Source organism: Acipenser ruthenus, chromosome 3 (genome assembly GCF_902713425.1).
Source record: "Acipenser ruthenus chromosome 3, fAciRut3.2 maternal haplotype, whole genome shotgun sequence".
NCBI classification, from domain to species: Eukaryota; Metazoa; Chordata; class Actinopteri; order Acipenseriformes; family Acipenseridae; genus Acipenser; species Acipenser ruthenus.
The window spans coordinates 8,450,659-8,594,837 of record NC_081191.1 but is presented as its reverse complement, the minus strand read 5'-3'; the positions used below and the strand labels follow the sequence as shown (position 1 = coordinate 8,594,837).

Genomic DNA, 144,179 nt, shown 5'->3' with positions numbered 1-144,179 from the left:
AGCCATTTTTACAATATCTAAATGTTCTCTTCTAGGACATGTTTGTAATATATATATTGGATAACTTACCATATGTTTTATATATTTTAAAGTATTTTTTATTATGTATTCAATCATTCAAAATTCTAAAAGGTATTGACAATGTCGACCCAAGGACTTTTTCGACCTGAAAAAAGAAACTAGGACCAGGGGTCACAAATGGAGATTAGATAAAGGGGCATTCAGAACAGAAAATAGGAGGCTCTGTTTTACACAGGGAATTGTGGGAGTCTGGAACCAACTCCCCAGTAATGTTGTTGAAGCTGACACCCTGGAATCCTTCAAGAAGCTGCTTGATGAGATTCTGGGATCAATAAGCTACTAGCAAGATGTGCTGAATGGCCTACTCTCATTTGTAAACTTTCTTATGTTCTTACTGTGCTCTCAGTGGGGGGCCATCTCTCTGCCTGGACCACCAGAGGTATCCTTCCACAAGGGGTTTTTCCTCTTCACTGAGGAGATAAGTCAGAGTAATAATTATCTATTTCTTTTCCTTTGCATTGCTGGCACAGTCGCGGAGAGCCGGTGCCACTCTTTTGGAAGCTTCTCTGCAAGACAGAGGGGACCTCCTGCCAAAACTATCCTAACTCTCTTTCGTTTTCTTTTTCCCATGCTTACTCTTATTTATTTATTTTTTCACTTGTGCCAGTCTCCCCCTGGAGAGCAAAGCATCTTCCCAGCCTCGGAGCCCCTAGCCCCCTTTGCATGTTTATTTAAAAAAAATAATTAAAAAAATTAAAAAATCCAGCCTTCCAATCTCCCCCACGAGGGAAGTGAAGCTCCCTCAGCAAAGGCGATCTTTTTGCAAGGGTATTTAGGGGAAGTGGCCCAGCAATCTGTACCTTTGGTTGGTTACTGGAATAAGGAGTATTATCATGTTTTGTTTGTCAGTCTAACTGTTTGTTTGTTGTTGATAGACGGCTAACACAATCCGGGAGCTGTTGCTAATAAATTGTATTGCACTTCAGCACTCACTCTGGACTTGCGATCGTGTTTGTGTTCTGTGTATGTTTATACTGTGTTTATTATTTCGGGACTGAACCCCGTGGTTATTTCACTGAGCAATACACATCGTTGTGTATTGCCAGTCCTCCTTTATTATTGCTGTTGTCAAGTAACACTTGGATTATAAATAAACATCTTCATTTCATCAGTACTTTGTTGTTTGTCGTTGTATTGAGCACTGCATCACCTGTACACTACTTACCACTTTGCCACGAATACACACAGCTTTAAAAAATGTTCCAGTGTCAGTAAAAGCCACATAATGTAGTAGTAAGTAATTTCATTTAACACTAGAACCGCCAGGTTTATGCTACTACTTAGAACCGCTGGCGGTAGTCATTTTGACGGGAAGATGAAAGACAAACTTTCAGATACAACTCAAAAGATGAATTTATGAACATCATATCTAACATTTGCATAGCAGAAACACTATTTAAATGAAAGAAAATAAACATAAAAGGCTTTATTTTCAAAATTAGCACATATAAACGCATGACTTCAAAAAATAAAAAACTATAATAAAATAAACATTTGAAATGAAAATTGTGTAAACAAATGTAAAGTGCTATATGTACATCCAAAATTGTAAAAACAAAGTAATTATTTACAAAAATAACATAAGGCGTTTTATTCCACATTACTGCATAGCACAACTTCAAAAAATGAAAAACTATAACAAAATAAACATTTCAAAAAGAAAATATTGTGTAAACAGCTGTAAACTGGTATATGTACATACAAAATTGTAAACAAAGTAGTTTACAAAAATAACAAAAAAAGAAAATAACTCAATTTCCATTGTTTAAGACAAATGCGCATTCAGGGAAACATTTACCATATACTGCTCTTTCACACTGGGCACAGATATCAGAAGTTTATTTTTTATTGCATTTAGTTACCTGGCATTGTTTTCTGTTGCATGTGTCTCTTGATGTGCACTGAATCCAGGTTGAGCTGTGTTTCCCTGCCGCTTTTCAGTTTTCTGATCAAAATGTTTCTGCTAAAGCTCCGTGGCTAGCATCAAGATGATATCTCTCCTACTGAAATTTTCCCTGGTGCATTCCTTGTACAAAACGAAGGAATTGATGGCTGCCATGTCCAGTACATTGTAAAATACAGCAACTGGACACTGATGATTGCTTTCACGGAGTACTACATTTTGCACAGATGGTGGAAACTCTCTTCTCGCTTGGTTTACTTTTCCAACCAGGCTGTTTTTTTTTTTTTTCTTCAACTGTTTTGCTAATTACAGGGACATAAGTCATTGGTAACATTCATCCCTTTTCCTAAGTGTTTTCATCAGCCTAAGTACCACATTGTCACCCAGTCTCTGACCAGCTGGGCGAGTTTCATCTTTGCACAGGTAGGGGTAGGTTCCACTGCCAGCCAAAACTTGATCCCAAATTTGACAGGTTTATTTGACATGTATTGTATATTCTTGTCAGAAACAGCTGCTTGTCCATGTAATGTTTTATGTTTAGCTTGAAGCAGGCAATGCAGTTTTCAATGAATTTGTTCTAAATTTCTGATGTCAAGGTAAATGTATCTGTAGTTTCTATCAAATCAAAACACAAAAATCTCAATTATTTGAAAAATTATTAAATTTTTCAAATTATTAGTAATATTATAAGACAGCAGACTATATAGTATACAGTTTTCCCAAGGACTTGATAGGATTACAAAAGATATTTGGATAATACATATCTAGATTTCAAGAGCAATATTCTATTCAAATACATACTGCTGTAAACTCAGCAGAGGTAGAGATAACAAACTGGCTTGTATACATATAAAACATAGCGTATTGTAGGTTATATTAACAATAAAAGCATGTATTGTAATAAGCCGTCAAAATGATGGATTTTGGCAGTTCTAGGTGAAAGTACTTATAACTTTTATTTTTGCGATTCTGACTTTCAAATGCCGTCAGGGTATTTAATACATGTATTTAGGAAAAGTCAAGAACAGGCAACCGCATATCTTTCACCTACCCAGAGTAATTTAAATTTTAAAAGTGAAAACAATCAAAATGTCTGCGACGGCGGTTCTAGTGTTAATGTTTTCCATGTTACGTTTAATTTTCAGTACCTGGGCATTTTAATTATCACGGCAGAAGGAAGAAGAATTATCTATGAAATTTCTACAACATTAATCTCCCTTTTAAAAAACCCATTTCACATAATTTAAATTGTCACATTTTACCTGCGCATTGATTATATGCATGCACCAAATGATAGTTTAAGTGATATTCTGAAGGACCACATACATTCCTGTGAAATCAATCTAATTCTGCACTGCACAGCAGAATAGGAATTAAGTTTCTCTCCGTAACTTTTGATTCTACGAGCAGCAAAGCCACTAATGCACAGTAAATTTCATAATGAGTTCAAGAGACAACAACTACAAGGAAATGGAAAAGGAAATAACCCGATTTACAGCACTTTTTCACCCACGTGTTGAATAAAAAGGTGATATCCTTGAAAGGCTGACAGTCACTGGTGGTTTTGCTCTGAAGTGGGAAAACTGACTTTCAAATGCCACTCCACTTGCTGTGATAAGATTTCTCTCACACTGTGAAGTAAACCCTCCTACACAGCAACAGGCACACCTGAAACCAGAAAGAAGAAAGTCTTATTTATTTTAGCCTAAGCCAACCTTAGAAATCCAACACTCCCTGTGCTCTCATAGTCTTAGTGTTTACATTTAGCCCCCAGTTCTTTGGCAAGGCTCTGCCGCTGGGCCCAGATGAGGACTCCTGGCTTGCAAGGTCATGGTTGTTTTCTTTCCCTAGCATGCAAAGTTAGTGGCACTGATTGCTGGATTGGCTAAGTTGCAACAATGGCTCCTTTTTCCAAGTTAATTGGCAGCCAGATAGCCAGGTAGGTTTAAACAGTAAATTGGCAGAATAAACAATCTTGACATTTATAAGGCTTCTCTCTAACTGAAAATGCAAAGCACTGCAGTCTGCTTCTTGTTTTTTTACAGAAGTGTGGGAGAGCATGAGAGTCGAGGCACTGTTGTTTACAACATAAACAATATACAGGTAAGAGTTTATTACAAACTGGGGCTAAAAATACTTACAATTATATCCTGTACTGTTAAACCTATAATTAAACATAATAATTTGATACTTCAGCACTAGTACATCCATGCTTAAGAGCAACTTGGTATGGGTATCCATATGGCACAGTTATCTTAACTAAATAGCTTATTCTTGCTTAGATTTAATTTTTATATCATTCTCTGTTTGTCATAACACAAGAACTTTTTCAACATATAAAAAGTTTAAAGCACCTCTGTAGCCTCAAACAGGCCCTCACAAATGTCAGCTTTAAGCTGGTACACCAGTGTAAAACATAACCTGACCCCTACAACACTCTACCCCAGTGTAAAACATGACCTGACCCCTACAACTCTACCCCATTGTAAAACATAACCTGACCCCTACTCTACCCACAGTGTAAAACATAACCTGACCCCTACAACACTTTACCCACTGTGATAGTAATACAAAATAGTGATGATTATGTAACTGAAATTTGTAGACAATTAAATAATACAGAATTTTATAAGCCGCTAATGACTGATTCTTTACCTAATTTTAAACAGAAAAAAGATACTATACTGAATGAAACACTGGCAAGCAAATCAATCGCTCAGAGCCAATTTGAGTTCCTCAAAACTGATTTTCCTTTAACACCTATTTTAAAGCAAAGAGCTTCCAACAACTACTAAAAACACAAATGTAGGAACTTCTGACAGTTTCTTTTGTTACAGTGTTTAATCATATGTCTAATGATATTAAAAAGACAATATATAAACATTGGAAAATATTGTTGTGTGACCCTGAACTCCACCAAAAATCTGGTTTGGAAGAGGAAGAAATGTGAAAGACATCAGATACAGTTAATTGATTAAATAAATCTATTGATATCCATGGGAATAATCGATGTGGTAGATGTGTCCACTGTTCTAACACATATAACATCAAATACTTTATGCACCCACATTCTGGACATAGATTTCCCATTAAAAGTTTCATTAATTGTAATTCCACACATATTGTTTTTATGCTGAAATGCCATTATGGTCTCATTTGTATATAAATAAAGATTAATTTCAATGTGATACCGAGTATTTCACCTTTATTGAACTGTTCATAATTTAAAGGATCTACAGGAGTGTGCTGCCATACCGGTTTCTGTTATGAGAGTCAAGTGGATATACAACCAGCTGTATCGGAGACAACTGCTCTAATTGTTTATTCCTATGTGGTAAGTGCCTTGTCACGATACACTTTTGGTGCACAGATGACACTTTGATTTATATATATACACACACATAGATAAATATACTTACATACACACATCCATGCAGCAATATAAATGTTACATTAAAACCCCACTATGACAAGAAAGCCATTTTGTAAAAGTACTTTTTCAGTCTTGACTTAAACTGTAAACGTCTTGCCTTCCCTGACAGACGCAGGCACAGCATTCCACAATTTAGGCGCTTTACAAGAAAATTATTGCAGCAGGCTTGAAGGAATAATGGTGCTGAGGTTTGTCATTTTATCATTTTATGCCCTTGGGCCGGGCCATGACTGTGTCACAGGCTCGGCTGAGTAGCTTTGGTATAGAATATTCAGGTTTCAGGTCTTTAGGAGGTAAAAACCCATTAGGTAATATTTCTATTTCAGGGAACCAGTTACGATAATAGCCTAACATTTTTATTCCAACTGAGCACTCAATTACTTAACTAAACCCTTAATTGAATTAATAATTTCATTAATTACACCCTTTTACTTATTTTCAGCTCTTAAACAGTTGCAGATTTCAAGTTAGCTATAACATTTTATAAGTTACTTGAACTCTGCAAATTTTTAGGAGCTGAGAACAATTCAAAAGGTCTAAGTATGCAATATTAGTTCAATTAAGGGACTAGTTAAGTAATTGAGAGCTCAGTTGGTATGAAAACCAGAAGACACAGGGGGTCCCCAGGACCAGGGCTGGGAACAGCCCTGACTTAGAGAGAAGACATGGTGTTTGAGAAGCCTTTTGAAGTTAGAGGGGTGTTTCAAAACTTGGTTAATTTTTAATAACTTAAAAATAAGTTATATATAAATTGTATTTATGTATATAAATACCAAGTTAAAATCTATATATTTGTTTGTCACGTGGGGACTGATGACAATGGTAAGTAATATTTAATAAATAAGTAATCTATTTTCTTTCCCACCTTTATAGATTCTTTGGGTTTCGAGGTGACCCCCCAGACCACTGAACACTCTTAAATTGTGTGTGTGTATACACACACACACACACTATATATATATATATATATATATATATATATATATATTATATATATATATATATATACTGTGTGTGTGTATATATATATTATATATATATATATATATATACTGTATGTGTGTGTGTATATATATATATATATATATATATATATATATATATATATATATATATATATCACACACACACACACTTACATACAGTGCTTAATTTGTAAATAGAGGTGCCGGGGCGCAAGCAACGACAAGAATACCGTTCTTAAGAACCCTACATTCAAAATCATGCACGTTTATTTGAAAGAGTGTTGTATGTACTAGTATTACATGTTCACAACCACGTATTCTACATCATTCGTATATAAAGTAGTAGTACGTTCAGAAATTAATTCAAGGCAACCGCAGGACAAAAAATAAATACATAAAGAAAGAAAGCCTGCATACATACTAGGGTTGTTCTTTGCTGAAATTTAATGGTCAGCTTTCATATTTTGTTGTGTACTCATTTAATCAAACCAAGTAGTGTAAGAAGACGTTTTTCAAATCAAGTAAGCTTATTTGTGAATAAAAAATGACAACAGAGTCGCAGTCCTTGTTGTGTTGCCAGTGTCATTAAAGACACTCACTCAGCTAAAATCGTAAAGTACAAAAGTACGAACTTGGCAGCGGACTCTCTCTAGCGTGGATGCAAGAACTGTGTTGAGAATTAAGAAAACGTAAAATTTGGTATGAGATTTAACTTTCATAACTGAAGAGGTTCCGCAACGTTATTTTTTATTTTTATTTTTTTACATCGTCACAAAACTATATACAATCATCACTCCGGTTGCAAGCGGTTATAAATAACAATCGATACAGGATATGCAGGTTACTTCAAACGCATCGTATTTTCATTGTACCTTATTTGTAAAGCACCGTATTGCGTTCATTAACTACTATAAAACTAGTATCTAACATGTAGGTTATGATCATATATAATCGTGCACAGTAAATCCTTGACTTATGAATTAACTTTAAAATAATTAAAGAATCTTTACCGATGTGTTATGAAAATGCATGAATAGCACACAACCGCTCCAATTAAAGTGCCTGGGCATTGATGAAGCGATCTCTTTTCCTTGTTGTGTCAAGGCAATAATAAGCCGTGCGGAAATCTCTTTTTTTTCTGCACCTTCAAGCAGTGTTGCCGATTTAGCAAATTTCTTGCTAAATCTGGTGACTTTAAGGGTTGACTTGTCGAGATTTGGTGTCAAAAGCAACTAGCTACAAATCTAGCGATTTCCAGGACAGTCATCTGAGAATTTCAGAGACAAAATGTTTTGATTATCCTGTATTAGTAACGTCCTTTTATAAGAATCATTGTCAGGGTAATTAAATGAGATCCAATAATGCCACGCCCCATTTGAATACTCAAGGAACTTCAATCCGTCCTTTGCTTAGCAACGGGCTCAACAACCACGAGCCTGTTCCCAGGGGAGACCAGATTTTGTGCGACGTCATCACCCTGCCCCCCCAGCGTTCCCGTACTTCCAGATTTAGGACTACACCACTGCTCATGATATGGTTCTGTAACATCAGCAATAAGTTTTGCAAAACATCTTAGATCACTGTTTCTTGTTGAACATTTTACAACTATATAAATGTGAATTATAAAATGTAATTATGTACCGTTTTTGCCACCCCTTCAATCTGCCGCCCTAGGTGGATGCCTGTTCTGCCTATATGGTTATGGCAGCCCTGGATGAGGGACCACAACAGGTAAGAATCAAATGGTTTTATTTTCCAACTCTGAACACAGCAGAAATCAATTTCCACTAAAAGCCACAAGGGGGCAGGGCGCTAACTATTTAATAGAAAAGACAATATAAAACTAACTAATATGTAATACTTTAAAAAGCAACTATTATTACTAAAACTATAAATACAAATCTCAGTTTTACACTATTGATACCTAAAACCTTAAATTATAATTCTTTATTCTTACTACATTTGTCCTAGCATTTATTATTTAACATAAAAATTGATTTTACCTGCTAAATAAATACGTATCCCTGCTTAACTACATGCACCACAAATTATATATCTATATAATGTTAGACATAACATAATGCATCAGACCTGAACCTGAGCCTCTGTAGCATCAGTAGTCTTTGAAATGTCCACAACCAAGTCAGTTAATCTAGCCGAGTCAGGGAAATGACCACAGTCCGAGCCTTGCGTCCCATGCTGCATTTTACAATCCCATTTTATTTGTACACTGGCAGTCCAAGTGACCCTGGAAATAGAGCCACTAATCCTCTTCGGTCCTCCTCCACCCTTAAAAAGCAGGTATCAAAATTTCACACAAAACCGGTCTCCAACAATTGTAATCCTTCTTGTAATATCTTTGCTGTTTCCTCAGATATATTCTACTTTCTAAATACTTCTGCAGCACTCAAAATGTATTCACTAGATTTCATAAGCAATGTTTTAATTTACTGCAGCAGTGATACGTTTGATTCTGTGAAACAATAACAATCCTGTTCCTCCTTTTACTAAAGTTTAGTACTCATTGTCTAACAGTGACAAAAATGGTACTTGCCTGGTTTCTCAAGCGATCCATCATCCACTTCTGAACAGTTCCTGTGTTTCTTTTCTGTTCAGTGTCTGCGTTGTTCACTACTGCAATCCCCCTGCTGGAGTCCAAAAAGCATGGTCAACCTGCGTGTTCTCATTCTCGTCCAATTTGACTCTATAGTTTCAGTTCCGGTTTTATAGGAGTCTGTCAATTGATGCAGAATGGCACGCACCTGTGGCAATTAAAGCCTGGATTCTAGGAAACATACGCGACTGATTGTGCTCAATTGGTAATTGTGAAACAAACAATACACACACACCTATTCAAAACAGTACAGTTAACAAAACAAACCACACAGCAAAATTCAAACAATTTCTTAAATAATACCAATTTAAGCAAAGGAACACACACCTGCACACACTAATTATAAATGATAAGCCACTGTGGTAGTGTCCTGGTATACTTGCTTCAGGCGGCCGAGGAGAACACAGAAGAGACTGAGGTAGAGAGCTTGACGTTGATACGCCGACACAGGCGCACGGGATTTAATCAATAAACAAACAAAAAGTAAACAATAATATCATGTGACACTACCAGCAATGGTAGCGCACAGAGGACGAATACATGACTGTACAAACACTCAAAATAAAACACAATACAACAAACTATAAATCAAAGGTGCCGTGAAAACGGCAGGCCTTGCAGCAGCCCCGATCATAGTGATCTCTATGTTTTTTTATATTGACGCTCCGCTGAGACACGCCCACCTGCCTGCTGGAACAGCTCAGTGCTTTCAGCTGCTGCTCCACGCAGACAGGTAATCATCCCCGGTGGAGCGCCACAGCAGTTAAACAATTAATTAAATCAATTTACAACAAATAACGCAAAAATATACAATAAAACTACATATTTCCCCATGTGCAGGGCTTCTGCCCTGCCACAGCCACCCACACTCTAAATTAGTCACTTGTGACATTTACAAGATAAAACAACTCAGAACAGCGAAGCAGCATTTATTTTTAAATAGCAATATAATTACATACCCATTACGTACAATGAAATCTGTTTCTATTGTATTATATTGTAGTATCTTGTAATGTAGGAACCACACAAACCAGATGTAAACCCTGAACTTCAGTGAACATTGCAAACATTACCACTATGACTCCACTGGGACACATCTGTAGCCTGACATCATGGGATTGCCAAACTCCCCCCACTGCCATGAATTTTCAACAAATGAGTTCTAATGTAGGAGTTCATTCTTACATATTTTTTTCTTTCTTTTTTGTAATATCAGGACTAGTATAGTGATTCTAGCCCTACATTCTGTAACACTTAAAATTACAATGTACAAGTCTCCCCCCATATGTAGCTGGTGCTTATCCAGTCTCCCCACACTGACAGAGGATTGCAACACCAGATGACACTTGCAGCTGGGCTTCACTGCATCCTCCTTCTGCTAGAAAATGTCTATGAAAACAAATACCAATAGCAAGGTTCACATATGGAATACAATGAGGTGCCCTTTTGTAGGTCTACATTTTGGATAACCTCTCACTTTAGCCTGATAAATGGGGTTTAAAATCTGGAGGAAGTATTTACTGTAGACAGACATCAAATAAGCATTTTCAATTTAGAATGAGAAAGTTACATCTGCTACACTCTCCTTGTAGCTAACAAAACAAGTCAATAGATCTGACCTATTTTGAACTCTCTCATACAAGAATAACCACTACAATAAAAAGTTAATTACAATAGGACCTAATAGTGCAACTTGATAAATCCCACCTTTATACATGAGATTTTTTTGTTTTGTCTATACGTAAAAACCTGCCCGAATAAAACATTATTGATATATACAAATTAGGTAATATGTCAAAGTGAATACATTCTTGCATGATTACATCATTTGCAGCAAGTTGAGATATAAAGATAAAATTGTCTTTGAAATCTTTTGCCTTGCTGGTTTAGCAGCTTAATTCCTCCACATTTGAACTATTGTTAAAGCAAGTGCTGGAAAAAATGCATAACACTTTAGTTATAACATGACTTCAGCAAGGTGAACTGCCATTTATATTTATATGTACACTGTCTGACCTCTTTACTAGGATTTGTCAATCTGATTGGATTTGCCATCGCCCTGGTGTGGGCGTGTTGTCCTCGTATACCCTGGGCCCCTTAATTACTTTGGAATTACTATATACAGTGTGTGTGTTCTACTTTAGGGAACTAAGAAAAAAAATGAAAGTCATAAGTCAAGATCTTATTTATACTCCTCTGCCTAAATCTTGCTATTCTAGTAGAAGCAGTGGACCCTGCAAGATTTGTTTCTAGCATGTGCAGCTGTTGGCTGAAAACAAAGTAATTATAAAGAAAATGCTGTGACCCTGGGGGATAAGGTCTAGTTCCAGTGTAGCTGCCTAATCAGAGAAAGCTGCTAAAGTAGTCACAAGTCAAATTAGTTCTGGCAGCCTTGATTTGCCGAAGGATATACAGTGCTTGCATTAAGTAACTGAGTGGCTCAGAGCAAGATTGTTTCCGCTCAGAGCGCACATATGTTAAGTAACTATGCATCTCAAAGCAAGAATTCTTCCGCTCACTCTGAGCTGCTCAGGAGGAGTGGAGCCGAGCATGCTGTTAAATTCTTTCACTGAGCTGCTCTGAGTGGCTTAGTTAAGGCCGATGCATACCATGCAATTTTATAATGCGATTTTTCAATCGTGTGACAACTTTTGCAATGACATGACCATACACATCTGAAGTGACACAGATGCAATGCAACAGATCGGAAAACTGACAGATCTGTGTGCTCAATTTCAAATATAAAACTATAAAAAATTGCTATTGACAAGACTATGATACATATTCATCAACATGATGTGGAAATTAGTCTCTTCTCTGATGGTATTTCAACATGATTAAACAGAAAGATATGTGTTTTTGTCTGTGAGGAAACAATTACAAATGTTTTCTGCAATGAAAATATCTATACTTCTACAAGTTTGTATAACATCTCTGATGTAATGGTGTGTGGTCAAGGCTGGTCTGCGCCCTTGAATTAGTTAACCGAGACAAGGAAACTGCAGTTTAGCACACACTTTTCTTCTCAAACAAAGCAGTGGAACCAAACAAAAGGTTTAAACCAGGGGTGAAATTCTCAACAAAAACGTGTAGGTACTCCTATGCGCAGCCAGGTGTAAACATTAAAAAAATGGAGCCAATTTGAGTGTCAATGAATAAAAACTAACCTGAAATGATATGTATTAATAAACATTACACTATGCAGGAACTGCTGTAGACAGGGAGTTTTGTAAAATATCCTAATAGGTGATATTATTAAAAAAAAAAAAAAAAAACACAACTGTGTTAAATGTTATACATACTGTACACTTCAATTGATTTTTCATCATGGCGTGATCATCGTCGCCGCACACTTTCAGAAGAACTTTTTTAAAACAGATTTGCTAGCCAGCAGGGCAAATACTTAAATTAACACTACCACTCTACGTTATAAATCAGCATAACACTGTTTAAAAATACACGTTTTTTTATATTATATATCCATGCCAGGCATCATAGGCAATATCATATTATGCCAATTAAGATATTTTTTCTTAAATCAGGAGGCCACACTCCCTTGACTCATTGCACCACACATTAAAACAATCTGAAATTGTTCCTCAATAAAAATACATTTAAAATGAGCCTTGACATAAAAATTCTAATTTCCTTGAACATATCATACTGATACTGATGCCATTTCCTAAAATGGAAAGAAATTAAATGGAGGAAAACATTGTTCATCATAGTTATATTGAACGCTTATTTGGTGAGGAGGAAAAGGTTAAAGAAAAATGATATTTTCGCAGAGCCAGATGTTGTCAAGGTTGGGTCTGGTTTATAGTTGCCACTGCCAAAGAAAATGTTTATAAGGGTGCACTATTCCATTTTGAAGACTTCATTTTTTTAATATTCACAGTTTTTATGACCTATGATGGTATTTAGGCTTGGTACAGATACTAACACTACTGCTGTTTGTGTTGATGAGATTGATTACTGTATCTTATTTCAGGGTTGTTTTTATCTGTGTTTATTGGCAAAAAACCTTAAATCACATACTCTAATTATGATACTAAACATTGTATACTGTCCTGCCAATGCTTCAGAAAGAGCATAGCTTAATCCAAACATTTGTGTCCAACAGAAGAAACAAAAAAGGTCAGATCAAAACAAGCCTTTAATATACAACATACATATTGAATTACAGCAACTCCATTGCTAGACTGTTTGCACCCCAGAAGAAAAAAAACATTTGCTGGATCACAACAACAATGTACTGTATTGTAATTTACAAACCAGTAGATGTGGTCAAGTTTACTTAGAGGACACAACTACGACATGTATACCCAGATTGAGATATGAAAAGTACAAAAAGCTCAAATCCAGCTGTCAAACATATAAACAATTCTAACCAAAAGCTAAACAAATTTGTTTATCCTAGTCAGAGCCAAAAAATGGAAGAAAACAATAAACATTAATTCCAATTAAATGTATTAGAATAAATAATAAAATAAATGTTAAGTTACTTGTATATAACTAGTATAATATAGGTGGTTGCCTGCTTTTTTTGTAAGATTAATCCACCATATTTTATCAACTCTATCAAATGAAACACCTGACTTCCTTCTTTCTGGTACCTTTTCACTTCCTGTAGTTAAGTCCTCAGTCTGGTGGGACCTCCTACAGCCACCGCCTCCTTTAACCTAAGCTCACATCTGCCCTTTTTAAACTATACATTAATATCTAAAGCATTGCATAAATTAAATAATCAAGCAGTATCACCTGGTAACCTTGGAAACGATTAAACCCGGCCAGCCTTCAGCTTGTCATTACTGTTGCTGACCGTGTCACAGGTGACGAACCACGGTGTTTGTGTTTTTGTAATTTTAGTTTTTCACTGTGTGCACTGTTTTGTTGAATCTGTGTGGACTGTTTTGTTGAATCTGCTGCACTGAAATTCTTTTTTTTTTTCTGACCACACTATTTGTGTTACCCCACTGGACTTTCACTAGCACTGCTGAGTTCGTTCCGCCTTAAGCATTCTGCACGATTGGTGATTGGGTGAGCAAGGGGAAGGGGTTGTATAAAGGGGGTGGTTAGAGAATCAGGAAGGAGAAGCCTTGGAAGAAATGGAGGCATGGAAGGATGGTTCTTTGAGGAAATGGTATTTGGAAGAAGGAATTAAGAGTGGCGGTGTGGAATACGAATGGGAGCTTTTGTAAACTTTTGGATCATTTTGGATATTGGGACTCCATCGGAGTACAGGTAATACAGCCATTTGTTTCGGGACTGTTTTCTTTATGGTTGGATTGGGACTGTTTTGTTTATCTTTTTCACGATTGTTTCTTTTTATTTTTTTGTTTCTTTTTTTGGCTGTATTACCTTTCTCCCAGTTGATAATTTGCACCTTATTTGACTCTACCAGGTGCATAACTATTATTATATAAAGGAAGAGACGGACGGTTTTATGAAAAAGGGTTGTTTTTTTCAGAATTATTGACTGGATACAGGTGTGAGGGCTATTTGGAGGCCGCACCGCGGGTTATGTTGTGGTAGCCCCGGTATTTTCTTTTTGCGTGTGGCTCCTTGTTGTTTTGTGTGTTCCCTCTTCGTGCTGCTCTCTGAGATTGGCGGACTACTTACCGGGACGAATGCAACAGGTTCGGTTGGGGCGATATGGTAGTGGGGACCTGAAAAGACACAAGCAAGGGGGTAGTATTTTTTTTTCCAATTTCATTCATTGGGCGAATTCATATTTAACGTGTGCAACTGGGAGGAGGCCAGCAGCTACTTACCGTGTGCATTGTTCCGAGGCACCACTGGGGGCAGTTGACAACGGCGATACTTACCGGTTCCAGAGTCCAGGAGAGTAGTGGCGACACGGGTTTCATCCAGGCTGGGGAGACACGCAAGGGCACAATGTCAGCTAAAGGGAAGTAACCAGCTTTGCTGGATTTAGGAGGAATTGTGAACTTACATACCTGTATTTCCTCTTCCTGAGAGCTACTTATGACCTTTCCCAGGTTCCCCGGGATCTCCCCTCTCTAGAGTCGGCGGCGGATTGGAGGACAGTACCGGCGGGTGTGGCGCCTCCTGGAGGACGATGATTTGAGGCCGGGGTGGAATGTAACACTCTCCCTTTGGACTCTTCGAACTTTTCTATTCCTTTGCAGGATTCTGCACTACTAATTACGAACTGCATTAGTATTGCATCTTGTCTTCTTTGTTGGATTTGCCGTGATTAGTAATTGAGTGTTTTTACCCACGGGAGGGTACCTCCAAGTAGTATTTTTAGATACTATATTTTGTTTTGTGAGAGCTTACTTGTGTGTATTTTTTTAAAGTGAACCTAACCCTGTGGAGAATTAATAAAGTTTGTTTTATTAATTTTAAACTTGTTACCGTTGTGTGCGGAACCCCGGGGATCGAAAAGAACCTGTGCAGGGATAAATAAAAGATTTCTCGGCCACAAAGTTTCTTGCCCTTCTGAAACCCAATGTGGCGTAGTTGGCTACTTGTATTCAAGTTCTTTCAGTATACTGGTTATCGCTGTCACCCTACCCGTGACATCCGCATGTAAATATTCCCTCAGTAGCCATGCAATGAGACTTTATTATTCCATATATGTCTCTTTTTTTTAATTGAAATTCTATCTAAATGGCAGCAATTCATTATATATATATATATATATATATATATATATATATATATATATAATATATAATATATATGAGAAGACTATTGTTCACGACAGGGAGCTATAGTTCCCGAAGCCGCAGCTGGTGGTAACAGTAGTCTTCCTGAGAAGACTATTCCACTATGAGCTAAGTCTGCAGTACATATTTAATATATGAGTCAGTCAAAATAATAGAGGCAAGGTTGGATAGTAAATATGACTTGTGCATTTTTCGCGTATGAAAAAAAAAACTTTGGTACAAATATCTTAGTGCTGTACATATAATGAAATAATATACTTCTACCAGTTCAACAAGTCACCACCATTTCTGGAGAAAAATAGCATTTATGGGTGTGATTCGCCAAATATTTTGGTCGCAATTATTTATGGCTTTACAGTGTTTTGCTTAAATATAGCTGATGCAGCATAAGTAAATAACATAAATACATAAGAGAAATTTTCATACTGCAAATGTTCATACCGTTCACCAGTTTTATTCATTCAGCCATTTTATCTTGTTGTTTGGAGTGGAGGTGGAGGGCGGGACTGACAGTGATGTGAACCAATCGCATGACAGATGCCCGGTGGTGTAAGGATGTGAGGGTAATAGTTAAATCTGTTTTTGCTCCTATGATGAGGTTTTAACCAATCACAGACCAGAATTTCCAAGCAAATCTCAATCTGTCATGTGAGAAAATATGGGTAAAATCATTGGCACAAAACATTTATTAAAAAATAAATAATAATAAACAATGTCTTGATGAGAGTTGGCACACTGAACAGCTGACTTGAATACCTTCCAAATGCCTAAACAATATGATATTGCGTGATTGAACCCTTTACCACAGTGATTCCTGGGGTCGCCCATGGAAAGTTTTACTAAGCACGAGAAAGTTTTAACTGGACTGGGTACTGCTAACTTAAGTCCAAAGCATGTATGTTACACGAGTTAAATCCTGAGAGATTACAACTGAAATTGTATTCAACTTTAGAAGATTAATAATAAACTGCACTTACTGGCCCAATAATCCTTAAGATAAATTAATATAGAATATAAGCAGTTTTCACTGCAATAAAAAAAACTACAAAAGTAAATCCTCAATATTTCCTAGCTACATATGCACAATAACAAAACCCTTAATTGAAAACAGCAATCATCCATGCCTGGCACTGACAGAAGTTATTTTTTAGTATTTTTTTTTTTTCATAACTTAAACTAAACATTTCCAAACCTTTATGAATGAAAAATATTTTCCTTTCCCTGATGGGCAGAATGAGATCAGGCCCCTAGTGTAATGGAACACTTGATGTTTGCAGTAATTGTCCAGATTTCCTAATGCCAAACTTTTTAGTTTTTTACCATGTTGGTAATTGTTCTGTGGTGGAATAATTTGTAAAGTATCATGAAGGGATCATAACAGGATTCCAATTATATTTATTAGATATGCCATTCGTCTTTTGGGGCTTAATGTTCAAAAGCCATGTAATTGTACAATTAGTAACAATAATGTCTAAGGCAATACAGACAATATATCTCTGTAACCTGGCTCTTGTTTGTCTTAAATTGGGTTACACACACGGCAGCACGTGCATTCTGAAAAGCTATGAGAATTTTGCGACTTTCCAGTTTGTGTTCTCTTACGCAGCAACAAATCAAACAATTCCTGAAATTTAGAGAACTGTAAAATGGAAGGGGAGATGTTGTGTAATTCAAGAACAGTTTACTGTTTGGGAGGGACTAATGTGATGTTTTTTCTTTTTTTAAATAAAGAAAATAACCTACTAATAGAAATAGCCCTACACCTTTATTCTATTATATGGTACTGTAGGCTACATATTTGTGTAACAGGTCTTAAATGCAATTAGACGCAACCATTTTAATTCATAGCACTTAACTCAAACAATGGCTGCAGATAAGAAATATAACCTACAGTTGAAACATCCCGATATTGAAAAATAAATACATCTATAAACACTAACAATTAATATATCTCAGCTAAATATGTCATGTGGTAAAAAAGCATGGCTACAGACTGAAAAAGCTGTAAAAACTACAAAATTATTGTGAAGAGTCTCAATTCGATTATAAAAATTAAATGCATGCTGTGTCAAGTGCCCTCAGTCAAGGCAGCCATGTGTTTTCCATTTCCAAGAAGAAATACGGGTGGTAGGGAAGATTTCTGTGTGGTCATGCCACTACTGTGTTGGGAAATATAATCCTATTTACAAGAAATTAGCAACAACATCATACTTTTCTGTTCACACACATATTTGATCTACTAATTACAATAACACCAATACCTAATCCAGACTAAATAAATGATGCAAGGTCAACAGGCTTTATTTCAAAACCCTGTTTTTAAAAAGTGATGGTCATGCATGATATGGGTAGTGCAGATGGACTATGTTACAGTGAGGCAGATTAGAGTTAAATATAAACAACCTCAAATTGAGATATGACTGTAGCATCAAAATGCCCTCTAATCTGTTATGTGGGGGTGCAACGTTCTGAATTAATGATGACATGCAAGCACATAGGCCGCATATACAGGGCTTGAACTTTTCAGTGTTTATTTTTGAGGCCCAAAATACCATAATTAAAACATAATTATGAATAAAGCGAATGGAGATCATGTGTTTTGAACGCACACTATTGAGGTAGGGTATACAAGGCGAGTGATTTATTACAGATTTTTCACACACAACTTTGACACACAACTACCTGATAGAAATGAAGCACATTGAATAAGAATGCAACACACATATTTTTGACATACTAGACTATCATGTTAACAGGCCAAGAATATCATGTAATAATAATAATAATAATAATAATAATGAGTACTGTAAGACCTGACAGCATTAGTTCTGCATATGAGACCTACTACTTGTTCCCTTGATCCTATCCCGACCAAATTATTAAAAGATGTATTCTGTGTTATTATTGCACGCATTTTAACAATTATAAATGAATCACTTCCCTCTGGTCTAGTTCCCAGTGCATTTAAGGTTGCGGTAGTAAAGCCCTTTCTCAACAAAAAAAAAAAAAAAAAACCTGGACCCTAAAGCCTTTATTAACTAGAGGCCAATCTCCAAACTTCCATTTTTATCAAAAGTTCTAGAGAGTTGTTGCCAACCAATTACACCAATATCTAGCTTGTAATGTCGTATTTGAGACTGGATTTCGTGCTGCACATAGCACTGAGACGGCCCTTGTTAGGGTAGCACAGGTCACCTTAATAGTTACTTGTACAGTAACAGAATAACGAGACAAAGGTATAAATAAAATGAAATGAGAAATTTGGAGGTCATTTTTTATTCTGATCCGTCATTTTAGACTCATATTAGGAATATTATTAAGGTATCATTTCATCATTAGAGAAATAGCTAAACTTACACTTATTACTTCTATACCTAATGCTGAGACGTTAATGCATGCCTTTGTTTCACCAAGAATTGACAATTCTAATGTACTTTTTTTCTAGGATTCCAAAACATGTGGTATCTTGCTTACAGCTTGTCCAAAATGGTGCCGCAAGAATACTAACAAAAAAAAGTGAACATATTACCCCTATCTTGGCCTCTTTGCACTGGCTCCCTGTGCAGTTTAGAATACATTTTAAGACTTTCTTTTTAACGTATAAAGATCTCAATGTATTAGCACCCAGTTATTTACAGGAGTTGCTGACCCCATACACTTCTAGTCGCACTCTTAGATCACAGGATGCGGGGCTGCTGGTTATTCCAAGGGTTAATAGAAACAGTTTGGGAGGAAGATCCTTTTCTTGTAAGGATTCAACACTATGGAACGCTCTGCCGTATTTGGTCAGAGAAACTAGGACTTACTACCTTTAAATCAAGACTGAAAACAGATTTTTACAAACTATCATAGTTTTTATTATACAATATGACTGCTTTTTTGTCGTCCATTCTAATTTCAAATGGTATTAATGTTCCTACTATGTTGTTTTTATTGTTGTTTTTATATGAACTGGCTGTCTGTTACCAAATCTTGTATTTAACTATTTTATTACAATGGATTGATTTTTAACTTTGTGTAAGCACCTTGGGGTCCTTGTGATGTAAGGAGTTATATAAATGTGAATAAATAATAAATGTGTTCTACAAAGATAAACATTGTATACCTCAGTCACTTTTATTGCAAACAAGCAAGTCTAGTTTACTGATAAACTGAAATTGAAGGCAGAAACCCAGGTGAATGGATTATCTCTTTCCTTGTGGCATTTTGTTATGCATTTTTATGAAAAACTGTCTAAAGCAGCTCTGTCAAACGCTAAGGTGCAGTGTATAAACAACTCACTTCTATAGTCCCCTTATCAGACCCATATGTGTCAAGGAGCAGGGTTCCACACCACTAAGGAAAGGTTGAGGTAATAACTTCAAATGTCCTGGAAGAAATATTAAACACACTATGAAGATGGTAATATAAAATCATAGCACAGTCATACCCTCGTCATAGATAATTGTAAACCATGTTAACACGGTTTTGAATTATTCAAATTCAGACAAATTTTGTCTGCAGTCAATTAAACAATGTAAACATAAAATAAGCAGTTACAATATGCAGTCATCTTTGCACCTAACAAGAAAAGCTGCAGTGTCTCACAATCATGTGTAAAAATGAGGCGAACCATTTCAACCTTATGTGCACTTTCCTTTTGTCAGAAAACCGGCATAATAATGACTGGGGACAAAAACAACCGGAGAGTTTATGAGACCTTGAATGATATCTCGTAGTTGTTTGTTCTTTATATTTACAGTGTTACACAATCATTACTGGTTTACATATTAGGAACCAAGCAGAAATACCATTCTAATTTAACAAAATGAGAAGCCAGTCAAGTTATTTGTTAGTATTTAGCTGTTTCTGTGAAAAAATGCATAGGCAAAAGGAGAGCAATTAGAGCTTAAACTCAGGAAGCTCAAGAAACTCAACCACCTGACCCACTTCACATTGCAGTTTAATGTGCTGTGAAGCTAAATATTCTTGCATATTCAGATAGTTTTACCACACTAAAGGAAGTAATATTACTCCATACCACTGTTTTTTTTCACATTGCACTACTAAAGTCTTCTCTCGTTGATCAACCAATGAGCACTGACACAAAGCGAAATGGGTGGAGGTTTGGGACACATGACAAAATGCAATTATTATTATTTATTTCTTAGCAGACCTTTTGTCGTAAAAGTATATGTAATGTGTTTTTTTTATTATTTGTGTAACGCTAGAGCTTGTCTTTTTTTGGGGGAGGGGACCACATGCGACAGGTTGTGTTTTAAGACAACCTAAAAACTTCATGGAAACCCAGTTTAAGAAAGCTGTACGATATCAGTAAGTCACGCAAGGCCAAATTAGAACTCAGGCACAAACATTTAAATATAGCCTCCTATATTTTAATATGTGTTTATTTGCATTTGGAACCAGTATTTCTCAGTCTAAAAGAAAACTACAGGGAAACGCACACAACCCGAAACTACTACCAAAATAGTGACAAAAATTGACTTATTTTTATTTTTCCATGGAGATTGCCCCACTGCAATCCATATAAACCTAGGTCGTTTCCACCTGTTGATTTCTCTCCAATGTATTTTCTGAAGTACTGGTACCTTCACATACATTTGTTGGTATTGTATTAAAATAGTGTGCCAGCGTTGGTGTTTTGTTTAACAGCTTCCTCGCGATGACACTGCACTTGTTGTGTTTCTGCTTTTCAGCGTCGCTCTCATACTTCCTAGGTGTTGCTTTGTCAGAATATTTACAGGTTTTGATCTGCGTCACGTTTGCATCGCAACACACCTGATAACAGTGGCACGTGACTTGATCGCAGGTCAAGTCATATGATCAGGCAGTCCCTGCTCCTCCAACGTAATACGGCTTGGTAAAACAGACAGGTTGTTCCGATCCATACAGTCACATGCTACTTATTCATTTTTTAGATATTGTGTTATAAATGATATATACTGGGGGCCCCCTCAGAATGAGGCCCTGGGCTGCAGCCCTTAAAGCCCCTGCGTTAATCTGGCCCTGTGGCTAGGAACCTCACACTACACAGCTAATACCACAGAGCAAAACCCTGATTCTTCTATCTCATTGTTTACTTAGGAAGTACACAAAAAACAAAGAAACTTGTCTGGTTAAAATAAACATAAAATAAACATATAAATAGTTTAATTCTGTTCAGTAAACAGAAAATAGTTTTCAATTATGCAACAGAAAAAAAGTAAAAGCAAGCAGCAAGTCGAAACAGAAAACTATAACTACAATGCAATTTAACTGCAGAATATGGTGTACAATGATTTAGGAAAATCAGTACAATAGTTAATATTTTAAAATGGCTTCTTATGCACTTTTAACGTTCACTGTGTAATTCAGGAGATTTAAGCAGTTTGTATTTATGTTTATTACTTCTGTTATCATAATAGCAGTAGCAACAATTAACTTTTTTTTTTAAACCATATACTTAAATGTACCATATACTGAAGTATATTTGTGAGTAATTTTGTATACCAGATAGTATTTCTGGTTGAAAATAAGTAAGTAAAATCCAAAGTGGAACATACAGTGCTAGCTGAGGCAACAGTATTAATTCCAAGGTTCTGATGGAGTTTCCTGTTTTATTGCAGTCTATTTTAACTGATGCAGAGCTCCCTCGTGTGGTCTGTTGGAATACAACTCTTGCAACCTAAATCTTCGAAGAGACTGCATTTCTGAAAAAGAAACTGAAAAGGGATTTGATGCTGCACTGTGTCTTCGATTATGAGTTAATTCATGCAGACAAAATCCAGGTGTTCTGCAGTCAGATCAATAGGTACATATTGTGCATTTACATCACGATATACCAGATTCTGTTGAGTAAATCCCCCTGACGATTGCTCGTCCCATCCCAATTTTAAGCTAGAATTCATCATTTTTAATTATTGTTATTTTGTTTTTGAAAACTGAAAGCTAGCATTGCATACATTAAGGTATTTACTTAATTTCACACTCCATGTTCGATTTAACTTCTTGTGTGACTAATACAATATCTTCTTGAACTCCAACTGTAGCTGGATTTGTTTTGATTAAGCTGTTATTGTTGGAACGCATAACGTGGCATCCATAGACACAACAGCACATAATTAGAAAAGTATGGTGCTTTCATAACTAATGATTTGAATCAATCATTGTGAACTGCACTACATTCAAGGTATAATTTATAAAATTGATGTATAAGCTTGATGTCCATTAATGACTATATAACACAGCAAGACAGCATTTAGCAAGAGGGCAACACAAGATGATATTTTTTTTAACACAGATGCCAGATCTAATTTCACAATTAGATCTGGCACATCTATAAGGTTGTGGGTTTTTAATTTACACACTAGTGCTGCTTGAATTGTTGATTGCTGATCTTTGAGCCCACACAGGGTTACATTTAAATAAAAACTTGAAAACCTGTTGCTTGTGAGTGGCCTTAAGAAGGCTTACACTGTAGCACAGTAGAAGCAAGGGAGGCAGTGCCGCCTCAAAATTTAAAAGTAAAATAAAAAAAATATATTATATATATATATATCATTGCAAAAAAAATTCTTCCACTGCTTCATTTCTTCACTTTCTGTCTCTCCTTGTCGCCGTCAGTCAACTCAGTGGTCCCTTAATAGGCTAGTGTAGTTTCACTGTCAGTCATTTAATCCTGTTCTGACAGATCTCGTTGGCTGAGGTAGCGCTAGAATGCTCTCATTTGTTTAAATGACTGACAGTCATCAAGACCGACTGTTCACTTTCATTTGCCAGCTACAGCGCCTGCCATTCAAAATTGAAAGTGCCTACTTTGAAATTAGCAGGTTAAGGTGTGAGTAAGCTTTAGCTATTATAGGTATATACCGTGATGGTTACTAGTTTGATTTGAAAATTGGGCACAAGAGGAAAACACTTATGGCCTCATGCACTAAACAGTGGTAACCAGCGAAATGAATCGTGTGGGAGTCATTTACATACAATTAATGGTAATCCATGGAAATGTATTCAAATTATCTCCCCTAATACCGTGAGGGAGGGATTTGACATAAAAACCATATTTACTTAAATGTGCTAACTTTCCTAAGTGTCTCGGCGTGTGTTATGTTTACCGCTTATTGAAACCAGGCAGTGTCTGTCTAAAAGGGCTTGTAACCAGGAGGTCCCCGGTTCAAATCCCACTTCAGCCACTGACTCATTGTGTGACCCTGAGCAAGTCACTTAACCTCCTTGTGCTCCGTCTTTCGGGTGAGACGTAGTTGTGACTCTGCAGCTGATGCATAGTTCACACACCCTAGCCTCTGTAAGTCCTGTGCCCGAGTCCCGCTGTGTTCTCAAGCACTACCATTGACTTCTGCTGCAGCTTGCAACAAATACTGAAAACAAGACCAAACTAATTAGCAAAATAAACAGCACATTTAACACCACTGTTTTTCTACAGTATGCTCAATCTCCTGCGTTGCTCAATACACAAAACCTTTGATTAAAAGTAACATTATAAAGCTATATTTCTTTTAAAACACATTTTAATTATTACATGTAAATACTGTTCAGAAACATCAAGTGTTCACGTATAGTGATCTTGATCTACGCAGGCGTCAAATCTAAGGGGAAACAGAATTCTATGAGGATACAGAAATCTACGTAACACCGGGCCGCCTCCCCTCATCCCACTGAAGATTTAGCTGGTGCCGGCTGCTGCCTCCTTGGTCGCTGTCATTCTGACACAGTGAGAGCCGTACTACCTGTCCTTTGGAGTGCCCATATACTAAAATAAAGGGTGTGTAACGCGTGCAGCATTTCGCGTGCTATGATGACTGGCAAATGAATCATTTAGCTCGCCTTATTCGTACATATTCTTATATTAATGAATAGAGCGGTCACGCCTTCCTTTTTGCGCGCAGTATGGGTTTCTCTTGCCACGCAGTACTTCAGGTAATTTACCACCGTTTAGTGCACGAGGCCCTTAATATTGTGCACAATACCCTGATCGACGGCTGAAGTCTCCGCGGCAGGACGAAGCAGGCCGGTCTGCCTTGCCTCCAGTGACTCAGAGTCCAGTTGTGCTGAAGCAGGAGAGGGGCGGAGCTCAGAATAATGTGCAAGTTAGTTCTGTTCAACCATCTATTTTGTTCTGTGCATATTATTTTTACTTGTAAATGTATCCTATAAAGGTCTGTGTAATACACTTTATATGCTGTGTTGTCTATGGTTTATTTGAGACTTTTTAAATTTGAGTAGGAACTTTAGCTTTACAAGGTATAGCTTCGCTGTGACCAAACGTTATTTCAATTAGTATGTTGGTAACTATGGTTTTGTTGCATGTTGAATATGATAAAAGGGTTTTCTCTAAATGAGACGTTTCTCAATGACACCAAAAGTCTGGCGGGTTTTTTTTTTTTTAAGCATAAAGGTCAATTTCACCCATGCTCTGCTTGAATTGAAAAATAAAGATACAAAAAACAGTAAATTCTTTAAAAAAATAAATGTTGATGTTAATCGGCGATTTGGCAAAAAAATAAAAATCAAATAGTAGCAAGCCTACTTATACGATACCTTGTAATGCGATATTTTGTAACAATTAGAAGTCGCCCTGGATAAGGGCATCTGCTAAGAAATTAATAATAATAATAATAATAATAATAATAATAATAATGTATTTAAATAGTATTCTTGCATTGTAACCCTGTACTGCCCTGTAACACCTATAGGTCACCTTGAATAGTAGCTGCATAGACTTGAGTTACTGCAAGTGACTTCAACATCAGGACAGCGTGCAAGTTACTGTGTAGAGGTTGTTGATGTTTTTATCTTGTTTTTCTTAAACTTTATTTTGCTTTTGTACACCCTAAAATGAATACCCGTGTTTATCATAGGCTGTGTACTCCATTCATAATGTGTTTTATGGCACTCAAATCAAATGTGTTTTTCTTCTTAGATTACAGTACAAAATATTTCCATAATTTACTTTGACATTTTGTAAATTAACAAAGATGAGCACACTGCATGTTGTTTTGAAAACAGACTTTGTAGTTTTAGTAGAAAACAACGGTTTTCCAGTAAATGGTATTACTCATTTAGTCTTGTATATTTAGAAATGTCACAACTGACATATTCGCCAAATATTTGCAATATACCACAAAATGGTCTAACTAATGTTTGACATTTATTTTGTTTCAGTGTATTGGAATTAACTATTTGTTTGCTTGCAGGGGTGTAATTTGCTATAGGCCAGACCTTGGTCTGCCCCTCTCCAGACGATCTATATGACATTATTGTAGCAGGTGGGACATTACGACTCTGGGGAGGTGGCTTAGCCTTAACTAATTAGATTATTGATTAATTATCACCTGATTGCTTTCACCTATAAAGCACCAGAAAGGCTGCTTAGTTTCTTTAATCCTCTCCTCCTAGTCTGCTGTTTTCCGATCGGAGTTCCATCTGCGGCTTGGACGGGCGTGTCTGTTTGTTTGCACCGTCTGGAGAATTCTGGAGTGCCAGCCACTGTTTCTCTTACCGTTTTGTATTTTATTTTATTGTTGAACTGTATTTATTGTATACTGTTTCTTTTGACAGTTTGTTTATTTCTTTTGTTTCTTTGATTTTCTCTCTCTTACTAGTGTGCGCTCTTACAGTGCCTAGCTCACTGATTTAACATTAATACTAAATAATTCTCGTTGAGAATACCGTTACCAAAGCTACCGAAGATTGTTTTACTCTGGTTGTTGGAACTCTTTTCCTCCGACTGCACTATCAATCAGGATAAACTGTCACTTTAAACTGAGTTTGTGTGCACGTTATAATTTGATTATTATGGTTTAAAGAATTGTATTGTGGTTTGCGTTTGTTTTGGCTGTTTTCGAGTTTTGCTGTGTTTACTTTATACATTCACTTTGCTTTTGTTGTTTGTGTGTGTGTGTGTGTGTGCGCGCGCGTGTGTGTGTGTGTGTGTGCGCGCGTGTGTGTGGGTGTGGGTGTGTGTGCGTGTGCGTGCGCGTGTGTGTGTATTAATGTATTTTCTCTATTTTGAAGTTTACCTGATCGGCGTGTGTTCGGAAGGAGTTTCTAAATAGAGCTACAGTTTACATTCTCGGCAACATTTGATGAACATAATAAACACACCTTTGTTAGCTGGTAAAGACAATTCTGTCTGATACCTCATTCAATTCTTATTTAACTCGATAATAAAAACTCTGTTTTTAACTGCACTGCTGTCTCTGTTATCCTTCATTCATTTGAGGGGGATCTGAAGTTTTTATTATCTTTTCAACCTTTAGCCGAGGTTACATTACGTCTTCCATTTTTTGCCCCCCCCGACACATAATATAATCATACTGCATATGAGATGGTCAAAGTTTTCTTCACAAACGAATAAAATAAGTTTTTCAAACATCATTCTTTTCTAATCTAACCCAGATCCAGAATGAAGTCGGCAACAGTTGCTAAGTGATGTAATTGCTCAAACTCAGATACCCCTTCTCCACTGGTACATCTGACCCGTGAGGTGGTTCTCCACTGGCTATTGCATAAGGCAGTACACTCCATAAAAAAAAATAAAAAAAAATAAAAAAAAATATGGCATGCAGCAAGTGTGAATAGAAAAGTACAGCCTTGGGGACACTGAGGAAGTGCAGGCCCATCCTGCCCGCTCCTTCTCTCCTCACTCCATTGCTGATGTTTCCGGCTTACTGTTGAAATCAACTACTGCCACATGCTCCCTAACCTTGTCCGTTTCTCTGCTTCTGATCTTGCTCCTTCCATTATGCACACTCTCAACCTGTCCCTCGACTCTGGCTCGGTTCCTGCTGCCCTTAAGCTTGCCGAGTTATGCCGGTACTCAAAAAACCCTCCCTTGACCCGGCTGACTTATCTAATTTCCGTCCCATCTCCAATCCCCCTTTCCTCTCAAAAACTCTCGGATAACAATCTGCTTGAATCTCTACAGTCTGGATTCTGGCCGCATCACAGTACTGAAACTGCTCTGCTCCGGATTGTGAATGATCTCCTGCTCAATGCTGATGCTGGTGCTCCCTCTGTGCTTGTCCTCCTTGACTTAACAGCCGCTTTTGACACCATATATCTACTTTAAACTCGACCCTGGTCGCCCCTCTGCCATTGTCCGGCTTTCGGCTTGCATTCAAGACAGAGGACTGGATGTCTGCCAATTTTCTTCAGCTGAATACTAGCAAATATGAACTCCTTCTAGTAGGATCTAAAATGTAAGAATCTCAATATATAGCTGCCCTGAACCTCGGAAACTGTCTGCTGCTGCCTTCCCCCACAGTACGAAGCCTTGGTGTACTTGACAGCAACCTCTCCTTTGATGCCCACATCTCCTCCATGGTCAAATCTTCCTTCTACCATCTTCGAAACAAATCCAAAGATTAGTATGTTACTGGGTTAAGAATGCTGAGTAAAACATGCGAATTTGGAGAACTGACAGAATAAAGGATAGAATCATTTGTGTAATCCCAGGTAATGCACTGAGAGAAAGGCTGCTTCAAGAGCAAGACTTGGATTTGAAAAAGGCAATAAGAATATGTAGGGCAGCAGAAACTATCAAAACAGGAGAACATGCAGTAAGCAGACATGTAACAAAGAGGGAATTTAACCTGAATACAAAGGTGCTAAAAACAAATCCAAGTCAGAGAAGTTTAAAAAAACAATGTGTGGGCGTCATGGAATACAACATGGCCCCAGGAATTGCCCAGCATATGGAAAAGATTGCAAAAATGTGGAAAAAATAATCATTTTGCACGGTGCTGTTAGACACAACCAAAGCAAGGACAAGTATATGTTGTTGCTGAAAAGGCAATTGAAGGGTTCTATGTGGATGCTGTGATTGAAAATAAAGAAAATGTGAGAGACGCTATATTTGCATAGCAAGTGAATGACATTATCATTCCATAAAAATTAGACACTGGAGCACAAGTTAATGTCAAAAAGATTACAGAGGACTTCAGCCAAGACCAAAACAAGATGAGGCCAAGGTAAAAGTAACGGGATACTCTGACTCAGAGATACCGGTGAAAGGAAAGTGTATAGCTAATGTTACACACAAGAACACAGAGAACAGGTTGTCGTTCGTGGTGGTGCCAAAAGATGTACGGGCAATACTTGGTTTTTCTGCTTGTGAAAAACTGGACCTGGTAAAAAGAGTGCTCATGATTGAGAGTTAAAATGACACAAAGTATAAAGCATTGATGCAGGATTACAGTGATCTGTTTAAAGGACTTGGTTGTCTTCCAGGAGAACACAGGATCAGAATATTCAGACAAGAATCACCAGTAATTCATCCGAGCAGAAAAGTTCCATTAGCACTACAAAAGCAACTCAAATAGGAGCTTGACAGAATGGAAAGTATGAATGTGATAAAAAAAAAAAATTAACCAACAGAGTGGGTGAGCTCACTTGTAATTGTTGACAAGAAATATGGAAAACTGAGAATATGCTTGGACCCCAGGGATCTGAATTGTGCAACTAAAAAAGAACATTTTAAACTTCCATCACAAGAAGAAATTATGGCACAGTTTGCCAATGCTAAATACTTCAGCAAATTAGATGCTTCCTCAGGATTTTGGCAACTGAAACTGGGTGATGCCAGCTCCAAATTATGCACGCTCAATACTCTGTATGGGAGATACAGATTCCTAAAGCTACCATTTGGAATTGCTTCAGCACCCGAAGTATATCACAAAACCATTCATATGATATACAAGCTACTGAAGACGTTGACACATCAATGGATGACATAATTGTGTAGGGATAATCTAAAGAAGAACATGATTCTAGACTGAAGCAGGTGCTTGATGCTAATGAAACTAAGGAGACATTGTTAGCAGTAAAGGGATCCGGCCAAACAGTGTGAAAGTATCAGCTATCAAGAACATGCCACGTGCACAATTCAAAAAGGATGTCCAGAGATTCATGGGCATGGTAAACTACGTGGGACAGTCCATACCCAATCTGTCAGAAAAGACAGTCCCACTAAGAAAACTGACAGAGAAAAGCAATGAATAGAACTGGAACCATGTATTGAGGTTTTATGATCCAGCTAGACCAATCAAAATCCCAGCTGATGCATGTACACAGCAGATACATTGTCAAGACCTGTGGATCAAAAAACTCAAGCACAAAGGAAAACTGCAAGAGATATACAAGCATATGTGGGCATGATTACTACAACTTTGCCAGTAGTTGACCATAAGGTTATACTGGCAGAAACTGAGAAAGACGAGACATTCAGAAACCTTAAGACTTCAATACTGAACACAGGTCAAGCAAGATTGCATTTTGAACATACAAGAGTACTAGAATTACACGACAATCTGATTCAAGCATTCAAAATTCTAAAAGGTACTGACAGTGTCGACCAAAGGAACTTTTTCGACCTGAAAAAAGAAACTAGGACCAAGGGTTGCAAATGGAGATTAGATAAAGGGACAGTCAGAACAGAAAATATTAGGTACTTTTTTACACAGAGATTTGTGAGAGTCCGGAACCAACTCCCGAGTAATGTTGTTGAAGCTGACACCCTGGGATCCTTCAAGAAGCTGCTTGATGAGATTCTGGGATCAATACGGGCAGCAGTGTGGAGTAGTGGTTAGGGCTCTGGACTCTTGACCGGAGGGTCATGGGTTCAATCCCCAGTGGGGACACTGCTGCTGTACCCTTGAGCAAGGTACTTTACCAAGATTGCTCCAGTAAAAACCCAACTGTATAAATGGGTAATTGTATGTAACAATAATGTGATATCTTGTAAGTCGCCCTGGATAAGGGCGTCTGCTAAGAAATAAATTATATAATAAATTATAATAAGCTACTAACAACCAAATGAGCAAGATGGGCGGTTTGTAAACTTTCTTATGTTCTTAATTGTCGAGCAGAATTAACAGTGGTGGAAGGGGCTGTATATAAAGGCAACAAAATTGTAATTCCAAGACGCTTGAGAAATGAAATGCTAAAGAAGATCCATGAAGGACATCTAGGCATGGAAAAGTGCAAGAAAATAGCTCATGAAGTAATGTACTGGCCCAGAATAAATCAAGAAATAGCACAAGTTGTTGCTAATTGTGCATCATGCCTAAAATATAGAGCATGTAACCCAGCAGAAGCATTGAATCCTCACCCAGTACCACATTGACCGTACCAGACGGTAGGCACAGACCTATTCATGTGTCGAGGAAAATATTTTTTGATTGTGTCCGATTACTATTCACTCTACCCTGAGCTGTGCACTTTGGGCAACACAACCAGTGAAGCGGTGATAAACAGTTTTAAAGCCACCTTCTCTGGACATGGTTTATCAAACTAGGTATTCAGAGATAAGACCACAATTTGCAAGTGCTGAATTTAAGAAGTTTGCTACAGATTGGAACTTTGTCCATACCACTTCAAGTCCAAACTTTCCTCAGTCAAATGGACTGGTGGACAAGTCAGTGCAAACAATCAAAAGAATAATGCAAATGTCTAAAGACAGTGGGAGTGATTTGTACAGCGGTCTTCTTGTGTATAGCAGCGCACCACTAGAGGGCGGATTGCCACCAGCTCAGCTTCTCATGGGCAGGAGAATAAGAGCCAATCTTCCAATGAAAGAAGAACTTCCGAGAACTGAGAGGAGAGAGATGGTGAGAGAAAACAAAGAGCAACAGAAACTGTAACAAAAGTTATACTTCGACAGAGGAACTCGCAATCTACCAATGCTGGAAATAGGAGATCAAGTGCGACTGAATGCATTGAGCAATGCAAGAAAAACCTGGAGACAAAGAGGTACAGTCATCGAGTACGTACATCCAAGATCGTACATAGTTCAAACTGAACAAGGTGCAGTACTTCGTCAAAATCGCCGTGAAATCAAAGAAAACCAGCCAACATTGGAAATTCCTGCTGAACACTGTAATTACAGAAGAAGCAGATACATCAACAATGAAACCCATAGATTGTGAAGATGAGAATTGTGGACTGAGCACAGCAGTGAGAAGATCAGCTTGTGAAGTGAAACATCCAGAAAGACTGTCAGAGACATATTAATAGACTGGCAAATAGTAAGGGATGTGAGCGGTACAGGGTCACGATGAGAGTGACGTGCTAGTAACCTCGCCTCAAGCTAGTAAATGTAAATAAGTTAAAAGTACTTTATTGTTTTACGTTTAGGTACTGTCTAGTGAATTGGAAAACTTCTATAAAAAGTATACATTATAAAAGATAAGTTGCATTTGTTAGTCAAGGGTAATTTAGTTTAATTTTAAAGGAAGAATATTTATTGAACCCAATAACGAATAACAATGACTATGTTGATACAACTTTGCCCCCCCCCCGAATTTTTCTCAAATGAACCTCGGCAAACATATTGGAATTGTATTATAACTCTTTTGGTTTGCGCACATATGCATCAGTTTATTTACGCTGTTGGTTTGCTGGCCTATGTATTGATTAATGCACAACTATACTGGTTAGCTGGCGCATGTATTGGTATCAATTACAACTGTACTGATTTAGTCGTGTATGCTTTGGTTTGGAGGCGCATGTATTGGGCCGAGTGAAAATGTATTGGAGAAATTAAAAGCAGGCAGGATTTAGACAGACCCAGGTTCTTCAGTTATAAACACAATTATCGGGGAAAACATTACATATATACAGTACTGTGCAAAAGTTTTAGGCAGGTGTGAAAAAATGCTGTAAAGTAAGAATGCTTTCAAAAATAGACATGTTAATAGATTATATTTATCAATTAACAAAATGCAAAGTGAGTGAACAGAAGAAAAATCTACATCAAATCAATATTTGGTGTGACCACCCTTTGCCTTCAAAACAGCATCAATTCTTCTAGGTACACTTGCACACAGTTTTTGAAGGAACTCGGAAGGTAGGTTGGCCCAAACATCTTGGAGAACTAACCACAGTTCTTCTGTGGATTTAGGCAGCCACAGTTGCTTCTCTCTCTTCATGTAATCCCAGACAGACTCGATGATGTTGAGATCAGGGCTCTGTGGGGGCCATACCATCACTTCCAGGACTCCTTGTTCTTCTTTACGCTGAAGATAGTTCTTAATGACTTTCGCTGTATGTTTGGGGTCGTTGTCATGCTGCAGAATAAATTTGGGGCCAATCAGGTGCCTCCCTGATGGTATTGCATGATGGATAAGTATCTGCCTGTACTTCTCAGCATTGAGGAGACCATTAATTCTGACCAAATCCCCAACTCCATTTGCAGAAATGCAGCCCCAAACTTGCAAGGAACCTCCACCATGCTTCACTGTTGCCTGCAGACACTCATTCGTGTACCGCTCTCCAGCCCTTCGGCGAACAAACTGCCTTCTGCTACAGCCAAATATTTCAAATTTTGACTCATCAGTCCAGAGCACCTGCTGCCATTTTTCTGCACCCCAGTTCCTGTGTTTTCGTGCATAGTTGAGTCGCTTGGCCTTGTTTCCACGACGGAGGTATGACTTTTTGGCCGCAAGTCTTCCATGAAGGCCACTTCTGACCAGTCTTCTCCAGACAGTAGATGGGTGTACCAGGGTCCTACTGTTTTCTGCCAATTCTGAGCTGATGGCACTGCTGGACATCTTCCGATTGCGAAGGGAAGTAAGCATGATGTGTCTTTCATCTGCTGCAGTAAGTTTCCTTGGCCGACCACTGCGTCTATGGTCCTCAGCGTTGCCCGTTTCTTTGTGCTTCTTCAAAAGAGCTTGGACAGCACATCTGGAAACCTCTGTCTGCCTTGAAATTTCTGCCTGGGAGAGACCTTGCTGATGCAGTATAACTACCTTGTGTCTTGTTGCTGTGCTCAGTCTTGCCATGGTGTATGACTTTTGACAGTAAACGGTCTTCAGCAACCTCACCTTGTTAGCTGAGTTTGGCTGTTCCTCACCCAGTTTTATTCCTCCTACACAGCTGTTTCTGTTAATGATTGTGTTTCAACCTACATATTGAATTGATGATCATTAGCACCTGTTTGGTATAATTAATCATACACCTGACTATATTCCTACAAAATCCCTGACTTTGTGCAAGTGTACCTAGAAGAATTTATGCTGTTTTGAAGGCAAAGGGTGGTCACACCAAATATGGATTTGATTTAGATTTTTCTTCTGTTCACTCACTTTGCATTTAGTTAATTGATAAATATAATCTATTAACATGTCTATTTTTGAAAGCATTCTTACTTTACAGCATTTTTTCACACCTGCCTAAAACTTTTGCACAGTACTAATATATATTTTAGCTCAAAGAGCCAGCTGCCCAACGTTTCGATATGTTGTACATATCTTTCTCAAGGGAGCCTGTGTTTGAATCAAAACATTGGAGGTATTTATAGGTTTTTGACGGCATGACAACTACGTGTTATTGTTTACATTCAAATCCATGATTTATTCTTACATGATGTAATGGTGTTCTATATAATGTGACATCATTTTTACTTCTATCTTTGAATCTGTATTAATTCTAATTAACACTACTTTATATAAACTTATATTTTTATTATATCATGCAATGCTGGCTCTGAGGATCAGTCTAGATTTGGCCTCCTCAGCGCATCAGTATGCACAACTTTTGAATGAATTTTGTTTATTTATTTAAATGTTATATATTTATTGAAGTTAATTAGTTCATTATTTTCTGTTGAGTCCCGCTGGCATAATCGTGTTCAGTCTATTTATCCATTTACTTTCTTTTATTCTTCTATATGTCGCATTGTCTAATTTGAGCTGTTCTAATACTACAAACTTGACATCATTTATGTCATGTCCCTGACTGGTGAAGTGCTGTACTATTGGTTCATTCATTTTTTTATTTCTAATTAATGAAAGGTGGTTCTGAATTCTTTTATATAAAGTAGTTCCAGTCTCTCCAACATATTTGATTTCATCACATTTTTCACAGGCTATTCCATAAACAACATTGCTATGTTTACAGTAGGTATTAGTTTTTAGTGGATATGTGGTGTTCTTATGTTTAATTATATTTTTACTTTTGTCTATGTATTTACACACTTTACATCTACTAGTGCACATGTTCGTAGAACCTATTTTGTCAATTATTCTTTTATGTTTACTGTGAACTAAAATATCACCTAAATTAGCTTCTCTTTTGAATGCTACAACTGGGGCCTTAAGAAATACTTTTTTTTAATTTTTCTGAATTATGTAGAATCCGCAAGTGTTTCCAAACTATTTTAGAAATATTGGGCAAAAGTTTAGAGTGAGTCATTATTAATGGGACTCTTTTGACCTTTTTATCTCTATTTTTATAATCTAGTAGATCATCTCTTTTTAGTTTATCCACTTTTCTTAACTCCGTCTCTATAATTCTTTCTTTGTATCCTCTTTTTTTAAGATTTGTTTTTAATACATTTCTTTGTTTTACATAGTCACTTTCTTTTGAGCATATTCTTCGTATTCTTATTCCTAGACCCTTTGGGATTGCCCTTTTAGTGTGTATCGGATGTGCAGAGGACATGTGTAAATACTGGTGCATGTCAGTAGGTTTACAGAAGAGGTCAGTCTCAATTGAACCTTCTTCAAGTTTTACTATGGTATCTAAAAATTCTATTTCTTTCCTTGTCCATCAAAGGTCCACCTTAATATTACTGTGTATTTCATTTGCCATTTTATGAAACTGGAAAAGAGATTCTTCTCCATGTGTCCAAACCCCAAAAATATCATCTACAAACCGAATGTATTCTAAAGGTTCTCTTTCCGATTTTCTAAGTAATTGTTCTTCCCATTTCCCCATGTATGTACTGGCAAAATGCATTCCTAATTTAGATCCTATTGCGGTACCATCGTTTTGTTTGTAATTCTTATCAACAAATGTAAAATAACTGTTTTCTAAAACTATGTTGATCATGTTCAGTACCTCTGCTGTAGGTATTGATTTATCTAGTCTATTATCTAGTGCTTTTTGACAAGCTTCTAAAGTTTCTTTACGAGGGACACTTGGGTACAAGGATTTTACATCCATGCAAAATAAAATTGTATTCTCTGGAAGGTTGTGTTTTATTGATTCAAGTCTTTTTAAAAATTGTGTTGTATCCTTAACATAGCTTGGTAATTTCTCAACGTGCGACCTAAGTTGTTTTTCTGCTATTTCAGCTATTACGTGTGTTGGATTATCAATTGTACTGACTATCATTCGCATAGGGTGATTTTCTTTGTGCATTTTAGGATTTCCTCTTGCTAGGCTTGTTCTTGCATTATGTGGCTGCATGTATTTTTTTAATTCTTTTGATATAATGCCTTTATTGTTTTCCAGATAATTGTGTTTTTTAACTGAAGGACCAGGTGCTGTCTAACTCCTGGCTGCTTTGAATTTCTTTACAATACATTTTCACTCAGCCCAATAGTACATGTACCAGCAAACTGGTGCATGTGCAAGTAAATCAAAAGAGTTGATACCAATACACATGCCCACAAATCAATAGAGCTGTACATAAGGTGACACAATTACTATAGGCATGCCAGCATTCCAATGTATACACCTAAGGTTTCACAGTCCCTGATATAATGTAGTATACGTTTTAGTTGTCAGTGAAACCAGGCCATACACAGTATGAAGTGTTGCCTGTACAATGATTCTTATAACTCGTTACTATTAATGATGTTTCTGTAGAACCTGTCCTGAACTAGTTGAATCTGATTGACAGAAATGATCCATGAGGTATTGGAATGCACTGTAATATAACACTTCTTATTTGTGTTCAATTCTGATTTAGTTTGAGACACTGAAACTACAGAAATCATTGTCCAGTATTAGTAATGTTAGTGAACAACTGACAGCGGCATTAAGTAATTATTATTTTTGGAGTTATAAGTTCGGAAAAACTATCTGAATATACAAACGACCATTGCTGCACATGAATTTGAAGGCAGAAATTCATGTTAGTGTCCGCCATAAATTACACAGTTGATAAATATTAGAAATAATTATGACGACGTTATGTGTGGGACAGTAGGGATTAACATAATAAAACAGGATCAACACAGTAAAGTGCTGCTTCAGATTTGGCAAGTGAGTCAGAAACAGGATACAGATCCAGGTGTGCTTTTACACTTTCCAAACACTGGCCCAACTTGCAAGGTAAATGTTAAGTATAGTGATCAAAGTTTTTTTTTGTTGTGGTCCTAGTATTTTCTGTTATGAGGACTGTAAATGTACAATGCCCCCATTTTCTACAGTTTATGTAAATTAAATTTCAGTTTGCACTTGCGTGTAAAGGCATACATAAACCACAATAATGATATTACTTTATGAAAATGTGTCATTTGTCACTTTGTTATTGTGTAGGAACCACAATGCCAGGGATTTAAAAAAAAAGAAAAAAAAAAGAAAAAAAAACCCTGATGTCTACTTTTACACTGTTTCTGCCTGAAATATACTAATCTTTTTCTGGAGTAGATCATGGTAGAATTCATCTACACAAACACAACAGAGAAGCACACAGAATATATTGTAGGATAAGTAATCCGTAAAAAAAAATAAAAATAAAAATCCAAGGTTATCAATGTAGCATGGCCCGTTGCAGTGTGCACCCAGGGTCTGGAAAGTATGGGGAGGAGTTCAGAGAATACAATGGAGATTGAAATGGCCAAGTTATTTTTTTTAAGAGTAGTGCCTGGTGCATGAAAAAATGGAGAGGTATTTCAGCCTGTATTGCACATTGTTTGACTTAGACCTTTTTGTATCATTTGTTCACAGCACAGTTGTTTTCTTTATACACATTTTGTATAACACCCCCCCCCCCCTCTTTTTTTAGGATATCTTAAAACAAAACTCCCTCTCTACAGCAGTTACTGCACAGTGTAATATTTCTTAATACTTATCACATGCAGAAGGGTACAAATCTTTCAGTATTTTCAGCTTAGTTGTTTATGATGAATTGGTTATATTTTATCAGTTATTTATTAAGGCTTATTTTGTATTCATAAATGTATTGTGTACTGGCTGTGCATACAAGTACCTGCACTTTTTTTGTTGAGAATTTCACCCCTGATTATACTAGGTCTGAATGATAGGTGAAGCCACTACAGCATGCGTTCTTGGGAAAAATAAAAGTTACAGAGAATTAACAGTAGGTGTCAGTATTGGACTGTTTTACTGTAAATACTATTTTGTTACTGGTACTGTAAGTTTGTAGACTGTCCAAAGGCTGGTGTTCATATAGAGGTTATTTTATTTACTGGTATATTGAAGACTGTACTTACAGTTTTGTTATTAGAAAAAGCAAATTTAGTCAATTCTACTGTTGATATATTAATGACATAAAAATATTTTTGCTTTTTCATTAAAGGACATGGACAGATTCCTGAGCCAAAGCCAGAAACGTCATAGATGTTTACTGTTCAGTTTTTTGCACTTGCTGGCATATGATCTGTTATTCCCACAAATGAATTCCCTGTACATTTTAACACTTTCTCTAAAGTCTGCATAGATAAGGAACCTAGCTGTCCCAGAATACAAACAATCTGCCATTGGTTTAGTTTGTACATTACAAACAGTGTTTATTGTAAACTGAATAGTTTTCTTTACCCATATAGCACTGCTCTGCTTACAAAGATTATTTTTTCAGGTGGGGGGTAAAACACGGTAAAAAGGTATTGGGAATATGAAACAAATCAGAAAAGCTAGCTAGATGCCAACTATCAGTGAACTGATCATACTAGTCACTCGATATCTGACCAGTAGTACACTGTGTGGAGTTCTTTAATTACAGAAGTAAATTGAAGTGGCAGAGTGATAAAAAAACATGTAGATGCAATGCAAATAATAATAATAATAATAATAATAATAATAATAATAATAATAATAATCTGATAGGTTGCCTGAATCAGTCAAGTATGTCAAGACTATATATTTTATAAGATTGCTTCATAAGGCATTCAGCTTGTTAAGTAATAATGCAACAGTCTATGTATACAATATGAACAGTTGTAGCAGCTGCTAGCCCAGTACAACAGTTTTTACAGACAGAATGAACAACTCTGCTATTCACATACCACATGTGCCAGGATGGAAGAGTGCCAGGAGAAAGGTCTAAGGGGGCACAAAGGTCCCCCCTCTGCATTATAAAAGGCGTTAAATGCCATATTTAAATATCTGAAGTATTTGGGCAGATTACAAATATATTACATTGAATACATATTTTTTTTTAAATGAATTAACTGGCACATAATAGTCATGCATGGATACTGAATACTGTAGCATGCATTTGGCCTCCAGTAGCCTTTCCATACAATCATGAAATACTTGCAAACACCCATTTGGAGCCTTCAGTGCAGAGCAGGGCAAGAATAATTGCAGGCACAGGACACTCCAATCCTGTCTAGACTGTTTAAAGCAGACCGGAATGTTGCTAGCTGGAATGTTCTCTGCAGGTGCTGAACCTGAAATATCTTTGAGGTCAATCTGTTTTTAGCAATACAATAGTTATTACAGTAATTCAGTCTGCCCAAAACTGCTGCAATATCCAATTTGTTTGCATGACTATCAGAAGTCAAGTAGATTTTGGCTATTAGCCTTCTTCAGTATAGACTGAAGAAAGCATATCCTAAAACATGTCTCTCCTTATTTTGATTGAGTGTTTGGAAGAATGGATATTTACATGTTAATTAGAAGCTCAAGCCTTGTCATTCACAGGAAATGTGGGCAGTTAATTGTATTTGAATACTTTTTAACCACATTTTAAACCATTTTTTAAAATAAGGTTATTGATAACAAGTTTCTCTTGTTTTACAGTAATAACTGTAATATGGATTGTGTTATGGTTAGATTTGGGATAATATAATTAAATAATATGCAATTACTTGTTGATCATAGGAGGCTGTGTGGTCCAGTGGTTAAAGAAAAGGGCTTGTAACCAGCAGGTCCCCGGTTCAAATCCCACCTCAGCCACTGACTCATTATGTGACCCTGAGCAAGTCACTTAACCTCCTTGTGTTCTGTCTTTTGGGTGAGACATAATTGTAAGTTAACAATTATGTCTACCATGCATAGTTCACACACCCTAGTCTCTGTAAGTCACCTTGGATAAAGGTGTCTGCTAAATAAACAAATAATCATATAACAATGGCAATAGCTGGTAATTATTAGCCAGTTACCAGTTAAGCATGACCACTTATACAGTTATTTAGATCAAAACAACACATTGGGATATATATACATTATATATATATGGGGATATATATACATTATATATATCTCCAGTCATATATAAGACGGTTCTGTTGAAACATACCATACAGATCATAATTCTCAATCCCAGGTGAAATTTATTTTAAGAAAACAGCGATTGATGAATTACTTTTTCCATTCCTGGACTACTGGGAACAATAACCAGAAATGCTATACAAATGAGCTGGCATTGTTGTGGTTTTCTTTTGAATCCACATTCATATTTCAAAAGATCAAAAGCTTCTTGAATGATGGGTTTTGGAAGCAGAATACATATAGGCAGGTTCAGAGTGTGGATAGATTTGTGGAACGTTAAAAAAATAAAAAGGGCGGCAATTGGCTATGCTTTCTAAACTCCATGAAGTAAGAAGTATAAACCCAGCCAAAATGAGGACATTGGTGGGCTGAGATATAAACAACAGAGAGACAAGGAGAGACAGTCAGGGTGGGAGTCTAACAGTTCTTATTCTTGTCTGCATAGGAAAACATTAGTATTAAAAAAGGCATTCAAATGTTGGGTCTTGACCTTGAAAATATCTAAAGAGAACCATAGGGGGTGCTAAAGCACCACTATCCAATTTCTACTGTTTTGACTTGGACCTGCGTCAGAGAGGTGATGTAAAAAGAAGTTCCAGTAAAAGCCCTGAATTCCATCAACTGTGCATTCTTTTTAGTTTAGTGTAATACATTTCCTTGCTCAATGCATTACAGAATCCAAGTACAGCCAACAGATTAATGATGCATACGAGGGTTAAAGACTACCTTGGGCATTGTACGGGATGCTCAAAAACACAAATAACAAATAATTGATATATCCTGTATTGATCACCATGGTTTCAATTAAACATTCATTAATCGATTAAGCCCTATTTGAAGCCTCATCTAGTGAGATAATAAATCTAATTTAAAAAATGGTATGTCTTCTTGCTTTTGTCCTGCTGATTGTACTTCAGCAAGTATCATTATGTTATTTCCTCTGTAACTTGCTTTTGAGTATGTTCATAGCACACAATCCTCACTGGGATCAATTGGTTTCTTAGGTTTCACTGAACACATGTAAAGGCTTGGTAGCCAAGCCTTTGTTTTATGAACACATCAATTATTTTGCTTGACTGTTGTAAAATCAGCCTGTGAGGTGAACAGAAACTTCTAATTAATTCAAGCTGCATTTGGTGAGTAAATAACTTACAGAAACATAAGTACAATCTGGTACTAGTGTTTGAGAATTAGGTATCTACTATCTTCCTTGCCAAATCTCGAGTGAGTTTAGTGTGATATTATATTATCTATCAACAAACACCTCATATGGTTAAAGATGGGTCTGTCTTTTAAAAGTGAGCTAGAACTGAGGCAATTTCAACAGTTTTAAATAATAGTAATCATTTTTCAGTGACATCCTTAAAATAAGTAATATTACTAAATGGTTTCTAGGTTCTACCAACAACGTAAATAAATAAATAACATAAACAGAAAATGTTTTTGAAGTTCATACCGTATAGTTAGTTTTTTCTCCGTCTCTGTCTGATTTGCCCGACTGCTGCATAATCCAGTTTATATCCCGCCTGTCATATTTGTTTTCGTCGAGTTGAAGTCAGAAAACAGTGACAATGATGTTTAACCCCTATTTTAGTGTTTGGAGCATATTTATTTTGTAGTATGTTTTGTAATTCATTTTCTGTTAACTCACAGAATCAGCCATTTTCTCTTGTGAAGAGTGCAGGGGAGAAAGGCGTTCCTTTGAAAAGGGGTGTGACTGACAGTAATGTGAACCAATCACATGACAGTCCGAGACTATTGACTGGTGGTGTAAGGGGCAATAGTTAAATCTATTTTTCCTCCTATGATGAGGTTTTAATCAATCAATCAGGACTTGCAATCACTGATATATATATATATATATATATATATATATATATATATATATATATATATATAATAAAATGACATTATAATTAGAGTTTCTGATTTTTGCTGTTAAAACCCGATAAAACACGCCAATACAAAAAAATAATTAAATCGGTGGATAGCCAATAAACACTGGAAAACACCGTAAACACTGTGGAAATGGTTAATCAATTCACGCTGACTTTATTTTTTTCACATTAAAAAATAAAACCTACTACAAAAATAATAATAAATACATTTCCCTGTGCTGCTAGGCAATGTCCCGCCTTCCTAACTTGCATCTATCATTGATTTGTTCTGAATACTTTAAACCCGCCCCAACTACTGAGTGACAGCACATTCCTTCATTTCTATTGGAGACTCCGCTTGCCAGATTTAAAACGCGATTACAAATCAGGATGGAGACTTGTTAGCGGGATTTAAAGATGTATTACAGTTAAGATACGGAGGATTTGAAACAGACTTGTGGCGAAATGTATAAAAATGCCTACCCACAAAAACCTCAGACGAATGTACCCGTGACCATAGGGATTTCATTGTGGAAGACAGCAAAGGAAAGAAGGAACAACTTAAGTGTGCAAGTACTGTCGGTTACTACTATACATACTGTATTTTGAAAGAAAAAAATATGCTCAAGCATTTTAGAAAGTAACCGAAAACACTAATTTCATACAGTATATCAAAAACGAGCCCCGAAAAAAAAAAACACGCTCAAAAAAGCTCAAACTAAGCACCGAAAAATACAATTAATAATACCCGAAAAACAGAAGCCATAATTATAATCCAGTAAATCTTCAGTAATGTTATATTTAAATTGTAATATAATGATACCCAATCTTAGTCAACAGTGTTTAAAAGGCTGTTGTAAAGAATATTCTGAGGGGGCTGTGTAATGGAAAGAATGTTTTGAATTATTATTTTAAATGACTGATTTACTGATAGATATGGCAAGTATGTTTCCAAAGGAATGTGTCCGTTGCAAAACTTGAAATCTTACAACAAATCTTAAAAACGACCATAGCCAAGACATTCTGACGTTTTAGTCTGAATCGATGTAAATATTGTAATTTAAAGAAGACCCTATGAATGGTCCACTTCCTTTAAGCAGTTTAATACCAAGACAACATATCTGTGCTGCTAGCAGCACCCTGAGTAATTCACTTAGATCTGTCCCTAAGTCAGTCTAAGCCTCTGATAACACCGGCTGGCGCACTGTGGACAGCTGGGAAGGGTAAAGAGGTCTCATCACAAATTGAATAAGAGTTGTAAAATGCAGTGAGAAGAAAAACAAATTTAGATGGTGAAAACAGGTGTCATCCAACGCTTTCTCTCTTTATCCCCCTGATTAGCAACTATTCTGCATTAGGGTCTATTTCATGCCACCCTGACCCAAGTCATTTATTACACTTTACACAGAAACTAAGAAAACACCTGCATGACTTTTTTTTTCTCACTACGAGTTCTGTTGCCTCTTTAGTTTCAACCAAAGATACCTGGATTTGACTGGTGTTTAAGTAATTCTAAATCATATTCTTCAAAACTGTCCACTCAGTCCCACGGCTCTTACTTGGATGGAAACTGGGTCTACTCGTGGATGGTATGTGAAAGTGTACAGTACCCTCATAATGAAGTCCTAGAAAAAACATCTGAATTTAGCAAGCTATGGAATTAACAGCAATAACAACACATTGGATGACCAGTGTATGTTGGTTTTTACCATTAATACATCCAAACAGCCATTGCATTGCAACTAAAGAGAGTTTGTTAAGGGAACAGCCATTACTAAGAACACTGTAGGAGATTTACTGATGTCCTAAGGATTGATTCCACTAGATCACCCGCAACGTACTGTAGTTCCTTCTACAATGTTCTCATAGTAAAAGCATAGCAAAGACTGGTGGAAGCATGGCAAAGCATAGGTAAGTGTTGTAAAGCATATTAAACAAACATGGCAAACCAGGGTAAACTGTGATAAATGCATAGTACAACTGTGGGAAAAGCATGGTAAACTAGTAAACTTTTATAAGAGGTGTTCTTACTTGAAAACAAGAAGCGTGTTTGCATCTGTACAGGTTCTGCCTGAGTCAATTCTAATGTACTTCTCCATGGTGCATAAATGCTGCGATTTACACACAAACAGCTTTTTCTTCATTGCAATTTGAAAAATGTGGGTGTACAGTACACGTCTGGGAGTCTGGAAGTACTGTATGCAATGTACAGTTAAGAGATAAGTAGGTTATACATTTTTGCTCAGTCAGAGCTGTAGATTATACAGTATGTAATATTGTAAAGACTGATTAAGTGATATATGAAGCAACCGCTGTTGACTCTGGTCTACTTTATTTGACTTGCACTTAACAGGAGCACAGGGATGTGAATGTCAGATTGTACTGGGGTCATGCACGGGTGGTAATCAGAGGCCACTAACTCTCAGGCAGTCTGCATGATAAATGGCAAACAGCTGGATATTATACATCATGGGATAAAAGCTATGTCACCAAGCAGGCCCCAGCTGCTGTAAAAGTGCAGAGGAGGGCAAAACCCTGCAGAATAATGGTTTATCTTCTTGTTAATTGCAGGTGGTAGAATATTAAACCCTGCAGAATGACGGTTTATCTTGTTGTTAACTGCAGGTGGATAGTAGAATATTAAACCCTGCAGAATGACGGTTTATCTTGTTGTTAACTGCAGGTGGTTAGAAGAATATTAAACCCTGCAGAATGACGGTTTATCTTGTTGTTAACTGCAGGTGGTTAGTAGAATATTAAACCCTGCAGAATGACGGTTTATCTTGTTGTTAACTGCAGGTGGTTAGTAGAATATTAAACCCTGCAGAATGACGGTTTATCTTGTTAACTGCAGGTGGCTAGTAGAATATTAAACCCTGCAGAATGATGGTTTATCTTGTTGTCAACTGCAGGTGGTTAGTAGAATATTAAACCCTGCAGAATGACGGTTTATCTTGTTGTTAACTGCAGGTGGATAGTAGAATATTAAACCCTGCAGAATGACGGTTTATCTTCTTGTTAACTGCAGGTGGTTAGTAGACTATTAAACCCTGTAGAATGACGGTTTATCTTGTTAACTGCAGGTGGTTAGTAGACTATTAAACCCTGTAGAATGACGGTTTATCTTGTTAACTGCAGGTGGTTAGTAGAATATTAAACCCTGCAGAATGACGGTTTATCTTCTTGTTAACTGCAGGTGGTTAGTAGACTATTAAACCCTGCAGAATGACGGTTTATCTTGTTGTTAACTGCAGGTGGTTAGTAGAATATTAAAAGTCCTCAGTGTTTGTCTCATCGAACAGTTTACAATGTACATTTATCAGTAGCCAGGTGATATTTCTTAAAACATCTACAAATCATACAGACACAGCTTCCAAGACAGGTAATCAGTCACCAAGTAATAAGTTACTGTTCCCCAGCATAGAAACTTATTAAGAACTGCTTATGTTTTCTTTTTTATACATTCTGTACATTTTGCTGTTGTTTAGCAAGTCTGTACAATTTTCTTTCCTTTAGGCTTAAACAGTTGGTTCAAAAGAATAATCAGTTTGCTTGTCTGGCACTTGTTGGAACACTTGTTCTCATATATATATATATATATATATATATATATATATATATATATATATATATATATATATATAACACTGTCTTATTCATTAATACTGATGAAAGTATTATCTATACAGTGCCACTTTATCAACCATTTACTGCGTCATGTCTCAAACTATAGCAAATGCCCTACAGATTTCATGAAGCCTTCGCCAGAAGAAAATACTATAACACTGTATGTGCTGAACCTTTTTAGAATGCATAGGCATTACTGGAGAACAAAACTTTTATTGTACAAATTTAGAAATGACCAGATAACTTCTCAAAGGCATGCAGTGTATAAGAGTTATACCAGGTACACTTCCTCAAAAGTCATAGAACATAATCAGCTCTAAGATACGTACACATTTATTGTCAGTAGCTTATTTCAATCAGAATTTCATCTTTTTAAAAGCATGGATTTATATCCAGTCTTGCTTCTTTATACAGAGCTCTCAGTACAAATTGGTGAACAAGTACAATATAACAAACTACAGTAGGTGTGTACGTTCATTTTTTTTTTTTTTTCCACATTGCACTATTGACTGAACTTGGTTATTCCTGTCCATTTCCAAACCATCATTTGAAAAAATACTGCAATTTCCTGTGCTATACCAACAATCAAGCTTTACCTATAGAATCTAAGAATACTGTTGTGCATTGTTTAAGAAGCAAATATCTCAAAGGGTTGTGTCTTCATCATCCTGGATCCAAAAAGTCACAAGGCCAGATTAAAGACAAAGGAAAGGGTGCAGTTAGATTTTGCCAGAGGAGTTTCTATAACATTGAAAATATTAAGTTGGAATCTCAAATGGTTTATGGGGGTCTATTTTACAAAAAAACATATCAGTTCCCCTCTCTGGACATTTGTTATTTGTCATCAAGAAACAAAAAAGACTTCTTGTATGTATTATTTGTAATACAAGATATAAAACTATTTCACAACTGAAAAACTTGATAGGGTATTATTGGAAGTCATACGCATTTCACATCCTTCATAATGTAATTAAACTGGAAATTCATGCAAGCGATTGATTTCACACCAATGGAAATGTCCACTGTCATCAGATGTAATACAACAGAGCACTGTGTCTCAGTCAACAGGGTTTGTGTGGGAAGTCTGTCTGGGTCATCTTACAGTGAGGCCATCCAAATAATTTTTTTCCTCCTTAAGCTAAGCTGTTAAATTACTGTTCTATTAAATGCAAGAATACACTTGTCTACAATTAAGAGCTGAGCTTTTAACTTCCAAATCATTAACAGGACACCGACTCATTAGTCAATGAATATATGGTTTGTGTGAATGAATCCAGATCCAGTCGCTATGCTCAAAATTCCAGCCATTGGCCCTACAGTAGATCTTTTGGAAGTGCTGGACTAAATGCAGTTGGGGTCAGCAAATGTCCATATGTATAATCTTACCAATTACAGTATATCCCTCAGATCTTTTATCAACTTCCTTTAACCCAAGCTAGTTATTGAAGTATGTTGTAGATATCAACATGATCTTAAAAATAGGCTTTGTCATCCTGAAAAACACAGTATTATGACAAGGTGTAGGTCACCTAAAAATGGTCACTTTGGAGAATATTTACACAGGATCATTCTCAAGCATAATATGTGCCAAAAGTTTGCTGAATTATGTTGAACTGAAAATGTAAGATTAATAATGAACATATTTGCCTGCTACTGTACCACAGAAATTCTGAATCTTTGTAAAACTAATCAAACATCTTATTCAGTTGAAGACAATTCAATTGCAATAAAATGGTATGTGACTTCCAGATTCTGCTTTTGAAGCAATGGTTAGATATTTTAGATATTTATTCTAACTTGATTGTAAGTATTGTAAGTAAATATTTGACAGGTACAGTTGACACAACATTTGATGGCAGGTTCAGACTTACCTACCTGTACCAGGCTGCATTGCTTTATAGTCTAGTAGGCAAGTTATAATCATTTCATTTTTTTTTTTCAGCATCTAAATTAAACTTTTTATTTAAAAAAAAAAAAGTACCTCCTACCCAAAAATAGCCCACTTTTATTTGGTATAATCTTTGTATATATTTTTTATGTTGTATAAAAAAGAAAATAAACTATGCAATGATAACTTTTACCATACAAGTGAAATAAATACAGAGATCAAATAAATACACTTTCATCATTACCATTAGCCCTAGCAATATTGTCATAGCTTTCCACCTTTACTGTGCTGAAGATCCTGTTTTCAATATGTTGGATTTAAAATGTGAAGAGTTGCTGCTGCTTCCTGGTACCTAGTGGTCGAGTTGCATTTAGAAAACGTGACCTACAGCAAAGGCAATGGCACGCAGTAGTTTACCGTTGTTTAAAATATTTGCATATCCTAAGTAAACATTTAAAAAACAAGTGAAGAACCAATATATTTTTAAGTGGGTTGGCATTTATTTAAATGGATAATGGGGATAGAAAATCACAAAAAATCATGCTACTTTGGGTGAAAATAAAGTCTAGAAAACAAAGATCAGTTTCTGCTGCTTTAATACATTTAAACAAGCACAACAGGGGCTAATAATATGTAAAAAGTCAATATGAACATAGAAACTAACAACAAAGCAGGGGAGCTGTTTAACTTACTGTAACTAACAATTACAGCTTGATTCATGAAGTCCAACTTATCCAGAAGTTCCTGGTGTCAGCAGACACTCCTGAAGATCTAATTGAACATGGATTCTTTAAAAACGTAATGCTTCTCATGTTTTTTAGGAGACATACTTAAATGATTAGTCAGAAGTGGTTTCAATGTTTCTTCACAGAGGAAGGCACAGGTAGTGAGTGCTGCTATCAATGCCCAGCAGTTTAGTTATACTGATCACTGCCCTCTTGTAGCACATGTTGGCTACATTTTAAATGGCAACATTTAAAAACTTACCAGTTGCTCATCACATTTAATTAAGCATGGTATAAAATATTAAACCACACCAAAAACAAATGTTAAGATTACTTTGAGTTAACATTTTATTAGTGTAATATTGTTTCCAGCTGCTCTATTGAACATTTGAATAGCATAATGCACACACACTAACATTTGAGTCCTTTTCAGTCTGTTAAAAAAAAAAAAAAAAAAAGACATTCCGATTCACACTTTGTTCTTTAAAGCAAATAAGGAAATAGTACAATTAGGCACACTGTTGACACTTCCTGTACAATAATACGGACAATTCATTACAACAGATGTATAAATACAGAGTTAATACGGTCCTGCATCAAAGGAAACTATCATGCCAACATTTATGGACAGACTATATGTTTATGTTCTGCAATAACTTACATGTGCAGCAGATACAATGTCATTTCTCTCTGATGCAGAACCTTTCACTATATATGCTATAGATTTATACATAGATATTTTGCAATGTGCTCTTAGATTGCCCCTGTTGTATATATAAGCCATGCTTACAAACAAGGTTCACCGTTAATAAGTGAACTTAACATGGAGTGAAAATCGAGACTTATAAAACAAGTCCTTAAATAAACTACTGTAGTAAGACAACGGAATGTAAGTTGTTGGGTTGAGAAGACTTATTTTTACATTTCAAAACATTAAAATTTCAATATACAATTATTCAAATACACATGCATTAAAGAAATATTGCACACAATAAAATATGTTTTAGAAATAAACTATGCTTAGATGGGGATTTTTTTATTTTTTAAATAAATGTTTTCTGTAACTGTAGTGGGCTTGTTAGGGATGCTACGACCTTGTTAAGGCTTAAGGCTGAAACTATATGCTTAATACAATGGCACAGTTGTTGGACTAAACAGAATACTTCCTGCATTTAAGTGCACAGTTATCCTACAATCACATCTTGAAGCCTAACACAATACATGATTAAACCGATTTAAAAAAAAAACAATACAAACAAACATTTTACATTAGAAATAGAGTTACATTCTTTATTGCATACTTTAATATGCTTCTACATGAGTCTCACTTGTGTCCATTAGAAAGATTCATAGACTTTTTACAGTCTTCTTTGGGGAAGTCAGTGATCTGACCTGCTTTACGATAATTCAAAACTAGGCATTTAATACAATTTAAAAAAAAAAAAAGCAAAGTAAGTTTACACAAGCAGATGGTCATCTTTTCAGTGAGAAATCTGCAGCATCTACTAAAAGTACCAAGAGCACAATGTCCAATGTCTTCACACACACCCATAATCAGACTTCTTGTGTGTCTGCCAATCAGGATCCTGGGACTACAAATAATATCACAAAGCTCTGTTTTTTGTATATGAGTTTAATTTGGTTAAGACTGTATCTTCTAATTAATAGATGTCGGAAGGTAAAAGCAGATACTACAAAGGGCACAATATTTTCTCAATATAAGAAATGTTTTAAAATATATTAAAAATTATTCAGCTCATGTGGAGACAGTGTTTTGCTATCTTTGAGAAATGTGCGTTACACCTACCTATTAGCAACTACATTAATAATCATCAATAGAAGTGAATGCAAGTCTACCTGTACTTTCTTTTAGAAGCAGCATTAGAAAGTGTTGCAAAACCCAGATTTCTTGGCCCATAACTAAATAAAAGCCAGCTATAATGGGTTACGTTTTTCTCTCAACTCTTTCAGCTGTTTTTGACATCCAACTGGTTCTCGGTAAAATCAAAATTAAAGTTTAAAACTGAAATGGATTTGTGCAGCTAAATGAACTGGACATACCATTATTACACTTTTTTTTTTTTTTTTTTTTTTAACTGTGACAAATAAGCTCAATACAGTGTTATTGCATCACTCATATCAATGTATTATACAATCTGACAACGTCGAAATAATAAAAGTATGTATTAATAGACATTAAACCATTTCATTTATTATTTTGCTGGTACCCCCATTGTTGCCTCAGTTGGTTGGAAGTGGCAAATCATATGCAAATCACATCAGAGTAGTACTGCAGCTCATGTGATCATAGATTTGACTCTACATGTAAGGCCCTTACACTTGAATTCAATCAATATGTAGATAGAATGCAGCAACAATACATGCATTTTCTTTCAGTACTTTTGCATTTGGCTGTTTTAGTCAGTTTAACATCATTATTACATGTGTTATTAGGTCTACACAGAGTAATTTAACAAGCTGCAGTTATCCCTATTGACAGCTGAATCAAATCAGGCAAGTCTTGTCAACTTTTAATTTATGTTACCATATTAAAATGAAGGTATGTTAATATGAACCATCTATAATCAGCAAAGTGTCTGATGCGCTCCCAAAAATGCCTGCTGGCTTAGTGCTGAAACTCCCAACGCTTACTTATTGCACACAAAAATATTAGGTTTCGGTTTAGTTTTCTCTTTTGTCTGTATCGTTCGGTTTGGAATTTTATGCAAATGTCAGTTTTGGTTTGGGAAAATCCTAATCGTGGCATCCCTAACGCAAACTCTGCAAACAGTTTACTACCCCTTACCAGTGATTTTGGGTTCTAGATTAGTGTTCATGCCCATTTCACTTCACATGAACTCTAGCTCAGATCATCACATTTTGTGCTTAACCTTGCTATACAGCCAAATCCTTTTGCAAATTTTCATTGTGGGCATCTCCACAAGTTTCCAATGACATCTTTCCATGGTTGCGAGATGTTATCAGCCTCAGAGAAAGCAACGATATTGCACTTCTACACCTCTTACACTGTTGAATAAGTGTTCCTCTTTCAAGTTGCACAATTAAAAAACAAATGACCTGTGCCATAATCACGCTAAGATAGTGGTTGAGTAAGAATGTAGGTGGGATGAAACTGCAGTTCTTGGGAACATCTTTGTCCTAAGATGTACATTTTGAACCCCCAGAAAACTTGCCCAAGTGTGGATTAGTTCTGCTCACATTCATTACAGTGTCATAATGGCACAGCTTGCTGGTTTGGGATGTCACCTCTTTTGTAAGGAGGGAACCTGGGAAGTCTTTAATTTCTGTGAATATTTTTCCATCCGTTCAGATCTTGAATGCAGTTTGATAAAGAGCTCAGGGAATTTATATTGAGGAAACAAGGTTTCGAGGAATCCCTCTATAAAAACATAAACAAGCCTCCGGTTTAACTGGTTGTGCTGGAACATCTCAAACACCCGTAATATTCCCTTCCGTGTTGTATCAGCACCAATGATGTGCTTCAGCTCATCTAGAAAGTCAGAATGCAAAGATTAGAAAGTTCTGGTGTCACAATTAACATGCAAGCTGTTTAAAACAAAAAGGTTAAACAAAAACTGGATATGATACATGTTTTATTATTTAAAAAAAAAAAAAAAAACATCTAGTATAATAAAAATATACATCTTTTAGTGTAAAATTTGCAAAAAAGTGTGTACAAAAAAATTATCATGCCGAGAGAAATGCGGCTTTGGAAGTTAACAGATTTAACAAGAAAAGTAAATGACTGAGGTTCTATATTTCAGACACAGAATTTATTAAAACCCATATTGAATAATCACCTGGCATTATTCCTAGCAAGTTAGTCTTGGCAGCCACTCTCGTTCTCATTCGGATTGGTTTATCCCTGCGGGGTGGCGTTTCTGCTAAAATACCATTGGGCCAAAAGGCATCTCTGTTAGAAAAAAACAAATATGCAAGTCAGGTATAAGCTTTGTGATTCAATGAACGAATGAACCACCACCACCAAAATTGTTTTATAGATTGCACAGGCGTGAAAGTCACTCCCCCCTTTTTGAGACTTAAATTGTAGGAAAACACAACATTTTTTGTATTTAAAATGCTTTTTTTACAATTGATTTGTTTCCTACGTGCTCAACACCGATAAAGATACACAATTTTAGTTTCAAAACATTTTATTCCACTAATAATTTTACAGTGTTGTTTTTCATTTTTAGTTAAACCGCTAGAAACTATTCAGTTTTCAAAAAATAATTAACAGAGCATAAAATCGAGTTTATACATCCCACATCATATCTGTATTAACCTATTTTATTTTAGCTTGGCTTATCATGTACCCAAACAATATAGCATTGCAGTTAACAAACGGAAGACTTTCTAACCAATAGCTGTTTGCTACGGATCCCAGAGGCGGGTTCAGTCTGACCTGTATTATACAACGCCGGGAAATCTGAAATTAAAGCCAACAGCTTTTCCTCCATTTTATTTTATTTCTTCCTCGCAAAGGAACCTCCTACTTTTCCCTGATTGGCTGTTGCTAGGCTATGTCACGTCCAGTGTGAACGCCCCTTAAGACTGACAGTGACCCCCAGCCATTCAGAGTGGAACGGAGACGGGACAGACAGCAAGTATAAAAACCACACAAACTAGAGATGATTTCTAAATTATTTTTGGTAAGAAAATAAAAAATAGCGAGTAGTTTTACCAACGTTTATTGTATATACATTTATTTCAGTTTAAATATTTTTGGGGGAATTCGACATTTAACGAGCTTTACCGATTAATATCGAAAAGTAGCAAGCCTAATTATAACTTCTACCTATACTGATACCGTACAGAAAAGATGCGTGCAACTACAACAACTTTCATTATTCTTATTTTAAGCATACACTATTTAAAAATACAGCACAACTTAAATGGTTCACTTAAATAAAAAAAAAGATGTCATAAAATATTACGTTTCCGGTTCAAACTTGAATTTATTACTTAAAAGACATCACAGTAATAAATTTCTGCCTCAAAATGCTGCTGAATACACCCGCAACCAATACAGATTTAGCAAGATCAACAGAAATTACAAAAGGTAATTTTGAAGTACATTGTGTAATAATAATAATAATAATAATAGGGTTAGAAACTCCCGCTCGCCCAAGGCGAATTAAATCTGATGAGGACTAGTTGATGTTTGTGTCTCAGTAGTCCTCTGGGCAAGTTAAAACACACATACACATATACTGTCACGTTCAGTCTTGCGTTAAAAAAATGCAGGGAAGTCAATTTTCTAATGGGGTGTAGCAGTGGTGAATAAGCATTCACAAATAATGCTTAGAAAACAGTCACTCGGAACTGAAACCTCCCTTCATCTCCCCTGCAATTCCAACCCCTCTAATGATGTTTTACTTGTTCCCTCTGCACGGGATGCAAGTTTATCGTTTGCATTTAGTGAAACACGCTGCATCTTTTGAAGTGTAAAGTCATTTTACAAAAATGTGGAGATTTATACTGTGTTACGACCCGGAATGAAGATGTCATTAGCAAAGGGGCCGGTTGTACTAACGAGGTCAAACAGGCCACGTTTTACTAAACATTTTAAAACTAATAAACAATTATCATAATGAACATTATTGTAGTATGATGCTTAAAACATAAGAACATAATATATTCATAATAAAGTTGAGTTCTTATCTATAACAGTAACTAGTTTAACGCTTGGGACTCGCTGTCTGTAGCTTGGTGGTGTTTACATTATCGTCAGCATATTTTAAGTGATTGGAATCTGAAATTACTTTTTTAAAACACACTTTTCTTATACCAATACAGTACCGGTGACCGATAATCAGTTTGTTTGGAAACCAGACTTTAATCACTGATAGTAGATTTAGTGTCTGTCAGTTCTGGCAGATTCTACTGTACTTGCTGAAGCAGTTTTCTCCCACTTCTAATTAAAAAAAAAAATAGCCACCTAACAATTTCATCCCAAGGGCTACAGTGAAATTGGGACTTTAGTGAAGACTGCATGTGTATGTGAGTACATTCATTATTGTAGATAGTATTTCATAGCCAGCCAGTATTTTTGTAAATAGCAACACATGTAATGTACCATAAAATAAACATTTTACTTGTGTCACCGGTGTCAGTTTCAGGTGGAGCTTCATGGTCGGCAAAGTGACTCAGCTGAGAGAATTTTTTCCTCTGTCATCCCGTCTGGTGCTGTCAGTGTCAGTTTACGAAGGTTTTTTTTTTTTAAATAAATAATAATCTAAATCTAAAATTTATAACAGTGTTTATTTTTTAGCAAAATAAAATCCAAGCCTATTTTTAGGGACCCCAACTGTTGTTATTGATTCCAATGTAGGCACTTCACATAAGGACTTGTAAGTTTACATCAGGACTACCAGGTTTCAAAAGGTACTAGTCCTTTGGACTTGTAGCACAATAGTGTTAGTTTCTAACCCTAAATAATAATAATAATAATAACTTAAACCATCAATGTTATTTAGAATTCAACCTACATTTTTTATTTATTTACATAAAGCATCGCAATAATATTCTACTCGCAGTTCATCGTTGGATTTAATGTAGCATCAAGTCTGTTCTGCTGCACACAGCTCGGCTATCCTATTGTTGTCTTCAGCTATTTAAAAAAAATTCCAAATACCTCTCTTTTGAGACATATTTACTGCAGGTTGATCGCACGTTACACAGCACTGCAAGGAAAATGACTGTCTCGTGTTCTTACATCATTAGTAAGCATACCTGATCAAACATTAAATTCTGTGCTGGAAGAAACTGAAGCACGAATATCGGTGTTCATTATCGGCTAAAATAACAAAAACTGCACATAGTCGATTGTGTTATTTTTCCTTGTATCGGTGCCATGCCGATAGGCTACCGATTTGCACCCCTAATAATAATAATAATAATAATAATAATAAATAATAATAATAATTACAACTGTACAACAAATGCTTCACCTGAAATGTTTCACATGGTCTGCAACTTGTTCAGGGGAGGTCATGAGGTCCACATGATCTACAATTTTTCTGAAATAAAATAAAAATAAAAAATCAGCTTAAGGTCTTTATGTATTCAGCTTCCATAGTATTTATTTGGATTTAATTTGAGTCATTTTAGTGTACTAATACACTACATATCTACATTACTGTTATCCATTTTTTTGTGTTACAGGTGTCATTGGGTGTGTCCTTCCACTGTGTATGCAATAGCTTCAGAACTGCAGTAAAAAAGCACGTGTTAACTGTATAAATCGGTTATTGCATTCTTTCTAAGCAGGGTTTTTAAGACAGGTTTTTTTTCTATCTATGCTGTAACTTAAGGGGCACACATGTGCAATATACTGTAACACAGTAATTACATGAAATAGATAAGTAATGCCTCTACTCTGTTTAAGTACATCACTTTTCTTGCAATAGGATACAATTCACTACAACAATTGTTAATAATTACAGTCCTGGTGCCTGTTTCATAAAAGCCCTGCAATTGCGATGAGGTTGCGAGGATGCAGAGTTCGTCGCTGCATGCGTTTCATAAAGCACATGGCAAGTGCCATCGCTTGTGATCACGGTTTTGTGATCCGTGCGCAAAAAAAAAAATCAGTAACTCGATAAGCCCAGTGACTGATTAGGTAATTACACAACGGCAGGGGTGCAAAGGAAAAACACATTTAAAAAGAAGAAATTGATACAATTATAGAAATGGTTGCCCAATACAAATCTGTTCTATTTGGCAAGTTGTCAGGAAGTTTAACTAACGAAGACAAGAAAAAAAAAAGCCATATAAAATCATGGATGCAGTAAATGCTCTAGGGGTGGAGCAGAGAACGCTACCTGAAATAAGAAAAATTGACAGATCTAGCAAGTAGAACAAAATTAAAAAGAAGGGAAAACAAGAAGGGAGATGAAAAATACCTGAAAATGAGGAAAAAATGTAATTAATGAAGTAGCTGTTTCTGGTGGTATTGAGAGCAAAAAAAGAAAAAACAAACAGATTGAAGCTCTTCCTGCTACCTTTAACCCAACATTATCCATCTAAGTAAGCAATAATGAAAATAACTTGTTAATAAAATGCATTATCATCATCATCATCATCTTACCCACTTTCTCCCAATATCCCCACTGGCAAAGCGATCTGCAAATATCACAATTCGCCCAAATGAAACTGCCGTTTGTACTCCCAGGGTATCGAATCACAGCATCTAACACAGGCATTTTGGCATATGAGATGGCTTGAATAGTAACAGAATTAAAACCTTTCCTGCATATACAGGTGCTCTTTCACAGCAGGGGATAAAAGTGGTATTTCAGATCCACCTATGCCAAATTTCTTGATCTAATAAATTGCACAGATTACAAAATGCAGCACATGTAAAAAAAAAAAAAATAATATATACAGTGCCTTCCAAAAGTATTCAGACCCCTGACCAATTCTCTCATATTACTGAATTACAAATGGTACATTGAAATTTCGTTCTGTTTGATATTTTATTTTAAAACACTGAAACTCAAAATCAATTATTGTAAGGTGACATTGGTTTTATGTTGGGAAATATTTTTAAGAAAAATAAAAAAATGAAATATCTTGCTTGCATAAGTATTCAACCCCCACACATTAATATTTGGTAGAGCCACCTTTCGCTGCAATAACAGCTTTAAGTCTTTTGGGGTAAGTATGTACCAGCTTTGCACACAGTGTCGGAGTGATTTTGGCCCATTCTTCTTGGCAGATTTGCTCCAGGTTGTTCAGGTTGGTTGGACGACGCTTGTGGACCGCAATTTTCAAATAGTGCCACAGATTCTCAATGGGATTGAGATCAGGACTTTGACTGGGCCACTGTAGGACATTCACCTTTTTGTTCTTGAGTCACTCCAATGTTGCTTTGGCCTTGTGCTTGGGATCATTGTCCTGCTGAAAGGTGAATTTCCTCCCAAGCTTCAGTTTTTTAGCGGACTGAAGCAGGTTCTCTTGCAGTATTTCCCTGTATTTTGCTCCATCCATTCTTCCTTCAATTTTAACAAGATGCCCAGTCCCTGCTGATGAGAAGCATCCCCACAGCATGATGCTGCCACCACCATACTTCACTGTAGGGATGGTGTGTCTTGAGACATGGGCAGTGTTAGGTTTGCGCCACACATAGCGCTTTGAGTTTTGGCCAAAAAGCTCTATCTTGGTCTCATCTGACCACAAAACCTTTTCCCACATTGCAGCTGGGTCACTCTCATGCTTTCTGGCAAACTCCAGACGTGCTTTCAGATGGTACTTTTTGAGTAACGGCTTCTTTCTTGCCACCCTCCCATACAGGCCAGTGTTATGCAGAGCTCTTGATATGGTTGACTGGTGCACCATTACTCCACTCCCAGCCACTGAACTCTGTAGCTCCTTCAAAGTGATTGTTGGCCTCTCTGTGGCTTCTATCACAAGTCTCCTTCTTGTTTGAGTGCTGAGTTTTGAGGGAGGTGTGATGCAGCTTCCACTTCCTGATTATCCAACTGTGCTCACTGGGATATCCAACACCCTTTCCCTAATCTATGCATTTGTATTACTTTATCTCTACTTCTGTAGAATGCTCTTTGGTCTTCATTTTCCTTCAGATTCACAGCCTGACCAGTGATCCTTCAACAGTGGGGTTTCTATCCAGAAAATGTGACAGCAGCTTTAATGGTTCGCAGGTGGAGGCCAATGGTAAGGTAATTGTGTCCTCGTTAGGGCAATTTCTTTCATCGGTGTAAACTGGGATCTTCCACAGCACAGGGGTTAAATACTTATGCAAGCAAGCTATTTCATTTTTTTATTTTTCTTAAAAATATTTCCCAACATAAAACCAATATCACCTTACAATAATTGATTTTGAGTTTCAGTGTTTTAAAATAAAATATCAAACAGAACGAAATTTCAATGTACCATTTGTAATTCAGTAATATGAGAGAATTGGTCAGGGGTCTGAATACTTTTGCAAGGCACTATATATATATATATATATACACACTACTGGTCAAAAGTTTTAGAACACCCCAATTTTTCCAGTTTTTATTGAAATTTAAGCAGTTCAAGTCCAGTGAATAACTTGAAATGATACAAAGGTAAGCGGCAAACTGCCAGAGGTTAAAAAAAAAAGTTTAGGTTACTAGAAACTGAAAAATAATGTACATTTCAGAGATATACAAAAAGGCCTTTTTCAGGGAACAAGTAATGGGTTAACAACTTACAGCTGTTCTGCAGCAATGGAAGTAAATTAAGCCTTGAAAGTTGATGCTAACAATTCCTACAGGTGTCCCAACTTTTGTTGATTACTTACAAACCCTCTGTCTGTATAAAAGCAGTGTTGGAACAGACTGTGTTACTACACCCTCTTAAGCATTATTTGGACAGTATTGTACTGCAGGAAGTAGTATATTGCTCTCATAATGGCGAGAAAAAGGCAATTAACAAAGGAAGACAGACAGACCATTATAACCCTTAAAAGTGTAGGTCTTTCCTTTAGAGAAATTGCAAAGAAAGCCAAGGTGTCAGTGAGTACAGTTTCCTACACCATCAAAAGGCACTTGGAAACTGGAGGAAACTCTGACAGGAAGAGGTCTGGCAGACCCAAAGCCACAACAGAATCAGAAGACAAGTTTCTGAGAGTCAACAGCTTGCGTGATAGGCGGCTCACAGGACAACAGCTTCAAGCACAGCTTAACACTGGTCGAAGTAAGCAAGTCTTCTCTTCAACTGTGAAGAGAAGACTTCGAGCTGCAGGTTTGACAGGTCGAGTGGCAGTAAGAAAGCCATTGCTAAGATGGCAAAATAAGAAAAAGAGGCTTGCCTGGGCCATGAAGCACCACCAGTGGACTACTGAAGACTGGAAGAAGGTCTTATGGACCGATGAATCAAAATTTGAAATCTTTGGTTCATCACGCAGGGTTTTTGTACGCCGTCGAGTAGGCGAAAGGATGGTTCCTCAGTGTGTGACACCAACTGTCAAACATGGAGGAGGAAGCGTGATGGTCTGGGGCTCTTTTGCTGGATCCAGAGTTGGCGACTTGCACAGAGTGAGTGGCACCCTGAACCAAAACTGCTACCACAGCATTTTGCAGCGCCATGCAATACCCTCTGGTATACGCCTAGTTGGTCAGGGGTTCATCCTACAGCAAGATAATGACCCAAAACATACCTCCAGGCTATGTCAGAACTACCTTAGGAGACAAGAACAAGACGGTAGGCTTCAAATCATGGAATGGCCAGCACAGTCTGCAGACTTAAACCCCATCGAGCTGGTTTGGGATGAACTGGACAGAAGGGTGAAAGCAAAGCAACCTACAAGTGCAACACATTTGTGGGAACTTCTGCAACAGTGTTGGGAAGAACTTTCTGAACAATATTTGATTTCCATTGTAGAAAGAATGCCACGAGTGTGTTCGGCTGTTATATCTGCAAAAGGTGGCTACTTTGATGAGTCAAAAATTTAGATTAAATTTTGTTAAACAAAACGATTCCATGATTTCTTTTTTATCTCCAATTGTTTATTTGTTCTATGCTTTAATTTCAGAGTACATTGAGACATTAAACTGTGTAAATTTCAATAAAAACTGGAAAAATGGAGGTGTTCTAAAACTTTTGACCGGTAGTGTGTATATATATATATATATATATATATATATATATATATATATATATATATATATATATATATATATATATATATATATATGAATTGTGATGTTATTATAATATATTTATATAAGATTAGTTGTCTCTCTATTAATTCTGAGTCTGTATATGCATCAAGATTTGACTAGTAGTATGAGTGCCATTGATTGTTCAATAGGATCTGCTATGAAAATTGCTACTTGCAGCTGCTGTCTGGCTGTCGCAGGTTTCTGGTGAAAATCGGCGACGTCGCAGCCCTGCGAAAGTTTTATGAAACCCAATTTATTTATGAGGTGCTTCCGATTGCAAATCATTTTTATGAAATGGGTCCCTATTTTAAATCCCATTCTGTTTTACCTGTTTATTGTGTCTCCATATGTTGCTCGAATGAGCTGCTGCAGTAAGTTTTTAATATTCCGTCTCAACCACTGGTTTCTTTCTTTCAGATCAAAGACTTCGTCCATTAAAAGCAGCATGACCCTGAGTGGAATATTGTCATCCACCTATTTGAGGAGAAAAAAAAGATGTATATTTAAAATACATTTATTTATTTATTAAGAAAAAGTAAGAACTAATAATTAAACACAGTTGTACTTGAATGAAAACTAGCAACAAGGGTAAATACAATCTTTTTTTTTTAGGAAAAGACATTTGTCAGAGCTACAACACAATAAACCACACAGAGACAGTATGGAATGCTTTGATGTGACAAATAAAAATGTGAAGTGTGGGACAGCTGCAGATTTATGACGATGACAAATCTGCATATAATCTGTAGCAATCTTACACGCCTTCACTCCTAGTTAAGATAAAAGCATCTTTCGCCTAAAAATTCACATACATGACCAGTGATGTAATCTAAACACTGGGAAAATTATGTGTGAAGCAAGGGCTTACAGTATTCCTACCTCTGAAGAGCACTACCTGAAAAAAGTGTCTACCGTTTAAAAATCAGTTAGACATTTGAGAGGTTAATTCAGTCTTACAAAGGGCTCAAGGATTAGTCCTTGAAAAAAAAAAAAAACAACAACATTGAACACATACCTGAGCACTAACACATTTCTTAGCAGACGTTTTTGTATTTTACAAATAAAAAGAGGAGATAAAAGAATACTTGCATTATCATCCAGCTGTGCGGAGACACGGCAGTGTTCAGGGTCTATATCAGACTTCTGAATCAATGGAGGAACCTAAACCAAATACAGAGAACAACTAGGACCAGGAAGTCAATCACTATTATCAAGTACAGCACCTAATTCAAGATAAACAGTATGTGCATTACATACAGTTGCCAATATAAATACACACAGCACAGGAAGAAATAAAAAAAGAAAAATTAACACCTTAAATATTGACTGTTTTAAATCCTGCCCCAGTTTTTCAGACATTTTTCCCATGTTGTCCGACACTTTCGTCATTCCTTCTGCCAGACTATCAGGAATGGCCTTGACAGCATTGGAGACATTTCTCATGGAATTGCGTAGTGGGTTTACAAAGGTATCCATCTGAAATAAATATAAAATGATATAGGCACATGTACAAGCTTTTATTATTAAATAGTGCTGGGACGAACACAGGATTTATAATGTAAATATTCGTTCATTTTCAAAAAGTACTAAAAGCCATTATATTTAAGGCCCTGTGTAAATCGTGATTTCACGGACTGCGCAGAAATTGAGAAATTAGCACAGTACCACGATTTTTACAATATTCTTAAGAAAGAAAAATACATTTCAATTATTTGTATTTCATACATACAAAAAAAAAAAAAAAATCACATTAACAAAACTGTACAGCTCTGCTGTATGCCAGCATGTACTATTCGCCATGCACAGTGCTGTGCAGTGATTGTCGTGACTATATGCAATTTATATGAAATTAAAATACTACACACTGTAAACAAGAAAATGGATGTTTCTAAAAAGGCTAAAAATGTGTCTGCAGCAGATCACGTAAAGCAGTATCCAGCAGTTTTACACAGTGATGGAGGAAAGCTCTTCTCTACATCCTGCAACTTTACTGTAGATCACTACCGAGAATCGGTTGTTGACAGGCACTGCGACTGCTTTACTTGCAAAGAAACAAAAAACGGTGACTTCCATGTTCCAAAAGTCCACTGAAAACCGTGAAGCACGAAACACATTAATTTTGACCTGGCAGAGGCATTTGTTTGCGCAAATATCCCTTTTGAAAAACTGGACAACCAAAAGTTATGTACATTTTCAGACTAAGTGTAGCAAATGGTGGAGTGATTCCTTCATCAGCCCAGCCAAGACATGAATACTTACCTAAAGTTGCCGAGTATCACAAGCAGGAGATTATGGAATTGGTAAAACAGTCTGGTTGCATGTCAGCGGTCACGGACGAGTCGACTGATACCCAAGATCAGTATGGGTTACACATTGTATTTGTTTTGCAAGACCTAAATGGTGAACATGCATCTGATGTACTAGAACTGAAAGCTGTCCTTGCAGATATACTTTACCTACAGGCTGTTAATTATAACACCGTTTCACAAGCGATTGTAAAGTGCTTGAATAACTTTGACATTGATTATGTCAGTGCATTTATCTCTATATTTGATGTTTAAAAAAAAAAAAAAATCTGTGCACATAATTGATAAAATAGTTCAGTGCACATTCTGCGAAATCCGGTACTTTACCTGTGACACTGCTGTGAATTTTAAAGAATTTCCTCATTTTCACAGGGCCTTAATTGTATTGCTCAGAAAGCATGCACAGACAGCATAGCAGCAGGGGCGGGGGGGTGGGGTGGCCCCTGTGTGTGTCTTTATTTTACTGCAAAACGTTACGATACGTAACACGTTAAAGTAGAAAAATATCCCACGAGTAAAGAATAAGTTGTGTAGGCCTTACTTCACCCCAGTGAATTAACTACAAAACAAAGGATGCCAAATAGCAGTTAAAGTTAAATGCTGTTTAGTTTATTCCTGAAATACAACAGTACATAAAGTTGACACCGCATTTTATTTACTTTTTGTTTCATTCCTTGCCATTGTCGTTTCGTCACAGTAAACAGTGGCCATAGACACGTTTTATAAAGTAATAACATGAGGTTTACTTGTGCCTTTTTGTAGCTGAACAAGCAAATGAAAACTGAAATTCAACTTTAAACACTTCAAATAAAACAAAACGTGGAAATGGCGTTGTAAAATGAAGGGGAAAAAACGCTCACCATTAGTTCTTGTTTATTACATTCCACATAACAGAAAGTCGCACAATAAATATATAAAATATAAAATCTATCTAAAAATCACTACACAACATTTCCAGCAAGTTGGGCACTGTTTAAGAGAGGCATTTCAGAATGACGTGTTTGCCTTTTTACTGTCCCATGAGATTCTGACTCACTCTAAAGCAGCACAACGTGTTTTTGACCCAGATGGCCTTCCACAGAGATCACGTTTTGCTGTCTAAAACTTTTAAATAGAGGCTCAAGAGCTGCTGTGTTGATCCTGTGTTTTTTATATATTAATCTCACATATCACACGGAGCTCTTTTTCATTTGCCAGTTTTTAAAAACTGTCGTGCTGGTGAGGTGGTAAATAACTCAACCTCTGGTGTGGTGGTAAATAAGTACAAGGTAATTTTGTCATCTTTAGCGATTACGAACATCTGATTTTTGTATCCGAATACATGTCAAAAAATAATTTATTCGAACATTTGGATATTTGTCCCAGCACTATTAAAAGGACATAAAATAAATCACCCAATCACATCATATCCTGTGTACAAATTTAATTCCATGCATTGAACGCTATGGCACAATTCTAAAAACAACAATGTCAATCTCGGACTGTTCTTCTACTTGCTCTTGGTGAAAGAACCTTCTTCCAGACCGAGGAAGCGTTCTTGATAATAGAAACAATAGTTGAAATTGGGATACTGAAATGTTTGGAAATCTTCTTGTATACTTCTCCAGCTTTATGACAATAAATAATTTTCTGCCTAAGGTCTTCAGATAGCGCTTTACTTTTTCCCCATATTGACTTATTGGTAATGACAGCAATCATCCTATGCCTAATCCTTTTATACTCTCCAAGAATGTTCATCTACAATCCAGCGTTTTCTCGACTTTTCTAGAATTAGGTTCTGCATTATCATATTGAAATGTCTAGCACCTTATAGATAATACTATCATAGCATCAAAGTGTATGAATACTTTTGAAGTTTTGCTACAAAAGATTTTTCCTAAAATTCTTTGTTTTTGAGAAATTTCTAGAAATGATAAATTGCCATTGGGGTATGTAAACTTTTGACAACAACTGTATATGAGTATGACACAGCTTTAAACCTCAGAAGTAAAAGGTCCTTTCAAATCCTTTTGATAAATATAAAAGAAGCACACACAAATGTCTTGAACAGGTTTTAGACAATACGTGTCAGTCTTACCTTACGTGCAAAGTCCCTTTTCCCTTTATTGTAAGCTTTGTTTTCCAGAAAATCGCAAAGATAGAGAGCCAGAGGGGCATAAGCTTTCATCATTTCAGGATTCAGCAATAACTAAAAATAAAACATTAGATTACTCCAGAATTAATACTGAATTGGTTAAGAAATGCTCATAAGCAACATAACTGTATATTTTGCAAACAGTATCTATACAAACCATCAGGAAGTTTAAACAAATAAAGCAACAACAAAGTCCCCATTATTCACAGTCGCAGATAAAAGTATGTACACCTTACGCTGTTACCTTACTGTAATTCAAGGTAACAGATTAAAACATTTAGTAAACGGTACCAATTTTTAAGAAAACAAAAAAGGCCAAATACACAATTTCTAGTAATTTAACAAATACTCTTTATAAAAAAGCAAACTTATTTAAATTTAAAAAGTTTGTTCATGACCAAGTATTAACACCCCTGCTTTAGTATTTTGTGTCCTCCTTTTTACTTTTATTACAGCTTTCAGATGCTTATTCTGTGCACCTATAACTATATGTATTGTCAGTATTTTATGAAAAATGTATCTCATTACCTGTATGTAGGCATTCAGGTCTTTTTTCCTCTTTTCTAAGAAATCCTTGTCCATGTTGTTGAAGGTCTTCTTCCCAGGGAGCTTTAAAATACTTGTAAGGTTTTCAAACTGTGAAAATAAGCAAGAACGGCTTTAGTTTTTACAAACCTGTACCATGAAAAAAAAAAAAAAACCTGTAGGCTATTGTAAAACATGTACTGTTAAATTTCAAGATTCGTGGAGGAGGGGGGGCACTGTAATGTATTGCTTTTTAACATTTATTAAGAGGACAGTTTGAAGAGGAAAGGTCCCTGGTAATGCCAGTCTCTTTTCAAAATGTACTGCTCAGATTCAAATAGAGTTCATTAACCATGTAATTCTATTGAATTTAATCCTTTGTGATAAAAACCGGACTATGACTGTGTGAAAGGGGGGTATGGGTTGTTCACTGTGTCAAGCAGCCGGAAACAAATTGCGCTATACACCCCGCACAGGCGCGCAGGTTTTATTGAAGGCACAGATCATTCAGCTGCCACTAGGGTACCAGCAATGGTAGCACAGAACTACGTGACCGTACCAGCAATGGTAAGGCCACGGGCACATATACACAAACGGGAATGTAAACAAGGTAAACGAAAATACAGCTAGAAAAAATCAAGGTTTGCCTACAGGTGGCTGAGCACTACCTCCACTAAAAGGAAGGTCCCACTATCAGAGTAAGCAGCGCTACACACCCTTGCTATACTGGTTGTGGATCGTTCCTTGATCCTGTAAACTAACCCTAATCCACAGCAATAACAAGTCCCGGTTACACACACAGTGACAATTTCTTTGCACAGACTAACAGGGTGTGGCAGGCCGAAAGCCCGAAGTGTAAATAATGTGGGTTCTGTGTACATGGTTCCTGCAGCTCTCAGCTGAGCAAATGTAAGACCTTTTTAAGACTTTTTAAGACCAATCTTTAGAAAATTTAAGACCCATTTTCACATCAAGTATACCAAACGTAAATACTAAAATTGTGACTAGTTCAAATACCATCTAACAATTATTTATTCAAGCTGTATGAATTGTAAAATAATCAAACATTTTGATGCTAGTACAATACATACAGTACCAATGCAACGATAACAGTTGATGAAAAGGGTTATTGTTCTTTAATCAATAGAGCAGCAGTTCATTCCAGCTGATCACCAAACAACTCAATTATATATTTATGAAATCTTAAATGACATTAATTGCTGTCAAAGCTGAAAAAAACAGCACTCTCACTTGACCTACGTTCTGACATGTTATAACATTAAATATAGTTTGACTATAAAATATATATATATATATATATATATATATATATATATATATTAAAGTGATGAAAAGTGTAGTCGGTTTATAGTCAAAATCTAAATCTTGAACATTTACTGTGCCTTGTTCGTGCTGATATTTTCGAGTTTAATTGTTGTATGTTTTCATTTACTTTTACTAAACAATCACGTTTGCTAGCGATCATTGTTTAGGGTACGGGCGGTTTATTTAATACTCGGATACGCATGGCAGTTTTCAGTACTTGATCTCTGGTATTGTGTTTTTTTATTTTTATAGAAAAAAATAATTTAAGACCTTTTTAAGACCTTCAACTGAAAATCGGTCATCTTTAAGACCTTTCAAGGCCTTAAAAATTGAAAAACTAATTTAAGACTTTAAGGATCCACGGGAACCCTGGTGTAAATATAGTGTTTGTTTTAATGTAGCTTTGGTAGGGAGAGGGGTTAAACTCAAATGCTTGGAAATCTTGTATCCTTCTCCAGCTTTATGACAACGTGGGAATGTGGCTAGGGACTTAATTGATGGTCAGGTTCCAGCCACATGCTATATAAAAAGGGGGGGAAAAAATCATTTGTTTGGGTGGTGGTGTTTTAAGGAAAGCCAGTGAAGGTTTGTATTGTTTAAGTATTCCTTGTTGTTTTTTTGCTCAACTCTATTTTGGCCCTCATGCCCTATTTGCTTATTTATTGTTATTTTTGTTCCCACTTGGGAGTAACAAATGTGCTCTCTAGTGCTTTCACTGCAGCTTTCCTGTCACCGAGTCTCCCTTTCTAACGGTAACATCTTGGGCCACAGCACTATCCTGCTATACAGGGTAACAGACGCTTAATGGTTTGAAGTTTTGCTGGTTGCTTTCATCGGGTTCCTTCTCTGTCTCTCGAGCAGACATTCACCTTTCAGCTGAAACACCGAAAACACTGAAGAACAAATTATATTACTTTCTTTTTAATATTTCAATGTTTTTTCACTACCTACAAATTAACATGCAAACCTGAAAAGTTGTCTTTAAACAGCTCCTTGTTGAATGCAATTTACTGGTCATGTCACCGCCTTTGTTACAGTAGGGTTAGCATAGCAAATCATTATTTTCCTAAGGCTTCTGCATTTTATGACTTGGGCATTTATCCTACTTAAACAAGACTGAAACCTTTGATAAATGTCCTTATTTATCACGACACAAATACAGAAAGCAATTAGACACCTTCAATTCAGCACTGAGTGTCAAGAGCTCAGTGAACATGGCATCACCGTTGTGCCAATGGAATGTATTTAAAAATGGAGGATCCAAGAGCAGTAGTTAGGGGGTGCTGCCATCTTATTGTTGACAGCCATCATCTTTTCAGACCAGTGAATTGATGTTCAGCAATGAATTCCAACATTAGTTTCGGAACAGTTTTCATTGTTAACTTTGTTTGTTTCCAGTGCTGAATTTTGGAACAGTTGATTTATTGACATCCAGCGCTTAATTTAGGAAAGCACCCATTTATTTAACACAGCATGTCGTTACAGGGCAACTAAAATCTAACCTGCTCCGTGAGGCGCATATGAAAGTCATGGAAGTCGCTGTAACGACGATAGGTTTTCCAGGTGTCCTCGCTGCCGTCTGGATTCTTCCGAAACACAGTGATTGCATACAATGCATACGTCTTCCCATGGTCATTGCACACTCCTGCCACAGGATATGGGTGTAAGTAAGCATGAGCTATCAAGTGCAAAAAAGGACAAAAAAGACACAAAGAACAGGGTGGAAATGGAAAGGCAAGGAGAACAAAAAAAGATAAAAAGGAATAACAGAAAATCATGAAAACAATGGCATGTTGCAAGATGAACGACAATGATGAACAGCTTGCATGATGGTTAATGTTTTAGTCTGCATAAATGTGAATTGAGATAAGGAGAAAGACTTGTCGCAAGTGAATAAACATTTAGTATAGGGGCTCCCGAGTGGCTCCGCATGTAGTGCAGTATGTGCCCTATAGCCTGGAGATCGCAGGTTCGAATCCAGGCTATGTCATTGCCGACCGTGACCGGGGGATCCTAAGAAGCGGCGCACAATTGGCCGAGAGCCGCCCGGGCAGGGAGGGCTTAGGTTGGCTATGGCTGACCGGGCACCTGCGGGTCTGCAGTGGAGCCATTCAGATCTGTGTTGTCCTCCGGCACTATAGGTCTGGTGGCTTCACTGTGGATCCGCAGTGTTGAAAATGGTGGATTGGCAGGAACACGTTTTGGAGAATGCGTGTTTCAGCCTCCATTCCCTGAGTCGCCGGGGGTTGCAGCAGTGAACCGGGATAAAAACAACAATTGGGCATTCCAAATTGGGAAGAAAAAAAACGGGGTAAAAGCCATTGGCAACGACTACATTTAAAAAAAAAAAAGCCAAAAAAAAAAAAAATTGAGTATACATTTACATCCAATCAGCAAAATAAAATAGTACCAAAACTGTCCTCTTCAAATCAAAACAATCACACAATACAGAAGGAGAACTTGAAAGAATCTACACATAACTAAAGTACATACCAGTATCAGAAATGAATGCATGCAGTTGCATTGATTCATCAGAACTAGCATTGGAGAGGTCATCTAGGGACTGTAAAAGCAAAGAGACACTGTTCCATACAATAAGCAATGAAGCAAATACCAGTTAAAAATTAGTTAATAATAATAATAATAATAATAATAATAATAATAATAATAATAATAATAATAATAATAATAATAATAATATTTGACCTCATAGTTGCCCTTTAGCCTATGCATGTACTGCTCTGCTTTGTGTTACTTCATGACACAAGGGAGCTGTATTATTTATGATAGAGCAGGCCTCCTTTCCAGACATGGAGCCAAGCCAGAACAAACCAATCTGCCAGCACTCTAACACCTGCAGAAGCAGTGCAGACCTAGACAAGCACTAACTAGCAGTACAAAATAAGGGAAAAGGGAAAAAGTTTCTTCTCAAATACATATTTCAGAGATAATGTTTGAACCCAATTATTAGCAACACATTTTTGCTTCTACATTTTTGGTTTAACTTATGGACATTTTTAAACTAGTACTGTATGTAGAGAATAAATAATACAAATCTATCAGCAGCATGTTTCATTTTAACTACTTTGAACTTAGGAGCTCCCATACATCCTTATTTCACATCCAGTAAAATTCAGAATACTCACCAAATTAATGCTTCCTGTTGGAGAACCATTAAATGATTCTGTGGAAAAATGCAAACAAAAAAGGATTTCTGATCTGTAAAAGATACAATAAAACCTTCTGTACAATTCGGCAGGATTGTGGGGTCCCGACCAAATCCCGATTGAAATGAATTGAAAAGAATGAATGTGATTTTCCTTTTCCAAGTTTAAAGACTAATATATAAAAAAAACAAAAACAAAACGTTGCATATATACTCATGTACCAGACAGGGATGGAAATAAGACTCCTATTGCATAGCAGTTTCACCCATTCCAGGTTTTAAATGAGCCTGATTAGTCCCAGTGTATAGGTAACAAGCTCAGGTGTGTCTTATTAAACTCCTAGTAAAACCAGGAATGGATCAAACTGCTATACAATGGGAGCCTTATTTCTATCCTTGTAACCACCAGCACCACTCTGAATTGTGCCAATAACAGGTAAAGATTTTGTTGAAGCATTGTGTATAAAGTTTGCTGAGACAATATTAGATTTTATTTTATAGTAACTCTGTAATCCAGCACACTGTCTACCCGGCACAATTTTTCAGTTTACATTAAAATAAATAAAAAGAAAAAGAAACCTGTGGCAAACACCCAGCATCCAAGTCTTCAACCTCCAAAAGATTTGAAGTAAAATATCTTACAGGAAATTATTATGTAACTGCAGCTACCGAATAGGGCATTCAAGTGCTGGAGAGAAATTCCTTTTTTATTTCAGTCTCATATAACTTAGCCTGAAACATTTTATTTGAAATGCCTTTTAAAAATAAATGCACTTTGCACACGGTCAAAGTGTACATTTCCTTCAAGTTTCAGAAAACAATAAAATAAATAAATAAACCACCCTTACAGAACAGATGCTGGAGACAGTCAAAAAGCACATAAGTAACCCTTTGCTTGTCCTGATAACACCAAGAGTCATAATTAGAGGAACCTGTTACAGCTGTTCCATCTTACAATGTGAATGACATGCATGCAATGACATTTGCATGGCATTGTGTGGATATATGGTAGCCACAACTTTAATGCCTTATATAAATAGAAAAGGATATGCATGTGAAGAAAGAAAAAAATCATTATTGATGTATACTGAAGTTAAATAAACGTGGCACTCAAGGGGACCAACACATTTAACAGACACGGTTTATATTAAACCTGCAAACATGAAGTCACTACCTCCCATTGTGACGGCACCAGATATGTAAAATCATTGAAATGGAAAGGGTTCATTTTTCTTGTATGATAAAAATGGACCAAGAGAAGGTCATATGATCCAAATATGGCAACAATCTTGGGTCACAGGTAAAAGTGAAAGATACTCACAGATTTTGCTGTCAAATACCACTTAAAATAGAGTAGCCATATGAAATGGTTTATGAGATGTTTGCAGTTGAAGAAAAAACACTTTCAAACACATACAGTAACTGGTTCTGCACAATAATAATTGGTATTAAATAAAGGGAACATTGTATTTATTTATTTCTGAAAGTCATTTGTCAGGAAATTACAAAACATTTCATATAACACTATTTAGCAATTATCTTTTATCATACTGTAGATACCATTACACGCATGGTATCCCATAGAGGGAAAAATGATACTGCCAGAAGAGGGCAGTAAAGTGTTATTCTATTAAACTTATTTATAGGTGTGATCTTAAACAGGGTTCTTATATTGTGGTATTTATATAATCTTTAAAAATAATAAAAAACAAAAAAGATTATTACTGCAAAAAAAAAAAAAATAGAGTAATAATGGGGGGGGGGGGGGGGGGGGTTCAAGATAGCGGTTAATGAGGGTGCCCTCATCCCAAAAAGGGACTCTGACATGAAAGCAACAGTTCCTGTATTTTTGTGAAGTTGACAATCCACTCTATATGTACTTTACACAGGCTACATTATCCATAGTACCTGCTAATATTAGAATATTCTTTATTATAGAATAGGTTTAGATCCTGCTTACCTCCATCTCCATCATCCGACCCTCTGAAACTTGGTTCTTTCAACATGTCAAGCTCAGCCAACATCCGCACATAAAGAGGGTGCTGTCTGAAAGACGGGTAGAACCGCTCATCCCGCAGCATCATGTCATACACCTCATTTTGAGAAGCATAAAAGAACAAAGCGTGGGTTTGAAATCAGATCTGTTTTTTACTGTGATAAACAAATATGTAATCTCCCTCAAATCTATTTGCATGTCGATTAAACTCATTCCAGTATTCAATAGATCCCCAGTGTAATCAGATACCTTTCTTTGGATATCATCAAATATTTCAGGTGTTGGGTCTTCATTTTTTAGCTTTTCTGCCAGTCTTTCAACTAAGGATTCGTCAGCCTGAACTCGAGGGGATGCCTTAAAAAAAAAAAACAAAAAAAACCCAGAAAATAACAACAATGCAAGCTTCTTCATTTTTCTAAATGACCAGCACAATTACATACCATAAAAGAGACACATATTTGTAATTGGACAGATTGAGGATCTCTATGAAATATGATAGGGAACATTAGGTTATTATCATAACCCTGGTTCCCTGAAATAGAAATGTTGCCATTACTGTATGGGCATTTACCTTCTAAAGACCCGGAACCTGAACATTGATATCCCAAAGCTGCTCAATGAACCTGTGACGCAGTCGTGACCCGAGGGGACATAAAGACTGCTCTCACAGATCTGTGTAATTTTTCCTTCAAGTCTGCTGCAATCCTGGACATAGCAACCTTCAAGGTAAATGGTTACATTTCTATTTCAGGGAACCTGGGTTTAGATAATAACCAAACGTTCCCTTTCAAGTACAAAATGTAACCATTACCGTATGGGTGAGTGTACCAAAGCTGTCACAAGGGCAAGATTGCAGAATGACTGGAATGCTACAAGGCTAAGTCGAGAGGCTGTCTTGTGCGTTACCATATGGAACCATCGTAACAAGTAGCTAGGGTGAAACAATTGAGGGAGAAACTCACCTCTATGCCTGTGTTGTAAGGGTCGACTGGGAAGCCAAAACCAGAGTTTTGTGGATCCACGACATTCAGCCTGTAGAACCGAATGAAGGTAGCCCACACTGCCACATTGCATATATTCTTGACAGATGCACCCTGGAATAAAGCCCACAAAGTTGCCATGCACTTGGTGGAATGGGCAGTGAGCTTTTCTGGAGGGGGCAAGCTGGCCAGCTCATATGTATTCCTGATTGTGTCTGCTATCCATTTGGACAGTCGCAACTTAGACAGGGCTTGACCATGGGACTTATTCCCATAGCAGACAACATATTGTTCAGACTGCCTCCAACTTTTCGTCCTGTCAATGAAGTATGCCAGGGCCCGCACTGGGCAGAGAGTATCAAGCTGCTGCTCTCTGTCAGACTGGAAAGGAGGTGGATGGAAAGTCTCCAATTCCACAGACTGGTTGACCTGGAATGCCAAGATCGTCTTCGGCAAAAAGGCAGGATTGGTACGAAGTGTAACCTTTGTCCTGGTCTCTGTAAAAATTAAACAGGCTTTCACTATCGAGAATGCCTGCATCTCACTCACCTGCTTTGTGAAGGTGATAGCGAGCAAGAAAGCTGCTTTGAGCGAATGCATGAGTGAGTGCATTAAGCATCATGTATTACCTCCAGCGACGAACAATGTCTTTCATAGGCAGCCGAAGCCGCCGAGCCCCTTTCAAAAAAGTCAGCTCCTGGGGAGACCGAATCAATTTTGACACGGCAAGCCGAAATGGCTGCCAGATAGGCCTTTAACGCGGTGGGAGATTTCCCCTTGTTTTCCCCTTGTCAAAAAGGTCATTTGTTTATTGTCCAACGTTATACGGTACTTGCTACAGATTGGCACAGTTACACACATTGAGCGACATTCACTGGGAATTGTTGACACAGACTTGACAGCCAGAATGCGGTGAAAATGCTGTTGCGTGTGTTTATTATTTACAATACACAAAATAAAAGAAAAAACAAAACAAAAGCCTAACCCGTTCTCGTGCCCTATCTAAACGGTTGTTGATACTAACTAAATAGGAGGCAGACTAAGCCTGTTCCCTCGTCGTCAAAACCAAAACGCAATCCAAAAGTCAAAATCCAAATACCTGTTTCAGTGTTCGTTTACCAGTAACCCAAATAACATATATATATACGAGACTGAGGGGAGCCTGCTTGTTAGAATATTATAAGTAATGGTAATGCAAAAGCTGTCACCAAAACGGCATCAAGATACTGTGGAAGAGATTGCAAGCAACCACAACCGAAGCTAGTATCTTAGTCCTGCACAGTGCTGCTGAGCCCAGCAGCTGCTCTTGCTGTACGTGTGCTGTAGCACCACGTTGCAGACAGGCCTGCGTGTAGTCTCTGTAAAAAACAGGAACACACACAAGAGAAAAATCTCTCAACAAAACACAGTAATAGAAATTACATAAATAATATAAAACGTCTCCAAAAGCCAAAACGAGAAATAAAATAACTCCAACGGAGCTATGCAGCCTCGGGGGAGAGCACAAAAGTCACCCGACTTACGTTGCTGGATCACTGGGAAGGACCAGTGATGGTTTCACACAGGGCACAAGGCTGCAGCGGGACGTAACATGCAATATATACGTGTAATTAGAAAAGCTATTACAGCGTTAATGTAATATCGCATACATTTAGTATAAGATACAATAATTTGCAAAAAATTATACTATCAGAAGCAACAAGTACTTAGCTGAACTAGGCTCTCCAAACAGGTCAGTCTTAAAAGGCAAAATGGAGATCTGCGAGCGCAGTCCTTATGTACCCTCGGGGGTGGGGCTCAACTGTGTCACAGGCTCGTTGAGCAGCTTTGGTATATCAATATTCAGGTTTTGGGTCTTTAGGAGGTAAACACCCATATGGTAATGGTTACATTTCGTACTTGAAAGGGAACTAAATAGAATTACACCTCAAAAAAGTATGCACTACTATCCATAATGGAACTACACCTATCATATTAATTGAAATGCAAAGGATGAAAAACAATCTTAAAATAAACAGGAAGAATACCAAAAAAAAAATCTGTATTTTAGTAGAGAGACACACTTTTTTGACAGTCAATGATCAATTCTGACATTCTATATGAAATGCAATTTTATTTATAGATTTTTGCAAAAATACACACGACAAGCATGTTAGCAGTTTAAGGACTGATGGAAACACATTTCTGAGTAATGCATATTTTTTAATTATTAATAAATTTAATTGAAAAATAATGTAATGTTTTCAGCTAGAATACACACAAACAAACTACCTTTTCTGACAGATACTGTTCATAAACCCCGAGTGCAGCAGCTTTCAACAAGCCTTTGGTCTGGTTGGTCTGCTTTTTCCCATCCTTCTGCCAGTTCTGTAAAACTTCCAGCTGCTGCTGTGCTGTGACTCGATACCCTTCCACTGTGAGCCAGAAGAAAAGGTCTGCCTGCCCTCCCTTCTGCTGCATGTAATCTGTAAAATACATTTACTTCAGTCTATCGTATTATCCAGAAAGTGGCTCATGCCAGTATTTTAAAACTCATAAGTTGCAGGTGACCGTTATTTGTATTGTTGCAGCAAAGCTGTAGGACTGTCTCTACAGAGCATGTGGACAGTCAGGAGAACCAGCAAGGGGAATGTGCTGTGCCACTACCTGCACAGCATAAAACATTTACCCTTCAAAAACATATGTAATTCCAAGCTTACCCATGAAAAACTGAAGTGCAATGTTGTGTACCAATATGTGTTCCAGAGGAATTATGCAAAGCTTTCCAAAGTTGGCTACAAGTTTCAAGGTATCCACTTCCTGTTTGGGGGTGGGGGGGAGAAAATGTATTTCTTTAAATTACACATATTCACTTGTTTTTATTAGGTGAAATAAAAATAAATGTAAAAAAATCTATAAATTACATTAACTGCTACACCCTGCAATAATTATGTTTGTTTTGTATGTACATTCAACGTGCATTATGAAGCATGTCAGAGCTTGATCTGACCATATATATCTGAAAAAAGGTAAAGCTATACAATTGGAGTAAACACTCAGTTTTTCGTTCAGTATATTGAAAACTACAAAGCGGCATGTCATTCAATATGTTAATGTAAGATCATTCAGCAGGTTTCATCTGACTCCATGAAGCAAAATTAGTTAATTCTACAGGGTGATGCAAAACTTTTGGCCATAGCTTTACAGTTCCATCTAAATTGTCATTACCTTTCCTGACTGCAACCTCTGTATCCTTGTGTCACAGATTTTCTTCACAAATAGTAGGCTGTTTATTTGATTCTTAATCACATTGATATCTTGAAGGAAAATGGACAGGCAACATATATAGTTTAGAATACAAAAACAGTATTTAATTGTATATAAGAGCTTCTGTTTTTCGTTTTTTATTAATTTCTTTTTCGGTGTTTTTTTTTTTTTTTTTTTTTTTTTTTCAGCTATTTTCGAGTTTTATGTAAATCTGTTTTTTTTGGTTACTTTCCAAAATGCTTGGGCGTTTTTTTCTGTCACCAATAGTAGTAACTTGACAGAACTTGCACACTTAGTTGTACCTTCTTTCCTTTGCATTTTACGAGCACATTCTTCTTGGGTTTGTGTGTGTAGGCATGATTTTATATTTCGCCACAATTTGCAATTCTGTTTTAAATTCTTACTAACTAACTGTAATATAGCTTTAAATCCTGCGAACAAGCCTTCTACTGTAATTGTAATCTCATTTTAAATCTCGCAAGCGGAGCCTCCAATAGAAATATAGAATTTAATGTCACTCAGTAGCTAGGTACAAGTCAGGAAGGCGGGACATTGCCCAACTGCATGGAAAGTGTTTTTTTTTTGTGTGTGTGTTTTTTTTAATGGGAAAGTGGTGAAGTCAACGTGAATTAACCATTTCCAGTGTTTTTTATTTCCAGTGTTTAAATTTTTTTGTATTGGGGAGGGGTTTATTGTTTTTTAGCGGTTAAAAACAAAAATTAGAAGCCCTATATATAATAAATGATTCAGTCCTAGGAAATGCATGCTGTGCAAGTCTTTGAATAAAATTAAAAAAACAACAACAAAAGCTTACCATCTCCTGCAGTGTCTAAGGAGCGAAGAAACTGTAGCTCTTCCACAGCTTTATCTTTTACAGCTTCCAGCTCTCCCACTTTGTCGCTTAGTTTGAGAATGTTCATAAAGGCTTCATAATTACAGCTAGAATCATGAATCTGTAGAATACAAAACCATATTCATTAAAATATCACGCACCTGTTTTACGTTGATCTGTAAAACATAACAGCAACAACTGAATTGCTTTATTTGCCAGACCAATACACGCAAATCATTTGGTTTGATTGGCAGTCTAAACTACTTAAACTTTGTTGTACTATACAGTATGTAGAACCAGATATGATAGTTTTCAGTATTGAATGCCAAGTATATCAAGCTAAGCCTCCTGAAAAACAAAGGCTAACAGGTCCTATTTCACAGATGACATTTTTTCTCAAAATTAAAAGTGTAGGGTAAAGGTTGTAGGGTTTAAAAAACACAACACATTGTTTTCCCTAGCTTTCTACTTTGTGTACATATTCCTGCAAAATCTTTTTCAACATAATCACGATTGTTCTGATGTTTTTTTAACATATATCTGGTTATAAAGCAGTTTTGACTAGTTACTTTCATTTTACATCAGGTTTTTCTGAAATGTATTCTGAATTCGCAATATTGGCTGCTTCAATCCAACCTGTTCAATCAAAAACATTTCATTGGTTTCCAATTCCTCCCAAAGTTCTGCCTTTTAATTGGTTCATCTGTCCATCATCTTTGCCAGGATGCTACCTGCTCACTCCAGGTTCAGAGGGCAGGAAACAGGTTTATGAATATACATGTCACGCCCCATAAAATGCCTCACTACAGGTTCAGAGGGCAGGAAACAGGTTTATGAATATACATGTCACGCCCCATAAAATGGCAATAAATAAGTAATTTTGTTATATTAGAGTGGAATAAAACCTTAAGCAAGAATTCTACACGCTGAGCAAACAACACAGTTTAGACAGGCAGCAGATTTCACTACCTAGGTGTGTGTTTTGTGTGAAAATGTCTTACGCATTTAGAGTACAAAAATATGAATATGGTTGGAAGTATTCCCCCTCTACATCTTGCATCTTCACTCTTATCGGGCGGGCGTTTGTAAAGAGGATGTTGGGATTATCATACTACTCATGCAGCCCCTCTGAAACTGTGCCAGAGCGTGCAGGTAGTACAGATAAGCCAATCAAAAGGCTGACCTTCATGACAGGAGTCAGGAATCAATTAACTGTTTCTGATTGAACAGGTTGGATTGAAGCAGCCCATGTTGTGACCTGATGCATAACCAATTCATGACCAGGTATAGATCAAAACAATTGCAATTATTTTGAAAAAGATTTTGCAGGAATTCATACAACAAAGCAGAAAACTAGGGAAAGTAAATGTGGTGAATACAAACTGTACACTGCTCCATGTTCACTTACAAGAGGCTGAGCATGAGTATCATTATATTGATCAAATACATCAGAGAACTGAATGCACTGTGCCAGTCAAACTGTGTCGAACAAGTACTGGAGAGACATAGATTGTGTAAAGGAGTAACAAAGCTCAAAGATCAGAATGTTAAGCGATGAGTACATCGAAGGCAACCATTTACTTATTATCTACATACCATCCATATAACATACTGATTAATATAGTCTGGATCACTGAGCTGGTTAATCAGTGGAAGAAGAATTCCCCTTGCAAGGATTTCCTGAAATAAAACAAAAGAATACATTTTGATAATACCATGCTCACAACAATTTCACTGGATATCAACTGAACTGTATTCAGACAGACATTTATTTCTTAGCAGACACCCTTATCCAGGGCGACTTACAATTGTTACAAGATATCACATTATTTTTAGATACAATTACCCATTTATACAGTTGGGTTTTTACTGGAGCAATCTAGGTAAAGTAACTTGCTCAAGGGTACAGCAGCAGTGTCCCTGACCTGGGATTGAACCCACGACCCTCCGGTCAAGAGTCCAGAGCCCTAACCACTACTCCACACTGCTGCCCGGAAATTCAGAAATGTATCTATTTTAAAGATAAATTACTCACTAATCATTAGTTTCTCCACTCTAACTTCCATAATTACTTAAAACAAAACAAACAAACAAAAAACTCTACACAACTTGTTTAGACAACGACTAATCACATATTTTGCTCACTATCAAAAAGGTATACAAATCCCCTGCCATGGATATAGTCAATGTGACCTACACATTGTCAGAATTTACCATATAAAAACAAAACAAAACAAAAAAGTGCATCATTCCCAAGACAGTCTGGATTTTATTAAACAAGTGATTCCCAAGATAAAGGTTTCAAAGCTGTGAAGGTGTCAGTATTGTGAAAAATAATATTTAAAAAGATCTATATTTAGATATCCAAAAAATGAAAACCAGAACTCTTACTCACTTGCTATGGCTGTTTATCAAATAATCATCATTTATTTTTAAAGTAAATATTGATATACCCATGGAACGTTGTGGCAATGTGCCTAGCCCCTGTGTGCATATTATGTGTTGCATGTTGCGTGTGTTAATGTTGGTGTATAGATTGGTACACGGGATATAAACGGGTCTGTGTTTCACGTGTGATTTAAAGATGTAGATTTATATTTAGGCACGAGCAGGGCACAAATCACTTCACGTGCTGGTTAAATGTAATATGTGAGCACGGGGTTGCACGTAATGAATTCACGTGCTGGGATTCAAGTGAATAATTAATTAGTAATTGAATCCCAGCACAACAGTATATATAGAGACACGTAGCTCTCACTCGGGGTTGGGTGTTCGGTGAGTGGAGAACGGGATTGGAGATGGAGGTAGTAATTGTTATAATAATAATAGTAAAAATAGTGTTTTCACTCACCGTGTTTGTTCGTTTGTCTGTGCATCCACCGTTTGTGTGTTAGTACGTTTTGTTTGTCCTTTTATTTTGGCCTCAAGTGCCGTGTCCTGTTTTGTGCTTGTGTTTGTTTGTTCAAACCTTTTATTTTCTGTGCTGTTTTATTAAATGCTGAGCGAAACCATTCGCTCAGCTCCACCAAACCACACCTCTCTGTCTGTTTATTTCCTGCTTCTGGTCTGACGCCACCCACTCCGGCCGTCTTTGTGACAAACGTATATTGTATAATTCTCCCTAATCTCAGTCTAAAAAGGGCTTTTCAGTTTTGGACAATGTCATTTTCCACTAAAGCCAATTACATGGAACTCTACTTTGCAAGTTAAACTTCTGTATTCAACTCCTGTAATCAATCAGATTACTTGTGTCTTGGCAGTCTTGATAATACTACTAATAAAAAAAACCTTTCAGTACATACATTTCGATCAATTAAAAACATCATGTTAATACATATACTATAAAAGAAAGAGGTTTTAATTGAAGGATAATTCATGCAGAGTATCTTAATATAACTATATTAAAATTAGATTGTCTACATTTCTTACCCTCACAAAGTATCTCATGTTCTTGTTATGGAAGTCTCCAGGAGGTAGTAATAAGTACAGTAAAACCTCACACAGATCCCGTAAAAATCCTTAAAATAAATCATAAACAAAGTTAAATTAAGTTTACTTGATCCAAGAGTCACTTAGTAAAAAGCTAAATGCCCTTGTAAGGTAATTAAATATTTCTGGCTGCCCTTTTTTTTTTTTTTTTTATACAGCTTTACTAACTTAGTTTTTTTTTTTTTTTTTTTTTTTTTTTTTTAATAACTGCATCACTACACAATATAAAATGCAAGTTATTAAAGGTCACAAACCTTCTTCATCTCTGGTTGAAGTGCAGACAAGATCACGACAGATTTTTCTCTCCATTTCTACTTCAGCTTCAAAGAAGGATTCCAAAAGCTCCTCTGGTTCATCTATATTATAGAAAATGTCACCAACCACGACACAGCTATTAGGCATTGTGTTTTTTTTTTGTTTTTTTTGTTTTTTTTTTTAACTTAACAACTGAAATACCACCAGCACCAGATGGTGCCAATTGATTTGTAAAGGTACTATGAAAAATCTAATGTAAAACAGCAACAGATCAAAGTCACATTATGTATGAAATTTTGTTTTTTGCATCACAAAATATGGATGAGGGGCAAAAACAATTAACATATTTATTTAAAGCTATTTAACTTGTATCTACTACTACAGTGTCTAATAGAAGAATTATTGATAAAACAATACCCTTGAGTTTTTGATCATCCTTTTCTGTCATCCTTTCTTGAGCTTTTCTAAAAACCCGAAGATGAGTTGCAAAGTCATCTACTAATCGTGTTGTGAAATACGGCTGCCAGTCTACTTCTTTTGACCTTAAAAAAAAAAAATACATAAATAGATCAGAGTTCCAAGTGTAAAGCTGTTACTTAATGTGCAATTTAGTATTAATATGTAACACTACAGTTTATACAGGACAAAGATACTTCAAGCTTTAAATTAAAACATACCTGGTAGAAAACTGGACAAGGGCATTTTGTACTGTTTGTCGTATTTCAAGAAGAAAAGATTCATCATCACTTAGTGTGTAATACCAGTACTGGATGTAGTCTCTTAGGGCAAACTGAATTACCTGTATGATACATAAAGTAAGTAACTTGTTCAGCTAATTCAAAATACCACTGCTGGTCATATTTCTGCAATTCAGAAATACAGATTTGATTTAGGTCTACCTACATTTTTTGACAGTAACTAAATCATTAAGACAATTACTATAATAGAAACAGATTAAAATAATCTGTGCCTTCTGTATTCCTAAATTAATAATTACTTTCTCAAGGTTGCTGAAATCTGCCTAGAATTCAAAATGCATCACAACAGTTCATTCATTGCCAAGTTGCCAACCATTTACTGTATATTAAATTTGTTTCAAGCAGATGATGCACATGATGGCACAGAATGCAACAGGAGCACACTAGCACATTAATCTCTGTGATTTTGTATCCACCATTTTAAACTATTAGAACCAGGATGTCAGGAGGTGGAAAAACCACTGATTTGCTTCTACAACTAAGAGAGACTAAAGATTAGAGACTAAGACTAATGTAATCATTATTCTCACCTGCAATACCTATGTGAGCTTCCCAGCAGACAGTGATGTGCTGGTTAAGTGTTGTATTTATTTAATTTTTTTAAATAGGAGAGAAAAGAGAAATACCATAATTGTATTACATTAATGTACTACTGAAACTCAAAGAAATCATTTGATTCATATTAGGGCAGCAGTGTGGAGTAGTGGTTAGGGCTCTGGACTCTTGACCGGAGGGTTGTGGGTTCAATCCCCAGTGGGGTACACTGCTGTTGTACCCTTGAGCAAGGTACTTTACCTAGATTGCTCCAGTAAAAAACCCAACTGTATAAATGGGTAATTGTATGTAAAAATAAGGTGATATCTGTATAATGTGAAATAATGTATAATGTGATATCTTGTAACAATTGTAAGTCGCCCTGGATAAGGGCGTCTGCTCAGAAATAAATAATAATAATAATATTAATGTGCCCTGTGTTGGTAAATAAATAAATACAACATAAAATACAAGACTATGCATATCTTTAACAGCAGCAACTCAACCAGCTCATCAGAAGGCAATGGTCAGCAGTGAAGTTCACAAAGGTTTTGAAGACGAGACTAATAATCAAATTGGTCTCGTTGTCTCACCTTTAGCCTCACATTGAGGATGCAAAAAGTCCTTGTGTGATACTGAACTAAAGGCTTCTTGAAGTTGTCTTCAGCAGCAAGGCTTGTGAGTTTAAACTTTAAAAAAAGATGTGATAAAAAACAGGAATACTGTATTCCATTAGTAAATTAATTTAGAGCAACAGCTTATCAAACTTGCCTGCTGTAAGGGTTCATCAATAATGCTGGCACCAGTCAGTCTTCGGTCTATTTTTATTTGCCTACTTTCTTGTTTCAATTCTTCCAAGGTCTTTAAAAAAAAAAAAAAAAAAAAAAAGTATTATATATATTTCATTTTCCTTTATTAAATTATAATGTTACATAATGAAAATCTAATATCTTTCCTAAACTTTATGGTGAAAGTCAACAATGGAAAGAATAATTGTGTTTAACTTAAAGTTTGTCTGCATTTTACTTGTGTGGCTGCAGTGTGTATTTTTGGATCACTGCAGTGCAGCTGTACTTTTTATACACTGAAAACAACTTTTGTGTTTATAAACTGCTCTCATCATCTACAGTACTACGCTAAATGTATATATGTACTACATTCAGAGTGCGAGGTTGAGTGTGCGCACATGCTCAGGTTCTGGACGGGCAATGTTTATAAAAACAGAGCATTCAGCAGGACAAATTCGGACAAAGCAGTGTTTCTATTGAGGCTGTGTTTTGGTTTAGCTTGGTTAATTAGCACGCTAAAACTTAAACATGGATGTGGGACAGAGCAGATTTAAATAACATGTCAGTCTTCAGGACATTAACCTTGTTATAAATATATAAACAAAAACCTTTACAGAAGCCTACCTTGTGTATGCCAGGTTGTGTTGCAGGAAGAAAGGAGTGTTCACACTTTTCAAGATGTTTTTCGGAGTTTGTTTTTCCAAATAAAAGAGTAACTGCAAAACAGCTGCAAAATATGTAAATCGCATCATTAATCTTTGCGAGGAGGAAAACAGACACTTCTAAACATCTTAAACAATATGTTTATTTTTTTTTTAGCAGGCCATTGATATATAAATAAACTGTTTCGGCATGATCTGCTTTCATAACACAGTTCATGCTATAAATATACAACAAAATGTTTCTGTCAGGATAAGAAACAGCTTTAAACAGCAAGCAATAAGAGCCAGTTTTAATTAAATTATATCATGAAATCAATTAGATTATATCAGGGGTCTCCAATCCTTCTCCTGGAGAGCCCCTATCCAGAATTGTTATAGGTGTCTTTACATCATCAATGGCTAAAGATCTGGAACACCTGTTAATCTTGATTAATTAAGTGAATAATTGGTTCAATTAAGTAACAGAGATTGGTTGAAACGAAAACCAGAAGCCCCAGTAGCTCTCCAGGACCAGGGCTGGAGATCCCTGGAGTATACTATTCATGAAATCTACATTCCTCAGTCCATCATACTCGTTTAGTTGTTAAAATCTTGCAAAGAAAGTAAATTAAACAAAAGACAACCGCTCTGGCTACTATAATAAACTAAATACTTTGTATTGCTTTCATGCTGAACCTGTAGCCGCCTGCATTGGCAGACTTTTGCAGCATGATTTGGAAGCTTATAGGTCCAATGCTTTCATCTGCAGGTGAAGCGTCACATTGATCCTGTTAGGGAAACTGATATGCTGGCAATGAAGTCTGTATTCATTCTGGTATTTCCAGCATGCATGCAATTCAAAGCACAGGACTTTCACAGCTGTCACGTTACATGCACATAAAATACGGATTAACACAAAATCGAAAGAATATAAAACATCGCTAACATTTTTGACATGCGGTAGTTTTAATGGCACATGTCGACAAATTCTATTTTTGTAGCTTCTAGCAAATGTACAGTAATGATGAAATAAACAAGCAATTAACTCCCTTTTGATCAGTTCTAGCGCATTCCTGTTTTATGTGTTAAGTTTGCTGTGACTTTTTTAGAAGCAATATGCACTGGGATTCACGTAAACTAAAAGAACGGAAGAAACTACAGTAAAAGTGAACTTCGGCAAAGAGATTGGGGTGGCGATCTGAAAGAAGTTTCAATAAATTGGTGGCATTCCTCCTTTGTTTTTCACTTTCGACATTTTGACGGCCTGCCTTCAACCAACCATATTGCTGTTGTCATTTGGCTGAAATCCAAAATAGCTCCACACCAAGCTTCTGTTTCCGGCATTCGCCATGACTGCTGCAGTAATTTAATTTTCCCAGACCGCACAGGGTAGTTGGTCACTTCCTCTAGCAGAAATGAGTAAGCTTAATTCATATTGTTTTTAAAGCACACAATTAGAGCTTTGTTTTAAAAGCTAGAAAAAAAAAACGGTATAGAAAAACCGCTATACTTCGATATTTGTATTGAGTTTTTTTTTTTTCGCTGTGTAATGAGTTCATGTCCCCCAATCATACTGTGTCTGCAATAAGGGTGCATTATAAATAAACGGTTTAAAACCAAATATTGAAACAAGGATATAATCTTATTAATAATGTGACTGTCATACTTACCCACCAGTGAAGCACAGGATATAAAATGCTAAATAAAATATTGCAAAAGGTCCAAACGTTATAAGAAAAAGCACAGCACCAAGGCCTCCCCATCCCCATATGGAAAGACTGGTCTGAAACAAAACACAACACAGAGAATGTGTCATTAATAAAACTGGAAACATACAAACCTAAATAAAACACAAAATTAGACATTAGAAATCTAAAGCATGATTTATTATTATTAAAACATGTAAGTTATGACTAGTAGCACATGGGATTGTTGCTACTTTAAAAATGGCACAAGGAAAAAAAAACATTTAAGTCAAACATTACAGCAGGCCTATTTTATGTGATGAGAACAATCCTCAGCAAATTTTGTAAAATTAATGGGGTTTTTTTTGTTTTTTTTTCCTCATTATGTTATGAAGTTAATTCCCACCCCCTGTACCAAACAGTGCTAATAGTGCAGTGTTATCTTAGCATACCTTAGGCCTTTGAATTGGGGAAATAACCTTCTCAGAAAATCATACACTTAGTGCTACAGTATATATTTGCATGCCAACACTTGGAGTACATTTAAGATGAAATGCTCTTTATTTTACGTTTTTACGTGAAAATGTGTTTTTCAAAAAATACATGACTCTACTAGGGCTTATTCAAAGGTTGGACGGTTTGTTCGCTGGCCAGGTGTTCGAAGGACGTTCTAAATCTTTGAAGTTTCTTCAGACGGCATTCACGCACGCATTCCTTTTTTTCCCCCTCTGGTAACAGAAACCGTCTGACAATGTGTGAATAGTATAAATCACACATTTAATGTATTTGTTGAGCTAATTTGCTTTTTGAAGAAAAGACTAGGGTGGGACCAGGGGAATAAATGTTATAAAGATGCATCAGGGAATCCTGCGTTGTGAAAACAGCTGATATTTTTTTAATCGCAATTTATAACTTGTATGAACTAGAAAGAATTTTTTTAAACACTATTTTCTTTTTAATTTTGTAAAAAAGTTAGCAATAGCAAGACATGTTACAAGAAATGTTATATATTTTACTCATTCAGTGGATAATCATGATTATCGTGATAATTTACAGCCAATAAATCGATAACAGAAAAATGCATTTTTGTTCAACATTACTGTATATGTATGAGTATCGCAAGCAGCATCAACTACGTGTACATAAGACAGTTAACAAACGAGAGGAGGCCATTTGGCCCATCTTGCTTGTTTGGTTGTTAGTAACTTATTGATCCCAGAATCTCATCAAGAAGCTTTCTGAAGGATCCCAGCCTGTCAGCTTCAACAACATTATTGGGGAGTTGGTTCCAGAGCACATAAACAACGTGTATTTTTATTTAAATTATAAAAAAATTACTGTTCTATGCCTCATCTAACCCACTTCTGCTCTTTTTGCTTTTTGTATACCTCGAAACATTCATTTTCTTTAGAATATTCATAAACTGATTTACGTTTTCTCCCCATTCCTCATCCACTAAAAATATTATATTTGTGTATTTCAATTTAGTTTTTGATCAAGCTAGTAGTTACTACGCCCAAAAATTGCCACAATAAATCAGACTTTGATTGGCCAACATAATCAGATGATAGTGTGTTTGTGAAGTGACAGAGAACCACAGGTGAACGTTATTTGATACTCTGGCGTCTAAACATCTGCTGTATCCTACGATACAGTGTAGGGCTGCTTAAAACAGCATTTTAATCAAATAATTGTGTATTTCCCAGAAAATAGTACCAGGATAATACTGAATAATAGACAAAAATCGGGTATAAAATCTGGTCATTTTTCGGTAAAATTCAGAATAAACCGGAAACGTGGAACACTAAATATAATGTACCATGAAAATCATTGCATAGGTCGCACTGGCGTACAAGTCGCTCCCCCCTTTTTTGTGTTTAAAATTTAAAAAGTAATAATTAACAGAGCGTAAAATCAAATTATATGTCCCACATCACATCTGTAATAACCTATTTTATTTTAGCTTATCAAGTACCCAAACAAGTTCAAGAACATATCTTCTTTACTTAACTGAACATTTCTTTCCAAAACCATGCTTAGACTATAGTTCCCGCTGCATTTGCTTCTAGAAATTAGTTGTATTAATTCAAATTCAAAAGAAAAGTATTAAACAGTGCTGCTTGCACCAATAAAAAAAGCAAAAAAATATAAACTAAACAGTACACCATCTAATAACCAGTAAACAAAACATTTTAGTGATGCATACGGTGCAGTACAATTGCATTGAATTTCCAGCTTTACAAATACTAGGGACTGATTGGGACTGAATCTGTATTGCAATATATTGCAATACTGAAGACAATATTGTGATCTGTATTGCAATACACATTTGAATTTAACGGCGAATGATGCTGATGTTGATTTTTCGCTAACAAAATACATCTACATATATAAATTGTGCTTTTTTGTCATTTTATGTCATTTAAAGTATTAGAATGTAATATGACAAATTAAACTCTCATATGAAATGCCCAGTAACTGTTTTTTGTTAGATCCTCTGAAGTATGTGCATGTGCTCTCAATTTGAAAAATAGAAACTCATTAGCCTACTGGTTTGAAAGCTGTTTAAAACTCTCTACACTGATTTTAAATGTAACTTTTTATTATAAATAATATCTTTACTTTTTTATATTAAACATGTTTCTCAAACGTGAATCTCATGACTGTGGCCATAAACATGGATTTAAAACTGCTTTATTCTGCATATCAGGCAGTGCAGAGAACCGGGGTTTAGAATAAACGACTGACCTTGCTTTTAAGATTTAATATATATTACAGAAGCATAAATAAGTGCTACACATTTATTTAAAATTAAAATAAAATACTGGTAAGTAATGTTATAAACTATTTATTTATGTTTCTGCTTTGCTTGTTTTTCTTCTCTCACAACTTACAGTACCAGAACCGCTGTTTTTTTTTTTTTTTTTTTTTTTTTAATCTGATGAGAGCTAATGTGGCAGGTCCATGGAAAAGCACATAGTGCAAAATTACATTGTCCAGAACTGTCAGCTGATAGTCCTTAAAAATAAATGTGAAAACAATAAAATTGGCACTGATACAGTTCTTAAATTGGCAGTGAATAAAAAATAACTGAGCGTTTGTGTAATTCTTAATTGTATTGGATGCACAGCTCCAGAGAAAGAAAGAAAAAAAAAAGATGGGGGGAGGACGTGACATACTACAGACGTGCTCAAATTTGTTGGTACCCTTACAGCTCATTGAAATAATGCTTCATTCCTCCTGAAAAGTGATGAAATTAAAAGCTATTTTATCATGTATACTTGCATGCCTTTCGTATGTCATAGAATAAAGCAAAGAAGCTGTGAAAAGAGATGAATTATTGCTTATTCTACAAAGATATTCTAAAATGGCCTGGACACATTTGTTGGTACCCCTTATAAAAGATAATAAATAATTGGATTATAGTGATATTTCAAACTAATTTGTTTCTTTAATTAGTATCACACATGTCTCCAATCTTGTAATCAGTCATTCAGCCTATTTAAATGGAGAAAAGTAGTCACTGTGCTGTTTGGTATCATTGTGTGCACCACACTGAACATGGACCAGAGAAAGCAAAGGAGAGAGTTGTCTGAGGAGATCAGAAAGAAAATAATAGACAAGCATGGTAAAGGTAAAGGCTACAAGACCATATCCAAGCAGCTTGATGTTCCTGTGACAACAGTTGCAAATATTATTAAGAAGTTTAAAGTCCATGGAACTGTAGCCAACCTCCCTGGGCGCGGCCGCAAGAGGAAAATCGACCCCAGATTGAACAGAAGGATAGTGCGAATGGTAGAAAAAGAACCAAGGATAACTGTCAAAGAGATACAAGCTGAACTCCAAGGTGAAGGTACGTCAGTTTCTGATCGCACCATCCGTCGCTTTTTGAGCGAAAGTGGGCTCCATGGAAGAAGACCCAGGAGGACTCCACTTTTGACAGAAAAACATAAAAAAGCCAGACTGGAATTTGCTAAAACGCATATTGACAAGCCACAATCCTTCTGGGAGAATGTTCTTTGGTCAGATGAGTCAAAACTGGAGCTTTTTGGCAAGTCACATCAGCTCTATTTTCACAGACGAAAAAATGAAGCTTTCAAAGAAAAGAACACCATACCTACAGTGAAACATGGAGGAGGCTCGGTTATGTTTTGGGGGTGCTTTGCTGCGCCTGGCACAGGGTGCCTTGAATCTGTGCAGGGAACAATGAAATCTCAAGACTATCAAGGCATTCTGGAGCGAAACGTACTGCCCAGTGTCAGAAAGCTCTGTCTCAGTTGCAGGTCATGGGTCCTCCAACAGGATAATGACCCAAAACACACAGCTAAAAGCACCCAAGAATGGATAAGAACAAAACATTGGACTATTCTGAAGTGGCCTTCTATGAGTCCTGATCTGAATCCTATCGAACATCTATGGAAAGAGCTGAAACTTGCAGTCTGGAGAAGGCACCCATCAAACCTGAGACAGCTGGAGCAGTTTGCTCAGGAAGAGTGGGCCAAACTACCTGTTAACAGGTGCAGAAGTCTCACTGAGAGCTACAGAAAACGTTTGATTGCAGTGGTTGCCTCTAAAGGTTGTGCAACAAAATATTAGGTTAGGGGTCCCATCATTTTTGTCCATGCCATTTTCATTTGTTTTATTATTTACAATATTATGTTGAATAAAAAATCAAAAGCAAAGTCTGATTTCTATTAAATATGGAATAAACAATGGTGGATGCCAATTACTTTTGTCAGTTTCAAGTTATTTCAGAGAAAATTGTGCATTCTCCGCTTTTTGTGGAGGGGTACCAACAAATTTGAGCACGTCTGTCTATAGGGGATCGTGGCGATTGAAGTTCACGCTGGAGATGACCTCATAATTGAAAAGAATAGAAAAAAACATGCATGATACAAATATCCAAAAAACAACCAAGCCACCAAATACAACATTTACCCGCTAGATGCTTTCAAAACAAGCCAAATGTGGCTGGAACACCACCAAATCTGGTGAAAGTGAATATCTCATGAGATAACAGCCGACATTTCCCAGTAGACATTTCCTTGAATCAGTTTAACCAAAAATACCGGTTATTGTATTGTCAGATGAATATCGCAATATACCTGTATATCGGTATTATGGCATACCCCTACATCGGGCCATAAACACTTTCTTCCTCTATCAGCTCGTTTTTCTTTTGCCATTAAGTTTGTCTTCGTTCCGTCTCCAGTCACTTACTGTTTTTTCAGCATTTCGATTGCCATGCATTTCTGCAAATTCCACAACGTGCAATTTCAAACCTGTTGGGTAGCATTTTCGTTTTTTGTTTGACAATCCTACTTTATCCAGTCTCAAAGTCACCTGCATTATTATAGCATTGCAGTTACAACGAACGGAAGCCTTTATAAAACTTACTTGGCTTTCTAACCAATAGATGTTTGCTACGGATCCCAGGGGTTGGTTCAGTCTGAATGAAGACAAATCAATGGCTTGGGAGGGTGGGAATAAGGAAATAAGGAACAGCTATTGTGTTAACAGTGAAGCAGTATATGACATTTTCATATTCCGAAGACTGATAACTTTAACCACTTTTTTTTTTCTTCACATATGCACGCGTCTGGTTTGAGAGGAGGTCAGTCAAGAGTCTGAAAGCTTGCGTTTAACATTCAGAATGACTAAGGGTATTGAGAGTAACAAATTAAAACTTTTAATTAGAACAGTGGTTTCGTGTTTCTACCTTGCAACATGACCTGAATGCCGTAGATCCTGAAAAAAGAAACGGGTTGTTAACAGTTAAGTTTGTGTGAGACATAACCGTGGTTGTAGTAATCCCATTGTGGCACTGATGCAGTAGTTTAATATTAGACACACCGGCTCATACGTCGCACCTGTGTATTAGTCGCTCCCTCCTTTTAAGGGCCCCACAAAAATGCCAAGAAAATCGACTTATACAATGTTTTTTATGGTATATCTGAACCGGTACATATTTTATAGCATGATATGGATTCAGTTTTAAGTGAGTCCTAATAACACTCCTTACTGTATCCTAGTGAAAATAATTGTGGCTATAAACCAGTAGGCATTGACCAGCCATCAAATAGCAGATTATAGGCTTTCTTTAATAAGAAAACTTCACCCTAATACTGTGTTTTGGTAAAGAACAGAAACTGATGACATGTCATGATTAAAGCTTAAAGAGTAAATACTTGCCAACAAAGACCTCTAATGTTAAATTACATTTCAAACACTTGATACAGTACTGGATAGTTTAACATGGCAAGTATTGTTAGTCATATCAGCATTCACCTTGAAATGTAGGAACGCAATGTCAAGCGCTGTCACTACTATTGGAAAGTGGTCTGCTATATACTATAAATGAGAAATTAGTTTTTTGTGAACAAAAACAAAGCACGCCGTGTCACACATGTTCACCACCCACAGTGCTATCTTAAAGGATAAAGGCCTATATAGACATATAGGCTTGTGATGCAATCATAAGTTCACCTAAGGGTTTGCTGTAGGTTACACAGTACCTGACATTTGAAGTTTGTGGAAAGGGAGAAGGTGGTAATATAAAAAGCAATCCAAAAATGCAACCTTATTTTAATTAACAGTAACTTCACACCAGATTACGCTGTATTAGTGTAACAAACAAAATGCTTACTGTGAAGTTATAGTAATGCTTCATTAAGCTTATTTTGACTGGTACATAAAAAGACCCATTATATATGCAAAACTGCACATGAATGTTTCAAACTACAGTGATTTAACAACCAGACAACTGCATGCAAGATAATTTACAGAATGCCATAATTTGTTTCAGCTTTAACATCCATTTCAATCTGGACAGCTAACAGTAAGAAGGGCTAGAATAGGCTAACTGATAATGTTTTATAGGCAAGTTTGCTGTAGTTATATACTGTCATCACAACACTTGTGACTAATTGTACATCAAGGTCATGTTAAACTACACATTTAAAATACTGATAAGGACAGAATGCACTGTGGCCAAATACTACTGCCAATTGCATCAACAAAACCATTGTATCCTGTAGGCCAATTATTCCTTTGTACTTTGTCTTTCATCAATTATCAGCCTATAGGCTTTACTAAATGAAACAGATGGCATGACTATTCTTTCTTGTTATGCACAAATTAAACTGAACACAGACTATTGCAATGGAAAACCTGACAAACTATCAGTTTTAGGGTAAGACATTATCCAGTGCACACCTTGCTTCTGCTTTCTCAGGTATGCTAGTGGCTTTATTAAAGCACAGAAACACTAACACATGTTAATGAGTAACAACCATTGAACAAATCATAAGATACAAAGCCGGCCTATTCTTTAAACTAACATTGTTGTTGTTGTTGTTCTGTCTGCTAAAAACATGTCCACAGAATACTCCACTTTGTGATAAACTTTAGACCTATCACATATGTGGATAGTATCTTTTAGTTTTGCATGGTGTTATAAGAGATACTGTATGTGCATGAACTTACTATTATCTGCTATCAAAAAATATGCTAAAATACCAACTCCTATCAGATGTTAACATGTCCAACATAACTCACAATTAAAATTAAACTTTTACTTAAAAAAAAAAAAAAAAAAAGTGTTGTATGTATTGAGAGTTTTCTACAGAAAAGCCTTCAAAACCAGGATATGCAAATCTGAATATTAGGACTATTTGATTTGAATAATGTCAGCATTCCTTGATTTGGAAGGCTGATACCAACACTTAGCAATACTGTATGAAAATGTTAATCTTTTAGTTCTAATTTGTAATCTGTTGGCAATGCTATTCAGGACGAAATGGCTTTAGTTTCTTTAATCTCTTGACAAATTTGAATAGTCTAAAAAAAGAAGTCAATTGTAAATCTACAAAAATGGTCACATACGAGCCCATTCCACCTAAGCAGTCACCAACATTGAGAATGACTATCGGCTACTGGTTATAGAGGATTTCGAAGAATGGAGTAGACATACAGTAAACAAATGCTGAAAACAGCATTTTCAAACAGGTATGCCTGTATTAAATATTAACTGTTTAGTACATATTGTGAACAAGGTTTAACATGCCAGTAAAACAGCGTGGGCAAGAATACTCAAATAAACTGGCATGTGAATACTTTACAGTAAGCACATTTTTATATCAATGCGATAAAGTATCAGGTCTGATCAAGTTACTCCCACATGATCTGCGAACGAACTTCCCTAACTTACAAGGCACTAAGGGAACGTCAAAATAAAGCCTTCGTAATTTAAAGTACTCGACCTTCAACTTTACAAAATATGTGGTATTCGTGTGGATATTCCAGGACACAAAACCAAACTTAACATTTGTGTATTAACGTATGTTATAATACTTATGTATTATATCAAAGAATTGTGCATTGATATGCTAGTATTAAACTCCAACACCAACATTTTAAATACATAGTTACATTTTTAAAAATCATAAAAATAAGGTGATAGCGTCAATCACTTAGGCTACAATAAAACAAGCATAAAAGTTACCATAACCGGGATTTAAGAGTTATTGATTGACGAAAAAAAACATTTACATTTTAAAATCTGCTGGTAAATACAGGCAGCAACCAAACAATACATAATCATGCGAAATGAACAGTAACACTCAATGAATACAGTACGCCAAATCAGAACGCCTTGATTACCTACAATGTTAAAATATTAACTATGTAGAACTTCATACTGACATCAGGGTAGCGTTTTCAACATTTCCACCCTATTTCTTTTACAGTTAACAGATCACAACCCTTGGGTGCTTCTGTACTACAGTGCTTATTACATGCTCGTTTCACATGATTTTGCAACAGTTCAATATTTTTTTTTCTCGCCTTTTACTGCCAAGCCAATGGAAACCCTTTTTATCTAAACATATAATCCTGCCATATTAACTGCACAATCTCCTTGACACAGCAGCCATGATGCTGGGTAGGCTGTCTAGTGCTGCAGTCTCGAGTCCTAGACACACACCCTGTGTTTACCTACACACACTGTCTTGTAGACACTACACTGCGGAAGGAAAACACACACTCTCAGACCTCAATCAAGACAGTCCTTACCTCTGCTAACATTATTAAAACCGTGGAGCCTGCAGACGTTGACCCTAACCCCGCCACATTGTAATAAAACAAACTGAATGTCTAAGATGCTATTTTTTCGTTAAAAGCCGATTTATTTCCAGCCTCTGTACTCTATCCGGAAAGCTGCCATATTGGAAGGTTTACGTCCAGGCACGACGCCCTCTTATGATTGGCTGGCTCTGTAAGTGCGTCATTAGTTCCGTGACTGCCGACAGAGTCTGGCTGCTTACAACTGTCAAGATAATATTATGACAGTAGGCGGTAGGCGCAGCAAGATCCTTAGTAACATGGTGCGCGCCTTTTCATTGTAATATAAGTTTTAATAGATTATATATTTTAGTGTGATTTACTACATAAACCTTCTTACAGGCTAGTAAGACTGGAAAGACTTGCGTTGTTAGGTTGTATCTATGCACATTACACCCTATCTGAATGTATCCGTGATTCCTTAGTGAATTTAGCTATTTCTATATTTTCTCAGATTTTAATTTACAGTAGCCTAATAAAAACGCTAAATACATACATTTTATTGATTGATCGCTGTTTATTTTTTTAAAAATCTACAATACAATGGTGTAACAAATTGTGGATAATGCAGACATAAGATGTTCTTTTCATAGCTTATAAGAACCAATACAACTAATCTTACTTTCTTATTTTAACCAATTTTAGAGATGATATATGTATACGTAGCATATTAAGCTATATAAAAAGTACTAAAGGCATCTAAAGAATTATGAAAGCATAATGGACCTTTTTTCAGTTAGTTATGGCACTAAGGACATACATTTGCATTCAAGCTTATGACTACATTTGTTTATTACCAGTGCATTTTTGTAAATTGTGTTACATTGGTATACAGTTGTTTTGGCCAAGAGAGGTTCTATATAAATGATGTTGAGTCTATTTTAATTATTTAAACAGTGACCGGTCTTAATATCACTGTCCTAAACACAAAGACCTGTTTTCTCAGACCGCTTGTATTTTAATTGTTTTAGAGATGCTATTAAAGGGTTCCATTAATCAGTCACCAATGTAAAAAACATAACACTCATTTACACATGCATATTGGACATTATATAAGGAAGTTCCTCAAACTGTTCACAAACAGTCCTGTGATTTGTTATAAAGTCACTGCAGAGAGTCATATCATTTTGATTACAATAGCTATACAGTAGGTCTACTTCACAATCAAGTAGTTGAAGAATGAAGAGTATCTGGTCAGAGTGTCCGTTTCTTGCAGCTGTGATGGAACCTTTTAGTTGTGTTACTGTGTAAGGCTTGGTATTGTACATGGTAGAGAGTTTATTCTTCTTCTGCCGGTACAGCACAGTACCGCCAAGTGCAATGGTGGTAGGTGTTCCATGGTGACATCTGCCTGAGTACGCTTTCATCTTGGCTTTGGCAGCATGAGCTATGCATCATAGTTCACTATCAGGTGCTTCTTTTATTTCAGTATTCACAGTTGGAATTTTAGTTCTCATTTTGCGATTCAACAGCAGTTCTGCAGGGGATTTGTCTGTTGTACTGTGTGGTGTAGAACAGTAGTCTCAGGGAAACTTGCATACTTCCTGTTTCCACAGTATACCTTGCATTCCACCTACTTTCAGTAATGTTCCTATTGTTCGCATTAATCTCTCTGCAGCAGCATTGGCTTGTGGCCAGAGAGGGGTGGTTTTCCTGTGCTTAAATCCTAAATATGTTGCAAATTTACTAAACTGATCACTGTTGAATGGAGGTCCATTGTCTGTCTTCACAATTCTGGGAATGTCAAGCAAAGAAAAGGCATTATCTATCACTTGTATGATGGCATTGGCTGAAGTGGCTCTGACAATCTCTACTACCATGTTCAGGAACCATACATTTTCATGAAATAGTCTCTTTGTCTATTCTATTCCTTGGTGTCCTTCACGAGCCAGCGATAGTACTTTGTGTCGAAGTGAGAGGGTATGATTATTATAGATCCTCGTAGCATTATGTCATTGCTTGGTAATACAGTGAGATCATTGCAAACTCGTTGATACAGGTTTAGTTTGTCAGTATGGGGTGTATTGCAACTAATGGTTTGCCATTTTCCATTTTGTATTAGTGCTTTGACTCTTTGGATGACTGAATCTTTCAGCATCTCCTGTTGTATTTCTTCCAATGTCATTGCTTTGGCGGTGGTGTGCTGCACTATGAAGTTAGCACATTCTTCTGCTACCTTTGCTGCTCTTGAGCTTTCGGTTGTCTTTGCTGGGATTGGATGGTGACATGTAGTGGGCTGGATTGTCTTTTCCCCTTCTGTGCTGGATCTTGAAGTTGTGAGGCTGTAGCTATAGTCCCCATCATTTGATACATGCTGGTGGTTTGGATCTTGGGTTATTCCATATCAACTCTAGAGGTTTGTGGTCAGTGACTAGGTTACAATAGATGTAAAGATGGACATTTTCGCAACTCTGTAGTATTGCTACTTTGCACTCCGTCTGTGAATATTGCCTTTCAACGTCGCTGAGAGACCAGCAGACACTAACAAATAGACCGTGCTGGTGCTTCCAGCACGTCGTAGCAATTGTTATTATCTTTTACTTTTTATTTCTCCTCACCCGTTCTCCACTCAGTGAACACACAATCCCAAGTGAGTGAAACACCATATGCGGACAGGCTGGCTTGACGTCAGAACCAGGAAGTAATGGACACAATGCTGCTTGCGCTCAGCATTTATTAAATGATCACAGGAAATAAAAGGCTGAACAGACAGAACACGGCACTTTGGGCCAAAATAAATAGACAAACAAAATGAACAGACACTAACTAATAGACCGTGCTGGTGCTTCCAGCACATCGTAGCAACTGTTATTTTCTTTTACTTTTTATTTCTCCTCTCTACAACCGTCCTCCACTCAATGAACACACAATCCCGAGTGAGTGAAACACTGCATCTTTTATGCAGGTATACCGAGACTCGATTGCTAATCAATCATTCCATATAGAATCTCGGTACATCTGCACGTGAACTAATTTGTGCAATTCTCTGTGCTCACATACAAATGCCCCTTTTAATCTGCACGTGAAGTGATTGTGCCATCCTCGTGTCTAAATGCAATTATACATTTTACATCACCTGTGCTACATAACCCACATTCCGTGAACCAATACACACACACAACATATAACACATAATACACAGATAGACGGGCACATTGCCAGATACCTCTCCCCTTGTGTGCAGCACACATGGCCTCAACGGTCACCTCCCCCCTTAGTCCCAGTCCCGGTCACAGTTCTGGCCCAGAACAGGGGCAGCAACTGGTCCATTGGTGGCGGCCATGGTGGGAGGTGCTCCTCCCAACCCAACACTAGCCACCACCAGGCTGACTGTGCACCGGCTGGCTCCTCCAGCCAAGGCAAACCAGGCAGCCAACCGGCTGCTTGTGGGGGTGGTCTCCTGACAGCAGCTCCCTCTTCTGGGGCTCCGGCCACTGAATTTCCTGCAGCGAAAATGCTGCAGGGGAAGGTGGTCTCCTGACCTCTCCCCCCTTCTTCGTAGCCGGCAGCTCCCCCTTGTGGGGCTCTGGCCACAGTATTTCCTGCAGCAAAGCAGGGCTGGCAGCGACCCCAGGCAGAGCAGAGCTGGCCCAAGGTGATGGCGAGCTGACCTCCATAGGCAATGCAGAGCAGCAGGCAACCTCAGGCGATGCAAAGCAGGCATCCGTGGGCGGTGGAGGCAGGAGCAGCAGATAGTCCTCCCATGGCGGTGGAGGCAGGAACAGCTGCCCGTCTCCCTTGGGTGGTGGAAGCAGAGCCAGCTCCTGCTGCTCTCCCTCAGGGGGTGGAGGTGGGACTGGCAGACAGTCCTCCCATGGCGGTGGAGGCAGGAACTGTAGCTCGTCTCCCTTGGGTGGTGGAGGTAGAAGCAGTTTCATCTCTCCTCCAGGTGGTGGAGGCAGAGGTGGCTCCTGCTGCTCTCCCTCTGGCAGTGGAGGTGGGAGTGGCAAGCAATCTCCCCCGGGTGGCGAAGTTGGGAGCAGCGGGTAGTCTCTTGGTGGCTTTGGGAGCGGTAAGTTTTCCTCCTATGGTGGCGGAGGAGGGAGCCGCAGGTGCTCCCCCCGTCTGGGCGCTGGAAGCTTGTGCTCCCCCGTCTGAGCGCTGGATGCTCGGGCTCCTCCCACTTGGTCGCTAGTTCCTTCTCTTCATACTGCGTGGGGCATGTGGCCAACGTGTGCCCATATGCCCCACAGTCGGGGCACAACTCTGCCACGAGGTTCCTTAAAAAGGCCTCCCAGCCATCAGACAGAACACGGCACTTTGGGCCAAAATAATTAGACAAACAAAATGAACAGACACTAACAAATAGACCGTACTGGTGCTTCCAGCACATCGTAGCAACTGTTATTTTCTTTTACTTTTTATTTCTCCTCTCTACACACGTCCTCCACTCAATGAACACACAATCCCGAGTGAGTGAAACACTGCATCTTTTATGCAGGTATACCGAGACTCGATTGCTAATCAATCTTTCCATTTGGAATCTCGGTACATCTGCACGTGAACTAATTTGTGCACTTCCCTGTGCTAACATACAAATACCCCTTTTAATCTGCACGTGAAGTGATTGTGCCATCCTCGTGTCGAAATACAATTATACATTTTACATCACCTGTGCTACATAACCCACATTCCGTGAACCAATACACACACACACAACATATTACACATAATACACACATTGTATTCGGGATCAATAAGCTACTAACAACCAAACGAGCAAGATGGGCTGAATGGCCTCCTCTCGTTTGTAAACTTTCGTATGTTCTTATGTTCTTATTGCCACATGTACTCTTTCAGCTACTCTCATACAATGACATCAATCACGTACTGCTGTTAGGCAACAGGTCCTGACAACAACGTCATGATGCAGTACTGACTAGTTCCACTAGGTGGTTCTATTATCTCAATATGGTTAAAACACTACAGTTGGTTAGGTTAAGGGGGACTAAGATGACAACGAGAAATCCTGAGGATCAAGAATCCAGTCTCTTATTCACTAGTCAGAAACACACATTGCCTATAGGCCTATATTCACAATTGACTACTGAGACTCCAGGAACCAACAAAGTATAAGAAGCTTAATACCATGCGAACTCAAGCTGTGCAGCAAAATTGAATTACATTTAAATATCATACTTAATTCATATTTTTCAATGCGTAAAACACCCAGTATGCAGCTTATCTGAAGCTCTGCTTTCAGATAATAATATAGGCGAACATTGACATTCACTGCTGCAGTACAGTTTATCATTCTTGTTTGTAATATGCCATTTCCTCAGTTTTCATTTGTGATTCACTATACAAAATTTGTTTTTAAAAAGGGGTCCCCTGAATAAAACAGTTTGAGAACCACTGGTATAGGATCTGATTTTTGCTGAGAAGCGTCATAATGAAAATAGATTATAGCAATACAGTAGAATGTTTTAAATACCCTATTTAAATCTAAAGTAGTTGTATTATACCATAAAACAAGTGTTATAAAACCTCACATGATCCCGGTTGTATCTTGTGCATGGATTTTTATTATCATTTAAATATGCAGCTCTATATGTATAGTGCTGTAAAAAAAAAAAAAAAAAAAAAAAAAAAATAGAGATGTCATATTAAAAAGAACCTGCATCATTTGGCATTGTTTTAGTATTAGTATAGTCTACGTTTCAGAGTATCCACATAGCTCCTCAGACAGAGTAATCCATTAATGCATGACAAACAACATCTTACTTTAACATTTATGTCCGACTGTATGTGCAAAACCTATTTGCTGAAGATTAGTAAAGAGAACTGATGCTTTCTGCCAAGCACCATTAAAACTAATGGAAGGGTGTAATGCAATTCTTCAGAGGATACATTTCAGTACGTATCATTCAACTGAGCCACAGTTTCAGTAAAACAAGATGGCACAGAGTGTGTTAAATGAAGTACTAACTGGAAATGTATTCTCTCTATCCAGCTAAGAAAGCTATTAGTTCCTGAAAACCATGGAGGAGAGAGTGCTCAACAGTGTTATACCCAGGAACCTTCAGATGAATGTTTAAAAATGAAGAAAATGTAACTACACAATTAGGGGGGCTATGGGCACAGAAGATCACAAAGAGTAGAGAAATGGTGCCACTACTATGTGAGTTCAGGGTGAATCAAGCAGTCAGAAGAACGCTAATCCCAGTGGTGCTCGGTCTCCAATCTTGACTACCCACATGGAACTTCAGCTGGGTTTAATTCACCTTGTTGAGATTCAGTGATCCCTAATGGTCAGACGCTCCATGGGTTTATGCTAAGATTTCCCTCAGTTGACTCTTTCCCCCAGTGTTCAGTCCTCCTGATATGTATTGGGTTGTGCAGTACATTAGGAATTAAGCAATTGTTTAGAAAAGAATACATTCATTAATTCCCCTCCATCACATATACTGCAGTATATAGGCCAGCAAAAGCAGTAATTCTGTAATGTTTTGGTTAGGTTAAGACAAAGATTCTTTTTAAAATATGCTTTACACCACCAAAATAAAAATGTTTAACATTTTAGATTTGACTTCCATTGTAGTGTTGTGTTTCTGTCTTCAAATAGATCAGTCTCTCGTGGATCATTTAGTTTCAGTATACTGTAAACTAGTGCATCACATTGTTGGTGAATGAGTAATTTATATCTCCAGTTCCTACTTTGATTTTATTTTTTGTTTTTTTTAAACCGTATTGTTCCAGTGAAAAAGAAAAGAGGCAAACAATTGACATCCATACACATTCATCGCTATACTTCAGTTTCCAAGTGCTTATTAATAGAAACTTTACAGTGTCGTACCTGTTTCCAGCAACGCAAACATCCAGTCAAGTCAAGGCGAAGCTGGTGATACAGATAACCCCACAGCCTGACAGATCTGCTAAGGACTGCACTTGCAAGATTTTCCATAGTGAAAAGGAGTCCTGCTCTTCAATACGAATTTTAATTGGCTATAAACATTCAGTGTTTATACTTTTCCACTTTTATGACAAATGCCTCATTCTTTTTTTAGTGAGCTACTTTGAGAATAAGAAGCTCTGTGTTTTCTTCTCTGGCAAGGAACCCACTAGAAACAGATACCCGTTAACTCCCTTACATTGCATTGTATCTATTGCATGACTATGCACTTTGCCCATAGACGCTGGGGAGTTACTTTAAATTGTTCTAAGTTTACATATTAACAAGTTTTATTAAACAAGCTATTTTAATGCAGCCCATATATACTTTCGTTTCTAGACTAGTACAATAACAACATTTTAATGATCTATTTATTTATTTATTTATTTATTTTTAAACTCCAGTAAGTAATCTGCAGGGAACTGTTAAATTTAGGAAAATTTAAGAATTCCATCTTACTGTAGTTGTCTCTTTATATTAATCTATAAAATTATTGGTGTGTTTATGTAAAAAGCAAAGATATTATAAATAGTTATGCTGCCAGCAGTGGCAGGTAATCAATTTTATTAAAGAACGGCCCTTAATACATGTTTATTTTCAGTTCTGTGCCAGGGAATGGGATCTGATAATCAGCACCTACTATTTCACACCGAAGTAAGGTGGTTATCACATGGGAGAGTTGCTTTTTTGAGCTACGCAAGGAGCTAAAGTCTGGTCTAACCACCTTTGTGATTTATGTGGTAAGGCACTTCTTGTTATATTACATGCCCAAGCCTTCGGCTCGGGGCATTTAACTGCATGAGGCGGGCCTCACCAGATGGTAAAGCCCTCTTCAGGTTCTTTTGCTTAAATAAATGACATTTAAGGGCATATAAACAGTAGTCCTTTAAGTTTGTAATTACTCGTTAGCTTTAATGAAAAAAAAAATGCTAATTTTGTTGCCTCAAAAGGCTTTAAAAAGTCACACCTGTAGAATTTAATACTTTCTTCAGATTTGTTTTTCTGTCATCTTTTGATGTGATATCAGAGACACATCTAATAATAATGTATATATAATATAACAATCAGATGCAAACTGATGAAACCCCATTCCTGCTGGACCCTAAACAATCGCCTTTCATCGACAGGTCTTCTCACAAAGGAAAATGTCAGGGATTATGTCTGCGTGACTTTACAGGCAAGTATATTCTTTATAATAACCTTCTCTTCTATACCCGCCAAGGTTGTCTGGACCTCAGACTGACCATTCATGTAAGTAAACAGTATAGTTCAGTCCCACCGGAGGATTTCAAAATGTCCCACACTGTTTAGAAGGTAGATTAATTATGTCCACAATATCATTAGTGTCACCTGACCTTCAATGGCCGCAGAGTGTCTTGTTCCTCAAAGGACAAAGAGCAATCTTCTCCAAACTGGTCTTCACCATAATGCAGGGACTTTAATTTATCCACGAAAGTGCAACTGTCTCCTTGCCAATACTTTGCACCCAGATCCGCTTCCTCCCTCCCTCCGTGACATCAATCCTGGAGAAACAATAAAAACAATCCGTAATTCACACACCCCGCATTCAGCCCCTCCCTACAAGAGCATTAGTCTTCCGACCCGGGTACTGATACTTAACTCTAGTAGGTGAGAGCCTCACTTATCGGGGTCTCTGATACTTAACTCTAGTAGGTGAGAGCCTCACTTATCGGGGTCTCTGCAGGTAATACAGCAGTCCATCTTCTCTGCAATCCTTCTAGAATGGAGGGAGAGAGAAGGCAAGCCCTGGAGACAGACAAGACTACGATGCATCAGCACCAGTAATACAATAAAGATATCTTCCAGTCCAACAGTATACTTATTCCATTCCCTATGTACTGGAGTCGTGTAACAGTTAACAATAAGTAGAACACTAGCATCCATCAGACAGGATGCTTATGTAAACAACACGAGTTATACTCGCAGTCTGTTGTGAAACAGTATTCTCATAATCTCGACAATGCAAAGAGTACTTAAATTTGTGTTCTGTGACGTAGAGTCTTCTCTTCATTTAGTTGTGCTGTTTTGTTTCCTTCTGCTTCTCTTCAATGTATTTATTGCTTAGGCTCCAGTGCTGCTTGTCTTCCTTCCCTGTTCCAGTTCCAATGTGTTCCCCCCGTGTTCTCACTCTCTGGTCTTTTGGTTCAAGTTATATAGAGGAACTAATCAAGGGGTGCTGATGAATTGCACCTGACTACAATTAAGGTCCCAATCACTTGTGACCATGCTCGTGATAAAATTAAAAAGGTCTCCCTTTGGGTACATAAAACACATACATGTAACCACTTATTAGGGTCTCCAATATAATAAATAAAATACACCGTGTAAAAAAAAGACAATAGCGCAACTAAAACAGGATACAATAAAACCACCAGTGAATAAAACTTTGGTTATTTGTGACACAACTTGAATTATAAACATACCTCATCTAAGTACTTCTTATGAGAGTGTGGTGGGGTACGCTCCGACCCTGTGCATATTTTGTTTTATTTTGTGTTTGTGTGGTGTTATTATTATTTAAATGTATGTATTTTGGCACAGGTGTTTAAAGTCGGCAGGGAAGGGTTAATTACCTTCCCTGCCAAATCACTTCATGTACAGACTGTGCCTGAGCTGATTGAAGAATTGTATAAAAGAAGTGGATTAGCCGCTCCTCAAGGTTGAGTTTGTTTCAGAGGAGGAATGTAAGTGAAAAAGACAAATAAATAACAATTGCTACTCATGCTGGATTTAAACCAGCACATTACTTGTTTCTGTTTTTGTTCACTGTTTTGTGGTCTATTTGTTTTGGCCAGCGTGCCTTTTTGTTTTGGTTCAAACCTTTTATTTATTATTATTAAATACTCGCACCATCGCTTCATCCCGGTAGTACTGTGTCTGTATTTCCTGGTCTGACGTCACCCACAAGCCATCTTTGTGACCGAGAGAAATAACAGTTCTATCAAATGTTCAATTTGTGCAGAAGCGGTGCAGCTGCTTTACTAAGTTGTCAAAGTCTAGTTAGCGTCCTTGTTAAATGAACAACAGAGATACCAAGACCAGCTGATCCCATGTGTTTATTATCAGACTGGCAAATCAAGCTATTTAAAATAAATAAATAAATAAATAAATCCTTAATTAAAATAGTGCATTTCTATAGCATTTGTTTTGACATGTATTTTAAACATACATTGTAAAAAACCTCAATCAAGGTAAGCTAGCTTTTAGCTAAAAAGTGGGAATTACAAGGTTCAAATCTCTCCCATTTTTCTAATACTGCGAATTATATATGACTTTGCAGTGCTATTTAGTGTTGTGTTGTCCACTTGTGGTGCCAGATGCTGTAAGGCTGGCCCTCTCTGTGGCTATTGTCTGCTATAAATCTATTGTTTTGTCATTAATAGCTGGTTCACACTCAGATTGCATAACAGTCACTCAGGGTGATTTCTAGTCTCTCTAGTCTGTCGACCACAAGAGTCACATTTTTCTGAAATGTAGCTACTGTAGCTGTTTCGCACAACCAAGACATTAATATGAACCAGACTTTATTTTGTGATTTGCACATGTTTCAGCTATGGTTAACAAATGGTATACTGTGACAAAGAGAGAGTGAATTCTTGTTTTAGATCTCCCTTCCGACCGGTGAGGGCACTGGGGAGGAGGAGCAGGCAGAGCCGCGGTGCGCAACGTCACAGACCCGGTCGGGAAGCGCAGTGGCAATCACGCATTGGCTGACGGCGGTTGCCCTCGCTGACCAATGGGGACGGGACGGGGCGTACAAAAGGGGGCGTGGCCCGGGGTTCTGCTCCTTCTGACAAGGTACAGTGCGTGTGTGAGAGAGAGAGAGAGAGAGAGAGAGAGAGACAGAGAGAAACTGAAACTAAAACTAACTAATAGAGTAACAGAGGAAGGGAATTAAAGGACAGGACATTTTGTGGATTGGACTGTCCTGTTAACCCATCTACTCCTTGTCTCTTTAGAGCACTAACGGGACGCTCCGGGATTACGCTAGAGGAGCGACAACCCGGAAGTGCTGAGTTTTACTACCCCGTGTTTTCCCCGTGCTTGGACTGCACAAAGAAGGCGGACTATTGTTTTGGTGTTGGTTTATTTTGGGACTGCAACCCCCGTTTCTTGTTATTTTGTCGGGTTACACATTGTTGTGTATCCCGGCTTCCCTGTTGTTTATTTGATTTATTATTATTATTTGTTTGGAGCGTGTTTTGGTAGCTTGGGGCAAAGGGAAATAAAAACCCAAGCGCTTAAATTGTAAAACTGGACTGGAGTCTGTCATTTTACACCACACCATCGGTCAAACCTGTCACACGTGGTGTCATCGTGGTATGGACCCAACCACTTTGTCGGCAATCCTGGAGGCGTTGGACAGCCGGAGGGAGGCTGAGGAACGGAGGAGGGAGGAGAGATACACGGCTCTTATCGAGAGGGTCGGGATGGGGATGACGTCAGCGGCGACGGGCCCCGTGCTGGTTGCCCCGAAGGCCCGGGCCCAGAAAATGACGGTGGAGGATGACCCGGAGGCCTACCTTGTAGCCTTTGAACGGTTGGCTACCACTGCAGCATGGCCCCGGGAGTACTGGGCGAGCCAACTTGGTCCCTGCTTGATCGGGGAAGCACAAGCAGCGTACCGGGCCATGACTGACGACGATGCCGCCCAGTATGACCTGGTTAAGCAGGCTATCCTCCGCCGTCTCAATATCACGGGGGAGACTCATCGGGTCAGATTCCGGGAGTTCCGGCGACCCCCCAACACCCGGCCCAGGGTGGTAGCCCAGCAATTATGCGACCACATGGCGCAATGGCTGAACCCCAGTCAGAAAACCGGGATTCAGATGGGGGAGGCCATTGTGATGGAACAATTCTGCCATGTGGTCGGGGCTGAGACGCAGGCATGGGTACGCCGGCATAACCCCACGACGCTGGAGCAGGCCGTGGCGTTAGCCGAAAACTATGAGGACTCCCTGGTGTCCGCCCGAACCACCCTGCTGGACTGCCCCCCTCCCTCCGCTGCCAAAGGACCGCCGTCGAACCCTTTTCCCGGACCCAGGGCCGTCAGATCACCGGCCCCGTCGGGCCACCCGGCCCCCTTACAATGGAGGCAGAGGTTGGCCCCCAGCTGGGGTAGAATGGTTCCCCCTGCCCCGCTGTCATACCAGCAGCGGGACAAATATGTACCGCCTTTACCCTCTGCCCCACCCGTCTGTTTTAGGTGCCAGCAGCCGGGACACATTGCCAGATACTGCCCGGCGGCCATGGAGTGCGACGTGGCTGCGTGTCACCTGGCGTCTGAGACAGGTAGGAAATGGGGAAATGGTCGGGAGGGCCCGTGTATGGTTGATGTTGTATTGGGGAATGTGAACACCCACGCATTAGTGGACACAGGGTGTGAGCAAACTTTAATTCGAACAGCTCTCCTTGGCGGTATGTCGTGGCAGCCACAAGGCCAGGTGGCAATCTCCTGTATCCATGGGGATACGGCGACATACCCCACTCTAAAAGTATATTTATCGGTAGGCCCGATAAAGCGCCACCTAGTAGTGGGGGTGGCCGAAAAGTTGCCACATCCAGTTATTCTGGGTCGAGACTGGCCGCAATATAAAGATTTAGTGAAAATATCGGCAGCCTCGACCACACGTGTAGACACGGCAGACCCCCGGGGAAGGGAAGTAATTGGTACTGTTTTTCCCTTCCATACAGAGCTGTTTTCTCCACTTTTTCGTCCTAGAAAAACACGTAAGGAGAGACGGAAGGAAAAGTGGGAAGGCGCATCGATAAGACACGGTTGGGGTCTGGCGGGAGAAGGTGCTGATGGTCCCAAACGTCAGTCGAAGGGAGTCGGAACGCAGTGTGACCGGGCGGGCGAGGTTACTGGACCCTCGAGGGTAGAGACTGCTCCAGCCCCTGTCAATATCCCGGACGTGTGGGCCTCAAGCGCGGACCTAGTGTGGGAGCAGAACAACGACCCCACACTGGTGCACGCTTGGGAACAGGTCCGGTCTATTGAGGGTAAGGATGTTGACGGCATTGGGACGCTGGTATATCCCCATTTCGTGGTAGAGGGGCACTTGCTTTATAGAGTAAACCCAGCCCCGGGCACAGGACAGCCTGTCAAACAGTTGATGGTTCCCCCGTCCTGTCGACCAGAGGTCATGAGGCTGGCGCATGACGTCCCCTTTGCAGGACATCTTGGCGTGGACAAGACGAGGGACCGAATACTGGCTCGATTTTACTGGGCAGGGCTCTACACCGAAGTGGCGAAATATGTAGCTAGCTGCCCAGAATGTCAGAGAGTAGCACCGGGTCGAGTGCGCCCCGCCCCTCTGGTCCCACTGCCTATTATCTCCACTCCCTTTGAACGCGTTGCAATGGACATAGTTGGGCCAGTGCTGCCTTCTGATTCCGGGTACACGCACATATTAGTGATGGTGGATTATGCAACGCGGTACCCGGAAGCAGTTCCGTTGCGGTCCACTAGTGCCACTGCAATTGCGAAAGAGTTAAGTCAGATTATGGCTAGGGTAGGGATCCCAAAAGAAATATTGACTGATCATGGAACAAACTTCTTGTCGAAAACGCTACAGCAGGTGTACAAAATTCTAAAAATACGTCCCATTAGGACATCCGTTTATCATCCCCAAACGGATGGGCTGGTGGAACGTTTTAACCAAACATTGAAGCAAATGTTGAAACGGTTTGTGAGTCAGGAGCAGAAACATTGGGCTACTCTTCTTCCTTACCTACTCTTCGCAGTGAGAGAGGTGCCTCAGAGCTCAACGGGATTTTCCCCCTTCGAGCTATTATATGGCCGGCAGCCACGGGGCATCCTCGACCTGTTGAGAGAAGGTTGGGAAGAACACAAGGGCTCCTCTAAAAATGTAGTGCAGCATGTGCTCCTACTGCGTGATCGCCTTGATTTAATTGGTCGACTGGCTCAGGACAATCTCAGATCGGCTCAACATCGGCAACAGCGGCATTACAATACCAATGCACAAATTCGAACCTTTCGGCCAGGAGATAAAGTAATGCTGCTTCTTCCATCATTGGAATCGAAACTGTGTGCTAAATGGCAGGGGCCATATGAGGTGATACGGGCCATAGGATTAGTGAATTATGAAATTAGACAACCCGATCGCCGAAACAAAACAGAAATCTATCATGTCAATTTGTTAAAGCCCTGGAAGGCAAGGGAGGTCTTATTCATAGCCCCAGGCGAGATGGAGGATGACTTAGGACCCTGTATAGAGACCCCTAGCCCCAGCCAGATTTCAATGGGGAAACAGTTACTTCCAGATCAGCAAGTAGAATTGCGTAAGTTGATTGGGAAATTTGGGGATGTGTTTTCTGACGTGCCCGGCAGAACTAACCTTACCAAATATGCTGTTATTACTCCGCCAGGGGTCACTGTTCGGGAGAGGCCCTACCGGATCCCAGAAAGCCGGCGGAGTGGCGTCCAGAACGAGGTGAGGGCGATGCTTGAACTTGGGGTCATTGAGCCTTCCAGAAGCGAGTGGTGCAGTCCTATTGTTATAGTGGCCAAGAAGGACGGCACTAATCGCTTCTGTGTCGATTTTCGAAAGGTCAATGCTATCGCCAAGTTCGACGCCTACCCCATGCCTCGGATCGACGAACTTCTCGACCGACTGGGGACGGCCGGGTTTATCTCAACTTTGGACCTGACGAAGGGATATTGGCAGATCCCTTTAACCCGCGATTCATGTGAAAAAACGGCATTTTCAACTCCGGATGGTCTGTTCCATTTTAAAACCATGCCGTTTGGGTTACATGGTGCGCCCGCCGCCTTTCAGAGACTGATGGACGAGGTGTTACATCCCCATCGTGAGTATGCAGCAGCTTATATTGACGATGTGGTGATATATAGCTCCACCTGGAGAGAGCATGTAATTCGACTTACAGCCGTCCTCCAGTCTCTGAGGGCTGCCCGGCTGACAGCCAACCTAAAAAAATGTGCGTTTGCGAAATCTGAAACTCAGTACTTAGGATTTATCATGGGAAACGGACAGGTGAAACCCGTAGCCACCAAAGTCCAGGCTTTGGTGGACGCGGCGGTCCCCAAAACTAAATCCCAGGTGAGATCACTGTTAGGATTGGCCGGTTATTACCGCCGCTTTATCCCCGAGTATGCCACCGTGGTCGATCCTCTGGTGAACCTCACTAAGAAAAGTGCGCCAAATTTAGTCAAGTGGTCAGAACAGTGTCAGGGAGCGTTTGAGACCATTAAGCGCAAACTGTGCCAGGCTCCTGCGCTAATATTACCAGACTTTAGCAAGAGATTCCTCCTCCATACTGACGCATCAGAGGTTGGTTTGGGGGCGGTCTTGTCCCAGAGGGTTAACGGGGTGGAGCACCCCATTCTTTACATCAGCAAAAAAATGCTTCCTAGGGAGCGCAATTACTCGGTTGTGGAGAAGGAGTGCTTGGCCATTAAATGGGCGACTCACTCCCTCAGATATTACTTACTGGGACATTCATTTGATCTAGTCACAGACCACGCCCCACTCAGATGGTTAAGCACTATGAAGGATAGCAATGCCCGGATAACTCGGTGGTATTTGGCATTGCAGCCTTACATGTATCGTATGGTACATCGTGCAGGGAAAGATCACCAAAATGCGGATTATTTTTCCCGGGAGGGGGGAGTAATGGGGTTGGTAGGTTTGGCCGAGTGTTCCTTTGGCTCCACTCTGAACGGTGGGATATGTGACAAAGAGAGAGTGAATTCTTGTTTTAGATCTCCCTTCCGACCGGTGAGGGCACTGGGGAGGAGGAGCAGGCAGAGCCGCGGTGCGCAACGTCACAGACCCGGTCGGGAAGCGCAGTGGCAATCACGCATTGGCTGACGGCGGTTGCCCTCGCTGACCAATGGGGACGGGACGGGGCGTACAAAAGGGGGCGTGGCCCAGGGTTCTGCTCCTTCTGACAAGGTACAGTGCGTGTGTGTGAGAGAGAGAGAGAGAGAGAGAGAGACAGAGAGAAACTGAAACTAAAACTAACTAATAGAGTAACAGAGGAAGGGAATTAAAGGACGGGACGTTTTGTGGATTGGACTGTCCTGTTAACGGGACACTCCGGGATTACGCTAGAGGAGCGACAACCCGGAAGTGCTGAGTTTTACTACCCCGTGTTTTCCCCGTGCTTGGACTGCACAAAGAAGGCGGACTATTGTTTTGGTGTTGGTTTATTTTGGGACTGCAACCCCCGTTTCTTGTTATTTTGTCGGGTTACACATTGTTGTGTATCCCGGCTTCCCTATTGTTTATTTGATTTATTATTATTATTTGTTTGGAGCATGTTTTGGTAGCTTGGGGCAAAGGGAAATAAAAACCCAAGCGCTTAAATTGTAAAACTGGACTGGAGTCTGTCATTTTACACCACACCATCGGTCAAACCTGTCACATATACCAATAGTGTTTTAAAAATAAAATAACAATTATATATACTTTTTAACAAGTTGCTAATTTTAACAAACCTAAATGTACCAGTTTTATTTTTTGTTTCCAGCTGTTGTTGTATTGTTTCATTCCTTATTCCTGACAAGTTCTCACAATTCACAATATGTCCAGGAAATCAAATAATATGGAGCCCATACATAAATCTCTCTCTTTGGAGCCCATTATCACAATCCTTTCACACAGTTCTATTGTAATTGGTTTTTCAATGAATTGGTAAAAGGAAAAGACTAACAGTTCCCATTGTAGAGAATAGAGTCATATTTGGAGTTGAACTTTTGTAAGTGAGTAGGATTTATCTTGAATAAATTGTAATATATCATGTCAACATCTTAGCAAAGTAGATTATAGTAAAGCAATGCACAAGCATAGTGAGAACATAGTAAACATAGATAAACATGGATTAGAGTTAGGATTAGCATGATTACCTATAGTAAAGTTTAAATTGACTCCCCAATGAGAGTTTAGTAATTGTATTGTAATCTATACCATACTAAAGAAAGTCTTTGGTTATGACATTTACATTTATAGTCCAGCGGATATGTGACATTTTTGGGTGGAATTGTGCACTTTTTGCTACAAGCATGAAGCTTTGTACGGTTCTCCATTAGGATCCCCTGAATGATTTAGGATATGGAGGCACCCAAGAAAATGATTTTTTTGCAAGTTATAGTTTTTTTGTTTTTTTTTAGGTGGATCCCAGATACGATTTTCTGCCATTTCAGACATATTCCTGATTAAAACTATCCCATATGCCATAACTGAAACCATCACATTTCTTACCCCAATAGTGTTAAATGTGCTTTAAAGTCTATAGCAATGTATTCAAATATCTGTAGGATCCTAAGAATGGCATGCGAAGGTGGTTGTTTAATCACCATCAATACTTGCCAAAACAGCAGATGTAGTCAGATATTTTACTTTGTGGTTTTCAAAAGTAATTTGTAAGTGTTATTACTACATTTTAATAATCTATCTATAATGCTTTATTAGTACTGTATAACGTCATTATTAAGCACCTATTAAATATTTAAAACATCAATAAACAGCACCTTCATATAAAGTGTTACCAACTTTTGAATCTGTTATTCCGTTACCTGTCTCCAGTATTTCAGAGGACCCATTCTCATGGGGCACACGCCAGACAGGGAAGGGGATGGGGCTGGAATGTCTGTGAGTTTGCCAGCCAGACAGCCAGAGTGACAGCAGACACACAGAGCTGCACATATGTACCAGGAAAGAAAACTGATTCTCCCCAGATTGTTGTTGTTTCAGGTAGGACAATATTATTAATGTTATATTTTACCTACCTGGAATTCTATTTGTTTTATGTATTAAATAAAAGTGGCAGTGATCGCTGTTGATCAACCTTTGTATGCAATTGCAAAGCAGATTCAATGGCAATGGCCTGATACTCATGGTGAGCAGAAGTTTGTCATCCACCTGAGGGGCCTGCACATTGAGATGGCTTTCATAAAAGTTCTTGGAGATTGGCTGAAAGACAGTGGATGGACATTTGTGGAAGCAAAAGTAGCACCACCAGGTACTGCAGACTCATTCTTCAAAGCCAGTCATGTTACAAGGGCACACCGCACACACCAAATTACTGTATGCACTCTCTACAGCCTAATGCAGAAAGCATATACACATTTCACCCCATTAGTACCAGAAAGTACAGAGCCCCTTTCACTTGATGATTGGTGCACTACAACAGCTGATACAAGTCCCCCCCTTTCACTTCTGGTGGATTACCTTTCACTTGGGGCTTTTGTTGCTGATCTTTGTCAGGTCCCTACGTTAAGGCAAATTCACACTATGTGCAGGCACTAGCTGCAATGGCTCCTTGGTTCTTTGCCTTTGACCATCCGAATTATTCCAGATGGCTGTATGTACATTTGAGATATGAGCATTTTACCTGAAACACACCCAGAAATTGCAGCAGAGTTTGAAAATGGACACTTTGTTGTTCAGAAATATTCTAGGATGCCCACAGACAAAGCTCATAACAATCAGAACAATGCCTCTGTTAAGGGGGAGGGAGGGGCAGTTGGACTGACTGAAAACCCAGCAACACTTCATAGGTATCCCAGAGGTCGCTAGAGTGATCCAGGAGTTAGATGTGGCACTTAACATTATACCACAGGCTTCTGATGGAGATCATTCACAGCACCATGAACAGAAGAAAGAGGTGCAAGCTGCTTTTGTCAAGGATGTGCATTCTCTAGTGCTGGTCATTGAAGACAATGGGAATCCTTTTTTGGAGTAGTGATCTCCTTGTGCTAAAACCATGGATATCGTCGATCCGGGATCAGTATGAAAGCTTTGTCAAAGAGAGGCTTGTACATCACACAACACCCCTGTCTGATCCAATCAAGCGAAACAAATTGCCCTTGATGTCTTGTCCACAGGTGAAGAGACCATCAAAATATCATTTGCAAGTGGCAAGCCTAAGGAGTTACTGCAACCTTTTCTCCAGACTTTATATTGCATGTCAGACATGCCTACCTTCAATTCTGCATCTAGGGAATGTGTGTCCTTGTGCCAAATCAAGCTTGCTGCAATGTTTACTAGATCTAACCATGCCTACAGACAGCAGGCCAACTGGTGACATCACAATTCTGAATGGTGCAGCCATTGTTGTCAGAATTTGTTCTTGACGTACCTTCAGAGGCTACTTGAGCATGCTGCTAAAGGTTTATTATTATTATTATTATTATTATTATTATTATTATTATTATTATTATTATTATTATTATTTATTTCTTAGTAGACGCCCTTATCCAGGACGACTTACAATTGTTACAAGATATCACATTATTTTTACATACAATGACCCATTGTCACAAAGACGGCCGGAGTGGGTGGCGTCAGACCAGAAGCAGGAAATAAACAGACAGAGAGGTGTGGTTTGGTGAAGCTGAGCGAATGCTTTCGCTCAGCATTTAATAAACAGAACAGAAAATAAAAGGTTTGTAACAAAAACACAGGACACGGCACTTGAGGCCAAAATAAAGAGACAAACAAAACGGACTATACAGTAAACAGACGGACAGACACACAAACAAACACGGTGAGTTTTAAATAAACAAGTATCGTGCTGGTCCTACCAGCACGTAATAGCAATTGATATTTAAACTAACTTTTATTTCTCCTTCTCTCTCACCCGTTCTCCACTCTCGAACACCCAACCCCGACTGAATGCTACGTGTCTCTATATATACTGTTGTGCTGGGATTCAATTACTAATTAATTATTCACTTGAATCCCAGCACGTGAATTCATTACGTGCAACCCCGTGCTCACATATTACATTTAACCAGCACGTGAAGTGATTTGTGCCCTCCTCGTGCCTAAATATAAATCTACATCTTTAAATCACACGTGAAACACAGACCCGTTTATATCCTGTGTACCAATCTATACACCAACATTAACACACGCATGCAACATACAACACATAACACACATATGCACACAGGGGCGGGCACATTGCCACACCCATTTATACAGTTGGGTTTTTACTGGAGCAATCTAGGTAAAGTACTTTGCTCAAGGGTACAGCAGCAGTGTCCCCACCTGGGATTGAACCCATGAGCTCTAACCACTACTCCACACTACTGTCCTTGTTTGGGATGATTACAGGGGAGATTCACTGAAAATCACTACCAGAAGAAGAAGAGGAAAGGAAATAAGAAGACGAGTGGAAGCCAATACATCTGTACCAAACTGAAAAGACTTTCTTCGAATTGATGAGAACAAGGTGGAACTTTTCAGCTTTTTAGAGTCACAATTGAGAGTGACAAGCAAATCATCACAGCACATGGCCAAAGCAAGCAACCCTGTGACACATCTGGACTATAATCTTGGGATCATGAAGAGACAGATACAAGAATGATGTTGCATATGTCAGATGCCTCAAAAGAAGGGTATGTCAGTCCTCTTGAGGACTGTAGACACGCATGTAGTTGTATTAGCAGTGGCTGCTGTGAGCTTGCTAAATATTGATGAAGTCTGAGTGACATTTGGAACAGAAAAGAATGTCCACTACATTCCTACCCATGAGATTGCTGCTGCAATTGGACCCAAGAATTCCAGATGTCTATCCATGTTTCACAGCTGCACTGGGTGTGACACAGTATCTTCCTTTAATGGCATTGGCAAGTGTGGAAGGGTGGTGGGTAATTCACTGACACACAGGACACAGAGAAGTAATTTAGGAACACCGCACAGGTGCCCAGTTTTATTATGGGAGCTTAATTTCTTTTCAGCCCGCAGAGGGCGCTGTTGTCTGTGGTCTGCCGTACCAACTATGGTAGCGACAGAGCCACAACTATACCGGGAGCGGTACAGGATACAGAGTTTCAAACAAAACAATAATCAAAAGGCGAAAGGAACAGTGAAAATAAAACACAGTAAAAAAAAACTACAAATAAAAGGTGCTGCGCTCGGCAGCTTCACCCCAACCGTCGCTACCCGCACGGCCCGGGTCTCCGTCCTACACTAGCGGCTCCCTCAGCCTGCTATACACTGTTTATCGGGGCTGCCCAAAGTTTTTCCCCGCTAAGCTTTTTCTCCAGCGCTTCCGCACACCTTTTACGTCTCAGAGGGCAGACCTGAGGGAACAGCAGAATGTTAACTTGTAGGGCCAGCAATTCCCCCAAGACCCACCTGCCACTCAGAGAGAAGGAAAGCCCGCACACCCACTCTCCCACCTCTCCGTGTCACTGCCATGACTGACAGGCGGATATTGACGGGCTGCTGCCCTCTCCCTGCAGCACTATGAACACATCAGAAGAGTCAGCACAGGTCCCCCCCTGTTACAGCAAGTCTGGCAAACTTATAATGAGGTGACAGGCACCTTCCTTAACCTCTTTAGAGGTTTAGTGGAAAAGGAGTACAGAATACATGTTTTCTAAAAGTATCCTTTTTCACTTTGTGTATTAAACACATGACATTGTATTTTTGTAAAAATAGTTTAAAGATGCATATTTTTTAGAATGCATGACCTTTAAATAGACCCTTTGAGCAAATATAACATTATTTTGGTCTCTTTTATCATTTTAAGTGCCAAGATGAATAGTTTGATTTCTTCATTGAGATACGATATGGGATGCCAGAGAGGAGTGTATAGCAAATGCGTGTGTCGACCAAAAAACCTATCTATATATTTTTTTTTCAAAATGCCTCCATACCCATTTCTTATTAGTATGTTAAAAATCTATTATTCTGCCAAGTTTCATGCTTGTAGCAAAAAGTGCATAATTGTTTCACATATCTGTTGGACTATTTAATATAATAACACTAATAATCCTTTTCATTACTGTTTTTTTCTACAGCTGGTTGCTGCGAGCTCTTTCTCTCTCCAAAATCTGTCTGTACAGTTAATTAAGTTTGTGGTCTTGTGTGTGTGTGCGTGTGGTGTAATTTTGGGTTTTTTTCATCACATTTATTTTACAGCGAGAAACCACAAGAGGTTTCTCATTGTACAGTAAGACATACACATTTTTTATTCATGTAGTTTTGTTAGGCAAATCTAACAAAGTGCCTGTTTGTTTATTTACTATTTAAAATTATTTTTAAGCAAGTTCCACACTAAACCTTATCCAACTTTGAGATGCAAAAGGTACAAGGAATCAAGGATCAGGTAATGCCAGTAGATATCGGTTCTAAAAGTGCGATCTGGTGTGCTAAACAGTACATACACATTTGAAGTTAGAGGTCTGGTATTAAAGGGATACTTTATACAATCTGCATATCACTTAACAAAAATCATCCTACAAAGAAATTCAAGCTGTCTGCAGCCATCAATCTGATCTCATTAGATTTCAGATATACTAAAGTTTGACGTGGCTAGTACTTTCGCGGTGGACCTTCATGGAAAAGGGGTTGCTGTCAAAGCTTTCTGTTGGTGGTTCAGTAGGGGGCACCCTTGCTTCTGAGCCAAATCTAAATATATGCCTCAGCATGGGCACCGTAAACAAAAAAGCAGAGTGAAGTTATATTGATGCACTGATGAAAGCTGTACCATTGCTCACTGTAACTTGCACTGCAGTTAGATTTTAATGCAGATAATTTGTTTTGCACCCTGGCCCTCATAAAAGTTAAACATGTTAAAATTGGTTTTCCCGTGCTTTTTCGATGCATTTAATGTGCTTTAAAGAGAAGCCAAGGATAAGAAAACAGAGAATACGTCCGTCTTGCCAAGCTAGGAACATTCACACAAAGGTTGAGAAAGAAATATTGATCCTATTTGAAGTCTGAATTTGGAAATGTCTTTCAGTTGTTATTGAAAAATCTACAATCTTTAATGTAGTACCTGGTTAATATTATGTGATTTCTGTAGTGTTTTACCTCTATTCTACATGTTTTAGATGCAGTTGGAATATTTTTACTTGCTATAATAATAGCTGCTGGCTTTATATAACACACTCCAGAGTTTACTCTTTTAATAGTGATATGATTTGGTTAGTGAAACTTAAAAGAATACTGTATTTTTTTAATGGTCATGCAGCTGAGGTAGTCTTTGAGTTTTGACATTTATTACCATTTACATACGAGGCTTCTGCCAGGGGCCTCTAGCACTAAAAGGCTGACTGCTAAAAATATATTGAAGAGGTAGTACAGATCCATGACCTGCCTGTCAATAGAAGTATTCTTTGGATTTTTGGTCTGAGAGAAATAACACTGCTGTACTTCAAATATGATCAATCGTCTGCATACCTGGATTCTGATCCCGTCAGGTTTTGGTTGCTAAATCAAAGGGCAATGGTTTATAAGATTGGATTTGCCTGCATATGACGGACAAAAATGAAATATTTGCTATGGAAGTTGTTTAATCTTTTAAGGAATTACCATAGGGTATATTTGCAGAATTAACTTGGCTATTGCCACATTCTTATTTTTTGTACATGTGTATCAAATTCAAATTTGCGTCCATTTTCTTAAGATCTGAGAGCCATCTTTGAACAAAACTTCAGTCTCCAGTATGTTTTTACCATTATGTGATTTGATATACCCTTCAGATATAAAACAAGGTCTAATACTGATACTGGTCATGGTTGACTCATGTCCATTTTTAATACCAATATGGCCACCAGATAATCACTCAAGAGTGCACTACTACAATATGTCCCACTCTTTCACATCAGTTTGTAGGCAGAGTGAACAGTAATGTGGTAGGCATCCAGTAGGTGGTGTATACTAATTACAGGTAGTCCACTCTGTTGTAGTGCATTACATTTGTTCAATCAATCAATCAATCAATCAATCTTTATTTTATATAGCACCTTTCATAGTGGACCACCATCACAAAGCACTACAAGATACAGTAACAGAAAAAAATGCATAATACATTAAATACAGTGAAAAATGCATAATACATGAAAAACGGTGAAAAACAATGCATAATACATGAAATACAAGGCTAGGATGTAAAAATAAATCTAAAACATTGTGGATGTGAGAAAAAAAAAAAGTAACAACAACGCAATAGCTAATAACAGATATCAGGCTTAAAGAGCATGGAAAGCAGGAGAGAACATGTGGGTCTTGAGACTTGATTTAAAGAGAGCGACAGTGGGAGCATCATGCACCAAAGCTGGGAAAGAGTTCCAGAGAGTCTGAGCCATGAAGCTAAACAAGCGTTCTCCAAGTGTGGTGCACTTTTGCTTGGGGATAACAAGCAGGCCAGAGTCGGAGAACCTCAGCTTGCAAGCAGGGACATAGCAGGTCAGCAGGTTGAAGAGGTAACTGTGTGATGAAGGGCATTGTAGGTGATCAGGAGAGTTTTGAAAGTAATCCTGAACTTTACAGGTAGCCAGTGCAGCTGGGCAAGACGGGGGGTGATGTGTTCACGTTTTTTACATCTGGTAAGGATCCTGGCAGCGGCATTCTGAACTATCTGCAGTCGGTTTATGGCACGTGCTGGGAGACCACCATAGAGAGAGTTTTATTTATTTATTTATTTATTTAATTTATATAGCACCTTTCATAGCGAAGTATCACAAGGCTCTGTACATAAATACATAACAATACAATAAAATGCAAAATATACAAATAATAATAATAATAATAATAATAATAATAATAATAATAATAATAATAATAATAAAATAATCATTAAAACCTAGCAATTTTGTTGCATTAAAACCACAAAGATAAAAATGCCATTTTATAAAAATGTGTTTTAAGTTTAGACTTAAAAATACCTACAGACCCAGCTTCCCTAACACATGGAGGTAGAGCATTCCAAAGTTTAGGGACTCTAAAAGAAAAAGCCCTGCCTCCCGTATTGATTTTATTGACACTGGGAACAACGAGCAGCCCCACTTCCTGTGATCTAAGAGTGCGATTTAAAATCAATTCTATATTGTACAGGGAGCCAGTGGAAGGAGGCTGAAATAGGGGTGATATGCTAATTTTTTTTGGTTTTAGTCAAAATTCTAGCAGCGGTATTCTGAACAAGCTGTAGGCGGGACACCGCACGTTTTGGGATGCCAGAGAGGAGTGCATTACAGTGATCAATTCTTGAAGAAACAAAGGCATGTGTTAGTCTCTTGGCGTCAGATGAGGAGATAATAGGTCTCAGTTTGGCTATGTTTCTCAAGTGATAGAAGGATACTTTAGAAACTTCCTTAATAGGAGACTCAAATCAGGATCAAAGATAACCCCCACATTTTTTATTTCAGTTTTCGGATTTGATAAAAGACTGCTAGGGTCAAACTCATGCAATCCTACATTTTTTAGTTGGTTATGGGAGCCTGCAAGCATAACCTCTGTTTTATCTGAATTCAACATTTTGAGACATCCAGCACTTGATGTCAGCAAGGCAAGCAGCAAATAACACCCTGACAGAAAATCAGCAGGTTTTAAAGACAACTACAGCTGGGTGTCATCCACATAGCAGTGAAAGTTCACACCATCTTCCCTGACGATATCACCCAATGGTAACATATATAATGAAAATAGCAATGGACCCAGAATAGAACCTTGTGGAACACCACAATCAACTTTGGTCAATGCTGATTTTTCCTCCCCAATAGAGATAAATTGATACCTATCAGATAGGTAAGATTGAAACCAGGATAAGACAAGGCCAGACAGTCCCACTAAGTATTTGAGCCGATTTAATAAGATGGAGTGGTCTATGGTGTTAAAAGCAGCCCTTAGATCAAGAAGAATTAGAACTGATGGAAAGGTCAAGTCAGAGCGTATCAGTAGGTCATTTACAACTTTGACAAGGTCTGTCTCTGTACTATGTGCAGCACGAAATCCAGACTGAAATTTCTGATACACCATTAAGAGTTAAAAAACTTTGTACTTGAAATGCAACAACCCTCTCTAAAACCTTGTCTAAGAATGGAAGATTGGAGATGGGCCTGTATTTATTAATGAGTTTAGAATCCAAGTTGTGTTTCTTGAGCATTGGCTTTACTACAGATACCTTAAGAGCTGAGGGAAAAATACCGGAAGAAAGAGAACTATTTATAATTTTTAAAATGTGGGTAATAATAACTCCAAGAGCGTTTTTAAAGGATTTTGTAGGAATGGGGTCAAGAGAACATGCTGTAGTTCTCACGTGCTGAATCAGAGCTGTCAGCTCTTGAAGGGTAATCAAAGAAAAGACCTCCATAGTAGCCTTAGAGGCACTAATAGGTAATACTGTGCAACAAGCCTCCTTAATAGAATATGTTTGTGGAATCTGATTTCTAATGTGTAGTATTTTATTTTTAAAGTGATTTAAGAAGTCATTACAGCTAGGAATAAAACCAGTATCAAGGGTGGAACTATTTGGAGAAGGATTCATTAATTTATCAATTGTAGCAAAAAGAGATCTAGGATTATTTTTATTAGTTTCAATTATGTTCAAAAGCTGAATAACCTGGGACAGTAACCTGATTAATTCTATGTTCACTACGGAAATAGCAGCAAGTCCACCTCCCCGCCCAGTAGAGCGAGCTTTCTGAAAAAAACCAATAGTAAGGTGGGGAAGCCTCAATCAGTGAGACATTGTCATTGGGTCCAAGCCAAGTTTCAGTTAATGATACAATACCAATCCCGTAATCCTGAATAAAATCACTAATTAACGGAGCCTTATCAGACAGAGACCTGCCATTAAATAAGCATAAACATAGAACAGTCCCATCTAGTGCAAGTGATTGAGCAGGGATAATAGAAATAGATTACTGTAACACACACCTCTATGATGACTCACTGGGAAGCGGGGGTGGCAGGAAGCTATAACCTCAATCTTGCATATCTATTTAGGTCCCCCCCAGTGCCTAGTTTAAATACTTTGCAAGGTGGTTCTCAATATTAGCAGCTAACCTGCTTGCCCCTGATCTATTTAGATGAAGTCCATCCTTCTTATAACATATATTTCTTCTCCAGAAACAGTCCCAGTTATTTATAAAACCCAGACCCTCTTGAGCACAGTGGCCAAAAATTCTGCTGAATTTTTCATAGACCTGTTAGTAGGCGAGTCAATTATTCGCCACGTTGACAGTGACTTTAGCCGTAAAGACCCTATAAACAGAACGGTTACCTGCTTCCCTGGAGCAAAAACTAAGGACATTGAATCAAGAGTGTGCAAATTATTAAATAATCAGAAAAAAAGAGTCTGTGGTCACACGTAAGTACAAATGACATAAGAAACAGGAAATCTGAAGTTCTAAAAGAGGACTTCAGATCATTATCAAAAGAACTAAAAAGGTTAGGGTGGAGAATTATTCTGTCAGGTCTAATTTAGCTGCCTGCCCATGATTGTTTAAAACACTCACCTGCAAACTGTAATGGGGCTGATTAGCAGCCAATAAAAGGAGGCTGCCGCAGCTAAACAGGGCTGCTGCTGGGTTTTGCAGCCGTACTTGAGTGTATACGAGTTAGGACTGCTGGTGTGCTGGAGAGAAATATACAAGACTTTTTGCTGGTACATTTATAAATTAAGGGACTGTCTATCACTGCTGTTGCCCTGGAGAAGATCGTGCAGGACTTTTACTGGTGAATCTTCAAACGAAAGGACTGTTTATGGCTGCTGTGCTGGCTTGCTGGAAGCTGGCTGGAAAGAGACTGTTCAGAGACAGCAGTGTGTTTAAACACAAAGATTGGTAAAGTGCACTTTCTTTTGCTTCTGGTTGTGTCCTTCTTCCTAAATAGACCTGTGTGTACTTTTGTGTATTTCAATTATTGTACTTGTTGTTGTATTGTTAGTCTTTTAGTGGGTGGGTTGTATTCAGAGTTAGGCTGTGTGCTTTTAGATCCTTGTATACTTGCACTTGTGTTCTAAAGTTTATATGGTCTGGTTTATTTATTTTTATTGGTTGCCCGATCTTGTTGTTTGGTTTTATTGAGTTAACTTTCTGTAATTTTGTTTGCACATTGTTTAGCACTTCAGATTTTAATCACTCCATCCCCCTTCCCCTCTGTTAAACTCTACAGAGGCTGTATTGCCATGCCTAGGATCTCTCCCCCCCGCCCCATTGCTGTTATATCTATTCTAGCATTGTTATAACTGCTTAGCCTGTGTATCTGTATAGTGATCTTTTTCAACTATTGTGTGTTTAATAAACTTTGCTTTTTATATTATTTAACCCCGGAACCTCCCGGGTTATCAAAGGTGGTGGCAGCGGCTACACTACCCGAAACAAGGTGTGGGTTCGCTACATATATTCAATTCAAAGGTGCTATTTTGGCATGACAGGCATTAGCAGTATTGCCATAATATTTACATTACATATCCTATATATATAGTGCACTCCATTTATAAGAATCGGTGATATAAGAATCAACCACATATAGTGACCAAAACCAGTGGGACAAAATCATTCCTATACTATCCCATGTAAAATAATCTGCTTGTAAGAATCAAGCAATCCGCTTATAAGAATCATTTCAGAGCAAACTGACTGCATGTAATACGATACTGTATCAAGTGCAATGACGTTTACAGCCAATAAAGCTGTTTTTGAATTTGAATTTGATCACATCTTGCGTGATTAGGCATGTACTCAGCGTGGATAGTGCAATGAAGCAGGAAACACTGCATTGTTTGTAATCAAACATGACTGCGCCACTGCATTGTGCAGGTATGTTTTTTTGTGTTCTTTGTTAGTGAAAATGTGTTTCAATAAAGTGAATACACATTCATTGAATACATGCTGAGTACAGCAGTGTTATTGTGTGATATGCATGTAGAGGGAGTGGGATTGTGGTGCGGTGAGGAGGGGGGGGGCAGGGGGGGGGATTGCAGAGCTTTACATCTCAGCTTAATGAAGAACTGTGAGATTTGCATCGCAACAGAAAATAAGTAAACCACAGATGCTTAAATGCAGTGGTAGTCCTGACAGTAAAATACTGTTCTGTAATGTCATTTTAATTCAAAGGCCATTACACGTAACACCGCAGGGCAGTTAAACTAGGCACCCTCACGAGACGATCGCTTCTCAAGTATACTGTAGTAAAATAGGATTCTGCAGCCTTGAGTAGACATAATCGTGATCATATAACAAGCTGCTTACCCATGAGGACTTGCTTTGATGTATTGTCCTCAATGATTGAGCACCATTGACATCTGTATACTGTATTTAAACTGCTGACGGCACACTTTTGCTAATTGTAATGCGACAGAGTGGCCAAGGACAGTGTAATTATCAGGAAAACTGGAAACTTGATTTACAGTTTTAAACCAGTGTTGGTTTTATTTTTCTTACACTGCGGTCGTGAAACAACCGCTAATAAAACAAACATTTGTTGTGGATAGAATAACCATGTCATGATTCTTAACAGTTTCAAAGATAGATGTACCTGGATATGTTTTTTTTTTTTTGCTTTACCTGCTAATGTCCTTGCCCTGAGGTTTATAATGTTATTGAGAGTCATTTTGAGACTTGTACTGATATCAATTAGAAATAAGGAATGTGGGACTCATTTTTTGAAATTTTGTTCATTTCTACTTTGTAATACAAATACAGTAGTTTCCAGTTAATTCTGTATTCATACTGTAATAAGAATGTGCATGTTTTTGAATAGGCATGTGTGACAGGGTAGCGGGGTGGAAACAGGAACTGCAACACACTTGGGTGCAAAGTGCACTGCAGCGCCATTTTTATTAACAAAAATAAACAGGTTGAACAAAAAAAACATTGCTCACAGAGCGAAATTAAAGTTTTAAACAAAACAAATCACAAAAATATAACCAAGTCTTGAGGTCAGGCTGGGCAGTTGCCTTCACTGATCCTCGTTTTGCTTTTTAGTTTATTTTCTTCTCCGCTCGCTCTCCTTCTCTCCTCCGAACACCTACCTTGAACAGGGAGAGCTGCAGGCTTTTATACTGGTGACCATCTCCCGTTTAGAAACAAATAAATCCATTAATTAAATCGGGAGATGGTCACCTTCTGCACCAGGTTTTGTGTGGCGGGGTTTCCCATCCCTGCTGCCAAACAAAATACATTCAAATTATAGAACAACCCCTGTTCCCAAACAATACATTATTTTAAATAATAATACACCAATACATTTTAAATCTTACAATAACAATCACCCATGCTTAATAAATATATTTACACAGCAGGACTTTACGCTGCCCCCGCTAATTGGGCAGCAGTGTGGAGTAGTGGTCAGGGCTCTGGACTCCTGACCGGAGGATCGTGGGTTCAATCCCAGGTGTGGGACACTGCTGCTGTACCCTTGAACAAGGTACTTTACCTAGATTGCTCCAGTAAACACCAAACTGTATAAATGGGTAATTGTCTGTAAAAATAAAAATAAAAATAATAATGTATAAAAAAATATATATAATTGTATGTAAAAATAATGTGATATCTTGTAACAATTGTAAGTCGCCCTGGACACCCCTTTGAAAGCCATCCACCCTCCCTCAAGTCCAAGTCTCCTATTGTCCTCCTTCTCCCATCCTTGAGGGAGGGTTGGTCCACAGTCTGGCGCATTCCTGGCGGAATGGAGACCTGGCTACAGGGGACAAAGGTGCAGTGGATGGGGCGTTGGGAGCACAGGCTGCAGCCCCAGGCAGAGCTGCGAGCCCAGGAGCAGGAGACCAAGTGACAAACTGTGCCTGCCGGTGCCGCAACCTGGGAGTCAGGCCCCGCGACCAGAGGTCCAGACATGCAGCCTGGGTGTCTGGGAGCCCAGGTCGAGGGAACCAACCCCCAGGCGCCGAGCTGTGGCAAGGGGCGCCCCCCTTCTTCGTAGCTGGCAGCTCCCTCTTCTGGGGCTCTGGCCATTGCTGGTACCCTAGTGGTAGCACCTGTGCGGTGTGTTAACACCCAATACTCTGTGTCTGACTTATTATTATTCAGTGACACCCACGAACGTAACACTTCCCCCTGTTACAACCCAGTTTACACTAGCCACTTTTAAGCCAGATTTAAGGCAGACGTCCTAATAGGGACTCTGCGACAGATTTGGTTTGTTTTTTGTTGTACTGTGAAAGCACCGCCCCCTGAGCCAGCCCACCTTTTCCATGTACATTCGTAGGCAACACCCCCATTGTCAGCATCCAACAGGCGCAGACAACAGCAACAGGAAGTCCAGATTGTTTTGTTTATTAATTAAGACAAAACAAAACCAAAAATACACTCCTCTTGAACAACGAAATAATACTCACCTGCAGTATTCCTGGTCTGATGCTTGGAGGCGCTGTCGTCCTGGTTCTGACATCATATGTGAACAGGATGGCTTGGCAGGGGTGACGTCAGACCAGAAACACGAACCAAAACAAGGAATGGCGGGGCAAAACTGAGACGCTACGGCACTCAGAGTTTTTATTAAATATTAAAAATATTAAATATTAAAAAAACAAAACACTTTCAAACAAAAAGGTACGTTGGCCAAACAAACAAAATCTCAAATAAGTTCTATGCTGGTGTATAAGCCAGCACACTTAGCAATTGTTATCTTTCTATTTCTGTTCCCTCCTTTCTCCACTCTCGTTCTCCACGCCGAACACACTTCCTCGAACAAGCAAAGCTGCAGGCTTTTCTGTGACCGAGGGATTAACCAGCTATAATTATCGGATTATTCCTAGGTCACATTTTGCACAGGTTTAATAAGGATGTGTGACTGTCAGCTAGTTAAATAATCAGTAGCTCATCAGTGATCCATCCTCACAAGGTTTTTACAAATAATAATAAAAACAAAACAATACCATGGTGGGCAGCAAACAATGAATCAAATACAAATACTGGCTTTACGCCGTCATGTTAAAATCATAATACAAATAAAACAAACAAAACAGCACACAAATATCCATAGGGGCGGGGCTCCCCATCACAGGGGCTGTTGAATGTTTATTTTTTCCCATTAGCAGTGCAGATAATAGAAAACCATTCCCATTAACCTGAAATCATTCAACCCATCGTTTGTATGTACAGTATGTAAGCATCTTGTAAATACAATATGGCCCTACCAACCTATGTAATGCTCCAGCGGTTTTCATTGAAGAAATTTCAGTCAAGAAGGGAATACTTCAATGGAAATAAAATTAATGCATTTTCAGTATGTACAGTACTATAACAATAGGTTTGGCCAAAAGCCAGCCAAGAAGAAAAAGACCATCTTATTTATAGGTCTGAGGAAATCTACTTAGAACAGGATTTTAAGATGTGGAGAAAAGTCGTAATTTCCCTGTTTCTAATTAGACAGTATGTGCTAGGATTATTTTGATGACAATAAAGGAATAAAAGACATCACACTTAAGCACGAATATATTCTTGAATAGCATTAGGACTCTTTTAGAAGGGCTTGGCACAAAAAGGTAATAAATATAAAACTGGTCCCTGACACCTTTTACTACATTGACGTTGTTTTGTTTTGTTTTGTTTTGTTTTTCCCCACCAAAATACAACTTGATAGCTCTGCATTAACTGAAATACAATGTAAAGTATATTTTGAAAATATAAGACCAGTAACAATTCACTGATAAGAATCAATGTTCAGAAAAGATCTATATTCTAATTAATGTACAAAATGTACTTCACTGGACAATTATTAAACTACAGAATTGCACAAGACAAAATCTGCTTTTCACAGGGGAATATGATGCCAGTCTGCAGGCCCTTGTTTATTACACATGATAATGATGTTGTGGTCCTCTGGCTCATGACATGTTGCTCATAATATGAATTAACTGAAACTCTTGGGGTGTTTAAAATACTTTCAAACAAATGTCTCATGTCTTTCTTTTAGCACATTGTCAAAAACTGCCCAAACATTCAAATGTGTTAAGCATTTATAATTAAAAAAAAATCTATTTAAAGTTAATTTTGATTTCCCTTTCTGGTTTAGCCATTGAAACATATCAAGTCAAGACTACTCAAGAAATATCAACCAAATATGGTTTAATACTGGATGACAAACAATAAAAGTGACAATGGAATGTATGTGTGGTCTTACAGTTACATTATCTAGTTGAGGCTTTGCAACATCTTTATGTCAATATGAGGTCCTTACATTGGTGGAAAAAAAACACATGTTATTCAGGTGATAATAATATGCCAGTAGACTTCTTCATATAGGACATCTAAAATCATCTCTATATGTGAAGGAAATATTGCCTTTAGAAAATAAATCTTTCAGGAAGCCATTGTAACAGTAGGAAGTCCTGGTGGATCACAAAAACAAATATAGCCTAAAATGATTCAAATCTAGGTATTGCTGGACTGAGACCTTCCAAGAGCCCACAGTACAGTGCATATAATGAATGTGTATTTACCCATAAAATGAACAGCCTGCTATGTAAAAAGAAAACAAAGCAAAGCTTTGCCCTTTTGCTTCATCTGCTGCCTAGCTCACATTATACTGAAGATAAACAGGAGTGATCGACAGGGATGCAGCTTGTTAGGGATTCGATACAGCATTCTCATGTATACTGTATAACAGCAAAGGAACTGAGCTGTTCAAGGAGAACAATAATGCTAATATGTAGCGTGTCTGGACATCATGTGAGCTTACACCCATCCAACTGTGAACCCATATCTCGCATTACCCTGTGGCTTCTGTTTCCTCCTGGTGAATACTGTACCCCTTAGCTTTTACTTATATTGAATGTGGGCACACTTTCTATATCTGCTCTTATGCACTATGCTCCAAAAAGCACTGGGGCAGTGCTATGTTACAGGGTTGCTATGTCCCATAACATACTGTATATACTACAGTAACACATCTCTATGATGCACATAACTATAATGCATATGATTCATATAATAAACATCCCACGAAGTACTCACTTTATTGATATTTTCATACGAGTCACATTATATATATATATATATATATATATATATATATATATATATATATATATATATATATATATATATATATATATATATATACAGTTACAGTACACGCTGTCAAATATTGGGCCCTGCTAGTTAGTATAAGGAAAGATCAAGCAGCTCCGTATGCTGGCTTCAAATTTCATACATCACAGATGTTAATGATATACAGTGACACTTTACCACACACGATTCGTGTATTTTCTGTCCCGATTGATTAGAATGTGCACAGCTTTATTGAAGTACCCATCACAGTGTATTTTCTCCCGTTGTGTAAATGATCCGCTGATTGTTGGCTCAGGCAATCCCTCCTGCTTTCTACTGTGTTGCTATTTTTAGTAAATCCTACTCGCGTCGCCACAGGCGCTGATCACATCTTTCAGCCTCTGCAGTTTCAAAACATTGCTCTCTCAGACTCTCTTTAGGATGGCGATATTTTAAAAGATCACACACTGATTAGAACTTGCATTTACATCTGGAGCCTACCTGATAAATTAATCGCCCCGAAAGGTAAGGTTAACGATGCAAAATATGTGTTTTTAAATGAGTTGTGAAAAATGTAGAGGGTGTTTTTGGAAGATGATAAAACGGCTGCATTTTTTAATTGTGATTTAAAAAAAAAAAAATTACAATTCACAAAATGTTACGTTTATATTGAGTATAATATGCAAGCGAGTGCCCTCCCAGATACCAATTGTGTTAAACTTATTTTCTACATGTGGAGATAGTTGTTTAATACGGCAAGATTTAAAAATGTACGCTGCTTAGTTACTGTTGCCTTAGTAAAGGATATACTATGTCCAGTTCCAAGCTACATTTTTTATGTATTACATAGGCTAATTTAAATTGCATGTACAACGTCAACGAATTGAGACCTTACAGACAATTCGGGTCACAAACTCTGCCTTACACAGGTAGTAAATAGGTCCGCGAATCACAAAATGCTACTCGCACCAGATTCTTGCTGGAATTAATGATTTCGTTTTGTCCCTCAAACACAAAAGACTCGATTATGTAATAGATATTAGTTGTATTGAGTAGTTTTTCCATTTAAATAACCATTCACTGAAAACGGCGGACTTTCGTTATTGGCTTTACAGTGATGATGCTAACACCAAAATAGGAAGTATATCGTTTTACATTATTATTATTATTATTATTATTATTATTATTATTATTATTATTATTATTATTATTATTATTATTCTTACTGCATATTTCTCAGTCAATAGCATTCATTCCATTCTGTCATCGATTTAGTCGTGCAGTGAGAAATTCATTGGTGGTCAAAGTAACTATCTGATTGCTTTTAACAAGAGCAAAATCCCAGCTTTGGTAATTTATCTAACGTTGGATTTATTGGCATTTTTTAAAGGCTATACCTATACTATACTTTTCAAACGTTTATTACACCCAGACTGCAAGTTTACCGGTTAAGGTTAGAAGGATTTGTTTTACTAATCTGCACTGAAGGATAATATTTCATATTCTACTGTGAATAGAATCAATTATCATTTACTTGTGCAAACAAATGAGACTGACTGGTACCAAGTGAAGACTCCTGCAACTCCTGTTATACTGTATTATTATTATTATTATTATTATTATTATTATTATTATTATTATTATTATTATTATTATTATTTATTTCTTAGCAGACGTCCTTGTCCAGGTCGACTTACAGTCGTAAACAAAAATACATTTCAAGAATCACAGTACAAGTAATAATGCAATTAAGAGCAAGATAAATACAATGACTTTGGTTCTAGCAAGTACAAGTATGACAAAATACGATTCAGTAAGGGAGCAGATAACAGTGTCAGTGATAGTTACATCAGGATAGAATTTAATACAAAATACTACAGATCAAATAACACTTGACAGATTACGGTACTCTAAAGTACAGGATTAAATGCAGTAAAATAGGGGGCAGATAAGAGCAAGTAAAGCGCATTTAAGGAAGAGTGTCCATAGGGAAAAAAAAGAGCAGTTCTACAGGTGCTGTCTGAAGAGGTGAGTCTTGAGGAGGCGCCGGAAGGTGGTCAGGGACTGGGCAGTCCTGACATCTGTAGGAAGGTCATTCCACCACTGCGGGGCGAGGGTGGAGAAGGAGCGGGCTCTGGAGGCAGGGGAGCGTAGAGGAGGTACAGCCAGTCTTCTAGTGCAGGAGGAGCGGAGAGGTCGATTGGGGGTGAAGGGAGAGATGAGGGTCTGGAGGTAGCTGGGTGTAGTCTGTTCAAGGCATCTGTAGGCTAGTACAAGAGTCTTGAACTGGATGCGAGTGGTGATCGGGAGCCAGTGGACTGAGGGGATATATATATATATATATATATATATATATATATATATATATATATATATATATATATATATATATATATATATATATATCCTTTATTTTGCCAGATAAGAAGATTGAGAACAAATTCTGATTTACAACAACGATCTGATCAAGAGGCAAACATCACAGCAGCACAAAGCAAATAAATACAACATAAAATAAATAAATAAATACATTAACAAGTACACAGCACTTGGAGTAGTGGGCAGCAGTGTGGAGTAGTGGTTAGGGCTCTGGACTCTTGACCGGAGGGTTGTGGGTTCAATCCCCAGTGGGGGACACTGCTGTTGTACCCTTGAGCAAGGTACTTTACCTAGATTGCTCCAGTAAAAACCCAACTGTATAAATGGGTAATTGTATGTAAAAATAATGTATAATATGATACCTTTATATAATTGTAAGTCGCCCTGGATAAGGGCGTCTGCTAAGAAATAAATAATAATAATAATAATAATAATACACATGCACCAAACAATAGTGAATTCAGATTCCGATTAAAAACATCCTCTGAAACAAAACTCTATAGTTTTAATTTGATTTGAGATTCATTCCAGTCATGAGCAGCCGCAAACTGAAATGAATTACACCCAAAAACATTGGACACTGGGAAGAACCAATCTAATAAATGAATCTGATCTTAAATTGTAAACTGAAGCAGAGAACTGTAATAGGTTGCACAGATATAGTGGGGTTTTCTCAGTCAGGGTTCTATAAAGGAACCTAAGCCAATGATCTAATTGCCTAGTGTGCAATGAAGGCCATTCCACCATAATATAAAGATCACAGTGATGAGTAAGGTAAGAAGCACCAGTATAAATCTTATAGCAGAATGGTATAAAGCATCAAGCTTTCCCAAAGTAGCTTTTGAGGCCATTTTGTAGACAACATCACTGTAATCCAGTACTGGAAAAACAGACATCTGGACTAGAGTAGACCTAGCAGAATGTGTAAAACATGATTTATTGCAAAAGAGGAAACCAATTCTAGATTTAACTTTACATTGAACTTTATCAATATGGGTTTTAAAAGACAAAGCACTGTCCAGCCAAATACCTAAATATTTATAAACTGCTACTTGCTCTAATTCAATCTTACTAGAAGTAAACATTTTGCAAACACTGTTAAGAGAACCTGTTGTATTTTTTCTATTAAAATGCATAAGTTTAGTTTTATCAATGTTCAGCAAAAGTCACAAGTCATAAAAGGCCTGTTGAATTTTATCAAAGCTAAGTTGCAAATCAGACATTACCATGGCAGTGTAGTACCAACTGAATACAAAATAGTGTCATCTACATAAAGATGAATATAAGAGTTGCCTATTACCTGAGTAATATTATTGATATAAATTGAAAAAAGGGTAGGGCTCAATATAGAACCTTGAGGAACATCTTTAGTAACTGTGTGGAATTGTGAAACAAATCTATCACATTTTACACTCTGAGCTCTATTTTGAAAATCATTTGGAAACCATGCAAGCAAATTAATATCAAAACCAATATCGCACAACTTATTCAGAGAATTGAGTACAGTAGCAAAAGCCTTAGATAAATCAATAAAAATATCAAGACCCATTATGATGTCATCTAAAACTTTTAAAACTGCTGTAACTCAGCCATGCCCAGAACGAAAACCAGACTGAATATCGGATAGATTATTGCAATCTAAAAATATTATTGCTATCTAAAACACTATATATATATATATATATATATATATATATATATATATATATATATATATATATATATATATATATATATATATTGCAAAAGGTTACATACAGTACAATGTGCATATTTTCTGAAAGTTTCATGCTAACAGTAGAACAGTACTCTATTGGGTTTGCTTCTTGTATATATTTCTATCTTATATATATATATATATATATATATATATATATATATATATATATATATATGGAATTATTTCCATTCTTGAGTTACTACAACAAATACCATGCTACTGTATGCTTTGTCACTATTTTTTTATTTTATTTACTGTAACTAACTAGTACTGCCAAGTTTTTTTTCTTTTAGCTAATGTAAATAATTAAAAAGATGGTTTACAGTAAGCATACTGTAAACAAGGTTGCATAACCTAAGAAATATAAACTATACAGAAAGGTAGTTGTTTCTATGTATGCACTTATTCTTTAGCACCTGTTATTCCCCGTACCTTAAAGCTAGTCCTTGCCTAATTCTGCCTTCTTCTAAACCGGGAGAGGCAGGGTGCTATTTGTATGGAAGGCCAGCAGAAGTAAAAAACAATTGCGACATCACTGGTGCGAGTAATTCTTCTGCTTAATGTCATTAAGATCTGCATATATATTCTTAACTCTCTGGGTGATTTTAGAGCACACCCTGACTACCGTTACTTAGGATACATGGGATACAAACTTAATAGTTTGTATATCCATACCAAAATAAATTATTATTCTAGGATCAAGCAAGACTTGCAGAGCATAACTTCGATGTTTAAAGCAAGCAGCTATGCCAGGATAAGGAAGGGTTTCATCCCTGCCTACTAGATTTTTTGTTTGCAAGTTAAAATATTGTAAATCTTGCATGGCCCATAGATCTCTTGCATCATCCAAGCATAACCCTTGCAAGGCATTCATGCAATCTTTCCTTATCATTGTATCATCCTTGCATAGTCCTTGGTTTACATTTGCATTTATGGTCTAGCATATTTTGCTGGATGTAAACATGATTATTGGGCTTTTTGTTGGTGTAGGTTGCCGTAAGGTTGCACTAACTCAAAGAATATCTAACAGATACTTGAGTTGTTGTATACACATCCACAACATGTTAAACCCTTTTGAAATATTAGCTGCTTCTTGTCCAAATGCTGATTATTATTATTATTATTATTATTATTATTATTATTTTTTATTTATTTATTTCTTAGCAGATGCCCTTATCCAGGGCGACTTACAATTGTTACAAGATATTATTATTATTTTTTTTTTTATTTCTTAGCAGACGCCCTTATCCAGGGCGACTTACAATTGTTACAAGATTATTTTTACATACCCATTTATATAGTTGGGTTTTTACTGGAGCAATCTAGGTAAAGTACCTTGCTCAAGGGTACAGCAGCAGTGTCCCCCACCTGGGATTGAACCCACGACCCTCCGGTCGAGAGTCCAGAGCCCTAACCACTACTCCACACTGCTGCCCATTCTAAGCACCTACTTTGAAATTAGCAGGTTAAGGTGTAGGTCAGCTTTTGCTGTAGGTATACGGTGACAGTTACTAGTTTGATTTGAAAATGGGGTGCAAGAGGAAAACACTTAATGAATATTGTGCACAATACCCTGGCCGACGACTGAAGTCTCCATGGCAGGACGAAGCGGGCCTGTCTGCCTTGCCTTCCAGTGACTCTGAGTCCGGCTGTGCTGAAGCAGGAGAGGGGCGGAGCTCAGACTCCGAATAATAAGTGCAAGTTAGTTCTGTTCAACTATCTAATGTTTTGTTCTGTACATATTATTTTTTACTCTACATTTATACTATACATTTATGTAATACACTTTTATATACAGCATTTTCTACGGTTTATTTAAGACAATTTTCTAATTTGTGTAGGATCTTTATCTTTACAAGGTATAGCTCCGCTGTGATCAAACGTTATTTCAATTAGAATGTTGGTAACCATGGTTTTGTTGCATGTTGAATATGATAACGGGGTTTTGCTAAACGAGATGTTTCTCAATGGCATAAAAAGTCTTTTTTTTAAAGCATAAAAGTCAATTTCACCAATTCTCTGCTTGAATTGAAAAATAAAGATCCCCCCCCCACCCCGTGAATTCTTTCTAAAATAAACATCGATATTAATTGTCGATTTTGAAAATAAATGCAAATCGAATAGAAGCAAGCCTAAATATAACATAGTGGTTGCAAAACACCTTTGCGTCACAAGATAAGCAGCAAACTATTTTCCAAAGTCGTATTGTAGTAAACCAATGCTCCCCACTGGTTACAGTGCAGGAGCAGGTGCAACAGTCTAAACGGTAGAGTCACTGGATTTTGTATGGGCATGTGAACCCGGTCGCGTGCGAGCTGCATGCAAGCTGCCACCACCTTTGATTACCAGGAAGGTCTGGGAATAAGTCCCTAAACAGAGCTACGCAGGAACAAAGACCAGAGTGGGGTGGAAGGAAACAGAGACTCCAGAGAGCAGTTACAAAATAGCCAGCCTTTTATTTAATAAATTGAAAACAGAAACATACACACACATACACTCAGCCCATGCAGAGCATATGAGGTACAGTCCCCGGTACCCCAGCAGCAGCCGGCCCAGACCAATAGTGTCCTCCACCCAATTGTGCACGTTCAACCTAAAACAAAGAATTTCATATGTGAATAAAATAAATCAATAACGGATACAAACTTGCATGAAAGTGCCACACAGGATACTTTATATTCAAAATAAATATAAAGTATCTCAAATCACTGTAAAATAATCACTCAGTATAAACTAGGCAGGGACCACAATTAGTCTGTGCCAAGTGCCCACACACACCGCAGACTAAATGAACCCACCCCATTTTAAAAGCTAATCCCCTTTCCTAAACAGCCAGTCATCCACATCCACACACATTATTATTTTTATTTTCTTAGCAGACGCCCTTATCTAGGGTGACTTACAATTGCTACAAGATATCACATTATTTTTACATACAATTACCCATTTATACACTTGGGTTTTTACTGGAGCAATCTAGGTAAAGTACCTTGCTCAAGGGTACAGCAGCAGTGCCCCCCACCTGGGATTGAACCCACGACCCTCCGGTCAAGAGTCCAGAGCCCTAACCACTACTCCGCACTGCTGCTCCAGAAGACCAATACAAAACACAGTCACTTTTTAATAAATTCAAATCTACCAGTCTAGTAATAAAGTTCCAATAAATAAAACCAGATAAAGTGGGGAGGGAAGGAGTAGAATCTAACACAGGTGAGGGCGGAGGGACCCCTTTTTCTTGCCCGGGTGAATCAGATTCAGAAAAGTGTCACAGACCGTTTTCAATGTAGTTCCCACAGCCTGGCTCCATGTTCAGCAACCAGCAACATCACGTCACTGCTGAAGAAGTCCAGTAACTCCGCACTGTTCACAACTATCTTGGTCTCACTCTCACTTAGACAAAAGGCGTTTCTACCCTTGCTGCCAGCTCTCACTTTGTAGTCCTACAATCTAGCACTGACTCACAGCATCCGCACGTAAATCCGCTTGTCCTTCTCTGTTCCCCGTTTCTCTCTCACGTCCTCGGGTGGCAGCTGCTTTAAGTATCTGCCTCAGTGGCAATTTCCTCATTGCATTCCACGTGCGTACTAATGAGCGCAGTTCAGAAGAGGGGTGGGGGGCTCTAACAGTCAATAACCCTCTTGGTCTTTACAGTATAGCTAAGTTGCGCAATGGCATTTAGGGTTTGCGCTTTTTGAAAATACACTTGCATTACAGATTGTTAACTAATTGAAATCCGTAATTGGTTCTATTTTGCTATTAACGATTTAGTTTCAAAGGTCGCAAAATACTAATGTGATCACGTAGTACAAGAAAGTAGAGGTGCAAATTAAGACATGCCCCTTCTCATCTTATTTAACCTGCGACTGCTGACAGGGCTAGTGATCTGTAATCGACAATGGAGGATATCGAACCGCTTCTAATTCTCCGACTACAGCATGAGAGGGAAGGGAGGAGAAGAAAAGGACGCTACCCTAAACCCAGAATAGTTTGTCCCCATCAGACATTTTTAGCTCTAACTCCAATACAAGTTCTGCGTAGATACAGATTTGATATAGGCACTATAACAGCTATGTGATCTGCTTGTTTGAGAATCACAAACAGCCCGCAGTCACGCCATACCTGTACCTGTAAAGGTTACAGCAGTCCTTCATTTTTATGCAACGGGTGCCATCCAGACAACAGACACATCTGACATCTCTCACTCTATGTCAAAGATACTGGCTAATGTCACAGATGCACTTTTCCTTAGGGCAAGAGAGTATATAAGATTTCCAAATGGGGATGTGGAAAAAAACACACATTTTATCAGTTTTCTGGCTTCCCAAATGTGCTAGGTGTAATAGATTGCAATATCCCAGATTCAAGGAATGAAACTTCTTTTTGAAACAGAAAACATCATCATTCTTTAACTGTGCAAGTTTCATGTGATGCTTAATGTATTATCACTGATGTAGTTGCCAAGTACCCTGGCTCATGCCACGACTCATTCATTCTGGAGAACAGTGTCTTTTCAGAAAATTCGAACTGGGGCTTCTAAATGGAGGCTGGAAAATTTTAGAATATATTAAATACATAATTAACATATGCCCATTTGAAAACATATGTAACAAAAGCATATTAATGTTTAACATTTTTATTATGATTTTTCAGAAACATTCAGATATTGCATGTAAAGAATATGAATAATTACTATTGCATCAGAGAATACATTGTGATATTGAAATAATTTAAGGACTGTTTTGCTTTTTTTCTATAGGCACGCTGTATTATTATTATTATTATTATTATTATTATTATTATTATTATTATTATTATTATTGTTATTACTATTATTTATTTAGTCATTTAGCAGACACTTTTATCCAAAGCGACTCACAGAGAACTGCTGTTCTGTGCTTTAGGTCCCAGAATCTTTTTGGCACTTCTGGAATTGACCTTATTATGGAAGAGGTTGCGTTTATTTTTTCGGTTACATCCTTCCATATTATAAATTTAGCAGTGGCTCTGGACCTTTTACCGGAAATAACAGTTTCATAGGATAAAATCTAATCGAGCAAAAGCTCAATTTGGGTGACTAAGAATTTCTTTTTTTCCCATTGTTGCGATGACATGTGCGCTTCCCCACTGTTTTCCAGTTAAATGTGCCAGTTAAATGCGCCTTCTGAAAATCAGGCCTATAATGTTCCAAAATGGTGTGCCTTTACATTTAATGGTAAACACAGATGCTGCTGAGTAGTACATTTTTGTAAAAGTTAGAAAGGAGATTATTAACTCACCAGGCTTTTTCTTTACAGAGTCTCAGAAAAGAATAACGGACAGGGAAGGAGGAGAAAACAGATGCAGGGTAAGTCACACTAGAAAGCACCGTTTCTTGTCAGAAGAGGGCACTGAGAGCATTAAGACGTACCTTGGAATAGCACAAGGTCATCTACTTAAGTTTCGTGTGTACATGTTTTTATATCTAACTTGAAATAAACAAACTCAGGAATGTAACACAAGGGTTTTTAGGTATTTAAAAGTTGTTTATTCTATGTATTGAAAAACTTTTCAGAAGAAAAAAAATGCTGCTACAAAGGCTTTGTGAATTTTTCACTGTTTATTACACTTTAGGTTAGGTAGATTTAGTTGTTTAAAACACATTCGCACCTCTCATTAGCATCTCTATGTTGCTGTTGATATTTTTGTTTTCCATACTTTTTCACTTTTTACAGGCAATAGAACCCCATCTGACCCTTACTCAGTCCTTCTATCAAAGTTACAATGTTGTGGTATGATACATGGGTTGATAAAACCTTAAAGAATTTATACTGAGGTCAAAAATCTACCATAAAAACATTTACTGTAATACGTGTACAAGATATTCTGAAAACAGTTTCTCTTTGATTATTTAATTTGATAGAAGTGACTCTTTGGGATGTATTCATAAACCTCATATGTGGTTTGATTAATTCACAATCATGTGAAAACTTGCTATATTTTTAACAACTTTCTTGTTAAGCTTAGAATAAATATATGCGAAGCGTATTGCAAGATTTGGGACTAAACTTGAAACATTTCTTAAAAAAGAAAATCTATATAATGCTTTTTACATGGAATTATTCCAAGTGAAGGCATAAATGAATTAGGGATCAGGTCAAATTGATAATCATTAAAGTATGAGCTTAACTCTTCTTCATGATCCCTGAACTGAGACAACATGATCCTTTTTGTTTGGTAGTGTGATGTACTGTTCTTCAGTTAACATGTAAGAAAATGCTGAAATGTGTGAGTGAGCTTTGGATCCTCAAATGCAATACAATATGGGATCCTGTGGCAATGTGCCCCGCCCCTGTGTGCATTTGTGTGTTATATGTTGTATGTTGCGTGTGTGTGTAAATGTTGGTGTATAGTCATTGGTACACGGGATATAAACGGGTCTGTGTTTCACGTGTGAGTTAAAATTGTATAATTATATTTAGGCACGGGATTGCACTATCACTTCACGTGCATTTAAAGTATGTAATAATATGTGAGCATGGGGTTGCACATAATGAATTCACGTGCTGGGATTCAAGTGAATAATTAATTAGTAATTGAATCCCAGCACAACAGTATATATAGAGACACGTAGTACTCACTCAGGGTTTTTTGGGTGTTCAGGGCGAAAGAACGGGAGAGAGAGGAGGTAAAAATAATAATAATAATAATAATAAGAATAATAAGAATAATAATAAGTGTTTCTCACCGTGTTTGTTCGTCCCTGTTTGTTAGTGTCTGTCCGTTTTGTTTGTCTCTTTATTTTGGCTACCAGTGCCGTGCCCTGTGTTTTTGTATGTTTACAACCTTTTTATTTTCTGTCTGTTAATTATTAAATGCTGAGCGCGGTCATACGCTCAGCTTCACCAAAACCCCAAGTCTCTGTCGTTTTATTTCCTGGATCTGGTCTGACGCCACCCACTCCGGCCGTCTTTGTGACACGTGATGTCATCGTGGGATAACAGCGCCTCCAAGCGTCAGACCAGGAGAGGGGGTTTTGTGTTTAAAAAACAAACAAACAAACAAAAAAAACACAGGACTGTTTTCAAAAAAAAAAAAAAAAAAAGGAAAAATGGAAGGCTGGAGAGACGGCTGCCGGGACCTGGAGCAGGAGCTGCCTCTACCTTCACCAGAAGGACCAGGACTAGATGCTGGTGGTCCTCAGCAGCCCTTGCATAGGCTGCTGAGGGAAGCACGGGGAAGAACCGCCCGGCCGCAGAGGCCGAGAAAAGGGTCAACACCCGCACCCCAGCTTGTCCTGACTCCCTGCCTCGCTTTGCCCAAGGATGCCTGCCTCGCTTCGCCCAAGGATGCCTGCCTCGCTTCGCCCAAGGATGCCTGCCACGCTTCGCCCAAGGATGCTTGCCACACTTCGCCCAAGTATGCCTGTCTGGCATCGCCTGGGGCTGCCTGTCGCGCCGCATCGCCTGGGGCTGCCTGTCGCTCCGCATCGCCTGGGGCTGCCTGTCGCTCCGCATCGCCTGGGGCTGCCTGTCGCTCCGCATCGCCTGGGGTTGCCAGCCGCTCCGCATCGCCTGGGGTTGCCAGCCGCTCCGCATCGCCTGGGGTTGCCAGCCGCTCCGCATCGCCTGGGGCTGCCTGTTGCTCCGCATCGCAGCAGGAAGTACTGTGGCCGGAACCCCACCAAGTGGAGCTGCCGGCCACGAAGAAGGTGGGGGAGGTCAGGAGACCTGCTCCCACTGCAGCAGTTTCGCTGCCGGAGATCGTGTGGGAGGTCCGGAGACCTGCTCCCACTGCAGCAGTTTCACTGCCAGAGATCGTGGGGGAGGTCCGGAGACCTGCTCCCACTGCAGCTTCTTCGCTGCCGGAAGTACTGTGGTCGGAGCCCCACCAAAGGGAGCTACCGGCTACAAAGACAGGGGGAGAGGTCAGGAGACCACTTTCCCCAGCAGCAGTTTCGCTGCAGGAGTGGACCAGCATGCTGTCAGGTGTGCCACTACCGGCAGGGGTGCTGACAGCATTGCCAGCCATGGGCCCACTGAAGCCTTCCTTCCCAGCCCGAGACTTTGTCCTGGACTGCTGGGTTTTTAACGGGGGAGGTGGCTGTTGAGGCCATGTGTGCTGCGCACAAGGGGGGGTATATGTGGCAATGTGCCCCGCCCCTGTGTGCATTTGTGTGTTATATGTTGTTTGTTGCGTGTGTGTGTAAATGTTGGTGTATAGTCATTGGTACACGGGATATAAATGGGTCTGTGTTTCACGTGTGAGTTAAAATTGTATAATTATATTTAGGCATGGGATTGCACATCACTTCACGTGCATTTAAAGTATGTAATAATATGTGAGCACGGGGTTGCACGTAATGAATTCACGTGCTGGGATTCAAGTGAATAATTAATTAGTAATTGAATCCCAGCACAACAGTATATATATAGAGACACGTAGCACTCACTCAGGGTTTTTTGGGTGTTCAGGGCGAAAGAACGGGAGAGAGAGGAGGTAAAAATAATAATAATAATAAGAAGAAGAATAATAAGAACAATAATAAGTGTTTCTCACCGTGTTTGTTCGTCTCTGTTTGTTAGTGTCTGTCCGTTTTGTTTGTCTCTTTATTTTGGCTACCAGTGCCGTGCCCTGTGTTTTTGTATGTTTACAACCTTTTTATTTTCTGTCTGTTAATTATTAAATGCTGAGCGCGATCACGCTCACACTCTTGATGGTTCGCATTACTGGTGGTGCTACATGGCTACTACTGAAGATACGCTGTGGAGGATGGAGCACAGGTGGCATGTCATTTCATCTTGGCACCCCTTACGTCTATAAAACTGTGGTTTTCCAAAAGTATGTTTGTGGGACAGCTTACCAAACCTGTCTTAACTGACTCTTTTGAAATTCTCCAGAATCCAATGCACATTCTCAGTATTTGAATAAGAGCTAACACCATAACCAATACTGGTGTCACTTAATAAACAATTATTTTTTTTTTTTTTTTTTTTAATGTCTTTAAAATGTCCACTTACAAGACTGAAAGCCAGTTTTGCATTTACAGTTAATCTAAAAATCAATATCAGCTCTTCAAATCTATTACCACTGTTACAAGGCAAACATAAATGCAAACTACAGCTTCTTAACAAAAAGGACTAAAATACCTAAACTATCAATATAAATTAAACTCACCTTACAGCTCTGTAGTCTACGGAGCCCAGGAGGGGGCATGCACTTGTCTTACTATCTTGTGGCCATAAGATACCTATCTTGTGCTCACAACTTACTATTTTTTTTGTGTACTTTATGTTTTGTGTTATTTTGTATTTGTAGTATTATTTAAAGGTACTGTCTTTGTTTGAATGTTGTTTTGTTGTTAAATATTTTACAGCATGGATGGGGTTAAAATCCCCCATCCAGCTAAAACATGTGCATAATGTGACCATCTCCAAATTAATTAAACAATTATCAATTTGGAGATGGTCATGTATATATATAAAGAGCAGATCAGCCGCTCATCAGGGTTAGTGTGTTCAGAATCGGAACGAGAGATGTGAGTCGTGAGATAAAAATAATACATCTAGAAAGCAATTGCTACCCGTGCTGGTTTTACACTAGCACAATACTTGTTGGTTCCTGTGACAGAGAGAGAAGGTACTCAAACTGCAAATCTCCCTCCCTCCCAGAAAAGGCGCTGTGCAAGGTGGGTAGTATGCTTCATCCAAGACAGGCGGACTCAACGTTAGGCGGAAACTGGAAGTCGGCCATCTTGGAGGGGGCGCGCATTTGTCCGTACGTGGAACAACCTCATTGCGATCAGCTGCGGTCCAGGCAGCGATTGGATAAGCCCTGGCACCGGACTGATCGAGGGGAGGAGTTTGGGTAGTACAAAGGGGATGCAGATGGGTGAATACGCCCCTTACGCTGAATGAATTTGTTACAGAGTACTGAGAGCCGGGGAGCTGTCGCCAGAGAGCCAGCATCCACACCCACTGCACTCGGAACACACTGCACAGCACAGCACCAGCACAATGTGATTGTTGTTATTGTTATTGTTATTTATTATTATTTTGGGACTGAAATTCTTGCTGTATACCCCCAATACCATTAATGGTAGAGGGGGCGATTATTATTTGAATTTTGACCAATAAATATGGATCATTCTTGGGAGATTGAAATACTCTTTTAGACTTTGTTTATTTACACACATCACTCACATCTTGAGAGTTCCGTATCTGTTTGTTTGTCTGTTTTGGCCAAATTGCCATTATGTTTTGTACAAACGGTTTATTTATTATTAAACTCGTGCATCAGTGCTTCCATACCCCAGTACTGTTGTCATTTACTTCCTGGTCTGACGTCACCCTTAATTGATCCGGGTCACATATGGTGTCAGAAAGTGGGAAACAGCGCCTTCAGATATGCAGGCCAGGAATAATACTACAAATACAAAATAACACAAAACATGAAGTACGCACAGGGGTGGGGAGTACCCTGTCACAAAGATATATATATATATATATATATATATATATATATATATATATATATATATATATATGGTTTTTCTCTCATGTCCACTCCCGGGCTCTGTAATATTCATAATATGAAAATGAATACAAACGTTTGCTCCCAGCATATAGATACTGCATTGCATGTCCCCATTTTATTGTTTATTTCCTTTACTCATTATTACAGTTTGCCATGGCGATGTTCTTTGTCCCAGGTGTACCTTCTATAGCTGACCTCTTGTCAGCCTACAGATCTGTAAGATTAGAGTAACCAGAATAAAAAATTTACAATTTGTAATAATAGGTTTAATCTTGCACAGGAAATTACTTGAAGATATCCTAGCACTCTTCCACTTGAAGGGCCTTGATCACTTGTTATTTTCAGTTCTGAGAAATATTCAGCTTTTTGAAATCTTGATATACACTAATAATGTGTGAAAGAATGAAAACATTTCTAAGAGCTGACATGTGCCTTGGGACTGAATAAAATGAGTCAACTTGTCCTCTGGGAAAACAAAAGGCTGCCAACAGTAAGATGGAATGTAAAATGCTCTTAAAACACATCCAATGGGGCACATTAACACACATGGGGGAGGGGGGGCAATATTGAACATTCTCTGTCCCAAATAGTATCATGAATGAGAACAAACAGGCACTAATTTGCTAGTTTACAATGAGATAGTGTGCTGTGCTTTGTCAACATCAAATAAATTGTACAAAATGTGCAAAGCAAGTATTTTTGAAGCATGGCACTGGTTTAGAACAAACTCGAAAATGTCGTTCCACTAAGTCTCGTTTTATAGTAATAAAGTGTGTAACGTTACGGTCATCGTTTTCACTGAAACTTTTGTTTTTAGTGGGTAAAGGCTTTAACTCTAACTGAATTGCTCTGTTGCCAGCTTTTGATATCCCAGTTAAGTAAACACTTCACAGTTAGATATTGTAACTACTGCTACATTAAAAAAAATAGCGGTACAACATAATTTTTTATCTTTTTTTTTTTTTTTTTACAGTAGCAGCTAGGGACATTTGATTACTCTCAGATCACTGAAAAAAATGTGTCATGCATGGGCTTTTCAAAAAGAGCCAGGGATAAGAATGCAGTTTACAGCTCTGTATTCTACGGAGCCCAGGATGGGGCATGAGAGAGAAAATATATATCTGGTGAGCATGTCTTACTATCTCGTGGCCATGAGATACCTATCTTGTTTATTTTAGAGCATCCATTCAAGTACATCTCACCAGATTTGATACATGCTTACAACCTCGAGTTAAGTTTGATACATTTCACCTGCTTTCCACAAAGAATGACACTTTGTATCAAATATAAGCCAATGAACATAAACTGCTAAATAAGCAACAAATTCCTGTGCATGTCAAAAGTAGAAATATGTAGCAAAGTTTTAAATAACATGTTTACACATGAATAAACTAAAATAAAACAGGGTGGGTCTCCCTTTCATCTTGGCAAATTTATCAACACCAGCCTGTATTTGTAAGTCTAATGTCTTTGCTTGTCGGGTTAGCTTGCAATAACAATGGGCATCGGCAATATTCATAGTTTCTTCCACAAGTGAATCCCTCCTTGTTGTCTTGCATTTCTTCTGTTTTCCACCTGCTGTGGCAAACATATCCGACATTTCCCTCTGACTCATCATTATATCAATAATATTATATTATAGAAACAATAAATGCAGTGTAATCACTGGACAACGACGAACTATCAATCAAAATTAATTAATGCAGCCGACGCCTTGAGCAGGAGCAATTACATCACTATGGCAACCGTGGCTGACTTCATTCCGGATCCGGGTTAGATTAGAAAAGAATGATGTTTGAAAAACGTATTTTATTCATTGGTGAAGAAAACTTCCACCATCTTATATGCGATTATATTATGTGTCTGGTGGGGTCAAAAAGAGAAAGACATAATGTCATGTAGATCATCTGGGGGGGGGCAAACCAAGGTCTGAAGGGGGCAAATGTTTGTTTGTAATCCAGAAATACAGGTTTATATTCCAATATGGTAATGCCATAACAACTATTTACATGTTGTGTAACCTGATGATGCACACACAATAATTAAAGTCTCTCTATAATTTTAAAAGTTAGTGCCGATATTATGACCATAAGTTTCTGTCAAAAATAGCAATGTAACTGAAATACTGTAACTTATTCGTTAGGTAAGCAAGGAAATTAAGAAACAGACAACGCACAGTGCACAAACCTGGTGGTTCAATAGCAGTTGTTTTGTCTCCAGCTGTGTTGTTTTAGGTGACAGAAATTTTTCAGCAATATAATTGCTGGATGAATCGGCTTTTCTGATAACCATGATCTTAACAATTGCATCCTAACTTCTTCGTAATCCCTTTGATATTTGACCCCTTTTCAATCCACTCTTTTCCACATGGTCACTGCAGCTAGTTTTATCCATTTTCATTACTGTATACTGTACTCAATACGCACTTTTGCAACAGCCTTGACTTGACAAGGCAAGTTGTA

General features: G+C 37.9%; 2 protein-coding genes across 4 annotated transcripts in view; one reads left to right on the top strand and one right to left on the bottom strand.

Annotated features, from left to right (window-relative positions):
- Positions 1–47,851: 47,851 nt before the first annotated feature.
- LOC117394787 (sorting nexin-13-like) lies at positions 47,852–93,633 on the bottom strand. 2 transcript variants are annotated; one of them, XM_033993357.3, is made up of 26 exons: positions 93,406–93,633; positions 84,319–84,431; positions 82,632–82,734; positions 81,991–82,080; positions 80,605–80,726; positions 80,345–80,469; positions 79,927–80,028; positions 79,613–79,701; positions 77,780–77,863; positions 76,166–76,304; positions 75,313–75,401; positions 74,805–74,904; positions 74,377–74,570; positions 71,375–71,479; positions 71,090–71,222; positions 69,110–69,147; positions 68,457–68,526; positions 67,466–67,608; positions 64,641–64,748; positions 64,056–64,166; positions 60,987–61,148; positions 60,762–60,833; positions 60,001–60,146; positions 54,972–55,040; positions 51,819–51,931; positions 47,852–51,508 (listed from the first exon to the last, which is right to left on the bottom strand). In XM_033993357.3, the coding sequence occupies exons 1-26, from the start codon at positions 93,415–93,417 to the stop codon at positions 51,261–51,263; spliced, it is 2,880 nt and encodes a 959-aa protein (XP_033849248.1). In that variant the 5' UTR covers positions 93,418–93,633; the 3' UTR covers positions 47,852–51,260. The 2 variants fall into 2 exon arrangements, with proteins under 2 accessions (XP_033849248.1, XP_058867761.1); XM_059011778.1 differs by lacking the exons at positions 79,613–79,701; positions 80,345–80,469; positions 80,605–80,726; ... (2 more) ...; positions 84,319–84,431; positions 93,406–93,633.
- A 33,849-nt stretch (positions 93,634–127,482) lies between these two features.
- Positions 127,483–144,179, top strand: part of LOC117394690 (histone deacetylase 9-like) — a 213,959-nt gene continuing 197,262 nt past the window's right edge. For both annotated transcript variants that reach the window (XM_059011775.1, XM_059011754.1), the window contains exons 1-2: positions 127,483–127,631; positions 136,500–136,549. The gene's annotated coding sequence lies outside the window, so the exon portion shown is untranslated. The remainder of the gene's footprint in view (positions 127,632–136,499; positions 136,550–144,179) is intronic.

Coding starts and splice junctions, on each gene's coding strand:
- LOC117394787 (XM_033993357.3), bottom strand. Junction 82,735..84,318: donor ATCCTGTGCTTCACTGGTGG/GTAAGTATGACA, acceptor CATATTTTGCAG/CTGTTTTGCAGTTACTCTTT. Junction 67,609..68,456: donor TGCATTCATTTCTGATACTG/GTATGTACTTTA, acceptor ATCCTGTGGCAG/GAGTGTGCAATGACCATGGG.